The sequence below is a fragment of the Suncus etruscus genome, chromosome 12 (genome assembly GCF_024139225.1).
Source record: "Suncus etruscus isolate mSunEtr1 chromosome 12, mSunEtr1.pri.cur, whole genome shotgun sequence".
Lineage (NCBI taxonomy): Eukaryota > Metazoa > Chordata > Mammalia > Eulipotyphla > Soricidae > Suncus > Suncus etruscus.
Window position 1 is genome coordinate 74823030 of NC_064859.1, and position 144179 is coordinate 74967208.

General features: G+C 44.9%; 2 protein-coding genes and 1 non-coding gene across 3 annotated transcripts; all 3 read left to right on the top strand.

The window, feature by feature from the left end:
- The first annotated feature begins 9930 nt into the window (after positions 1-9930).
- GRHL1 (grainyhead like transcription factor 1) lies at positions 9931-72694 on the top strand. The gene is made up of 16 exons (XM_049784520.1): positions 9931-9999; positions 13272-13458; positions 16170-16240; positions 19988-20378; positions 21491-21567; positions 23512-23668; positions 23857-23968; positions 24875-24969; positions 53725-53883; positions 59374-59425; positions 62004-62143; positions 63620-63663; positions 66341-66432; positions 67051-67136; positions 70965-71029; positions 72451-72694. The coding sequence occupies exons 1-16, from the start codon at positions 9980-9982 to the stop codon at positions 72563-72565; spliced, it is 1863 nt and encodes a 620-aa protein (XP_049640477.1). The 5' UTR covers positions 9931-9979; the 3' UTR covers positions 72566-72694.
- Positions 72695-108696: 36002 nt separating this feature from the next.
- KLF11 (KLF transcription factor 11) lies at positions 108697-119476 on the top strand. The gene is made up of 4 exons (XM_049784524.1): positions 108697-108854; positions 110950-111219; positions 113400-114339; positions 118948-119476. The coding sequence occupies exons 1-4, from the start codon at positions 108813-108815 to the stop codon at positions 119214-119216; spliced, it is 1521 nt and encodes a 506-aa protein (XP_049640481.1). The 5' UTR covers positions 108697-108812; the 3' UTR covers positions 119217-119476.
- Positions 113074-113180, top strand: LOC126025311 (U6 spliceosomal RNA). Its single transcript, XR_007501333.1, has one exon. It is a non-coding gene; the product is annotated as a U6 spliceosomal RNA (small nuclear RNA).
- Positions 119477-144179: the final 24703 nt, after the last annotated feature.

The following is a 144179-nucleotide window of genomic DNA, read 5'->3' on the forward strand; positions in this document are numbered from 1 at the left end:
GAGTTCCTCTGGTGAAATCTGCCTTTGGCATCTTAGGAAGGTAATGCCACTCTGAAGAAGAAAACATTTGCATTTATGATGGGAGTAGATCTTCACTGCCTCCCACCTTCCATCCACCCCCCCCACCCCCAACTCCACCCAAACCTGTTTGTCTTCTCAGTTTCTGGCCTCTCAATTACAGCACCATCCACCTAATGGCCCCAGCCATAAATTGCCAGCCCCTCCCTGCCTGTCACTTAGGCCTGACAGTTCCACACTGGCCTGTCTCCAAAATACTCAGTCAGGCGGCTCAGGCACTCATCTCTCCCTCTTGGGGTTGCAAAACTTTTCTCCTGTCCCGGCACTTGTCGTCCCTCTGCCAGTTATTTTCCAAAAATAGATTCACCAACATTGAAATTCTATATCCTTCCATGGCCCTTTGTTGCCTCCAGTCTGAGACCATAACTCCCACTCTCTGTTTCCTGCTGTGTATCTCTCACTCCTGCCATGTCAGCCTCCTCATGGAACTTCATCATCCACCTGGGGGGTGGGGGGTGGCCCAGATTCCATCACAAATGTCCTCCCTTTTCTCCCTTTCCTTTCTTTTCCCTCGATCCTGCCCACATGCCTCTCCTCTCCCCATGCTGAGGTGTCACGCCCTCAGCATGGAGCACCCACCTCTACAAAGGAATTGAAAGCATTTGTGTTTCTATATGCACTCTCCTGACCAAAGGAATTGAGGGCTAGACATGAATTCAGGTGCCTGTCTGTGCTCCCAAAGGCTTGGTGGGAGATGCTGAGGTTAAGAAACTTGAAACCTGTCTGTGAAAAACAGAGTTCACAAAGAAGAAATAATACAGGCGAGGGGCCAAAAACCACGTACCCTGACATTTTACACATCTAGCTTGCAATGAGATTCGCACAATTAATTTCCACTCACTACTCCAAACTCAAGAGAAACTTGGCAGGGTTCCTCTGTTGACCTGTTTTCAAAGAGATGCCTGTACAGTTGTTTTGCTTTATTGTGGATCATGTTTTCACTGCAAAGTATTTTGGGGTGCTTTGCCTACTCCCCCTAGTATGTGTTAAAAGCTCCCTGAGTTTCTTACCCAGCTTTAGGGTCATACCTGCTGGTCCAAACAATGACTCTGGAGTTGTTCAGTTTCTTTGTTTAGTTTATTTGTTGTTGTTGTTTGGTTTGCTCATTTGTTTTTATTTATTTTGGGGCGATACACTGTGGTGATCAGCACTTACTCCTGGCTCTGCACTCAGAAATCACTACTGATGGGCTTGGGAGACCAAATGGAAGGCCAGGAACCAAACCTTGCACAAGGTAAGCACCCACTGTCCAATTGCTCTGACTCTTGCTCAGAGTTTTATGATGCTCTGAAATCCAAAGGATTGGGAGATCCCTTGAACAGTAATCTAGTCAGAGTCATCCTTGGTATAACTTAAGACCATACCACACCAGTGCCTTTCCTGCATGAGCAGAAACCTCACGACTCCAAGGCTGATTTTTGCTTCTTTTCACTATTGATCCTTCTGTTTCAATTCTCCTAAATTTCCCCCCTCCCTTTTTTGTTTAGTTTTGTTTTGTTTGGGGGCCACACCCAGTAGTGCTCATGGCTTACTCCTGGCTCTGTGCTTAGGGATCACTGCCGGTGTGCTCAGGGGGTCATATGGGGTGCCAGGGATTGAACCCAGACCAATCATATATATAAAAGGCAAGTGTCCCACCTGTTGTGCTAGCATTCCAGCCTTTCTCTTCCTCCTTTTTTTGTTTGAACCTTTAATTTTCCCCTTTTTTTGTTTGTTTGTTTTGTTTTTGGGTCACACCTGGCAGTGCTCAGGGGTTACTCCTGGCTCTACGCTCAGAAATCGCTCCTGGCAGGCTCGGGGGACCACATGGGATGCTGGGATTCAAACCACCATCCTTCTGCATACAAGGCAAATGCCTTACCTCCATGCTCTCTCTCCTCTCCAGCCCCTAATTTTCCCCTTTTTTAAAATTATCAACAGGAGTAACTCAAAATTCCAGATCTTGGAATCTATAGAACTACTGCTTAAAGAAGACACACAAAAGAGAGAGGGAATAAAGTACTCAAATTTCATGTAGAGGAAACTCTGGGGGAAGAATTACTTGAAAAATAGAGTTCATGTCACTTGATCTTTGCAAAAGGCTGAGAAGTGATGGAGTTCATGTTAGCTTTGGTCAAGTAACTTCACCCTGTTTGCTGGGATGAGAGACTACCATTTGAAATGGATATGACTTTTATGAAGAAGCTTCTAACCCACTAGTAAACTTTCCTTCAAAGAATAAAATATACAAATGTCAGTCAGTAAGTCCTGCCTCAGCTTCCCAGCCACACATCTGGGCTGTTTTGTTGCAGTGGCAGTGAGCAAAACGGGGCCGCCCTCGCACTCTTAGTCACAGCCAGAGAGAGAGAGAGGTTGAGGGAAGGTGAAGCCAAGAGCTTCTGGCTGCTCTGTTGCAACTGGTAAGCTTTCATCTGAATGATGGGCTGCAATGAGGCAGGAGGAAAAGAATGCGAGAGAGCTGAGTTCCAGTTGCAGGCCAGAGGGTGACACCCGGCTTGGTGGAGCTGCTTCTGCTGCCTTCCCAAAACAGGGAGCTTCTGGGTGCCATGCCAGACTTCCAGTGAGATTCATTGGACACAGGGAGTCATCCTGGCATGCCAGGGCAGCTCTTCAGGGAAAGGGCACTCTTTCACTAGGACTTCACCTTCACCAAAATGCCACGTAGGACCTCTGAAATGAGAACCTCCAGACATGTGTGATGAGAGTTGAGAGAGCCAGAGCCAGCGCACTCGGTCTGAGTTCAGCTTAGAGAACAATCCCAGGCTGTCCTCTCAGTCAGACACAGTCCCCGATTTCACTGTCCCAACAGACTCTACCTTATGTTCATGTTCAGGCTGACTGTAATAAGGCTTCAAACTAAAACCAGAGTATTAGACAGAAATGCTTCTCAGCGATACCACCACTTGGAGGAGAAATTCTGGGTGGGAGTGAGAGACTACATCCAGAAATGCTCATGGATCATTCCAAGTGGTATCTTAGGGGTCATATTAGTAACAGGAATCAAATCCTGGTCACCTATATGCAAGGCAAGTAGCTTAATCCCTGTACTATGTTTCCAGCCTCTGAATTTTTTTTTTTTTTTTTTTTTTTTTTAGTTTTTGGGTCACACCTGGTAGCATTCAGGGTCTACTCCTAGCTCTGCACTCAGAAATCACCCCTGGAAGGCTCAGGGGACCATATGGGATGCCGGGAATCAAACCACTATCATCTTGGGTTGGCTGCATGCAAGGCAAACACCTTACCGCCATGCTATCGCTCCAGACCAGCTCTTAGATTTTTTTTTAAGCAAGGCATCTGAATTCATATCATGAATGTATTAGCACAGAAACTTCGAACATATTTGAACTTCCCAGATCTCATTTCTTCACCTGTAAACTGGATCTAACACTGCAAATATGGTGGTTGTAAGGATCAAATGACTTCAGGGATAAGCCTGCTTTGAACTCTGGATCATGCTGAGATGTTTATGCCTTGGCCCTCATGAATTAGAACTATTATTCCTTTGTAATATACAGGTCTTGTTCTAGTTGCTGAAGGATCCTGAAATCTGGTTAGAATTATCATTCTTGGAATAGTTTAGAATGGGAAAGGAGGAGAATGAGGAGATGGTACCCTTTCTATTCACCAAGTTCTGTATATGTACCCATTTGAGACATTTGTCATAAAACAAAAAAAAAAATCAATGTACCGCCCCCTTTGTGATAGGTCTTCTTTCCCTACCTTCCCCAGCTGAGGAAACCGAGACTCAGAGCTTCAGTAACTTGTTGACAACACAACCTTGGGAGTTGAGGGTGGAGGCCTCACACTCTCCCCTCCACACCCTGTTTCCCTGGAGTGAGAGACTTTCATCTCATACAAGGCAAGACACAGTAGCCTGTGAACTGGTTGAGAAAGACTTGAATGAAGGGCAGAGGCTCCGCCATCTTGCAACTACTTGAGACGTCCCTTCACCAAGGGTTGTTTCAGGAGGGTGCGGCTCCGGATAGAATGAGTCTCACAGCGGACTGGTCAAGTGATGATTAGGTCACCTGATTATTTAACAATCCCTTGGAGGAAGTAGACAGCATTCTTGCCCCCTGTGAGGTGAAGAAGATGGAGGCCAACTCTCAAAGATTACTGTGCCAGGCATAATATGGAAGGCCCTTACAATATCTGTTCCTATGAATGCTCCAAGACTTGCTATTGTTTTCCCTTATTTGACCCATGAAGAGACTGTGGACTGGCAGCAAAGTAGATGTTTAAAGTAAAAAAATAGGAGCCAGATCTAGGTTTTGAGTCCATGTCTTTTGGCCTCCACATCAACCTTAGAATTATGCATAGGGGCCCTACATGAAAGGCAGCACTGCTGTGAAAAGGGTTTTAGTAAAGGGGTGTGTCAGGGCTGAAGGATTCCTTTCTCTGGGTCAGGAGATGGGCCTCAAAAGAAGATGGAAGGCAGGATGGTGAGGGAGAGAGCCCCCTCACTCTATGCGATCATCATCGGGGACTGGGAACTGTCGGATTCATTCAGGGAAGACCATCACTATGGGGGCTTGGGGCTTCTAACTGGGATCTACTTTTGATAGTGCATGTTGGGGTCTAATAGAGGAAATGCCTCAATGCCAAGCACTTGTAATTCAGTCTATGACCTGTGGGAGCTGAGATCAGAACTTCTCTGGGCAATCATGTTTGGGGACACTGGAGTTTTAAGCCATCAAAGTGACCTATTAGATCGCTGCCTTTTTTTTTTTTTTTTGGTTTTTGGGCCACACCTGACAGTGCTCAGGGGTTCCTCCTGGCTGTCTGCTCAGAAATAGCTCCTGGCAGGCACGGGGGACCATATGGGACACCGGGATTCGAACCAACCACCTTTGGTCCTGGATCGGCTGCTTGCAAGGCAAACACCGCTGTGCTATTTCTCCGGGCCCCAGATGTGCTATTTCTCCGGGCCCCAGATCGCTGCCTTTTGCTGAAGGGAAGGAACTGGACTGAGGTCACCTAGCAGATGAATAGAAGCCTGGGTTCAAACCCAGGTTTTGGGCTCAATCTATGCTCCTGCCTCTTTACTTCTCTGTCTGTTAAAATTGTGCCTTCTCCAATGAAAGAGGGATCCAAAATTCCTTTTTACTCAAAACTGCAGAGTTTTCAAAAATACTTTTTAGTTTGTTTGTTTTGTTTTGTGGCCATACCTCGTGGTGCTCAGGGATTATTCCTGGCTCTCTGCTCAAGAATTACTCCTGGTGGTTCTCAGAGTACCAGATGGGATGCTGGGGATCTAACTCCTGTGCAAGGCAAAAGCCCAACCCTCTGTACTATCACTCCAGCCTTCAAAGATATCTTAAAACAAAAAACCTGGTTGAACCTATTTGAACTTTAAAGTTCAAAAGTTATTGCCAAAAGAAAGGGTGGAGAAATAGTATAGGGGAAGGAAGGGACACATGCCGTGCATGTAGCCTGCTTCAGTTTAATGCCTGGTCCTCCTTGAGCACTGCTGGGTATGGACCTAGGCGGTCCCAGAACTTCTGTCTTGTCCATTCCTGTTCATTCCTGTGAGAATCACTGGGAATATCCAGTTAGCACCTGGGTAATGGCTTGGAAGGTCCTCCAACATAGGTTATTGTCAGAACAAAAAATACCACACATCATTTATAATTATAAAAAATGCAAATCAATACAATGAGTTACTAGTTTTCATTTAGTAGACTAGCAAAAGTTGGTCAGCCCTGTGTGGCTGGAGCAATAGCACAACAAATAGGACATTTGCCTTGCACATAGTCGACCTGGGTTTGATTTCTGGCATCCCATATGGTCCCCTGAACCTGCTAGGAATGATTTCCAAGTGCAGAGCCAGAAGAACCCCTGAGTGTCACTGGATATGGCCCCCAAAACCAAAACAAAACAAAGCAAAAAAAAAAAAATTACCAAGCCTGGATGGAAGAGGTGTGAAACGATCAATAGTCTCAGACCCTGTTGTTAGGAGAGTAAATGAAACAGCTTCCTGGTACACAATCTTTATGCTGATACTTAAGTTGCAACTAAACATATCTTTCAATAGCAAGCCCCATGCTAGCATTGCTACAGTCAAGTATCAAAAGTGTACAGTGAGAAGGATAATTATTGTAGTTTTTTTTTTATTTTTGGGCCACACCCGGTGACACTCAGGGGTTACTCCTGGCTACGCACTCAGAAATCGCTCCTGGCTTGGGGGACCATATGAATCGCCAGGGGATTGAACTATGGTCCGTCCTATGTTAGCGTGCGCAAGGCAAATAAATGCCTTACCACCTGAGCCACTGCTCTGGCCCTGTAGAATTTTTTAACTGTGCTAAATTGGGAGAAATCCCTATTTCCCAAACTGTCCACCATTAGAACATAACTACCATGCACCAAAATAGAATGTAGAAATAAGATGTAACCATTTTTTAATGCAATAGACTTACACACTGTACTACCTCTCCTACCCATGCTTTTCTTTCCTTTTTTCCTTCCTTCCTTTCTTTCCTTCATTCTTTTCTTTCATTTTTTCTTTCTTTCATCCTTTTTATAAAATAAGATATAAGCAGAAATATATTCATAATTTAGAAAATAAATTTTTTGGTGAAGTAAAATAGTTTTTATTGAAAGAAATTTACTTAGATAAGAGTAGGAGGAGAGAAATATGTGTTCAGGGAAGAACTTGAGCTTCTCTAGAGGAAGAAAAGACCCTCGAAGACAAATATTAAAAATAAAGATGTGATCAACAGCTCAGGGATAGAAATTTTGGTTATTTTAGATTTTGATTTATTTTAGAGCGCTTTTAGAGATAAATGAAATAATCTTACATTCAAATATACAAAACAGACCCAATGTTATTTTATGACTCCAACCAACATAGTTAGATCCTTGGATCCTCACTCTTCCTTTTTTCACATTTAGCATTTTATCTTCATTCATTCACCCCAAATCTGGTTTGTGCTCACCATTGTCTCAGGAGCTGAGTCTCAGGCCATTAGTCTTCTGCAGTGGCATTGGAATTCCTCCTGGATATGACGCAGGAGGAAGCTTCTGGGTAGTATGAAGCCTGCAGAAGAGCTCGCCCAGCCATCCCACACCTACTGGACATTCCCTGTGACATTCCCTGAAGGGTGGGGACAATAGGAAAACGACATCATCCCTGCCCTCTCTTAAAAAGTTCACCCAATGGCAGAGAAAGGCATAAAAAGGCAATCACAGGGTCTAGGTAGATTGTATAGATCTAGTGCCAGTGGGATGGGGAAGGGGCACAGACATACTGCAGAGCACACAGGGTGGGAAACTCATCCTATAGGGCAGCCTGGGGAAAGTACCCCTGTGGAACCTTTAAGGTTCAGTGGAATTTGCCAAGGAAGAGGAGTAGGGTGATTGCACAGGTGGAAATCAAGTTTAAGCATCAGGGAAGGAGCAGAAGTTAACAGGACTTGCTAAGAAACAGGGATGCTAGCCTGAAAAAAACAGAACACCCCATCTGACCTGTACTCCATTTAATCTGAGCACTGAAATAGTTACTCTGGCTAAAACTGGAGTCGGAATAGAGGATCCGAAGGGAAAGCATCATTGTTTCTCAGCATGGGTCTCTGCAGCGGCTTGTTCTGGTGATTCGCACTAAATCTAGGGAACCTGGACTATTTTTTACTTGATTTTAAAAACCGCCATAATTTATGTAAACAGGAAGCAAGTGGATATGAAGAAGGGGACCAGACTCTGTATATTAGCATTGTACCTAGCTGATGGCACAGAAACTGAAAGTGGCAGAAAGAGAAGAACAGTGCATATTGGTTAGGTCCCCACAGGCCAGGAAAACAGAGTGTATTTATTGATGAGGGACCAGTGGTGCTGAAAAGGTTCCACTTCAACACCATGTTGCTATCCCCCATCTCGCTGGACCCTCTGATGCCTGAGCTTAGTTCCTTCACTGGACTGCCATGCTTCCTCCTTCCTCTCACCTCCGCAGTCTCTCTGTGAGGGAGGCTCAGGAGTCCAGCACAGGTCCTTGCTGGTCTCTGTTCACAGTGTCAGAGACACATCCCATTCATGGCTCAGCTTATTCAGTGCTAGCCCAGTGCTGCTCATTGCGGTGTCTGTCCATTCAGCCAGAAGTCTCCCCGAAGCTCCAACTTCAGAACCAACCATCTTCAGAATATTTACTTGGTTCTCTAAGAAACTTGGTCCAAAAGGGGATTCCTGAATCAACATCTGGACTCAGGCCTGCCACCTCCCTGTCTCTAGGACAAATCATCCCTTGCAGCTTTCCATGAAAAACCTGGACGATGCCCCTCAAGTTTCTCTCCTCACACCCCATACTCAATTTTCAGGTAACCTTGCTGATTCGGCATTCAAATCCAATAGAAAATCGGATTATTTCTCACCTCTCCTACTCTTAGATCAAGCCTGAATAGTTTTCAAAGCTGATGAGGTGATGGAGTTGGAATAGAGGATCTGGAGGGAATCTCACTCCGGAAACACAAAGTCCCCGCAAAGGCCCGGACCATTGGCTATCTGCCCTTTGGACCTCTCTGTTGGCCTTCTTCAAAATGACTTAGCTCGCTGAGCCATTCGGGAATTCGGACCTTCTGAAAAGCTGCTTCCCCTCCTCTTCCTCACACTTTCAGAAACCCAAGTCCTCCACCTCCTCCTCACCAGCCTGAGCATCTCAACTGTTCTCCCACAGAATGGCGCCACTTTCTTTCACCTAACATGTCATCTACTTCTTTTGTTTGCTTTGCTATTTTCCTCCAATTACGGCCTGAAGGAAGGCCTAGAATTTTGTCTGTCCTGTTCCTTGTGGCCTATATATATAGGAGGTATATAGCATATTGGTATATATATATATGTGTATGTATATGTATATGTATATATGTATATGTACATGTATATGTATATGTATATATATATATATACACACACACACACACACACACACAGGAGTATATAGAATAGGCAGCTCGACCTTGGGCTCAGTGGGCAGAGAAAGGAATGGGCATGAAAGGAAAAGGGCAGCAGAGTTGGTGCTCAAAGAGTCCAAGGGACTAAAGAGCGACTAGATTAGAAGGGGGGAAGACAGGAGCCCCCCAACTCTACCCTGCATTGGTTAATAAGGCCTAGGAGAGAAGCGTGGGGACAGACACTGGGCTCTAAGGAGGGGAGGCGGCCACCAGTGTTCTTGCACATGCCTTCGCAGCCCAACAAGGCAAACAGGAGACCAGGAGCTTGGAGCCATCAGATAATTATAGGAGTTGTCACATATTGGGACAACATGAGATGGATGGTCAAGTGGGCCGGATGCTGCGAATCAGGGAGGAGAACCACTGAGGAGGCCTGTCAGGTAAAAGCCACTCAGGTGAGTGAAAGGATGTGAGGGTGGACCGGGAAGGAAGGACGCCCAGAGCTTGTTCGCCCTGGACTCTGAGACAGCGAGGACCCCAGAGCAGACAAAGGTGGGCGCCCCGGGAGGTGATGATGGCTCTAGATTGCGCGCGCCCTCGGGGGAGCTGAATAAAACACCGCAGTGTCTGAGGGAGCCCCGAGCCGGAAGCGCGCGCGCGCGCGCGCGCGCGAGCGAGCGAGTGCGGCTACGCTGAACATCAGGCCACGCCCACCTCCCTATAGCCCAACAGGCTCCGCCCCCAGTCTCGATCACCAATCAGAAAGCGCCTCCGGGAGGCCACGCCCCTAGCGGGCGAGCCGCCAGCCAATGAGCGTCCGAGTCCGGCCAGGCGCCTGAGTGCGCCGCTGCCCGCCCGCGCCGAGCCGCCTCAGAGCGAGAAAAGCGAACCTAACCCGTCGGGGCCGCTGCTCCGGACCCGCCGCCGCCGCTGCCGTCTCCTCCCCCCCGGATCGGGTGTACTGACTGTCCCAACCCGAAAGTCCAGTTCTGCGGCGAGGGAGCGAGGCAGCGAGCGGCGCGATGACACAGGAGTACGACAAGTGAGTGCGGCGAGGACGGCAGGCAGGCAGGCAGGCGGGCAGGCGGCCGGCGTGCGCTGGCTGGTGCTGTGGCCCGGGCTGGCCTCGCGCCTCGCTCGCTCGCTCGCTCGATCGCTCCCTCAGGTGGCACCGACCCGACCGCCGCGAGGCCCGAGGGGGGCGAGCCCGGGCCGGGGATGCGGGGAGCACGACGTGGAGCCGGAGCGAGCGCCCCACTTGGCACCTTCTCTCCCGCTGAGAATGCATGCACCCCGGTCCTGCCAGGCCTTTGTTCCTCGTGTCCCCCCACTGAGGGGAGCCCCGTCTGAGGGGACCATCTTCTCAGTGGCCCAGGCCGCATGCTCCTGGGTAGGGGTGAGGAGGATGATTGGGGGCGAGCCCGATCCCGGGTCCCCCCCCACCAACTTCAGCCCAGCTCTTGGGATGCCCTTTCACTGGCTCGTGCAAAGTTGCATGCGCTGCATGCAACCCCGAGAAGCAGAGATGCAGGGGGGGATAAGTTGCTGCAAAAGGGGGGGCTCCCCGCAATTTGTGGGGGACGCTTTATTCCCCCCCACCTCTTCTCCTGAGGTTGGCTACATGGGTGAGTGAGGAAAAAAGGCTCTAGGAGTTATTTTGGCCCCTTTCCATCACTGATGGCAATGGCAGATGTCTGTGATTTCAAAAAAAAAAAATAAGATTATTGTTATTATTTTTGGCTGAGAAAGTTCACCAAGAAGTCGAAATTTTGGAAATCGGGGTGTGATCAAAAACAGCACTTGCCGGACCCGAGGATGGCGCCTTTTTTTCATTTTTAATTTTTTTCTTTCTGGAACCTGTGTTGATCTATTAAAGACTTGGTTGCGTGTTTGACAAATGCAAGGTGGTAAGGTAAGGTGGACGGACCGAGGTGATTGAGTTTTGTTGTAATACATCGCTTCTAAGGACAGAATTGTCTCCCAAGAAAATATTTACAATTTTTTTTTAATAATAAGGCTTATCAAAGCAATCTGAGTCTAGAGCAGAGGGGCTCCTTCCAGTTTAATCGTGGCTGATGAAGGAGCATTTTGTGTGGTCTTTGCTGAGATGAGAAGTTGCATCTATGGAATATCTTGGGTGGCTTGATCTTGTCTTGCAGAATGTGCTGCCATGCAGTTATTGCTGGAAGTATATTTCAGAAGTTTTGAGGGATCGTTGATCAGAAAGGGCGTGCGTCCTTGGGGTTCCTAGCAGCGATGATGATGAGCTTTAGGGACTAGCACTGGCCTGTCATGAGGAAGTCGAAGGAGAAGGGCAACTGGTGCTTTATTTCTGGCCTTTTTGGTATAGATAAGGCACATTTCCAAAACGAAGACTTCGACCTCAGGCACACTTAGGAATGTAAGACACCTTCAGGGTGATCCTAGACAAAACCATTTGGAAAACATACATCACACACACACACACACACACACACACACACACACACACACACACACACACACACTTTTATTTTCTGTTGCTTGTACAAATTTGGAATGGGGGCGGGAGAGCGGAAGCTGAAAAACTAGCATTACTGGAATTGAATGAGCCAAGTGTTATCATAATCTTCTGGAAGTAGTTATTACACTATTAATAATAGCTTAGCAGTGCACTATTAAGTCACCCAAAGGTACCACTGGTTTAGTAGCTATTATATTCTAACCCTGATGGTGCCTATGTTGTAATGTATGTAAAGTATGTGTGTGCATACGTGTGCTTTTCTTTTAAATACAATTTTTTTTTGGAATGTGTATAAACAGACTGTTTTTAAAACAAGCTGCTTTGAATGACACATTGAGTTTATTTTGCGTTAAAATAGTCCACCACTTCAAGACTTCTCTTCCTACCTGGTGTAAACTCCTAGGACTTTATGCTTACGAATGAGTACCGGCACTGATTTTGAAATAAAACTTTTTAAGTTTTGTATACCTCACCATCACCAATCCAATCCTCTGTAGAGGATTATCTCCCTTTTTAAAAATCCGTATCTGTTTTTAAAGGGCTTGAGTGATGGCCAAACCCTAACTTGAGCTGATCACTTGAAAAGATAATCAGTCTTTCTGCATTCACTTTTAGAGTACGTAGGTCACCTTTAGGCCACTTACATATTTCATTTGTGTGTTGCAATAAGAACTGATCCTTAAATTAGCTCATTAGAATAGTGTCGAGAATACTGAAAAATGGTTTTTTAATTTTTTTTAAAAACGGCTTTGTTTTGCCTTTTCTCTTTGTTGACTTATTAAATGGCCCCAACAGAATGTGTACATTTCACGTTTTTTGGAATCTAGTGTTTGCTTTAATTCTTCAAATTAAATCTCTTTCAGAAAGATCTTTATTGATTTACTGAATTCCTCCACCACCGCCACCAATCTATAGTCTTCAGACTGAAACTGTTCTTGCCTGCTGTGAAAAACTCTAATAAAAGATACTTTTCAAAGCAGATTTCTCCACCTGTTTTCTTAAAAAAAAAAAAAATCCTTTCTGTTCAACGCCTTCATTTATTATCGGAGATTCTTAAATGTTTATCTCCTTAGATAAACAGTCAACTCCCTTGCCAGAAAATTATGCCTCCTTATTGATTTACAGTCCCCTTTGGCCACATTCCATGCTCAATCTGCTGGTAATCAGTAGAATATTCTGACTTTCTCAGATACCCCCGAGGATTAAACGGAGTATCCCATTTTCTCTCTCTGTCCCCTCCTGCTCTTGCTCTTGTTTGTAGGTAGGACATTTTTTAAGCCATGGCATCAACAGGAGAAAGAGTGAAATAACATGTAGCAGCATGAACATAGATTCTCTTTAAGAGGGAAAGGTATATGTCTGAAGAAAATTAACGTCCTCCTTTTTTCTCTACTTTGTCCTGCGTTCACTATGTAAAGTGTTTGAACTGCCGGAGCAATTTTCCTGGAGCGTATTCTCCCGACCTTTATAAAAGCCTCTTTCCTGTGTTCCATGTGTGAGTTAACTGCAGGCTCCTGGCTGCCTTATTATCTTAGAAGTACATAAGTGTGTCTGTCTTTTAGTGGGTTTCCTCATTAGCCTGCATTGAAGTGGGTTGAATTCTGGTCTTTTCTTAATTTACGAGGGTCTTTGATGAGACAAGGGATTATTTCATGGCAACATCAAGGAACTCTTTATTTAGGTTCTTGAAAAAATAGCTAATGATACCTAGGTGGAACATCGTGAGATAGATTTGTATGTATATAAATATATATATAATATATATAAACACATACATCATATAAATATATCTTTTGTTTTCCCCTCTGAAGCAAACGACCAGTGTTGGTTCTTCAAAATGAAGCTCTCTACCCACAACGGCGCTCCTATACAAGTGAGGATGAAGCCTGGAAGTCTTTCCTGGAAAACCCGCTTACTGCAGCAACCAAAGCGATGATGAGCATCAATGGGGATGAAGACAGCGCAGCTGCGCTGGGCTTACTCTATGACTATTACAAAGTAGGTTTGTCTGCTCTTTAAAAACCCTTTAACAGTCCGAGATGCACTTGATTCAGCACCATATAAAACAATAATTTGCTGGTAGAATGTAATGCAAGTTGCTTCTGGAGTGACTATAAATACTTTAATGAGTACTTTGAATTACTGTGGTTCAAAGCTGAACATCTACAATCACAGAATCAAAGGGTGGCTTTTTAAATGTCTGAAGGAGCCAGCTGTTCCAGGTCTGTCTGAGAGGTGAAGTTGCCAGAAGGAAGCTGGCAGATGTGGCTTACCGAGACTGAGCACTTTACCCAGGCTACTTCTTAGTGCCCTCCAACAGGGACTGTGATTAATTTATCTGTGCCCTAACCTTTATTCCTTTGTAGCCAGGGTGGTTTCCTTTTTCCTAAAGATGTTCCAGAGCCTTTAATTGGATTGTTGAATTTTTTTTTTTTTTAAGACTTTCTAGTTCTAAGAACAGGATATATTTTGTGGTCTGTTTTTAGAGATTTAGATTGATCTTAAATACATTCTCTGATTTAGTTTGTCATGTGCTCATGTCTGGAGATGAGGACCAATGTGTCTTATTCTCATCCTTATCATCAACTTTGTTCTAGTAATAACACCTGTTATTCATTACTCATTTCTTTTTACTTTTTTTTTATTCATTACTCATTTTAGATCTGACATAGTATTAGCTATATGTTATTTCTAATTCCTCCAGAAATTCTGAAAAGTGTATGGCATTATTCCCATCTTTTTCAGGTGAAAATAATTGGGCTCTCAGGTCACAAAACTAATATGCGTCATGCTTAGTACTGCATATGCCAGCTCCTCAGAATGCCAGCTGTAGTCTCTTGGCTACATATTACAGACTGTTGTTGACATCTGCTTATTTTGAAAACCTTTTAAACCTATCCAAAACTTAGATAAAAAATAGTTAATGGCTGATTTAAATTTTGTTTAGACTCACTAGTTGCATGCCTCTTTTACAGTCTAGAATTATTGCCTCTCCTGAATACAAGAAATGCAGAGGGGATAAAAGCAAAGAAGATAGTTTGATTAACAAACTTAGAGTGAGGACCAGTAGAGTGGGTAGGGTGCTTGCCTTTCACACAGTTAACCTGGATTTGATCCCCTGTATCTCTTATGTTCCTTTGAGCCCTGCCAGAAGTGATTTCTGAACACAGAGCCAGCAGTAAACCCTGTGCACCACTGTGTGTGGCCCTCAAACCAAAACAAAACAAAACAATTAGGGTAGCCATGAAAGAATGATTTATTTTCTGTTATGAGGTCCTATGTTGGCCTGTTATGATTGAGGAGTGAGACGACTCTTATTCCTTTGAATAGATTCTTGTGTAGGAGCTAGTGATGCTGGGAAGTGTGGCTGTGAAGGAATCCTTTGAAGTAGAATTTATTGCATACCTGTTCTTATGATTTGTTTTATTGACTTGATCTATATAAAACACATAAGTTCCTAAGTAGTTAGTGTGAAGCTTGAAGTTGCACAGCTTTAATAAAACTTTGGAAAGGGGAAGAAAAAAAGATTTAGTGTGACAAGACCAATAGTCAATACTTATTTCAGTGGTGATGTGTCTTAAATAAGGGAACCTGCAAGTATTTGATCTCTCAGGAAATAAAACTTCACCTCCTTCATTAAAGACAATCTGATTTAGACATTTTTTTTGTCATAATGGGAGAGTAATTTTCTTTTCTAAATGAACATACTGGATTGTTTCCATAGTTTGGTTGTAACCACCAGTCCTTTTTTATTTTTTATTTTTATTTTTTTTTATTTTGACCAAAGTGGATTACAAATCTTTCACAGTAATTTTTTAGGTACATAGTGACATTGAATCAGGGGCATTCCCACCACCAATGTTGTCCTCCCTCTACCCCTGTTCCCAGCATGCATCCCATATCCCCCCTCCTTTACCCCCCCCCCCCCCCGGGTTGCTAGTATAAGTAGTCCCCTCTGTGTCTAGCATGTTATAGATTGGGAGTTGTTGTCATTGGCTTTGGATTTGGTGTTTAAACCACCAGTCCTTTTTACATAATGAAGTTGGTATGTTTTAAAAACACATTGTTAATTTAGCTTATCTTTTTTTTTTTTTGATTCTGCATCTGACCCAAAAGAAAGATGATGGAAGAGGGCAGTGAAAAAGCCAAAAGTGCCCAGTTGCATGTTCAGAAGCCTCCTCTCTAGTCTGATACAGATCACTGGGTCAAACCAGGCCAGTGATATTTCTTTGCATGAAATAAGGAAACCTAAATACAGACTAAACTTGTAATGTCCCGAGTTTGTTTATATGGCAGCTAAATAACAGTGGGATTTTACAGATCTACTCAGTGAGTAGATTGTAATCTCCTTAAGTAGATGCTGTCCCATTCGTCTTGTGTCCCCAGTGCCTGGGGCTTGGTAGACAGTAGGTAGATCAATATGTGGATGGTTTTGAACTTACTGGGAAATGAAAGGCTACATATCTATATTTCACTGAGTCAAAACTAACTTCTTATTTTTGGTTTTTGGGCCACACTCGGTGGTGCTCAGGGGTTACTCCTGGCTGTCTGCTCAGAAATAGCTCCTGGTAGGCATGGGGGACCATATGGGACATCGGGATTCGAACCAACCACCTTAGGTCCTGGATCGGCTGCTTGCAAGGCAAACACCACTGTGCTATCTCTCTGGGCCCAGAACTAACTTCTTGTCATATGTGTCAATATCTAAGGTTCCAAGAGAGAGAAGATCATCAGCAGCGAAGCCGGATATTGAGCATCCAGAGCCAGATCACAGCAAACGGTAATGTTTTTAATAGCCAGCCTCATGTTAGTACACGCTGAAGGTCTGCATGTATTTGAAAATGAGATGAGTCCATTTACATGAATAAGTGTGAATGGAAGAGATCATACTCTTTGTATTGAAATTCAGATTAACCTTCTGGTGGTTAGGATTCTCTTGTCCTGAGAAGTTACCAGTTTCTTAGGCATCATTACCTTTTGTAGAAAACAAAAGTATTAACTTTCTCTTCCTCCACAGGATTGATCTTAGTAATAACATAAAATAACATAAGTGAAGTATTTACTTTTTTTCCTTTTCCTTTTGGTTTTTTGGACTCACACCCAGTAATGCTTATGAACTACTCCGGCTCGGTGCCAGGGGTTTGTTCTGTGTGGTGCCAGGAATCAAAACTGGGCTTTCTGTGTACAAAGTCAGCACTTCAGCCTGTTGAGATATTTCTCAGGATCTTCTTAAATTTTCTTTTTTGAAAATTTTTTTGTTTTTCTTTTGTTTTTGTTTTGGGACCACATTCTGCTGTGTCCAATACTTCTAACTCAGCTCAAGAGACCTTATGTAGTACCAGGGCTCAAACCCAGGTTAGCTGTGTGCAAGGCAAGTACCTAACTTGCTGTACTATCTGTCCTTGTTTTTGAGGTTTTCTGAAGAACGGTAGGCTTAAAGAAATGGTGGGGGGCCATTTTAAAAAAGCTACATGAGTTCCCAAGAGATAAGAAAGGTACATGAATTGTGTGCTGCAATTTCAATTTGATCTCTGGTTCCACATGGTCCCTCAAGTATCACTAGGTATAGTTCTGGGGATCCCCCCACCTGGCACTGTCAGAGTGGCCTGAATAATCCTAGTATTGCTGCAACTAATGCAGAACCCAAGCAGCAGCACCTTCTCAGACCCTCTCCCTGATCACCTCCAGCACCAGAAAAAGTCACATAATCCTTCAGTAATACTTAATAAAATTCATTTACCTCTTGCTGTGATGTAGTTCAGCAGGAGACCAATTACTGTGCATGTGTGAGGCCTGGGATTCAATCCTTAGCACTGCATATTAATACAATAATGAATCTTTCTCTTGTTGCATACTCCTTGAAAGAGTCTAAACTCCACCATTGAGGTTCTTTTCAGAAAACTTAAGTACATGCTTGCCTTTATGGCCATGAAAATGTATGTTCCAATCACTCCAAGTTTTGTTAGTAATAAAGGAACAACACCTTTTAAAAGACTGGCTCATCACCCAGAACCCCATTATTCCAGTAGTTCATTCATTCACCATTCTAGTACATATGCATGTCTTAATGTGGTTGCAGTTCTATTTCTAGGTAGCTTTTGTTTGGATTTGATTTCTATTGGTTACTTAATATGTGTCATATTTGTTTTCCATGTTGCTGTTTTTAATCTTTGTAATAACTCTTTAAATAGGCTTTATGACTTATTTTCACTTTGTATTGTAGACCTTTTTGAACACAGTGATAAAGAAATAGTATAATCCCATATTTATCTTTTCTGGCTCCAACTAGTTTTTGACGTACTTTCTCTCATTGCATCTTCAAAATTTTCTTCCTGGAGATTTTTGTTTGTTTCTGTTCTGATTTGGTGGTGATGTTAGAGTAGAGAAACCTCCCAAGCAGTGCCCAGAGGTTCAGGGCCACTCCTGGTAATAATCACCTCAGCAAGTTCAGTGCTTGGACCTAGCAATGCCTGGTAGTACTCAGGGGACTTACTGCCCCAGGAAAACTTGGGCCTCCATATGCCAGGCATATGCTCCAACACTTTGAGCTGTCTCAGAACCCCCCCCCCCCCCTGGCACCTGGCAGTGCTTATGGGACTATGTGATGCTAGGAATCAAAGTCAGGCTTCCTGCACATAAAACATGTGCCCCTGTCTGTTGGCTCTCTCTGCTTAAGTATTCTGTTTGGTTTTGGTTTTGGTTTTCGGACCACACCTGGAGGTGCTCAGGGCTTACTCCCAGCTCTGCATTCAGGAATTAATCCTGGCAATGCTCCAGGGACCATATGGGCTGCTGTAGATCGAACCCTGGTTGGCCATGCAAGGTAAATGCCCTACCCGCTGTACTATTGCTTCAGACCTAACTGCTAGAGTATTCTAAAGCCAACCCTAGCTGACCCTACAAGTTAGTTAATTTTTTTTACTATTACAAAGTCTTAATGGCCAATTTTTAGTAGACTTCTCCCAATTTTTTTTTTTAAGTGGGGACACACACTATGGAGCTCTGAAATACACTATTGGATTTAATGTTTGGTCCTCAGGCCTGGCATTGCTGCTTAGGCCCAGCAGTGTTGTAGGTGCCAGGCTATGCCTAGTGGTGCTGGAGGTTGGGAGCATCTGGTGTTGAGGATCAAACTAGGGCCTCAAACATACTAAGCATGTGCTCTATCACTTGTGCTAGCTCCCTGCCCCCCCCTTTAGGATAAATAAATGGGAGTCCATTTATAAATCAAGGATTGAAACTTTGAAATGTACAAAATTCCAAATGTTTTTCTTTCATTTGTTTCTCATCATTTGTAAGATGCTTGTCTTGCACATGGCCAGCCTGGGTTCAATCCCCAACACCATAAATGGTTCCCTGAGTTTAGAGCCAGAAGTAAGTCCTGTGCACAACTGGGTGTAGCCAGAAAGATTTCAACCTATATGATGTGAAGGGATTTAAAAAAAATTGATTAGTTTTTACACTAGACTTGAAAATCATCTTTATTGCCTTGGACATTTTGTGAAACCAGAAGTGAGCTTACAAATACTTATTAGCATAGTCTGATCATTGTCTTTTGATAAAAGAAAAAGCCAAATAAGCATAAGTATTAGGAAAAGGGAAAACCAATTAATAACTCATAGTTGGGGGGAGGGCTATACCTGGCACTATCCAGGGGTTGCTGCACAAAGGTCACTCCTAGTGATGCTCAGGGGACCATGTATTGTGCCAAGTATTAAATTGGGGTTGGCCACATTCAAGGCAAATACCTAAACCCCTGTACTGTCTCTCTAGCCCCAGTAGTTTATACTTTATTTGCTTTTTATTTATTTTTAATTACTTTATTTAAGCATGGTTACAAGGTTGTTCATAATACAATTGTTTTCTTTTTCATAGTTACAAAGTAGTTCATGATTGAATTTTACTCATACAATGTATAACACTTCACCAGTGCACATTTCCCATCACCAGTTTCCCTCTCACCCTCCCCTGTAGTTTATACTTATTAAAACCCTTGCATGCCAGGCATTACTGAATTATTATTGCATTTAAGTGTATCCCCTCTTTTCATCCTTCTCATCTTTTCATCCTTCTCAGTCTCCTGACACTCTGCTTCCCATTTTAGAGGTGAGCATGTAGTTACCAAGAGGAGCATATAACTCACTTAAGGTCACAAGGAATTTGAATCTAGACAGTCTGACTCTAGTTGAGTCACCTTTTTGTATGCTTCCACCTGGTTGTAACTTCAGGCTTCTAGTTAAATGCCATTATTTTATTAGGGTTATGGGAAATAAAGCAGAGCAGAACACTCTTTGAGTCCTTGATTTTCAAATAAAGTTGGACTTATTTGGATTTTACTTGACCTGTAATCAGTAATGGGTTGTCATGGCATTTTCTATTTATTTGGAGTCAACCACAGGTATTATTATTTCCGTTGGTGTTGTTATTCCTTTCCCCAACAGCCCAATGTCATTAGGAAAATGCAAATTGTTGAAGAACTATATCAGCCTTGAGTTTGAAAACATAGGTGTCTTTCTTCTTCTTATAGAAACAGCATCCCAAATGTGACTGAGCAGCCCCTAATTTCTGCTGGAGAAAACAGAGTGCAGGTACTGAAAAATGTGCCTTTCAACATCGTCCTCCCACATGGCAACCAGCTGGGCATTGATAAGAGAGGCCACCTAACAGCGCCTGATACGACGGTCACTGTCTCCATAGCCACGATGCCCACCCACTCCATCAAGACGGAAACTGAGCCTCATGGCTTCACTGTGGGGATCCCCCCAGCTGTCTACCACCCGGAGCCCGCTGAGCGTGTGGTGGTCTTTGACCGAAGCCTGAATACTGACCAGTTCAACTCTGCTGCCCAGCCCCCCAATGCTCAGAGGCGTACTCCAGACTCCACCTTCTCAGAGACCTTCAAGGAAGGCGTGCAGGAGGTACAGGAAATGAAAGCATCTTCCTCAGACGGCTGTGTGTTTGTCTAAGTCTTGGGTTCCACCTCTTCCTTGTTATGTAAGCTTGAAACTCGGCCTGCAACGAGTGGATTAGGAACAAAAGATTTTATTTTTTTTTTAAAGAGTAAAGGCCCATGGGTATAATTTGTAAACTAAACCTATAAAACCAGAAATTATTATCAAGGGCACATGGCTAATCTTACCAGCAGCTGAGTTCACAATTATGATTTCAGCCGAGTGCTTTGCTGGAGAAAGAGAGCCCCATACCTAATCTCCAGCCAACAACAGATAGAGCCAAGTTGTCTGTTTTCGGCTTTTGTCCTAGACTAAAAACAAGCGATCTGTAACTGGGCTTACTTGAAACCAATTCATCAGATATGTTCTTGGCGTTTCTTGGTTGGCAGTTTTCTCAAGGAAGGCTGGGAGAGCTTAATGGAGAAATGCATTTTTGTGCTTCGAGGGCTTGATGCAGGGGAAGGGAAAAGGAGTAGGAAATGTTTGAACCAGTGGTGAAAGAACTTCTGCTTCTAGACTTAGCTCGGTGTCCTCACCAGTGCATCTGTCAGAGGTGAACTTGGTATCTTTTCTTTTTTTTGGTTTTTGGGCCACACCCAGTAACGCTCAGGGGTTACTCCTGGCTATGTGCTCAGAAGTTGCTCCTGGCTTGGGGGACCATATGGGACACCGGGGGATCGAACCTCGGTCCGTCCAAGGCTAGCGCAGGCAAGGCAGGCACCTTACCTTTAGCGCCACTGCCCGGCCCCTGAACTTGGTATCTTAATTCACTTACCAAGAGAGGGTATTGAACAGGAACAGAATTGGAGTATTGGGAAAGATAGGACTGAGGAATGCTGGAGTACATCTTTTGAGTCCCTTGATTTGGTTAAGTGGCATTTAAAATGGACTTTTTTTTCTTTCTAGTTTTCTTTTCTTTTTTAAGTTTATAGTAAAAATGTTTTTCTTTTAAAATGACTATTGAAAAAGTGGTGGGGTGCTGCAAGCCATATACTTTCTTTCATGCTATACCAGCCATTGATCTCTCAAGGAGCCTGATGACCCGTTAAATAGTGTGGCTTATCACATTGATATTACAGGTTTTCTTCCCCTCGGATCTCAGCCTGCGGATGCCTGGCATGAATTCAGAGGACTATGTTTTTGACAGTGTTTCTGGGTAATAGTTGTCTTTTCATTTGACTTTTAGCTTTCAGTTATTACATCTTTATATGTTTCTTTTCGTTACTTGATATTATTTTAAAAATCTGAGGTGGTGCAAGCGGGCTTTCACCTATCCTTGTGGTGGTCTCTTACGGTACTTTTGCCAGAGGATATTGGCTTTGGTGTATCTCACTTTGACCTCTGAACTGTTTTATGCTTCCTTGGTTCTTGGTGTTGGTGCTTTTTCTTCCCTTTGGTTCATCATGTGATAATCTTAGAATGGAATCTAAAAAGATGAGATCTGTGAGGTCCCTTCTCTTTTCAGAAGTGCATAATTCTGTGAACATTTTCAGGAGAATGAGACTTTTTAAAAATGAGTCTCACTAGTGATAAACAAAGTTAGCTATTTTTGCTGACCCAGAACCTCTTCTTTTTAAATCTCATAAAATGTATCTTTGTGGGGCAGCAGGAAGAGTTCTTGTATTGCATGTGGCTGACCCAGGTTCAATCCTCAGCATCACGTAAGTTCCCCTGAAAACCATCAGGAGTTATTCTTGAGTAACCCCTTTATGTCCCTCAGGGTGGCCAACACAAAACAAAATATTCATCTTTGTGTTTCTAAAGCAAATAAAATAAAACTTGATTTAGGCATGCAAGTATCTTTTAAGTTAATTATGAATCTATAACTTTAGATTTAGAAAATAATAAACTAAAATTGTATTACATAATTATATATATACATATTTAAATATATGCATTTTGTTTTTTGAGATAGGAAAGGTTCTAGAAGGTCTAGGATTTTGTAGAAATTGAAATTTCCCTTAAATTCCTGCCTCAGGGTACAGTATCCACAAACTCAGGTATCATTTAAGATTTAGGACAGGTATCAGCAACTTTGTGAAGGATCAACTAATAAAATATTTCAGACTTTGTGGGCCATACAACTTACGTTGCAATACTCAGCCTGTACCATAGCAATCAATCAACCTGAGATGATTTGTAAACAGTTTGTGGCTGCATTCTTATGAAACCTTATATATAAAAGTAGCTGCAATTTATTTGATGACTCCTAATGGTTATTTTAGATTATTAAACAGCTTTAGGGGACATATGTATGGCACTGTTAAGTAATAAAAAACTAAAAGGAATTGAGGCCAGAGCCATAGCACAGGAGGTAGGGTGTTTGGCTTCCATGTTGCCAACCTGGTTTGATCCCCAGCATCTCATATGATCCCCCAAGCCTGCCAGGAGTGATTTCTGAGTGCAGAGCCAGGAGTAACTCCCTAGTACCACCAGGTTTGGCCCAAAAACTAAAAAGAAAAAAGAATATATATAAGGAATTGTTGAGGGTCCAGAGAGATAGTACAATAGGTAAGGTGTTACCTTGCATGTATCCAGCCTTGGTTCACAGTCACCAGCACTCCATATGATCCCCAAGCCTTGCCAGGAGTGATCCCTGAGCACAGAGCCAGGAGTGAACCCTGAACACTGCCAGGTGTGTCCCAGAAACAACCAAACAAACAAACAAACAAACAAACAAGCAATTGTTCATTGTCCATCTAACAACACTTAAATTACAAACAAAACTGAAAACTGCTGTGGAAAACTAAATGAATTTAACAAGAACTACCAAATAAATACTTAATTCCAAATTCTTTTATTTATATTTTTAGTATACCTAACTTCCAACTTCTCAGTATTCCTATCATAATGTCATAAAATTTGTATTAGGCATTGTATAATTCACATCTGAGAGACTAGATACTATTTAGGGTTCCTTAAAATCAATCATGCTGACCTTTGAAAAGTGGCAAACTCTATAATCTGATCTAATTAGTTGGATGCTTCCTGGCAGCCTGCTATTTGGCTACACCCACCTTGAAGCCTTTCAGGATTGAGCTCTAGCATCCAGGAAACCCAAGAGGGTGATCGGAGATATGTGACTTTTCTGGTTCTGTAGGAACAACTTCGAATATACCCTGGAAGCTTCGAAATCACTTCGACAGAAGCCAGGGGATAGCACGATGACGTATCTGAACAAAGGCCAGTTTTATCCTGTCACCTTAAAAGAAGTGAGCAGCAGCGAGGGGGTCCATCACCCAGTCAGCAAAGTGCGGGTACGTTCTGCTTTGGTTCTGACATCTGGGATAGGCAGAGCTTCCTCCTTCCAGGTTGAAAGGAGTTGGAAATAAAGACCAAAGATTGCCGTTTGCGGTCTTCACTGTAGAATCTGAAACTTTCTGAAGTTTTCTGAAAGATAATCACCTTTCAGTGCCCTTCTGTTCTAATGGATTCACTTTTGTAGAGTGTGATCATGGTGGTTTTTGCTGAAGACAAGAGCAGAGAAGATCAGTTAAGGCATTGGAAGTACTGGCACTCCCGGCAGCACACAGCTAAACAAAGATGCATTGACATAGGTAAGTAGCTCTGGAGCCCTCTTTTATTCCCAGAGGCGCAAGCATCCAGTTTTCTAAATCCAATTATTTTTGGCAGTGAACAGCTTCCTGCCAAAAGCATTTGCATTTTCATGCCAGCTACTGATCTGTTCCAAACACTGTCCCTGGCCTCCGGGAATCAGTGCTCTGAACATTACTTCCTTCAAAAGGACATAGACCCAATGCAGTGGCTTTCCACAGGCTGTTGAAAGCCAAAGCTCTGTGGCCAGCTCACACAAGTGCCCCACTTTCCAGCCTGCCAAGTTTTTGAGGGTGTCTTCTTTCTGAGGTCCTGCTAATTTAAAGATGGAAATTGGGTGGAGAAATAAAGCATTCTCACCACCTTCCTTTGTACTGAGCTGCACTGCCAGACTTTTCTTAGAGATTCAGCACCTGGGGAATAGCACCAGTCCTGTACAACTTCGTATTGATCGAAATAGCTTCATGAGGATCTCTATTATTGCCAAGAATGTGATTTTATAAAGAAGTACTGCTTCTGTCACTAGCTAACTTGTCCATCCTTTGAACTGTCTAGCCTTCCTTTGACTTTTGTAATGCTCATGTTCTTCTTGTTAAAGTTAAAAGAGCTGAGCCCTAATTATGTTTATCTGCAATAGTTTAGTGACCTGGGAACAATGATTTAAATTTTTAAGACCTAAATTTTTTAATTTTGACATAATGGAATTAAGTATCTAAACTTCCCCCTATACAAAAATTCTCATTTCTTTTTCTTTATTCTTCTGAATATTTTTCATCTCCACATACACACAAAAGTTAAATTATCTAGATACAATAATATAAAAGTAAAATCTTAGTTTGAACTGCTATATTCTTATGCTGGAACCAGAAATAACACGTTTCTTTTTTTTCTTTCCTCATTTCATCTAGCTGACTATAAAGAAAGCTTCAATACGATCAGTAACATTGAGGAGATTGCTTATAATGCCATTTCTTTCACTTGGGACATTAATGATGAAGCAAAGGTAGGTAATAAAACCGAAGACGACAAGTCATAAGATCAGAACCGTCAGCTGAGAAGTGTTGGAAATCAGGACAGGATATTGGAAGAGTTGGCTGATAGCTCATCAGCTTTTTCTTCATATTTGTTAGAGCAACCAGAATTCTTTCCCTTCTCTCTTTTAATAGTGTTTCACATTTTCTGAAGTGAACAATCCCTTCAGGAAAAGGAGGCTTGAAATAGTGCCTCAAAACTGCTGCAGTTTCTTTTCCAAAGGCTATTACCAGCAGCAGCAATGTGGCTGGCTCATGGTCTATAAATACAACTCCTGTTATAATTCTACTATCTTATACTTTTATAAGTATACTTTTATACTTTTATAAATTTGTCCTTCATTTAGAAAGTCACTTAATTGTTTTTAGTACAAAACAATTAGTCTTTAGGGTGTTTTTAGTACATTTTAAGGAAAAGTAATTTTATTTTAAGTGATGTCTGCCCTTTCCACAGTTTTCTTTCCTTTTAGTGTAATTCCTGTTGTCTTAATTATCAGTGTTCTGGTATTTGTCCTTTTTTCTGGATTACTTTTTTGGGGGGTGATGCTGTGCTTACAGCTTAATCCTGGTTCTGTCTGGCTGTGCTTGGGGAACCATATGTGTTGCTGAGGATTGAACTCTGGTCAGCCATGTGAAAGGCATGTGTCTTAGCTATTGTATTATCTCTTCCGCCCCTTTGGATTATTTTTATAAAGTAGGAAATCAAGAGACGATATATATTAATTTTTAATAGGCATTAGATTGTTCTTTTAAGTATTTGTTATAATATTAGTAATTCCTTTCCTTCCAAGGACTAGGTACTCACTTGTCTATCCTTTCAGTCTCACTTTATATGGCCAGGGATGTAGCCCAGTAGTAGAACTGGTTCAATTCCCAGCATCTCAAAACAAACAAACAAAAATTCGTGTAGGATGGATGTTGGCACATTGAAACTCAACTATCAACAACTTTTTAACTCTATATGTCATGGTGATTTAATTCAAAGTAAAACAAAAACAACTCTCATAGGGGCCAGAGCAATAGTACATATAGCAGGTAGGGTGCTTGCCTTACATGCAGCCAATCCGTGTTCAATCCTTGGCGTTCCATATGGTTTCCCAAGTCTACCAGAAGTAATCTCTGAGCTCAGAATCAGGAGTAACGTGAGTACTGACTGCCAGGTGTAGCCCAAAAGACAAACCAAAAAAAATTCTCATTAACCTCTCTTTATAATTTTTTAATTTTATTTTATTGAAACAATTGTGATATATGAAGTCTTTCATAGTTGAATTTTTAGATATACCCTGGGTCATTCCCATCACCAGTGTCAAACTTCCTCCACCAATGTTCCCAGAGTGCATCCTATACCACCACCTTTGTCTCCTGGCCTCCTAGTATAACAGACCCCATTTAAGTTTAGATTGTTAACGTTTAGGTCTCTTGTTTCTATTGTTGACTTTGGCTTGGATATTTATTTCTGTTTTTTGTTTTTTTTTTTATCACCACCAATGCACCTGAGACCACTTGGCCTCTGGCCCCATCCTTTCTTTTTTCTTTCCTTCTTAATTTTATAGAAAAATGCAGAAATATGAAGTTAAGCAAAGTAATCCATGTCCCAGGGTTCTATGAAAAAGGTCAGGATGGGGCCCGGAGAGATAGCACAGCAGCGTTTGCCTTGCAAGCAGCCGATCCAGGACCAAAGGTGGTTGGTTCGAATCCCGGTGTCCCATATGGTCCCCCGTGCCTGCCAGGAGCTATTTCTGAGCAGACAGCCAGGAGTAACCCCTGAGCAACGCCGGGTGTGGCCCAAAAACCAAAAACTAAAAAAAGAAGAAGAAGAAGAAGAAAAAGGTCAGGAGGTAGAGAAAGAAAGGAAGGAAGGAAGGACAAAGAAAAGATAGAAAGAAATAGAGAAAAGAAAAGAGAAAGAAAGAGAGAGAGAGAGAGAGAGAGAGAGAGAGAGAAGAAAAAAGAGAAAGAAAGAGAAGAAAGAAAGAAACAATGAAAGAAAAAGAAGAAAGAAAGAAAGAAAGAAAGAGAAAGAGAAAAAGAAAGAAACAAACAAACAAAGAAAGGAAGAAAGAAAAAGAAAGAAAGATAGAAAGAAGAAGAAAGAAAGAAAAAAGGGGCAGAAAGAAAGGAAAGGAAAAGAAAAGAAAAAGGGGCCAGAGTGATAGCACAGTGGTAGGATATTTGCCTTGTATGCAGCTGACCCAGGATGGATTCGATCTCTGGCATCCCATATCACCCCCAGGAGCGATTTCTAAGCATATAGCGCATGGCCAGGAGTAACCTCTGAGCATCACTGGGTATGGCGAAAAAATAGAAAAGAAAAGAAAAAAGGCAAGAGCTCCTATTTAAAAGATTTAGGGGAAAAAAAGATTGGCCCGGAGAGATAGCACAGCGGCGTTTGCCTTGCAAGCAGCAGATCTAGGACCAAAGGTGGTTGGTTCGAATCCTGGTGTCCCATATGGTCCCCTGTGCCTGCCAGTAGCTATTTCTGAGCAGACAGCCAGGAGTAACCCCTGAGCATCACTGGGTGTGGCCCAAAAACCCAAAAAAAAAAAGATTTAGAAAAAGAAGAAAATGGAGATGACAGATTTTTGCATAGACACAGCAAAAATTGGGGGAAATAGAAAGGAAAAACCTTTGGCCTAAAAACAGGGAGACCTTACCCATGTAGCATTCTGCCATAAGACCAACTACAGGTCCAGGCATACTAAATTGTCTAACCCCAAAATCTTTCTTTATGGTTCCAATAAAAGTTCTCCTTAGTCACGGTTGTCACAGTAGGGTTTCTGTAATTAGTTTGGTTTTTGGTTTTTGCACAGATTCTCTGTTGAAATCTGGGTGCTACAGAGTGTCTTTTGATTTCATCTCACTGTTAGGTGGCAGTGCAGGAAACCTGCCCTGAAAGCAAGTTGTTGCTGTTTCCAACTATTCAGGATGTCATATGAACCCACTTTGGAGCAAGTCAGTGCCAGGGCAACATTAGGGCTTTCCCCAGAAATTCCTGGGGTTGTTACAGAAAACTGTGATGGTTCCAAAGATGAGATAACCTCTCTTTAAATTTTTAACATTTATTCAAGAAGAGTTTATAGAGATAGTGAATTATGTGCAAAGCATAACAGAACTTTTTTTTTTTACTGCCTACAGTTTCTTTTTAAAATCATGATTGGATTCGTGAGTACCTATTAAGTCTGTATTAGAGTTTTTTTTTTTTTAATTATTATTGTGGTTGATCTGCTTAAGGCAAAAATGTGTCATTAAGATTTTAGGATGGGGCCAGAGAGATAGCATGGAGGTAAGGCGTTTGCCTTTCATGCAGGAGTTCAACGGTTCGAATCCCGGCGCCCCATATGGTCCCCTGTGCCTGCCAGGAGCAATTTCTGAGCCTGGAGCCAGAAATAACCCCTGAGCACTGCTGGGTGTGACCCAAAAACACACACACACACCAAAAAAAAAAAAAAAAAAGATTTTAGGATATTGTTAGGTCCAGAGAGATAGTACAGTAAGTAAGGTTGCCTTGCACACATCTGCTTGGGTTCAATCAGTTAGCATTTCATATGGTTTCCTGAGTTTTCCCTAAGTTGATTCCTGAGTACCTGAGTCAGGAGTACCCCTGGCCACCCCCAGATGTGGCTCCAAACCAAAAGTATTTTAAAAAGACCTCAGGATAAGGATAGTGCATCTTGGGTTCACCAATCTATAATGATGCTTAAGTTACTATAATTATATTAGATTTTTCTGCTGATCACTTTAATCCTATACAGATTGTCTATAGGCATTTTGGTACATGATTTAAGGAATTCCAGAGGAAAAGTAAATTTGGTTTTATATAATTGTTGTTATAGTGATTTTTAAATAGCCTAATAATAGGAGTCAGTTTACAGGCTACTAATAGTACAATAAGAGTTGACCCTCCAGTTCCTTCTACTCTTAAATAAAATCAGAAGAAACACTTGCAATTTGGTACTAGGGACTAATTGAGAAATTCTGGAAGTGTGGAGGAAGAATATATAAGTTCTGAGTTCACTTTTCTGACTTACCTGTTACTTTGGATTAGTCCCTTAGTTCTCTTGCTCTTTTTTCCACTCATCATTCATCTTAGGCAGGAGTGTGACCCTTTTTCCTTCCCAGGATCACTTAGATATTTAAGATGTCATTTATGAGCCATTCAATATGGTCACACATGTCTATCCCTTTGTGGGTGACATCAAGGCCACATGATTTCATGGGCCTTCCATGGCCAGAAGACTCTATGTCTCCACCCCTGTTCTGGGGGAGTGAGAAGTCTATAGCAACTGACTCTCTTTGTCATAGTTTTGTCAGGATTAATAAGCACTTGTCAGGGTGTGTGAGACCTTGGCAAAAGAGCCAGCTTATGGGCAGGGTGCTTTTGTTTGTTCGATGTGTCACTCAAGGGTGGGAGCAATGCAAGTCAAGATGACAGGTGGGGATAATGGCTGGTTTTATTCCAAAGGCCTTCTGCATATTTGTACTAAAGAGAAATATTGTTGGAGGTGTTTCTTAAGTAGTCTTAATAAGCATTGTTAATTGATGTACGTAAATTCCACCACAGTTCCCCCTCCAAACCCCCTAGCACTAACTTGCATTTGAAGCCTTTGCTGCTACTGGTGGATCCTTAATGAGGGTGCTGCTCCCTTTTGAAGTTGATATCAGGCATCAACTTGAAGCCAGTTCAGAATTAAGTTATCTCAGTTTGGTGCTTTTCCTGGCCAAGTTGATGTTTTCTGTTTTTACATTTAAAGTAACTGATGCCCCAGGGCAGCTAGAGTGAACAAATACACATGCAGAATTCTGAACATTTTTCTTCTAATTTAGGATACTTACCATTTGTTGACTCTTAGTTCTAGTTCATTCTCCTCCACAAATGTAAGGGTTCATTAGAAATATGTGATATTTGCCCCCAGCCCCAACCTCTGATTTCTTAAAGCCATCTTTCGGTTGTACTGGGACAAGGTAAAGCAGAATTTGGATTCCCTGAAACTTCCCTGTAGTTTGTATTGGAGGTGACTATATTTTGAGGACATGCCATATGTTGACTTATGTTCCAGCTCGACACAAACATCGTCCACAGTAGTCAGTTTAAGCTGTCCCTGCTCACTCTGTTCGTCAATAGAATCAGAGGCCTGCTATATTGCATTGGAAACATGAAACAGTTAAGGAACTTGTGGGGAAAATATTTTAAAAGTGTCGATAGGGAATATCTTAGCAGCATTCTCCCAGGCATCCCCATTATGCAGACCTGTTTTGTTCATTTTTAAGTACTCCATGGAAAATTGGACTTGGGGGAGGGGTTAACAAGACTTTCTTTTTCTTTTCTTTCTTTCTTTCTTTCTTCTTTTTCTTTCTTTCTTTCTTTCTTCTTTTCTTTCTTTTCTTTCTTTTCTTTCTTTCTTTCTTCTTTCTTTCTTTCTTTCTTTCTTTCTTTCTTTCTTTTCTTCTTCTTTCTTCCTTCCTTCCTTCCTTCCTTCCTTCCTTCCTTCCTTCCTTCCTTCCTTCCTCCTTCCTTCCTTCCTTCCTTCCTTCCTTCCTTCCTTCCTTCCTTCCTTCCTTCCTTCCTTCCTTCCTTCCTTCTTTCTTTCTGCCTCCTTCCTTCCTTCCTTCCTTGCTTCCTTCCTTCCTTTCTTTTCTTTCCTGGGGTGGAGGAAGGAGACATTTCCCAAGTGGTGCTCACAAGGTTTGGGGTCCTACCAGTGATTCTTGGACAGCTAGACCATTGATTCAATGCAAAGGCATGAGAATGTGATGTTGCTTGGGACATCTGGGCAACTTTGATAGTGCTCTAGGTTCTCCAGGGCTGCATCATCCTTTTTTTTTTTTTTTTTTTTTTTTTGGTTTTTTGGGTCACACCCGGGAGCGCTCAAGAGTTACTCCTGAGCTCAGAAATTGCTCCTGGCAGTCTTGGGTGACCATATGGGATGCCGAATTTCAAACCACCAATCTTCTGCATGCAAGGCAATGGGGCCGGGCGGTGGCGCTAAAGGTAAGGTGCCTGCCTTGCCTGCGCTAGCCTTGGACGGACCCCGGTTCGATCCCCCGGTGTCCCATATGGTCCCCCAAGCCAGGAGCAACTTCTGAGCACATAGCCAAGAGTAACCCCTGAGCGTTACCGGGTGTGGCCCAAAAATCAAAAAAACAAACAAACAAGCAAGGCAAATGCCTTGCTATCTCTCTGGCCCCTGCTTTTTAATTTTTGAGTTACACCCAGTCACGCTCAGGGGTTACTCCTGGCTATGTGCTCAGAAATCGCTCCTAGCTGGGGGGACCATATGGGATGCTGGGGGATCGACTCATGGTCCATCCTAGGTTAGCTGCATGCAAGGCAAACACTCTACCATTGCACCACCGCTCCGGCCCCAGGGCTGCATCTTTTGATGCTCAGGCGAGACTCATGAGTTACTAGCAGTCAAAGCCAACTTGGCATGTGCCCTACCTGCTGCTCTATCTTCTGGCCTCCATCAGGCATCATTTAAAAAGTCAGACATTTCTGGGAAAGTCAGAGTTCATCAAGAATCCTTATCATGAAAAGCTTGTTAATAGCTTTACCATAGCTATACTGCTCTACCAGCAGCTATGTGAACCTGAAAAGGAAGTATCTCTCTTTGAAAAATTAAGGGATGGGGCTCTGGCGAGCTGCTAAAGTTTAGAATTCCTAAGATAGAGGGTATTTGTCACTTGGGGAAGAGAACCAGCATGTGAATGGAGCATAAGGGATGGTGGGAGGAAAATAAAAGGATAGAAGGAAATTAACCATTGTCAGTTCTGTGCTCGTACACACCCCTCCCCAATTCCCGGGCATCAGAGAATCCAGCCTCATCTGGATGATGCAGTGTCCAAGGTATGTAAGCATAAACACTCGTACTTTGGCTCAGTTGTAGGTGATGAGTCATTAGTGGGATAACCAGAGGTCCTAAATATGATAATATTGTGATATACAAGGGAGCGTGTTTATTCATGTTACATATGAACTTGAAAGTCATACAGTCACAAATACTTAAAATTTGGAAATATTGTCCTGTCCTAGTTTCAGTATTTCTAACAATCAAGTAATTCTGAATCAGCTGAACATGTTAGCCTAAGTTTTAACTTCTTGTATCTGTTATTAATCAGAGTTAATGACATCACTGAGATTTGAATCTAAGGATCTCTCAGAGCCCGAGGTCTAAAATAAATAGAGGGACTGGAGAGAATACAGTGGGTAGGGAACTTGCTCTGCATGTGACCAACCCAGGTGTGATCCCTGGCACCCCATATGGTCCCCCAAGCACCAACAAGGACGATTTGTAGACAAGAGTGACCCTGAGCACTGTTGGGTATGGCCAGAAATAATAAATAAGCAAATAAGGGGCCAGATTAGCGGTGCAGGGCGTAAGGCATCTGCTAGGGAGTGTGCTAAGGTGTTTGAGCTGTGCTAAGGTTCTTGCAGGTCCCAGGCAGTCTAGTCCACAGAAAGCACCTAGTCCTCTGATCAAGGGCATGTTGCTGATCAGTCATAACAGAAATGACACCCTGTAGGAGCCAATACTGAAAAGTGTTGTTGACGATATTCTTTTAAATTATTGGAAATTTCACAAATAGAATGGCATTAGATACACTAATACATTTCTGTAGAAAATGAACATTTTCTACCAGAACAGAATATATGTTGATCATTAGATGAGTGATATTTTATTACAAATGAATAGAAATTAGTTGCCAAAAGACAGAGCCAGAGAGAAAATACGGGGCCAAGGCACTTTCCTTACATGTTGCTGGCCCTAATTTAATCACTGGCACTACATTTGGTCCCTTAACACACCCTGCTATGATCCATCCCTGAGCACAAAGACAGGAGTAAGCTCAGCCGGGTGTGGTCCCAAACCCAAATAAAAAAAATAAATAATAATAAATAATAAATGAAAACAGCTCTATTGGAACCCAGTGAAAACTGAATGAGCTCTAGCCCAGGGGAATACTCTGAAAGAAATAGCTGACATTTCTATGGGGATATATTTGATTATATTTTAATAGACATGTCAGGGCCAAAGTAATGGCACAGCAGTAGGGTGTTTGCCTTGCACGTGGCCAACCAGAGATGGACCCGGGTTCGATTCCCAGCATTCCAAATGGTCTCCTGAGCCTGCCAGGAGAGATTTCTGAGCACAGAGCTAGGAGAAACCCTTGAGCATTACTGGGTGTGGCCCAAAAACCTAAATAAATAAATAAATAAATATTTCAATAGACATGTCAAATAGGAAGAAAAACCAGTTCAAAGCAAAACTTGAGTTCTTTGATTAGCTATAGGGAGCCCTGAACTCTGAATATTAGCACATTTCTTCAAGATGTAATGAACCCCCAGAATAAAAATTACTTAAAACAATCAGGTGTTTTCACCCAAATAGTGACTTTTTTTTTTTTTTGTTGTTGTTGTTTTGTTTTTTGTTTGTTTTTTGGGGGGATCACACCCGGTGACTCTCAGGGGTTACTCCTGGCTATGCGCTCAGAAATCGCTCCTGGCTTGGGGGACCATATCGGACGTTGGAGGATCGAACTGAGGTTCGTCCTGGGTCAGCCGCGTGCAAGGCAAATGTCCTGCCACTGTGCTTATCGTACCAGCCCCATTAGTGACTTTTTTCCCCCTGTACCCCCCACAGCCCAATAGTGACTTCTTAAGTTCCTTACACCAGAAGTAAGATAGGGTGTAACTACCTACCACTCATACATCTAATGATTACAATATTAAGTGCAAAGAACTTTTGCTGTCATGCATGTACCAAGCTCCTGGAGAAGTGAGGTGTGTATTCTTAGCCTATCTAATTATGTTATGTTGCATTCATGGCTTACCACTCTTTGTCATTGTAGATCCTGATTGTGCTCTTGTGTCGCCATCAAACCTTCAGAATGAAACTCTTGGTTTCAGTTTGTGATCAGGTTCCTCAGATGGGCTGGGCTACGTCTTTTTCTTAAATCTCTTTTGTTTTTGTGCCACACCTAGTAGTACTCAGGAATTACACTTGGCTCTAAAACTCAGGGGTCATTCCAAGTAGGATTTATAAGGAGTACCAGGAATTGAACCAGGTCTGCTGCATGCAAGGCAAGTGCCCTTCCTACTGTACTATCCCTCTAGCCCTGTTAGTCATAATCTTGCCTCTGGGGATGACAGCTGATTTTAGTGCACTTTTTGTCTCTGCTTCAATTCGTGTGTGTGTGTGTGTGTGTGTGTGTGTGTGTGTGTGTATGAGAGAGGGAGAGAGAGAGAAATCACTCCTGGCAGAGCAAGGAAACCACGCAAGGCAGGCACTCTGTAATTGTTGGAATGGAATTATATTCCATTTGTATTTGAACAATTGCTCTAACTCCCACTTTTACATTCACATACTCAAGTCAATATGGTGCCAGGACTTATATATAGAGAGAAAATGGCCATCAGAAGGGGGACAGACATAGTATCTTTCTTTCTTTTTTTTTTTTTCCCTTGGTTTTTGGGTCACACCCAGCAGTGCTTACTCCTGGCTCTATGCTCAGAAATCGCTCCTGGCAGGCATGGGGGACCATATGGGACACCGGGATTTGAACCACGGACCTTCTGCATGAAAGGCAAACACCTTACCTCCATGCTCTCTCTCTGGCCCCATATTTTTCTGACCCCTGGAGGAAAAAGCCTCCTTATTGGAGCTCTTGTGTTTTTATTTCTAACTGTAGTCTCTCACCTCTGAGAGACTCTAAGGCACTGAAGGACCGTCCCTCTGAGCCTAATGTTTTGTATGTGCTGTGAAGGCTCAAGTTACAAAAAAAAGAGGATTAAAATAGAATGTGGAGCCCTACTAGAGTCCTGTGAAGCTTTTTCACCAGGGGCCTGTGTTTGCATGGAACGTTGGTGTCTTTCCCTTTTGTCTCCTTGTCTCAGCAAAAATGTATGGAGTTCCTGGTGAGGGATTATGGAGACTTGCAGGGGTTCACTCTATAAGGGGTGTGACCATTCTGGTAACTTGAACTTAAGACTTTTTGTGAGTGCTTGTGGGATGCAGGTTTATGAGTTTAATAACAGTTTGTTGCTTTGTCTAAGCATAATATTTGGAATTCACTGTAAGAGTAATTTTTAATTTGTTTGGAGTGAGCATCTTGCTCGCATTTATAGGGATTCCATTCTAATGAAGCATCAATCAAGCACTCCATTAAAATAAGGTGTTGCCATGTTTGGTTGCATTAAGCAGGGGCAGGTTTGGTTTGTTTCACCACTTTGAATTTCCAGTGTGACTAGGGGGAGGGAGAGAAGTGAATCAAGCATCTTACTAGCTAAATGTAGGCAGGAGATTTAAAACCAAAGTGTATACTCCTTGGCCTACATAGAAAATACCAGGAAACATTGTTAGTTATATTTTTGTTTGCTTGTTTGGAGGCCATGCCTGGTGGTGCTCAGGGCTTACTCCTGGCTCTCTGTTCAGGGATTGTTCCTGGCAGGCTTGGGAACATATGGGGGTGCTGGAGATCAAACTCCTGCTGTATTATTGCTTTCTGGCCCCAAGGAAGCATTGTTACTTTTAAAAGAAAGGATCAGAAAGACTTTGAGACTAGGCAAATCCACTGACTGAATTGAACTGAATCATCCTGAATCCTCACCTTGGGAAACAGAATAGCTTTGTGGAGGCTTTTGAATCAGCATCCCTTAGACTCCAGGGGTACTTGAATATATGTATACCAAAAATACAGTCGTTCTTTCCTGGGGAATGAGGTCTATCAAGTTGAAATTTGATCAGTCTTGGAAATGAGATTTGTTGACTGAAAATGTGTGGAGACTGCTTCTTTAATTAGCTGTTAGACCATAAAGTTCTTGGCAGTTGAAAATTTTGTTTGAAGAAAGTATTACGGGTCTCATTGTAAAGAAGGCTTCTTGAAAACTTCTTTGACTTTTCATTTTAAAAGCCAGGTTTGTTGGGTTTTGGCTGTAAAACATTTCAAGGAGTATAGTCTGAGGTGTCTAAGCAAAAAGCTCTGTCCAGATGTAAAAATCAAATGCGTTGAATGATGGTGGAACTTTAGACTCCACAACTAACAATAGCTTGCATTTATCATAGTTCATGCCTGAGGGTAAGGGCCAAGTGGATGATGTTTTTGATTGGCCAAGAGAGACACTTGGCAGCTGAAGAAAGCTTTAGTTTGCTAGTGAAACTTGTGTCTTGTGAAACGGGTTTGAAGCACCCATGTGTATTTAGCTACCATTTATTCTGTCACTTGAATTCGGAGTTTTTTTCTTTTTTTTTTTATCTCTTCCAGCAAACTTCCCTTTTTCCCCCATCCCACACCTGTCAAGAAACAAAAAGCACCTCTGTAGAACTCTCTCCTTTGACAGTTTGTTACCTTAACCCTCCTTCTGTGGGCCCTTCCTGGAAATTTCATCTAAAGTGCTTTTCTAAATCTGTCATTTCAATCAGTTTTGCTCCTTGTGAGCTAAATACGAGCTTTTTGCCTCTGACCTGACACTTGTAGTGACCTAATTTACCTAGAATTGAGATTTCGGGCTGTATGGGGGCTTTCTGGCTCAGATTTCTTGTATGTGGCAGATCTTCAAGCAAGACTCTGGTCTTTCAGTAAACACACATGTGCAGTTTCTACATGTGTTGCTTATGTGGGGATTCGCTCTTTTGATTTATTTCAAGTGAGATTTGCCTGACTTACAAAATCTGATTGGAAGCCAGCCTGCTAGCCAGGTCTCTCCCTGAACCCCCCTGCTTCCCTGTCCTAGTCTGTCTCTAGAGATACTGGAATGTTCTCTGTGGTTGCCTTGTGTTCACACCTGCATCCAGTCTGCATATTTCAGAACAAACATTCCTCTTATTTGGGACAGCAGGTGCCAAATGGCTCTATCTGCCAAGTGGCCTGAAGTTCTCCAGGTCCGGTATACACAAGATGGCAGAAGGAAAGGAGTGTCTGGGCACCTGAATGTCTTCTCTCCCCACCTCCTTTCCACACAGGAATGTGTGGGCATGTGGTGTGACTGTGTGCATGTCTATGTGTGTGTGTGTGTGTGTGTATGACTTTTTCCCTGGGTCTCTGCAATCTCTGCAGAAACTGAAGCTGAGGTGTGGGCGGTGTGGGAAGGTAGCACTGAGGCAACAGGAAGGGCGATGACTGGATCCCTGTGTTTCTTCAGGGAAACGCCCCGCGTAGCTGTGAGAAGATTTCAAGGTAGTGCTTTGCTCTTCCCACATCCTCTCTGTCCTGCAATTCCTTTTCTTTTCTCTGGGTGGTCACTTGATAGTCTGAGAAGTAATGCCAAGATGTGGGGTGCATTCAGAGGCTTTTCGTTCTTAGCTGGTATCTTTCTGTAGCAGAGATTTCTCATCTCCTCATATCAAAGCTGAGGGAAGTGTGACTTTCCTGGTTCCTGGGTGTAGCCAAAGAATGAGTAATGGACCTAGATTTACTCAGGGCCTTATGGCTCCATCTTCAAAATCTTTCTGAGCTTCTTGAATCAGGCTTGCACACAGTGGCTCCCATCAGTAGGCAATACTAAGAGAAGACTAAAATAATCAAGGCTGTTTCTTTTGGGGTATCATATTTTTGATTGAGAGGCAAGAAATACGGATTAGGATAAAACAGTTTCTGTTTTATGTTCCATAAACAGTCATTCTAATTAGGCATTAGTCAATCATTGGATCTTGATTTCTTAAACTGTTTCTGCCCTGTGGGCTTCAGTCAACACGTATAACTTCTATAAATATTTAGAAAATGATTTAATTCTCTCTAATAGTATTGGGTTTGAGGTGAGACTAAGTTATGGATTTTTTTTTTCATTTGTGGGTTTTTTTTTTCTTTTTGAGGAGGCCAAATCAAGTGGTGCTCCAGTTTTGGGGGGTGGGGCTAAGTAGTACTAAAGAACTACCCCTTACTCTATGCTAAGGGACCACTCCTGGCAGTGCTTAGATGACCATATATATATATGTATATTTTAATTTTGGGGCCACACGTGGTGATGCTCACCGATTATGCATTCAAAAAATCACTCCTTGGCCTGAGAGATAGCACAGCAGTAGGGCATTTGCCTTGCACATAGCCAACTAAGGATTGATGGTGGTTCGAATCCCGGCACCCCATATGTTCCCCCAAGGCAGCCAGGAACGATTTCTGAACTCAGAGCCTGGAGTAACCCCTGAGTGCCCCTTCCAGAAAAAAAAAGAAATAGCTCCTTGCTTGGAGGACCATATAGGACACTGGGGGATTGAACTGTGGTCCGTCTTGGGTCAGCTGCGTGCAAGGCAACTGCCCTATGGCTGCGCAGCCCCATATATGGAATCTGGAATAGAACATGGACTGCTAAAACTTAACCATCTTTCTGTAGCCCTAAATATGTTCTTTTGTTTCATTTTTTAACCTCACTTTGTAATTTTGTGTTAGGTGGTTTCTAACAAGATATTATAAGCAATCCTTTTGAGGGGTCAGGGAGATAGTAGTGAGTAGGGTGTGTGCCTGGCTTGTGGCTGACCCAGGTTTGATCCCTGGCACTCCTAGGTCCTCCAAGCCAACAAGAAGTAATTCCTATGTGCAGGGCTAAGAATAAGTCCTGAGGGGCTGGAGGGATAGCATGGAGGTAAGGTGTTGCCTTGCATGCAGAAGGACTGTAGTTCAAATCCTGGCATCCAATATGGTCCCTCCCATGTCTGCCAGGAGCAATTTCTGAGCAGAGAGCCAGGAGTAACCTGTGAACACTGCCAGGTGTGACCCAAAAAAGTCAAAAAAAGAATAAATCCTGAGCACCATTGGAACTAAGCCCTAAAAACAAAACAGAATTTTTAAAAAGCAGTCTTATTGATTAATATGGAAGACGGTTAAATTAAAATTTGTCTAGGTTCTATTAATTTTCAATTTAGTAAATCAGCTACATTCTAGGAATGGAATTACGGATCTCATACCTATATTTGACTAAATTAAACTTGAGGATGAGGGTACCGGGAATCCAATCCAGGTCTTCACACATGGCTCTGTAAACTCTCAGTGGTTGCTGGGATAGTCCTTGGCGTTGGCAGCATCACCAGCTTGACCAAGGCCTAAGCCTGAATGGTCCAGTGTGAAGCCAGCGGCTCTCACGGTTAGATTTTAGAGATACAGGCCTTACAAGTGAGAAAGTGACAAAATGAAAAGAAAGCAATTTGGGGCTGAAGTGATAACACAACAGTAGAGTGTTTGCCTTGCATGTTGCCGACTGGGACCGACCCAGATTTGATCCCTGGCATCCCATATGGTCCCCGAGCCTGCCAGGAACAATTTCTGAGCTCAGAACCAGGAGTTACCCCTGAGCACTGCTGGGTGTGGCCCAAGAAAAACAAAACAACAATAACAGCATAAAGAAAGCCATTTGGCAGTTACTTTTTCCCTAGTCTACCAATTTTCCACATGTGCCTTTATTTTTTCTTTCTTTTTTTCTTTTTCTTTTTCTTTCCTTTTTTTTTTTTTTTGTTTGTTTTTGGGTCACACCCAGCCGCGCTCAGGATTTATTCCTGGCTCTGCACTCAGAAATTGCTCCTGCAAGCACGGGGGACCATATGGGATGCCGGGATTCGAACCACCATCCGTCCTGGATCAGCTGCATGCAGGGCAAATGCCTTACCACTGTGCTCTCTCTCTGGTCCCTTTTCTAAATCTTTCTATCCGCTGTAGTGGTGCCATTTTAGGAACCCTGAAACTATACATTCTTAAACTTCAACCCTAATTGGGCCCTTTCTCTCAAACTAAAAGGTGCCGAGTAGACAAACTCTTGGATTACCAATTTTTTGAAACATCTTCCATAGTTAAACCAACTCACTTTTTCTATTATTTCTCCCTCTATATAATCTTTCTTTTCTTACATTTTACTTCCAGGCATTTAACACTTACTGAGATATCTGCATCAGAAAAATCACAAATATTGACACAAGTAATCAGGCATGCTCCCAATTCTAAATTCTGATACTTTTCCAAAATTCTGTTCTATATAATCTGGTTTGTTATTGACCATTTTAATTCATTCCTCATATCCTTCCAGGAAATTCTGTGCAAGGTAAATAATCTATCACTGCTAACTGGGAGAACAGGCTTAAGAAGTCACGTTGCAGAGAGTTGACGTCTTAACTATATGTTCATTCATTCAGTAAATTATTTATTGTACTTCTCTGTGCAAGCTCTGTGAAGGAGATAAAATAAAAGGATTTAAGCCTGTCCTCAAGAGATACTATATTCTCTAATGCTCTAAGGCATAAATGAAGTTTTTTTAAAAAAATATTTCCAGGGGCCGGCAAGGTGGTGCTAGAGGTAAGGTGTCTGCCTTGCAAGCGCTAGTGTAGGACAGACTGCAGTTTGATCCCCCGGCGTCCCATATGGTCCCCCCAAGCCAGGGGCGATTTCTGAGCGCATAGCCTGGAGTAACCCCTGAGCGTCAAACGGGTGTGACCCAAAAACCAAAAAAAAAAAAAAAAAATTTCCAGGAGAAAATAGTATTTTTGGTTAAGAAAAACAAAGATAACAGTAACACAGTTCTTCGAACTTTTAGCCTCCAGAGTATTTTTGTAGTTCATTTGATTGGAACTTGTTCCTTTTTCTGTATTATTTTTCCTCCACAGAATCGCTGATATAAATTTAAGTAGAAATCAGTTGGAGCAGTTTAGACAGGTGCCTCTTGCGGCCTAGGCACTAGTATAGGAAGCAGCAGCTGAGATTTGCCATTTGCAGCACTTGAGTCTAAGAAAGTTCTAGTCATGCTCACTCCTGTCAATATAGCATAAAGCTGCAAACAAAGGAGCAGCACGTAGTTAATTAGCAGGTACAAAATTATTAGGTATCTGTAACTTAGATAATGCTCTCTTTTTTATTTTTGTTTTTTGAGCCATAGCTAGTAATGCTCAGGGCTTACTCCTGGCTCTGAACTTAGGGATCACTCCTGGCAGGGCTCAAGGGACCTTATGGGATTGCCAGAAATTGAACCCATGTCAGCAAGGCAAATGCCTTCCCCCTTGTATTATTGCTCTGGCCCCTTAGATAATGTTCTAAGGCATAAAAGTAAATAGATGCAGTAGAAAATCACACCATGACACATCATATTGACTTCTCTCTGTCCTAGAATTTCTTTTACCTGTGTCAGTCTCTCTGTCTCTTTTTAAAATATAAGCCACTCTTGGATTAATAGCACAACGGGTAGGGCATTTGCCTTGCTTACAGCCAATCTGGGTTTGATCCCTAGCATCCCATGTGGTCCCTGAGCCTGACAGGAGTAATTTCTGAGTGTAGAGCCGGAAGTAATCCCTGAGCATGACCAGGTGTGGCCCAAAAACAAAGAAATAAATAAAACATAGGTCAGGGAGCCCAGGGCTATACTGTAGTGGTGTTTAAGGGCCTCTGTTGGTGCCAGGGATCAAACTTAACGCCTTGCACATATTAGGCAAATACTCTGTCACTCATACTTTCTCTCTAACTCCTCTTTATTTTACTCTCTTTATTTTATATATAAAATATATATAGTGACATATGTATAAATATGTTCTTGTGCCTCTAAGTACCATAATATTTTCCAAATTAATAGAGGTTTTATAACCAATTTAATAATTCATTTACCAAAATGTCTATTGATTATTTGGTTTAGAGGCCATACCTGGCAGTGCTCAGGGCTTACTTCTGGCTCTGCACTGAGGAATCGCTCCTGACAGGACTCTGGGTAGCTTCTAGGGTATCAAGGATTGATAGCCACATGCAAGGCAAATGCCCTGCCTGCTGTACAATCACTCTAGCCCCATTCATCAAATATTGACTGTCTACTTTATATTAAAAAAAAATCTTTGCCACTTGGGGCTCTACCAGCATGACCTCCGTATTCATGAGGAAAGATATGAACACAGATAATGTGCAAAACTTGGGCAACAAGTTACCTAACCTCTGAACCTTGGTTTCCTATCTTGAGATAGAGTCAGAACAGTACCCATTTCATAAGTTTTCATTGTTTGGGAAATCAGAGGGCCAGGTACCCTCTTAAAGTGCAATAACTGGAGCTGAGATGCCCTATCAACATTGTTTTTATTTGGCCGGAGCTTAGAATTGGGGTCACTCAATGAGCTTGTACTTCGTATTAACCAGCACTGCAGAAATGCTAAGGGAATGTCAAAGTACCCAGCCTTGACAGCTGACTTCATCCTCCGTGAAGTCGAGGTGAGTGGAGAAGATCCACTTTTGTGAGAAGGAAACATAAGGAGCAGAACTGCTCTCAAGTATGATCAGAGGTTTCCTGGCTAATACTTGAGACAGTCCCAAAGGATAGTTGAGAACTAGCCAACTTTTCCAGGCCAGAGCGAACCTGCAGCCTAGTCACGTGAGAATACGAACACAAAGTGCCAGAGCTCTGCGCCCGAGGCAGCAGCCCTGTGGGCCGTGGGGCCAGAGCCGAGAGACCCAGGTCTGAAGGGCCTTGGGCCCCAGTAAGGAACTTGTTGTGCTTCACCCTCTAAACAAGCTTGGCTATCCTTGGGGTTTGTGGACCGAGTATACATACTGGTGTCGCAATTTCTTTGAGAATCTTTAATGATTGTGTATTCAATCTAGTGATGTAAAATTAAAAAAATAATAAGCACAGTCTCGATGTCTGCCAGATTTCAGTAGTGTTTCTACATAGGTCTTAAGATTGACCTAGAAGTAGAACAGTTAAGTTCTTGGGGTGATGAATGAGCAAATGTTTTTGCAGCCCTTCAGTTAGCCTCCCGTTTCTTAAACTGGGATGAAGACATACACACAAAGAGGACAGCTCTACCGTTCATATAGATTATAACATAAAACGTTGCCATTTATTTGGTTTTAGTGCCAAGTGGACCCAGCGCCTGCTCCCTGTAATCCTCCACTTGACTGTGCAGGCCTGAAGATTTGAAACTCAGACCATTGTTACTAGGGGACTATGCTGTGCTAAAGAAAAAAGCCTTGGGCCCGGAGAGATAGCACAGCGGAGTTTGCCTTGCAAGCAGCCGATCCAGGACCAAAGGTGGTTGGTTCGAATCCCGGTGTCCCATATGGTCCCCCGTGCCTGCCAGGAGCTATTTCTGAGCAGACAGCCAGGAGTCACCCCTAAGCAACGCTGGGTGTGACCCAAAAACCAAAAAAAAAAGAAAAAAGAAAAAGAAAAAAGCCTTTTGTTCACAAAAATATCTAGTGTTTCTCTGCCCTCCTTTCATTGTCGTCTTTGTTCCCATGACCGAGGGTCTCTCACAGCTTCGGCAGTGATGCTGGCTGGTGTTGGCACTCTTTAGCTGCAGTTCTTCCATGAGTGCTTGCCGGGGTTCACACACACTTGCTGTGGTCCTGGAGAACATTCTGGTTGTCGAGCTCATCGGTGGCCACACTCCTGACCATAGTGCTTATGTGTCTCTTGGTTGGGGTGCTCATTGTGAGTCTCACCAATTGTGAGTCTCACTTTTGGCTATGGTGTGGCTGACCAGAAGCCACTGAGCACTGCTTGGGAGGGGGCTCAAATAACAGCACTGCCAGATGGCACTTGACTCATGTGGTGGCACCGAGATCCAGCTCAAGGGCTCGCATGCGTAAAGGCAGGCTCCTTAATTGTTTTTTTGTTTGTTTGTTTGTTTGTTTGTTTGGGCCACACCTGTTTGATGCTCAGAAATTGCCCCTGGTTTGGGGGGACCATATTGGCCAGGGGATCCAACTGCGGTCCTTCCTTGGCTAGCACTTGCAAGACAGACACCTGACCTCTAGCACCACCTGGCCAGCCCCAGGCTCCTTAATTTTGAACTGTCTCCTGCCTCTAAATTTGGGTCACTTTTTAGAGGTTAAGCAACTTTCTTTTTTGTGTATCTGGGAATAGTTGGGGAAAGGCCTCCAATAAGTGCCCAACAAACCCAGGGCCTGCTCCCTGCGATTCTCCCGTTGGCCTGTACAGGCCTGAAAATTTGGAGCTCAGGCCAGTGAGCTCCATTTCACGGGGGTCTATGTTGTGCTAAAGATAAAAGCCTATTCACAAAAATATCTTGATAGTGATGTCCTTAAGTTTCTTCATTTGGCATCTGATTCTTAACGATCTTTGTGACTTTATGGTGAATTACAGGTGCTTAGATTATGCCCTTTCTGTGAACTTAAGTGAATGGGAAATGTTTCTGTATTTTCTCCCCACAAAATAGATTTGCTTGTGAAAGCTCACATTTCTGAACATGCTCTTGAGACTAGACACTGAGGAGTCTTGCCTGAATTGTGATTTTGTTTGGGTAAAAAAAAAATAGGCAAGTTGAGTTAGTACTATTGTTGTCTATAGCTGTTGTTGGTGACACTATTGTTTTCACAATGCCTGCTGGGAAAGGAAGCTCCTGGTGGCCACTAAAGTTTGAAGCACACTGTCTCCTGGAATACACTGTCCTTGAAAAAGTCATAGTGGAAGGCAGCCACTTGCACAGTGCCACATGGCTTCCATGACACTTCCCAGAAATGCCACTATGATTTAGTTCAAGGTTCGATTGCGGCTTGTTTTCTGTGCTTATAAACATTTTGGAATTTTTTTTTTAATACTGCAAGTTAACTCTTTGATACCATAAATCAATTTCCTGCCATTTTTTCCCTTTTCAAACTGTACTTTGAAAAGAAAATGAAATCTTTTGAAAGGTTCTAAGGACATGAATTCTCCACCAAGAATGAGGAACTGCCTTAAAAAAAAAATGGGCTGGATGTTTCAAGTGGAATCTGGCAGAGCACCTTGGACCTGTTGGGCGGTTTGCCTTTTGTGGTTGGGTTTTGTTTTCTTTATTTAAACTCTCCCAGTGAATGTGGGTGGGAACATCAGTTGTTCATCTTTGGAGATTCAGGTTTTTGTGGTTTGAATAAAATCAAACTTTTTCCTCAGTGGCTCTGGCAAGAAAGCCTGGAAACGGGAGGGAAGGGCACGTCTCAGCGATGGGCTCTGCAGGCCGAGGCCAGCATGCCCTGAAGGAGCTGTGCCACCATCAGCTCCTTCATCTAGCTTCTTTATCCACTCTTGCCCACCATCTGTAGCCTCAGGAAACACACCGGGAGTAAAGGCTGGACTTGGTCCTGTCAGCCTGTGTGTCGTCTTCATTTGAGGGGCTCCCCAGGCTGTGAGGAGCACAGCATGGTCCACCTGCTCTGGCTGGACTTACAAGCAAAGTTTGGTGTGCCCCAACGCCTTCCTTCACACCTCCTTCAGAACCTACCTTGCTTCCCTCTCAGTGGGAGGGCTTCTGGATGAGAAGATCGTTTTGTGGGGGCACTGATGCCTGAGCAAGAGGGCTGTCCTCAAGATAGCTTCCCTGGAGATCCCTTCTGTGGAATGCAGAAATACTGACTTATAAAGAAGGAAACAGTTGCTTACCTGCTCGCCACAGTGATGGGGGTAAGAAAAAGGACTGTCGAGGCCAAGGCTCTTGACGTTTTCCCCACTTGCAGCCCCTTTTCACTGGAGATGTTTTCATGTGACCCCAGGTAGATAAAAATAGACATACAATTCAAACATTTGCTGATAATAGTTCATAACTGTTCTGTTTTTTTTTTTGGTTTTTGGTTTTGGGGCCACACCTGGTGGCTCTCAGGGGTTACTCATAGCTCAGCGCTCAGAAATTGATCCTGGCAGGCTTGGGGGACCATATGGGATGCTGAGGATTGAAGCTGGGGCCGTACCTGGTTGGCAATGTGCAAGGCAAATGCCTTACCACTGTGCTATCGCTCTGGTCCCAATGTGTTTTAAACCAGTTTTCACAACCTCCACATACAGTTATGTCACTCTGTATGGTGTTGTGACCTACAGTTTAGAACCTAAGGCCTAAGCAAACTTAGAGAATGACTTCAGGGCAGAGACCAGCCAGCTATTTCTCTCCAATCAGCTGCAGGTTTTTATAAATGAGGCTTTATTGAAATGCCACTCATTTATTCATTTACTGCCTTTGACTGCTTTAGCATTAAATTTAACATTTTCTGGATCTTTGTGTAATTACATGTGGCCACCGTGCCTCTAGTGGGTTTTTTTTTTTTTTGGGTGGGGGGACGACTGTTGGATTATACCTGGTTGTGCGCAGGGATCACTCTTGCCAGGCTCAGGGTTTGCTGGGGACTGAATATGGACCAACTGCATATAATGCAAACCCCACTGTACTAATTCTCCACTCGGCTTAGATAATGCACATGAAACTCTCAGGTGTTCTTCTTAGCTATATTTATATTTATATTCTACTTCCTTTGCATGTTCTTTTATTAAAAATGTATATAAGAGGAACTATAGGGAAGATACAGCAAACAGGGCTCTTACCCTGCATGTAACTGACCTGGGTTTGATCCCAGTACCCCATTAGGTCTCCCAAGCTATACCAGGAGTGATCATTGAATGCAGTCAGGAGTAAGCTCTGAGCACCACTGTTTCTGGCTCAAAAATTAAACAAAACTGAGAAATAGGGGCTTCATCCCTGGTGCTACGAACAGAGCTGATAGGTGGTCCCAGTCTCGGGTTTGTGGCAATGAAGTCGGTTATACACAGATGTCAGAGAGGAGCCTTTAGCTCCTGAGGACCTGAGGAAATTACACATAAGGTGAATGAGTTGAGGCTTTGCAGGATCTGAGTTGCAGGGTTGTCATTCTTTAATCACTGTTTTCCCAAAGAATCAAAGCATATTCTTCTGATTTGATAGGCTGTACCTGTTAAAAAATGGGGCCCAGAGAGATAGCACAGTGGCGTTTGCCTTGCAAGCAGCCGATCCAGGACCAACAGTGGTTGGTTCGAATCCTGGTGTCCCATATGGTCCCCCGTGCCTGCCAGGAGCTATTTCTGAGCAGACAGCCAGGAGTAACCCCTGAGCACCGCTGGGTGTGACCCAAAAACCAAAAAAAAAAAAAAAAGATAAATAAAAATATATATATTGTTTTGTGTCAAGCAAGATTGTTTTTATTGCATGGAACTTATTTATAATGATGTGGGGAGAGGAGAAAGAGGGAATACATATTTAAGAGAGAACATAGGCTTCTTCAGCGTGGAAAAAAAGCAAGCACAGAGAAAAGTTGCAAGATAGGTGTTCAAGGAAAATATCAGGTTTGAAGAACAAGGCAGGGATATTAAAAGCAAACAAGCAAACAAAACAAGTGAGAGCTGCCCTCTAGCCACAGATTGAGGCAGGAGGCTCAGAAGTTTCCCTGTAAGTGATTCTCAGGTTCCGGGAAATACTTGTGTTCCCTCTGCCACACTTGGAAAACCACTACTTTATACAAGATGTCACCTTTACATAGTTACTTAGTTTTGTTTGTTCTTCTTTGTTTGTTTGTTTTTGGGCCACACCCAGTGGCACTCAGGAGTTACTCCTGGCTCTGTGCTCAGCAGTCACTCCTGGCAGGCTCGGGAGACCACATGGGATGCTGGGAACCAAACCCGGTCCATCTCGAGTCAGCCACATGCAAGGCAAATGCCCTACCACTGTTCTATTGCTCCAGCCCATTTGTTCATTTTTTTGAGGGGGCCATCTCCTGTAGTACTCAGGATTTAGTCCTGGCTCTGCGCTCAGGGAACACTTCTGGCAGTACTCTGGGCACCCATATGGGGTGCTGGGGATTGAACCCGGGTTGGCCATGTGCAAAGCAAGTACCCTATGCACTGTAGTCTGGCTCCATCCCCAGCTACTATGGTGACTTTAAATGGCACTCTTATATGCACTCGTAGCATACAGGGTATGGTGAAAGGTGATTGACAACTATGTTACACAAATTTATTTTCATTAGCAGGTTCAGAGTAAGGCTGGTGCTCGTTGGTCTCCATCTTCAGTTGTTGTCTGATTGGAGAACCTAGAGTTAGAAGTGTTCTAGAGAGTTTCTCAGCCTTTCCCATCCATGGGCCCATTTTCTTCCTGTACCTTCCAGTCCTATCAGTTGTTTACCACATGCCCCAGTATATGCAATTTGGTCCTGTGGGCTCTTAGACTATCCTGGGGTCCCACAGGAGTCCCGGTGGCCCCTGATTGAGAAGTGGCTTGTTTAGATGCCATCGAACATCCTCTTGACTGTTGAGCATTCTCTTGACAACATCACTCTTGACACTTGATTACCCAGTGATGGCTGGGACCTAGACGCAGGTGTTGTGCCCATCTTGTTGAGAACCATGTTCTGGCTGGAGCACCATGTCAACTGGCCCTTCCCACTTGCCTGCTGTCAGGTAGGGTGGCTAGTGAGGCTGGTCCTGCTCCTCTGCTGTTTTTCGCTGGGACCTTGCTGTGACTTCATGAATGCATGGGCGCATCCCATCCTCTCATACAGGTGGCCAGCCCACTCTCCTGTCCCTTTTGCAGCCTGTAGCTTGCTTCTACAAAACACACGTGTGTTTTGTCTAGACAAGGTGGTATTTTCTGTGTTTTGTTTTGTTTGGTTTGTTTTTATGGAATGCAAGATGCACTTAGAACATTTCCCAAGTTTGGGGACTAGTGACAGGACTCAAAACACTGTACACATGTTTTGGATGCAGGAAGCCCAGGTTGCACCCCAAATACTGAGGATCCCCAAGCACCAACCCAAGCACATTGTCAAGAGTCACCCCCAGTATCACCCACCACTACCAGGTGTGATTAAAAAATAAATAAATAAAAAACCATAAAAAGGCAAACTTGGGGCTGGAGTGATAGCATAGTGGTAGGGCATTTGCCTTGCACGCTGCCTACCCAGGACAGACCTGGGTTTGATCCTCGGCAACCCATATGGTCTCCCAGCTTGCAAGGAGTGATTTTTGAGCAGAGCTAGGAGTAACTCCTGAGTACCGCTGTGTGTGCCCCTCCCTCCAAAAGACAAACTAAAAACAGTAATTGAAAAGAACAAAATCCAAACTTTGGAAGGAATTGTAAGTAGAGCTTGCAGATCATCTTGAATAATAGTGAGGCTAATGTCTCCCCAAAGGGTCTGTGATTGTGCTGATCCCAGGGTAAGCTCCTGCTCATTTCTGCTCTGAATAGAAATCTGAAACGGGAGGTAAGGAGCAGTGAGGTTTTAGGTTAGATTACCATGAAATCCCTCTTATAAGGGGAAATAACACTTTGGGTCAAAGACTTCCTGGAATTATTGAGGGTAAAGTGTAACTTTCCCAGGCAGCTAGTTATAAATTGAGCTGTTTGTGGCCTAAAATGATAAAAGAAAAGTTTACATTTTTTATTTGGTTGTAAACTGAAAAACAATGGCTTGGTAATTTGTTTTGTTGTAGGTGGTTGTTTTTTGGGGAGGAGACCACACCTGGCAATGCTTAGTGGTTAATACTGGCTCTGTACTCAGTCCTGGTAGAGCACAGAGTCCCTAGGGGATACCAGGGACCAAACCCATGTTGGCCTCATGAAAGCAAAGTGCTCTATCCACTGTACTATCTCTCTGGCCCTGGTAATCACATTGTTAATCAGAATAATGCTCCTAGCAAACATTCTCAGTAGTGAAGATCCAGGTGATGTGTCTAGGTCATTGTGGTTTTCATGTCAATGCCTGTGCCAGTTTGTAGGAATTTCCTGTTGGTCCAAGTAAAGAATTAGTGGGGCCGGAGAGATAGCATGGAGGTAAGGCATTTGCCTTGTATGCAGAAGGACGGTGGTTCGAATCCCAGCATCCCATATGGTCCCCTGAGCCTACCACGAGTGATTTCTGAGCGTAGAGCCAGGAGTAACCCCTGAGCACCGCCAGGTGGGACCCCCCCCCAAAAAATTAAAGACACTTAACTGATGATAGTTATTGTTTCAGACTTTTCTTGTTTTGTTTTTTTACTTTTGGGGTCATACTCTGAGATGCTCAGGGGATACTCCTGACTCTGTGCTCAGGAATTACTCCTAGAGGTACTCTAGAGACCATCTGGGATGCCAGAGATCAAGCCTGGGTTGACCCATGTAAAGCAAATGCCCTCCATACTGAGTTTTTGCTCAGCCCCTCTGAAGGTGATTTTGACTACAGATCCTTGGCTTAGTGCCAAGGTACAGTTATAAAAAATGTTGGAAAATGGGGCCAGAGAGCACAGTGGTGAGATGCTTGCCATGCCTGCAACTAACCTTCACTCTCTGTGCTCCCCTGAGCATTACTAGGAATAAGACCTGAACAGCACCAGATGTAGACTCAAAACAATAACACTCTCCCACAATACAATAAATTAAAATGATGAAAGCTCCTGGTCTGGGATTAATTTAATCCGAGAAGAGAGAACAAGGTATGAAGGAGATGGTCCTGTAGAGGCACCCAGTGCTTGCTGTGCTGTGGGACTTTGGAGACGCTCTGCTCCCCCTGCAGATGCCAGTGCTCTCCCTTGTGGTGCTGACTCAGGAGGTGCTCAGTCAGCAGGGCCACAGAGTCACTGTTTTGGGCTCCAGAATAGAGCACAGAGCTGAACAGGAGCTTTCTGAGCAGGTGGGACTTGAGAGGCAGACAGGAGCTCACAGGTGATCTATCTGGACTTGGAGGCGAGGGAGAGGAGAGAGACAGTGTGATAGGGGCAGAGAAGAGGCAAGAAGAAATATTCAAGGTTAAGTCAAGGACAGGAGCCAGGATGAGAGGCTCTTTAAACTCTGTCCAGGTAGGGGCTGGAGCGATAGAACAGCAGGAACAACATTTACCTTGCATGCTGCTAACCTTGGTTTGAGCTCTAGTACTCCATATGGTTTCACCAGCTGCCAGGAATGACCTGAGTGTAGAGCCAGGAGTAAGCCGTAAACACTGCCTTGTATTCTCCCCCACCAATACGCAAACAAACAAATGAATAAAACTTTGTTCTTTGGCCCAGGACTTGAATTTCTAGGATGTTTTGATAGAAAAATGACAAATTAATTTCAGCATTTTACATCCATTGCAGGGATCCAGTGAAAGGATTCCTTGTCATTATGGTCATGATTGTTTTCTCTCTTTGCCCTTTCTTGCTACTCTCTTCTCTTTGACCTTATATTCTTATATATATTTTCCCCTATTCTGAGACTTGCTCCCATAAGTCTAATGTTTGGTTGATATTGTTGGTTATCATTGGTTTAGCAGGGGTCTCAAACGCGGCCCACGGGCTGTTTGCGGCCCTCCGTACAACATTTTGTGGCCCTGCCCTAGAGGAATCTCTTTTTGTTTTGTTTTAGTTGTTTGGGTCACACCCCCCAATGTTCAAGGCTTACTACTGACTTTGCACTCAAGGATCACCCCAACTTTGCCTCCTGCGGCCCCCAGGTAAATTGAGTTTGAGACCCCTAGCAGTATTATGGGATTTCAGGGGCTTAATGTCACATTTTGGTTGGTCTACAATTCTTATCACTTCCCCACCAGAATTCCAGCATCATCACACCTCCATAAAAGATCCTTCTTTTTTCCTACATCCCAGCTTAAGAATTAGTATAATTGCTTTTAGCCAGTTTATTTATTTCAGTTAGCGTCCACAAAATATTTCGTAGTTGTCTTTTCCTCCCCATTCCCTTTTTAGCAGTCATTTCAGATTCTGTTTTGTCCTGAATGACACTATTTTATCTTTTGTAAAAGTAAGGGGCTGGAGAGATAGCGTGGAGGTAAAGCATTTGCCTTGCATGCAGAAGGACAGTGGTTCGAATCCCAGCATCCTATATGGTCCCCTGAGTGCTGCCGGGTGTGACCCAAAAACGGAAAAAAAAAAAAAAAAAAAAGTAAGGTAGTATTCCATTAAGGACTGCTTACATGTCACTTATCCAAGTTATCTGTTGATGGACATTTAATTTGATCTGTATTTTGGCCACTGTGGGTATGTGGCTGTGAAAAGGGTGCAGGTACCCTTTTTAATTTTTTTTTTTTTTTGGCTTTTTTGGGCCACACCCTGTGATGCTCAGGGGTAACTCCTGGCTATGTGCTCAGATATCACTTCTGGCTCAGGGAACGATATGGAATGCTGGGGGACTGAACCAAGGTCCGTCCTAAATCGGCAGTGTGCAAGGCAAATGCCCTATCACTGTGCTCTCCCTCTGGCCCCTTTAATTCATTCTTTTTAACTTTTTGAATCACACCTGCAATGCTCAGGAGACACTCCTGACTTTGCACTCAGGAACTACAACTGGAGGATCATATAAGATGCTGGAGATAGAACCTGGGATGAGCATGTGCAAAGCAAGCGCCCTACCCATTGTACTATTAGTCCAGCTACCACCTTTTAAATTCTTATGCTGTGTTCTTTGGATTAAAGCCTAGTAATGGTATTGCTGAAATGTGGGGGATTTCCACTCCTATCATTAAGGTACCACCTCCATAGTGGGAAACTTTTGAGCGTGGGTATGGGTGTGTGTTGTAGGTGTGTATTGTGTATGTGTGTGGGGAGGGGAATGTTTTTAAATTTCTGGCCTTGAAACTGTAATTCTAATAACAGCCACTATGTGGTGCTCAAGCATAAAATCCTAAAGCTTAATAGTTGAAAGACTGATCAAAAACAAAAACAAAAACACATTATGTTTAAGTGTGTAGAAATTAAAGTCCAGAATCACAAAAATCAGGATAGGGGAACATGGGCATTTACTGCACAAAGATTCATTTGATTTTCTCTTAATTTATTAGCCTCTAATGGCACTGTAGCAGAGTGACATAAATTCTAGACCATCTGGATATAGAATATTTACAATTGTCCCAAGAAATATAAAATAAGATACCAAAGAGTTTAGATTAAGCTGCTAAACAGTGCATAGAGAAGTTGCACTATTGATAGCATTTAGAATCAAGGAAACAAACAACCTATATAATATTAAAAAATAGGAATGAAGAGGTAGTTCAAAGGACTAGTATACAAACTTCTCATGCAGGAGACCTAGGATTTTTCCCCAGCACTTCACAGACCCTTTAATACTGCTGACTGTAGTTTAAAAGGAAAAAAAAACTAAAAATGATATAAAATAAATATTCTGGGGCCGGAGAGATAGCACAGCAGTAGGGTATTTGTCTTGCATGCAGCCGATTCAGGACGGATGGTGGTTCGAATCCCGGCATTCCATGTGATTCCCCCATGCCTGCCAGGAGCGATTTCTGAGCACAGTGCCAGGAGTAACTCCAGAGCGCTGCCGGGTGTGACCCAAAAACAAAAATAAATAAATAAATCTGAAAGGAAAGATGGATTGGAACTCAAAGCTGCTATATTTTTGCTCTTCTTTTTAATTAAAATTGTACTGAGGACTGAAGAGATAGCATAGGGGTTGAAGCTCTTGCCTTGTATGCAACCAGTCAAGGTTGAATCCCCAACCCTGCATCTGGTACCTTGAGCCCTGCCAGGGTGATCCCTGAGCTTAGAGCCAAGATTAAGTCTTGAGCACTATCAGGTGTAGCCCAAAATGAAAATAGGTGAATATATAGGTAATGCATAAAAATAAAATAAAATTATATTAATTTGTTATTAGTTTCAGGAGTGGAGACTTATACTTTTTCATACAAGTGTAAAAATAAAATGGGTTTGGGGGTTTGTTTTTGTTTGGGGCCATACCCAGCAATACTCAGAGGCTACCCATGGTTCTAAACTCAGGAATCAATCTTGGCAGGCTCAGGGGACCTTATGGAATGCCAGACATCAAATTTGGGTTGGCACATGCAAGACAAGTGCCCTATCTACTGTACAATCGCTTCTGCCCCTGAACAAAATAGTTTTAAAATAAACTGTTTACACTTCCTTTTTAAAACATTTCATTTAAATACAAGGTGAGGCTTTCATTCTAAAACATATTTGAGTCCTTTTAGTCATGTGAGTTATTTACAAAGCTATACTAAGGTTAACTATCAGCACCTTGTGTTTACAGAATCTTTTCTTTCCTTCACAGGTTTTCATCTCTGTGAACTGCTTAAGTACCGATTTCTCTTCTCAGAAAGGTGTGAAGGGATTGCCTCTTAATATACAGATTGACACCTATAGTTACAACAACCGTAGCAACAAGCCTGTGCATCGGGCCTACTGCCAGATAAAAGTCTTCTGTGACAAGGTAAGACTATCAGACTGGGAGGCTGTGTTACTATTGTGAGATACACTCTTCCTTAGCAAAGAAGACCAGAGTCTCTGTGATGCTCACTCAGTTCAGCATGAATGGATGACTGATCATTTGGTGCCATCTTCTGGCGTTAATGCTTGTTGCTTGGCTGTTCAGAGCATGGGTTATGGGAAGAAATGATCTCATTTGGATACCATCCAGATGGGTGGCAGGGCAGAGTCAGCCATTGCTTTTTTTGTGTTCCTTGGATGTAAGATCATAACAGTGATAAAGGAAAATAATTTAAAGCTACAGTTAAAAAACTAAGGATCTGCATGTAGTCATGCTTTGAGTAGCCTACTAGTATATACCCAGTCTTGAATTGAACCCTAAGATTCAATACTCAGGCATTGATATGGTACTGAGGCCATCAGAAGAAATTTAGTGCTGCTCAGGGGTCCACAGGATACCAGGGATCAAATTCTGGTTCCTGCACATGCAAAGCATGTGCCATTGATCACCGAGTTTTCTCTATGGCCCCATTTTAAGCTCTTATAAAATGTTGGAGGAATAGTGTTCCAGTGTACTTAGGGACCTTACAAGGAGGGTTTCTGGGGGTTTGTTTGTCTGTCTGTCTGTTTTTGGGCCATAGACAGCAATGTTCAATTCTTATTCCTGGCTCTGCATTGAAAGATAATTCCTTGGGATGAAAGATAAGTCCTCAGATGCCCAGACTGAACCCTGGCCAATTCAAAGAAAGTGCTTTACCTGCTGTATTATCACTCGATAATCTCAGCACTATGTTATAACTTGATCTAACATTTTCTGTAGAATAAAACAGTGTATAAGCTGTGTATTACTAATTTGCAAGTCCTTGAATCTTTGAGCCACGTGAAACCCCATATGAGCTCACACTCATTCCTGACTTAATTTATCTGATTAGATCTTCCACCATATCTTAGTGTTGTGGCAACTGATTTTGGCACATATGGTGCCCTCTCTCTGTAGAGATATCTCACAGATATCCTCAGTTTCCTTCAAAGGATTTACTCACCTATTAATGGTGCCTGTCAATTCATTTCTTTCTTCTGGCTTGTAAACTCTCATCATTTAGGAATCAGGTCTACATGTGCAGTAAGAAAATAGAGCTGAGGGGCCTGGAGCAATAGCACAGCAGTAGGATGTTTGCTTTGCACACGGCCACTTGGGACGATCCTGGGTTGGATTCCTAGCATCCCATATGGTCCCCCGAGCCTGCCAGGAGTGATTTCTGAATGCAGAGCCAGGAATAACCCCCGAGTGCTGCTGGGTGTGGCCCCCCAAAAAACAAAAATTACATAAGTAAATAAAAAAAATAGAGTCGAAACATCATTGGGATCCTTTTGAGCAATGGTCCTCAAACTACGGCCCTCAGGCCACATATTGTATTTATTCCCATTTTGTTTCTTCACTTCTAAATAAGATATATGCAGTGTGCATAGAAATTTGTTCATAATTTTTGTTTTTACTATAATCTGGCCCTCCAACAGTCTGAAGGACAGTGAACTGGCCCCCTGTTTAAAAAGTTTGAGGACCCCTGCTTTTGAGCTACTGACATTGCTTAGATAGCTTGAGCAATAGCATTGCCTTCTGATTTTTTCTTTCCAGAAGCAGGAGTAGAGCATCAACATTTTAGAGAATGAAACAGGAACAGAATTAGATCTCTAGCCCATGAAAATTGGGTAGCTTCTTTATCTGAGCTTTCATTTGTCTGTAGTCCATCCTAATAGAGAAAAATGTCCCTGCCATGTATTTCTTACAGAGATCTTTCTTTCAGAGTAATTATTGCTTGTTATAACTGAGATGAATTAATTGTTTGTGCTTGACCTAATGCAGTTAGTTACCCAAGATTCCACTTGAGTCATAGTTGCCAAAATTGTTTTTTTTATGTCATAGAATCCTTTACCATTTCTTGGAGTATGTGTCTATATTGCTGACTAATTCTTTCAGCTTCTGTATGTGAAAAGTCTATTTCACCTTCAATCTTGATTATTTTAGTTGGGTATAAAATACTCAAATTCTAGTTTACTTGTTTTGGGGGCAGAGGACCACATCTAATGGTACTCAGGGCTTGCTCCTGGCTCTGGCCCCAGGGATCACTCTTAGCAGGGATTGGGGACCACATAGAGTTGTGTGCAAGGCAGGTTCCTTACCTGCTGTACTATCTCTTCAGTCCTCTTGCCTTTTTTGTTTTGTTTTGTTTGATTTTGGGTCACACCCAGCAGCGCTCAGGGGTTACTCCCGGCTCTACACTCAGAAATCGCTCCTGGCAGGCTCAGGGGACCATGTAGGATGCCGGGATTCGAACCACTGTCCTTCTGCATGCAAGGCAAATGCCCTACCTCCATGCTATCTCTCCAGCCTCTCTTCTTGCCTTTTTTAAACAGCTATTGTAAGGTCCACAGCTGGCAGTGCTTTGGAGGTTGTGGAAGGTAAGAGAGGCATGGGAGCTCTGTTGAGCAGGGACATGGGTATACAATGGCAATCAAACCAGAGCCCAGAGCCTTCCACAGAAACTCATCTGCTCTGCCACTTGACCCATATCCTGATATTTTTCTCCATCAGTTTTTTTTTAATTATGTACTTTGCTATATTATCTTGTTTCTGGTGAGAAATCTATATGCTCATCATTATCATTTTTTTTCTCTATGACTATTGTTTTTTGTTTTGTTTTTGTATCATACCTGGCAGTGCTCAGGACTTACTCCTGGCCCTGCGCTCAGGGATCACCATAAGTGGTGCTAGGAACTGAACTCAGGTCCACTGCATGCTAGGCAAATGCTCTTCATGCTATGCTCCATCATTTTTTCCTTAAAGATATAATAAATACAAGTTAACATTATATTAGTTTTAGGTGTACAATATATTGGTTTTTTTCTTGTGGACTTTTGAAATCTATTCAATAATATCTTTGAATTTATACAATACCTATTTCTAGTCCCCATGCTATATATTATGTCACAGGGCTTGTTTTATAACTAGAAGGTTATTTGCTCTCAAGCTAGTCTCCCATTTTGGGTCCCCAACATAATCCCACATCTCACCAACCCTTTGTTTTTTTTTGTCTGTGAATTTGGTTTTATTTCTTTTATTTTTTAATTTTGTTTTATATGTCTGTGAATTTTGGTTTTATTGTTGTTGTTGTTGTTTTGGGCCACATCTAGCTGTGCTCAGGGCTTACTCCTGGCTCTGTGCTTCTGTGGTAGTTAGGAGAGTATATAGGATGCCTGGGATTGAACCCGGGCCTACCGCAGCCAAGGCAAAGACTTTATTTACCCCTATACTATCTCTCCAGCTCCTCGATTTCATTCTGTGTTATGACTAAAAAAATTCCTTTTTGAGTATATGCAGCAATGTCTCTACCATTCATTCTTCTTAATTGACACAGGTTGTTTCCTTACCTGGCTGTTGTGAATCATGCCATGTTGAACCTGGGGTCAGGTTTCTTCCTCTTTTGTCTACAGATCACATGGTATTTCTTAGCATGTTGGGGATATAGTACTGTTTTCCACTGTGGTTACTATGCTCAATACACACCAGTCCATACTGGGAACTCGATACACAACAGTTCCACCAACAGTACAAAGGGTTCCCTTCTCTCTGCATCCTCTCCAGTGCTTGTTATCTTTTTTTTTCTTCTTCATAATAAGTGTGAGGTGATATCTCATTGTATTTTCAATTAGCATTTCTCTGAAGGTTAGTAATCTTGAATATCTTTCCATGGGCTTTCTGGCTATCTGTATGTCCTTGAAAAATCTGTTTTCATCTTCATTTATTTTTCAGTATTTATTGTACTAAATACAATTCATTTTTATATGTGAAAAAGTTCAGGAGAGATGTGAAGCCTTAAACATGAAGACACACTGTCTTGGGGCGGGGGGTGGAGGGAAGACACACTGTCTACCACTGAGCTACATCCCTGGCCAAACATGTCTGTTTTTAAATGGAATTGTTTGAGTTCTTTGTGTTTTAGATGTTTACCACTTATTAACATGTATATGGTTTGCAAATAGGATTCCTATTCAGATTGGCTTTTCATTTTGGTGATGGTTTTTTATTTTCTTATGGGTGTGACTGTTAAATAAGTAGGGAAGGGCTGGAGCCATAGTACAGTGGATAAAGTGCTTGTCTTTTATGCAACCCGTCTGGGGTCAATCCCCAGCATTCCAAATGGTTCCCCAAGCACCACCAGGAGTTAATTCCTGAGTGCAAAGGCAGGACTAAACCTGAGTATTGCCAGGCATGGCAGGCAGGCAGGCAGGCAGGCAGGGAGGGAGGGAGGGAGGGAGGGAGGGAGGGAGGGAGGGAGGGAGGGAGGGAGGAAGAGATTAAAGAAAGAGAGAATAAAGTACTACTTGGTAAAGTTTCTTTTGGGGAAGTGTGATTTATCATTAGGTGAAGGTATTGCTTGTCATAGAGAAGACTGAGAGGTGCAGATCACTTGCATTCAAGTAAAGAGCAGGATATGAGATTCTCCTGATTTTCTAAAACAGAGATCATGCCGTGTCAATATTACTTAGCAGTTTTATAAGAAGACAATTTACTTATCTGTTAATCTTCTAGAAGAGGCATAAAATAATTTTGATGCTGTTTTTTAAAAGCTATTAGTTTATTGAATAGTAATTCCAAAATCATTGGGATGGTTTCTTTGCTTTGCTTTCAGGAAATTTATATTCAGAAATACTGGCTACCAGTTCATTTGTAACTAGCTAACTTTGCAAGGAAATATGTGATATCCAGAAATAAATGTCAGTGATATGCCAAGCAAAATTATTATTCAGCAGTGTTTTTTATACTTACCTTGCTCAATTTCAGCTCCTATTTAGTATTCGTTCTTTTCTATGATTGTGGGCTCAATTTTCACTCCATTTATAGTTACAGATCCATATTAACATGTATTATGTACTTACAGGATTGGAATCACATTTTCTTTTAAGGAATCATGTAAATTCCAAACCATATTCCTTTATTCCGATCTGAGTGATAGGAGTAATGGTCCTATCTGTCATTTAGTTAGTGCCAAATTCTTAGTCAAAATCCCACATTTCAGGGAACAAAGCGATAGTACAGTGGGTAGGCATGTGCCCAACCTGGGTTTGATCCTTGATAGCCCATATAATATCCCATATCCTGAGCCCTGCCAGGAGTGATTCCTGAGAGCAGAACAAGGAGTACATTTTAGTACCTGTAGGTGGGGACCTCCAAAAAAAACCAAACAAATGAACAAACAACGAAGAAGCTTTTAGTTACCCTTGTAGGAAAGTATACTCTATGTTACGTTAACTTGTATCTTCTTTTATTTCTTGTAATTTCTGACAATAGGAAAATCCCCATGTGTTGGTAGATTTTCTCAGCTTTTCATTTTTCCTAATTAACATCCCTGTGCTCTCACTCCCTTACTCAGTAGAAGCTATTTTAAAGGGATCTGTTTAGCAGAATCATGTCTTGTTTTCTCTTGACCTATAGGGAGCTGAACGGAAAATCAGGGATGAAGAAAGAAAACAGAGCAAAAGAAAAGGCAAGTGTGCTGACCCCAGCTCCCAGTTGAATGGCTGTAAGTAGAAATGTTCCCAACACGTGCTTCAGACCTTTTCTGTTAAGAATGGTGAATTGAGTTTTCAAACAGAAGATTAAAAAGTGGACATGTTTATGGGACTAAAGTGATAGTACATCAGGTAGGGTGAGTGCTTGTATGTGGCCAACAAAGATTTATTCCCTGGCATCCATTTCACACCCCCGAGTCTTTCCGGACCGATCTCTGAGCACAGAGCCTGGAGTAAGCTCTGGAGCAGAGCCAGATGTAGCCCCAAAACATACCCTCCCCAAAGTGGACATTTTGTTTTGTTTTGTTTTGTTTTTGGGCCACACCCAGTGATGCTCAGGGGTTACTCTTGGCTATGCATTCAGAAATTCCTCCTGGCTTGGGAGACTATATCGGATGCTGGGGGATTGAAGTGTGGTCCATCTTAGGTTAGCACCAGCAAGGCAGACGCCCTACCTCTTGCACCACCACTCTGGCCCTTAAAGTGGACATTTATAAACCAGATACAAAAACCTGATCTATGACCAAACTAAATCACTTCTTAGGGAGCTAATGGAAGGATTTTTGAAAGTTTGGCTTGGATGTCAGGCCTTCTGGATATTCTCTTTATTTTATGTTAAGAGAAGAACATGTTCTTCTCTTGAGTAGTGGTTGATAAAATTGGGTCTCATTTCACTTTTTTAAGAAGAGTAACACCATGAGAATGCAGAGTGTGTTCATCCCAAATGAATTTAGTTTTCTCATCAACTTGTGTGGTATTCTGACAGTATTAGTAGAATCTATAGAGATTCTGTTGGAAACTTTCATCAGGAAAAGTCTTTTTACTTTTTCAAAAGGTAACCAGTATTTCTACTCACAAACCCTATTCTCAGTTGGCTTAAAGGCAGGGAAGTACTGCTCCCAGCAGTATGTTCATCTGCAGTTGGGGGCCTTGCTAGCATCTGTCCTGTGTACAGGCCGCCTGGCTCGGCTCGGTCCGGCCCTTTTTCGCTGACATCAATGTGAACCCACCACATCACGTCAGAGAGTAGCTCGCTAACTGGCACAGCTCAACACTCAACAGACCAGAAATGTCTGTGGTTTTAATAAATTTAAAATAGTTATTATTACACTTAACATCCCAATTTGGGGGGGGGTGCCCACATCCATTGATGCTCAGGGGTTACTCCTAACTATGTGCTCAGAAATCACTCCTGGCTTGGGGGAACCATATGGGATGTAGGGGGATCGAACCCAGTCCGTCCTAGGCTAGCGTTTGCAAGGCAGATGCCTTACCTCTAGCGCCACCACTCCGGGCCCCCCAGAAGCTTAGTTCTTTGGTTAAGATGTATGTTCTGAAACTGATGCTAGGATGAGCAGTTTTTTAATTATTTTTTGCTAATTATTGGAACAGTTACGGTCACTCCAGATGGGACTGGAAACTGTATCCTAGGCCTCACACTTGCAAGGCATGTCTTTTTTTTTTCTTTTTCGGTTTTTGGGTCATACCTGGCAATACTCAGGGGTTACTCCTGGCTCTGTACTCAGAAATGACTTCTGGCAGGCATGAGGGAATCATATGGGATGCTGGGAATTGAACCTGTGTTGGCCGCATGCAAGGCAAATGCCCTACTGCTATGCTATCGGCCCAGGATATAAAAAAAATTTTAACGAGGATGGCTAAGGTGAACTGATTGCTAAATTATGTTTGTATAATTAGAAGTTTTAGCTTTTCAGAATAAAAGTGCTTTGTCCCTATTCCAAGTCTTCTGTGTCATGTTTAAAGGTACTGTTTTTCAGGGCTGGAGCAATGATAGTGCAGCAGTAGGGTGTTTGCCTTGCATGTGCCAACCCCAGGTGGACTCTGGTTTGATTCCTGGCATCCCATATGATCCAGGAGCAACTTCTCAGTGCAGAGCTAGGAATAACCCCTGAGACCCACTGGGTATGATCCAAAAACAAAACAAAACAAAACAAAATTTTTTAAATAAATAAAGATACTGTTTTTCTCTCCTGATTTTAATAAGATAATGCAGTTGTTTTAGGTGTCTAAAGAAAAAATCTGTTAAGGGTCTGGAGAGTTAAAACAGTTTTGCCTTGCATATAGCTAATCCAGGTTCAGTCCCCAGCACCAAATATAGTCCTATGAGCCCTACCAGGAGTGATCCCCAAATGCAAAGCCTGGAGTAACCCTTAAGTACTTCCAGGTGTGACCCCAAAAACAAAATAAAATTTCTGTTAAAAAATATTTAAAACACTCCATTCTGGAATCACCTGTAGCCCTACTTTGGGGGGGCTTAATTTCTTTTCTTTCAGGGATTCACTCTCTTTCCCTTCTCTCTCTTTCTCCCCTTCCAAATAAAACTATTTTACTTTAGTAAATGCATATATATGTTTATATGTATATAAATATATATACATATACATGTATAATACACTCATTTTTTTGTTTGGGTTCTTTGCTGGGTCTCTTCCCTTGTGCCACATTGTAAGTTTCTGATCCACATAGGAAATTGCTCTGTGCCCTATTTGCTTATTGCACAAGCCGTTAACCGTAAGCAATTTTCCTCTTTAGTTTCTGACGTGAAAGTGCCACCACTTCTCTCTCACAAGCGAATGGACATCACAGTTTTCAAGCCATTTATTGATCTTGACACTCAACCCGTCCTGTTCATTCCTGACGTGCACTTCGCCAACCTCCAGCGGGGCACTCACGTAGGTAACTGGGATGGTGGGCTGGTTTTGAGGAAGTAGACATGACAAAGTGTGGGTCTTTACTTGGCAGTAAAATTTAAAAAAAAAAAAAAGGTGACATTTAGGGGCTGGAGTTATGGTACCAAAATTTCTTTTCTAATTTGTGATACATCCACACTATCATGTGTTAGAGACAAGCCAAAACACCTGGAATAGGTAGCTTTGAGGCTGTAAAATACAGCAGGAGGCTTTTTTGGTGGTGACCATTGCTGAGTCATCACAGCTGTGTCTTGACAACTATTGTGCAGTTCCCTAAGCACATCCTGCTTTGAGTAAGAGCCTTGCAGATAGGAACTGGAAAGGAGCAGAGCATGCATTTTCTTACTGTGCCTCATAACTGCCAGAAAGATACTTGACTGTGCACTTTGTAGACAGGTTTGTACAGACTAATGGCATTTCAGAGTTCTTGGGGGAACCATGAATTAGGTACTCAGTTTCAAATGAGAACCTTTTGGGTGGCAGACTTAGTCGCTTTTCCACAAAGGGTTAAGTGGTAAGTACTTTGGGCTTTGGGGCCATGTGATCAGCTTTGTGTCTGCTAAACCCTGCTCTTGATGTGCCTGAACAGAGACATAAATAATACACCTGTGACTGACAGGGCAGTGTCAAAAATACTTCATTTCACCTGAGCAAGCAATGAGCAGGTTTGTGCTTGGCTATAGTTTACCAATCTCTGAGTTAAGAGAGTTCAGGAGAGCTTTAAGAATCTTGTTATTTAGGGGCCAGCATGATAGAACACCAGTAGGGTGTTTGCCTTGGGCCCCAGGTTCCATCACTGGCATCTCATATGGTCCCCCGAACTTGACAGAAGCAATTTCTGAGTGCAGAGCCAGGAGTACACCCTGGCTACACCGGGTGTAGCCCAAAAGCAAAAAAAAAAAAATTTAAAAAAATCTGATCATTTAATGGACAGTAGGGATAGATAATACAGTTGTTAGAGTGTTTGCTTGCATGTGGCTGACCCAAATTCAATTCCTTAACACTGCCCTACCACAAGTGTTTTTGAGCACAGAGCCAGGAGTAAGCTCTGAGCACTGCCAGATGTGGCCCAAATACAAATGAAAAAAATTTTTTTTGGGGGGGGAAGGTTTGGGCCACACCTGGTGACGCTCAGGGTTTATGCCTGGCTACGCGCTCAGAAATTGCTCCTGCCTTGGGAGACCATATGGGACACCGGGGGATCCAGCTACAGTCCGTCCTAGGCTAGTGCTTGCAAGGCAGATGCCTTACCTCAAGCGCCACCGCTCTGGCCCCAACAAATGAATTTTTTTAAAAAAGAATCTGGTTATATAAAATTAGGATGAATAGATTTTTTTATTAGATTGGTTATATGTAGAGTAATTTCTATTTTAGGAAATGATTCTTCTATGGTCTGAAATATTTTGAGCACTTGAAAAGCAATATGGTTTTTTTTTTTTTTTTTTTTTTTATCCTTAGGTCCTTCCTTTGGGTCCTGCCTCAGAAGAATTGGAGGGTGAAGGGTAAGATTTTTATTTGAAATACATTCTTTTTTATGTTGAAACAATTTTAAACTTACAGAAGAACTTACAAACATGACACCAACAAAACTTTTTATTTCTAAGTCATTTGAGAGTAATTTGCCAACTCATTTTTATATAGCATTTCTAAGCATTGACTATTTCTTATAGTCAATCATCTTGCATAACTTCAGTCAAGGTCAGAACATTAGCACTGTTTCTCATACCCACTCATTTATCTAATTCCCGTGGTGTCCTTTATGCAAAGAAAAAAGGTTCAGTGCCAACTTACCTGGTCTATTCTGGTCTCTTTAGTCTCCTTCAATTTGGAACAATCTCACTTTGTCCTTATACTTTCCTGATCAAAGACTTTGAAAATATTATAAACCAGTAGTTTTGTGGCTTGTCCTTCAGTTGAGTTTGCACATTGTTTCTGGTGGGTCTCATGGCTTGGCTCAGGGATGTACTGCTGGGTTCCTAGGGTGTCCTGTCCTCAACACCTGACTTCCATTAACCCCTTTCATCAAGGTGTTCCCTCTACCTACCAACATCAGGGAGTCTTCTGGGGTTTTTGCTGAACATGCATGGTTTGGCCTTGTGTAGTTAGGACTTTGAGGGGGCAGGGGACTTTGTATCTTTCTAAATAGCTTATTCCTCATCCAACTCTGAATTTACCTGTTTGGTCTAGACCAACATTCCCAGTTTTACTGTGTTGTGATCATCATTGTCACATGGTCAATGAATTTTTTGTCAGGCCTGTTGGGTCCCTCTCCCAGCCCTTCTACTTTCCTTGAGCACTCCCTTGCCCCAAGCACTGTGCATTTCAGACTCTTCTCTCCAGCTTCTTCTCCAAGAAACCCATTGTCTTTTGGAGGAAGAATGGGTCATAGAATCCCAGCTTCATCACTGCTAACCACCGGCCTTCATATGGTGACTTGCAAGTCATCTGTCCCCTTTGGGGCACAGTAGCTCCCTCTTCCCCACCCATGTTGCCAGCAGGGCCATTGGCCTGCAGGCCATCCTCCATAGGATCTTGCTGGTGTTGTGTTATTGTTTTCAGACATCAGTTTTGCAGCTGCTTTCTCTGGAGACTTGCCTTGTGCTGGAAGCTGGGACAGGTTATTTTAAGACCAAACCATTTCTTTAGGGGGAGGGCACACCTAGTGGTGTGTTAATCCTGGGTTAATCCTGCCTCTGAGCTCTGCAATCATTCCTATAAGGCATGCCATATGCAAGGCAAACACCCTACTCACTGTACTATTACTCTGGCCCCCAAATCACTGTTTTTGAAGTGGTTATTGTGCTCAATAGCAAGCAGTCTTCATATTCAGTTACTTTACTATTTTTGTTACTTATTATTTTCTTTCTGTTTCTTTCTTTCTCCTTCTTCCCCCTTCCTTCCTCCTTCCTCCTTTCTTCCTTCTCTCCCTCCCTCCCTCCCTCCCTCCATCCTTCCCTCCCTCCCTCCCTCCCTTCCCTTTTCTTTTCTTTTTTTCATTTGTGGGCTACACCCAGTGACACTCTGGGGTTCCTCCTGGCTCTGTGCTCAGAAATCACTCCTGACAGGCTTGAGGGACCATATGGTATGCTAGCGATTGAACCCAGGTCAGTCCTGTGTTGGCCATGTACAAGGCAAACGCCCTACCTGCTGTGTTATCACTCTGGCCCCAACTTTACTATTTTCTTGCCCATTTCCAACACTGAACCTCACAAGATTGAATGAACACCCCTTGACTTGTGCCTGTAATAGCTAATAATTACTCTTATCACTTCATGTTTTTCGTGGGTTTTTTTTCTCTTTGTTTGCTTTCATTCTCTCTCTCTCTCTCTATCTCTCTCTCTCTTTATTTTACAAAAAGTGCTTGTTTCCATTTCTCCTTTTATCCCACTGTCATGATGGTATTTCTTCTCATGATTGTCCGAGTCATTGGCCTGTTTTTGTTTTTGTTTTGTTTTGTTTTGTTTTGCTTCTAGCTCTGCAGTCCCCTTAAGGGGGCCCCACTCTAATGATTGCACCCTCATCCGACAAAGCTTCTTAATATTGCCTCGCACCTACACCATACATTTAAAATTCCCAAACACAGATTAAGAAAAGCCTTATGAGAGCCCCATGTTCTCAGCAAGATTTGTCTCTTGTGGTTCTATTCAGCCACCCTACTTGACATTTGCACATATTCTCTCTTTTTCTCATATTATCACTTTTGCAGCTCCCTTTCACTCATCCCAAATTCTAACTCCATAAAACTTCTAAAAGGACTCCCTGTTCCTGAGAGGTAGCCCAAGTCCTCAGGGAGTCATGGAAGCTGGAGCAGGATATAGAGCACATTAAGCCTTAGTTCAGTTATCTTTTCTTTTTTTTTTTTTTTTGTGTGTGTGGTTTTTGGGTCACACCCGGCAGTGCTCAGGGGTTATTCCTGGCTCCGTGCTCAGAAATTGCTCCTGGCAGGCACGGGGGACCATATGGGACGCCGGGATTCGAACCGATGACCTTCTGCATGAAAGGCAAACGCCTTACCTCCATGCTATCTCTCCGGCCCCATAGTTATCTTTTCTTGAACTTAGACTTTCCTCTGTTAGTCAGGAAGCTGGACCAGATGAAGTACAGGGGCCGTTTTGATATAAAATTCAAACCTTCTAGTTTCTGCAAGTAATTGACACTGTGTCTCTGGGTCACCTACAGGTCCAACTTGAAACGGGGCCCTTATGGATCTGAGGATGACTTTGCCCTCCCACCCCCTGCAAAGTTGACCCGGATAGAAGAGCCCAAAAGAGGTATGTTACCTTCCCTTCCTTGGAGGTGGATATGGGAGGGGTTCACAATGAAGCATGTCCTCAGTGGATCTTGACTGTAAGCTGCTCCAACAAGTCTTGTGTAGCCCCAATTCCTAGTGTGTTCTTCACAAGCCTAAAATCCTGACCGGAGTTTGGGTACCTGCTGAAGAGTGGAGGACACTGAAAGCATTCTGAGTTGCTTTCTGGGGGTTCATTTCTGCTGTACAGAATTGGCTTCCTGGGGCTCATCTCTGTTGTCCTGCCTCTCTTTCCTGGGGTTCATCTTCATTGTCGTGAGTCGGTATCCTGTGGTTCATCTCTGCTTTCCTGAGTTGTTTTTGGGGTTCATGTTTGCTGTCTTGAGTCAGTTTCTGGGGGTTCATTTCTTCCATCCTCAGTTGGTTTCCTGGGGTTCATTTTCACTATCCTGAGTCAGTTTCTGGGGTTCATCTCTGCTGTCCTGAGTTGGTTTCCTGGGGGTTCATCATTGTTGTCCTGGGTGTAGCAGTCTTTTTACTTTATCCACTACTCAAGGTCTCTTTCCTCCCTTTGCTCACAAGTAAACTGTGTTGTGTTTTGTTTTTCTTTTTCACCTCCTTGCTCCCATTTGGGGCTCAGTGCTGCTCTATGTTCGGAAGGAGTCAGAAGAAGTCTTTGATGCCCTGATGCTCAAGACTCCATCTTTGAAAGGCCTGATGGAAGCCGTAAGTACTACAAACTTTCTCAACTTTTTCTAAGAGCCAAACACACACATAGAATTCTACTTGGACAATTCTCCCAGACCAGCCAGATTCTGAAATCTCTCTGTATCCCCCTGTGGGGATTTCGTTCCTGCCACATTGGCAAGCACGCTGGGTCAGGTGCTGCTGCCTCTGCAGTGTTGCACTACTGAACTGAGTGAATTTGTGTTGACTTATGAAATAGTTTCATTTTACAGATCTGCTTAAAGATCGTCATTTACCAGCAGTTATTTCTGATCAAAATTTTAGAAAAGACAAAGGTGGGGAAAGAGCTCAAAGGGCTCGAACCCTGGTTCTACATCATTCTTAGCCCCCTGCTGAGAGTGATCTTGAGTACCACCACTGTGTGTGGCCACCACCCAAAAGAAAAGTGTTTTTCAAACATCCTGCATGAAAATGATGGTTTTTTGGAAATTCCTGATCTGGGATCTGACTGGACTTGTATTAAGACATTTCCCAATGCATTTTTGAGAACAGCTGATGGAGCATAAATCCTTCTGTAGGATCTCAGCACAAGGCCCACTGTGCATTGAGCCAGTGTGCCCTGTGAGGAAACAACTTGCACCTGAGTGATGGGAGGAGGAGGCAGCCATACACCCTGTGCTGAGCACCCTCGTACCATCAGATCAGGTGAAATTTAGGGGCTCACCACTGCATCTGGGTCACTGACCTTTACCACCTAGATATGCGGAGCTCTTGAGCTCAAAGCTTGGTCATAAACTGGGCTGCAAATCCTTTTCCCTTCAACTCCCCTAAAGCTGTAGTGTCTTCCTTCATTTAGCAAATACTTCTTTAGCACCTGCTTTTTGAATGGGGTGCTATCGTAGGCACTGGCATAAGAGTTAGTGTGATTGACGTAGTGCCAAACAGAGTGAGGGTTCTAGTTGGGAAGACGGGGACAATAAAATGAGCAAAGAGGGGCTGGAGAGATAGTACAGTGGTAGGATGTTTGCCTTGCATGCAGCCGATCCTGGAGAGATGGTAGTTCAAATCTTGGTTTCCCAGGGCCGGAGAGATAGCATGGAGGTAAGGCATTTGCTTCGCATGCAGAAGGACGGTGGTTCGAATCCCGGCATCCCATATGGTCCCCTGAGCCTGCCAAGAGTGATTTCTGAGCATAGAGCCAGGAGTAACCCCTGAGCTATGCTGGTATGACTCAAAAACAAAACAACAACAACAAAATCTTAGTATCCTGTATGGTCCCCTGTGCTTGCCAGGAGGAACTTCTGAGTGCAGAGCCAGGAGTAACCCCTAAGCTCCGCTGGGTGTGACCCAAATACCAAAAAGAAAAAGCAAAGAAACAAATATGTCATATGAAAATAATTAAAGTAAAAAAATAAGTCAGGGTTTTTATTTTTATTCTTTCTCAAGGAAGAATATACACATTCTCTTGAATGTGTATCTTTTTTCTCTCTCTTTCTCTCCCCTCACATTTCTCTAAGTAAATTTCTTTTGATAAAAACTACTTTATGGGGCCGGCGAGGTGGCGCTAGAGGTAAGGTGTCTGCCTTGCAAGCGCTAGCCAAGGAAGCTACCGCAGTTCAAACCCCCGGTGTCCCATATGGTCCCCCCAAGCCAGGGGGCGATTTCTGAGCGTACTTAGCCATGAGTAAACCCTGAGTGTCAAATGGGTGTCCCCCCCCCAAAAAAAAAAACCTACTTTACTGGGGCCAGAGAGATAGTACAGCAGTAGGGCATTTGCCTTGCACATGGCCAACCCAGATGGACCTGGGTCTATCCCTGGCATCCTTTATAGTTCCCTGAGCCAGCCAGGAGCAATTTCTGAGTGCAGAGCTAGGAGTAACCCCTGAGCACCACCAGGTGTGGCCCAAAAGCCAAACAACAACAAAAACCTACTTTACTGGGGCCAGAGCAATAGCAGGTAACACGCTTGCCTTGCACCCCGCTGACCGGGTTTGACCCCCGGTATCACATATGGTTCCCTGAGCCTGCCAATTGTGATTTCTGAGTGCAGAGGCCGGGAATAATGCCTGTATGCTGTTAGGTGTGGCTAAATAAACAAACAAACAAACCACAAAAACCTTATTTTGCTGCAGGGAGTGGGTACGGAGAGAGATAGCAAAGCAGGTATGTTGCTTGCCTTGCACATGGCCAACCTAGGTTTGATCCTTGGCCTCCCAAATGGTCTGTACCCTGCCAGGAGTGAGTGATTCCTTAGTGCAGAGCCAAGAGCATAATCAGATACGACAAAAACAATAAAACACCTACTTCGTTGGGCTACAGTAAGTAAGGTGCTTGCTTTCCTTGTGACCAACTTGGGTTTTATCCCCGGCATCCCATATGGTCCCAAGTACTGTCAGGCATGACCCCCAAACAAGCAAATAAACAAAAACCTACTCTGCTTCAAAATAATAGAGTGACAGGCAGCACCAGGGGGGACCTGGGGGAGCTGTTGCCTTGGCACTCTGGGTCTTCACTACCTGTTGCTGCCTCGCCACTTCCCACCTGTGCTCACCCCTTCCCTCTCACTTCCCCTCTTGCAGTTTCCCTGAGTGGTTCTTCCTTTCCTGGTCTTCCCAGCCCAAGACTATGGCAGAATCAGCAGGTTCTTTTTGCTTATGGAGCAAAAAGAGAGTGTGAGAAATATCTTGCCAAATGCAACTATTCACAGCTCTTAAGGAATTTAGCCCAGTGTCTTTGCACTCTGGTGTTTTTTTTTTCTAGAGCTTTATTGCTCACCAATACAGAGAAGCACTAGACTGGTTTGTGTCCTGGGATCCTGGATGGAATTGGAATTGCCTTTTTGGGGGTGTGTCAGGTTGAACGTGACTGAAACCCAGTCTTTTATATGCTGCACAGAGCTGCACACTGTACATTGATGCCAGGTGCGGAACCCAGTCTAGGAGTCATCTGGACAGTACTTCCAAATAAAGCGCTTTATCTCAGTGAACTCAGCTGCTTGTCCTCAGAATACTCCACTCCATGTGTTTAACACGCTGTCAATAGCTCTGAAATTCAGGTTAATTAAATGACGAGCCAAGTGTGAGCCACACTAGTGGTTGCTGTGTTAAAGAGACCCTCCCTGGGAAGGCAGATCTCGAGTGTGCAGTACACTTGCTTCACTGCGCTGTACCAGCCACTCACTGAGTAGGAAGCAGGCTTTGGGATATTGAAATATTTTTCCCTCTAATAACTCAGCATCGGAAATCGACCTCTGCACTTTCATCCTCACAACAGCCCTGGCCCACGGTGCTGGTGGGCTGCTGAGGGCAGAAAGGCACCTGTGAGGACTGAAAGCAAATCAGAATTATCTGTCTGTTCTTGCCTATGCTGGGACCAACTCCCTATGGCTCAGGGGATTGAGTCATTATACATCGGGAACACATAGCATGTACAGCTCCTAGAAGGAACCTTAACATCATCCCCCGGGGCTTGAACCTGTGAAACAGAACTGTGTAGTTCATGACCAGGTTCTGGGTGGGGCCTTAGAGAGATCTTTGCATTTGCAGTTTTTTTTTTTTCTTTTTCTTTTTTTTTTTTTTTTTTTTGAGTCACACCCAGCAGCGCTCAGGGGTTACTCCTGGCTCTATGCTCAGAAATCGCTCCTGGCAGGCTTGGGGGACCATGTGGAATGCCGGGATTCGAACCACCAACCTTCTGCATGCAAGGCAAATGCCTTACCTCCATGCTATCTCTCTGGCCCCTGCATTTGCAGTTTTGAAAAAAACAAAAGATTGAATAACTAGCCCCGCAAACACACATACAATACACACACATACTAACTCACAACTGTGAGAAACATCTTGAAATTACTTTTCTTTGCTCTTTCAGATATCGGACAAATATGATGTACCCTATGACAAGATTGGGAAGATATTCAAAAAATGTAAAAAAGGGTGAGTATTGAATGGTATTCCTACTACCTCTAAGTCATATATGACATTTTATTTATATGTATTTGTGCCCATCTACTAGAAACATTAAAGTAAGAATATTTTTCATTTTTTTTACATTTTCCACATTAAAATTAACCCTCCTAAAACATATTTGTAGACATAGTTCCAGTTTTTAAAATAAAATTGTCATGGGTCTAGAAGAGAAAGCTGAAAGGGCTGGAGCATGTGCATTGCGTGTGAAAGCCCGAGGCCCTGTGTGCTGTTCTGGTTATGGCTGGACCAAACCAAGTTAATGTTTTTATTTTTTGTTTGTTTGTTTGTTTGTATTTGGGCCATGCCCAGTGGTGCTCAGGGGCTACTCCTGGCTCTGTGCTCAAAAATTGCCCCTGGCATGCTCGGGGAAATATTTTTTGCTCCTCCCCTGCTTGGCCATGTAAGGTGGCATCACTTCCTGGGCACATTGTAAAGTGTCCTAAAGGATACAATAGTGGGACTGGAGAGGTGGCACAAGCAAAAGGCGTCTGCCTTGCGCACGCTAGCCTAGGACAGACTGCGGTTCAATCCCTGACATCCCATATGGTCCCCCAAGCCAGGAGCAATTTCTGAGCTCATAGCCAGGAGTAACCCCGGAGCATCACCAGGTATGCCCCCCCCCCCAAAAAAAAAAGGATATAGCAGCATTCAGGCATGAGCCCCCACTTAGAGCCAGACTCCCTCTAAGACAAGCTTCACCGTCAGGGCTGCCAGATGAGGTAACTTAAGAGACTGCTCAGTGGAGGGTCAGCCTTCCAGCTCCAGCTCCACTGGGCTTCTCTGCTCACATCTCCCTGCCCTCCTGTTGGGACTCCGTGGTCTGTCCTGACACCATGCCTCTTTGTCAGGAATCAGTGTTATGTCTCATGTTGAAGCTTCTGTGCTGTTTGCCATGGAGATAACATAAGAATTTGGGGGTTTAATTCTAGAACCAAAACCAAGGAGTTAGAATTTTTGTGTCTAGGCTTACTAGAACAGGGTTGGCTATAATAAAAACAAAAATCCGAGGGCAACGTGACAGAGACGGTAGTTTGTTAGGGACACTTGGTTGGGAGCTGTGACTTGAGATCACATAGACACATTTCACTGATCTGCTTTCCAAATAAGCTCATTGTACACTTAGTTGCTGGCATTTTACGGAGTGCTACAGGGCAAATAAGCTAGCATGCCTTGTTTCTGTTTCCTCTCCATACTTGTAAGTGTGGCCCTCTTAAACCCATGCAAGTCTCTTGGGCTCTTCTCTCATCCCATTTCTAGAGGAGCAACCAGAAACTGCTGGTGTAGACAGTTTGCCTCATGTGTCACAGCTAGGAAGTAGCAAGCTGTGAGCTCCAGGTCTGCTTCCCAGTTCCCTAGGAATGAATGGCTCTGCCTGGTCTTTCCCACAGGATTCTGGTGAACATGGATGACAACATCGTGAAGCACTACTCCAACGAGGACACCTTCCAGCTGCAGATCGAAGAGGCGGGGGGCTCCTACAAACTTACCCTCACTGAGATTTGAGGAGGCAGCACCAGTACCTCCCAGAGAGAGAAACGAAGGTGCTCTGTGGCCTCACTGTGGAGCTGCAGGAACACCGGGCAGCCGCCACCGAATGCAATGATGTCTGTGGAAGGGACTCCTTTCGGTTGAAGATGGCACTACATTCACTACATTTGGCTTGGAGATAGCATTGAATATCGCTTTGGCGACTTTCCATGAACAAAGAATCCATCCCACCATTATGTTTGAATTTTTTGCTCTCAGTACCTTAGGATTAAAAGTGAACGCTTGGCTCCTAGATTGACTAGACCTGGACTTTAGAATCTCTGCGACTTTATTTATAACCATCCAAGGATCTCTGCCTTGTCTCCTCCGCGTTAGTGAGCCTGTTCACTTCTCCGTATTGGTGGTGCAGGCATGAGAAAGCCATAGGCTCAGCTTTAAGCACAAATGCCCTTGTCGGATCCCCCTGCACCTGACTGCCTTGGTTGTGTCAGCCGCCGTGGCATCTGAAGAGGCAGGGTAGACCCTGACCTGTCTCCCTTCGCATCTTGTCCCCCGGGATATGTTTACTTAAATAGGGCATGTTACTGGAATCTTCCTTGTAACTTTCTTGATCAACTGCCTTTCTTATGAAGAACTTCAATGGGTTACAGTATGCATCGGTTAAGCTAAAGCTGCATTGTATATACGTGCAATACATTTTGTAATGCTTGTGACTGTAAATGTGTACATACATATCTTATATAATATATATAATATATAAATAACAGTGCCTGTGTACATATGGTGAAGAGATGCAATAAGGTCTACCTTGAAGACTTTCCCTCGACGAAAGGTTAAGTTATTTTTGATAATGTAGAACAAGCAGATCGCATGCTTAGGGGAACCCACTAAAATGCTTTTCTCTACGTTTTTCTAGACATGAAGGTTAATCTGTAGCATAGCAAGACCTTCTCAGGCAACATATTCTGTTGGCTCTGGAGAACGTCGTTGCATGCGTTTCTGCACTGGTCAGCTCATGAAGTAAAGGAGGAACACTGCAGCAGGTGCCTGTTGTGTGTGTGAGTGCTAGTGTCAGTCAGATGTAACAACCAGTAAGGAGAGACACACCTGGATTCTTTGTACCAAGTCATTTAACTCAGAACAGAGTTCTTCTCAATCTTCCTGGTATAAGAAATGATTTATTTGTTTTAGCAGAGGACAGAGCTTCAAAGCTTTGATTGTTTTATATGTTAGGCATTCTAGAAAGCATTCACGAATTTATGAAAATATTACTGTGGCAGGGGAACGTTTTGTACACATGTTTAAATATATTAAAATATGAGAAAGCATAATTTTATAACAAAATCACGGGTATCTTTAGGTTCAGGGAACTAGAATAGGTCATTTGTATTAAATAGGATGAATAGATATGGTCTTTCATTAAAATGTGCTAATGAAGTATGTGAGTTAAATTCTGGTCTTCTATGGTAAGATATCATGGGATACGGGTCATCTAATATTTTCTGTTTTGTTTTATGAAATTGATTTCATCTGTTTTTAATTGTATCTTTGAAGATGTATTTTAAAGCAAAGGGATTAAATTTTATATGTCTATTTCATAATATGTCAGTTTCTGTTATTCAGTTTGACCATGTCCTTCCTTGAGCAAAGTTTGAGGTCTTAAGAAACACTAAAAGGGGGCCGAGGGGCCGGGTAGGTGGCGCTGGAGGTAAGGTGTCTGCCTTGCAAGCGCTAGCCAAGGAAGGACCACGGTTCGATCCCCCGGCGTCCCATATGGTCCCCCCAAGCCAGGGGCGATTTCTGAGCACATAGCCAGGAGTAACCCCTGAGCATCAAACGGGTGTGGCCCAAAAACCAAAAAAAAAAAAAAAAAAAGGGGGGGCCGGGCGGTGGCGCTAAAGGTAAGGTGCCTGCCTTGCCTGCGCTAGCCTTGGACGGACCGCGGTTCGATCCCCCGGTGTCCCATATGGTCCCACAAGCCAGGAGCAACTTCTGAGCACATAGCCAGGAGTAACCCCTGAGCGTTACCGGGTGTGGCCCAAAAACCAAAAAAAAAAAAAAAAAAAAAAAGAAACACTAAAAGATGGGAGCCCAAACAATAGCACAACGGATAGGGCATTTGCCTTGCTCCTGGCCAACCCAGGTTCAATCCCCAGCATCCCATATGGTCCACCTGAACACTGTCAGGAGTAATCTTGAGCGCAAACCCAGGTGTAACCTCTGAGCACCATCTGAGTATGACACAAAAACAAACAAACAAAAAGCACTAAGGATCCCAAGCAATAATAAAATAGGAAGGGTGTTTGCTTTGTACACAACTATCCTGGCTTGCTCAGAGTGATCCCTGAGTGCAGATCCAGGAGTAAGCCCTGAAAACCACCATATATGACCCAAAAACAAACTAAAAGCACTAAGAACCACTGTGGGCTGCTCTCATTTCCCAGCATGTGTACTCTTTTTGTTTTTCCTCATAATTTTCCCAAACAGATGCTAATTAAAGGGATCCCAAATAATTTCTCTACCATCACTGAAGTTTGATTTTTTTTGGCCACACCAGGTGACGCTCAGGGGTTACTCCTGGCTATGTGCTCCTGGTTTGGGGGACCATATGGGTCTCGGGGGATTGAATCAAGGTCTGTCCTCAGCCTTGTACAAGGCAAACGCCCTACCTCTGCGCCATAACTGCGGCCCCTAAAGTTTGATTATTTAAAGAAAAAAGTAATTGTTTTCCAACAAGAAATTTTAGTATTAATTTGTTTTAAGAGTTTTAACAGAAACTCAGGTTCCAATACATTGTGTCACTTCTTTTAATGTGTGCCCTTCCTGAGTGGGGCGCAACACCTTTTAAACTGTGTCAGCTTATAGAAGGTTTTGGAATACAAATGTCAGAAGCTTTTTAAAGTAGTCAAACAGGCTGGAGAGATAACACAGTGGTAGGGTGTTTGCCTGGCAATCAGCCAATCCAGGATGGACAGTGGTTTGATTTCTGAGCAGAGAGCCAGGAGTAACCCCTGAGCACAACTGGGTATGACCCCTCCCCCACAAAAAGTAGTCAAACAGCAAAGAAAGTATCTTTACTAAGTAAGTTATAGGGATGTACAACCTCCTGGGATGTGATGTTACCAGCCACCCAGCATCTTCCTCTGGGCCTTTATCCTAAGTCCTGCTCTCCTATGTGGTCTCAGGATGCTGTCAACATGTCTTATGTGTGTGTGTGTCTTGGCTCTATTCAAAGAGAAAAAAATAGCTTGCACAGAAGTCCCTTAAAGGCCTGGTTCCATAGGACCATTTCTCTGTTTATGTCCACTTCAAGCCCTCACTATGGTTCCAGGAGAAAGCTGCCTCCTCTCGACTTGAGGGTTATTTTGATTGTTTTTATTTGTGTTAGGGCCACATCTGGCAATGCTCAGAAGTTACTCCTGACTCTGTGCTCAGGAATCACTCCTGGAAGACTCGGAAGACCATATGGGATGCCGGAGACTGAACCTGCATCAGCCATGTATAAGGCAAGTGCTTTACCCACTGTGTTCTCCCTTCAACCCCATACACTGAACCAGGAAGCCTTGGGCACCCAAGAAAGACATGGACTAGGACTCTAAGCAGGCAGTGAGCCACTCTGCTCCTATGGGGCCCGAGCACCCACCTGTACTCGGCCCCACCTGAACAGTACCCCTGGACAACCCCATCCTCAGGCAGATTCTGGGTGTGGCCTGTAGGCTCAGAGGTGCTTGATATGGGGAAGAAGAGAGTGTTGCGCCTCACTCAGGAAGGGCACACATTAAAAGTGCTGCACTCCTGAAAAAGAATTATTTGCCAAAAAGGCCCGCTTAGAGCAGTCAAAATCAGTTGACCCTTTGCGTGGATTGTTTGGCCATAATTCTAAAGTGGCTGTAACTATCTCTCTCTTTATTTTTAACCATTACTAAAAATCAGGCCTTAGTAATTCTTTCTAACAAAGAAGGACAGTACAAATCCCGCCAAAAGTCTCCCACTAAAAAGCTCCCTGTGATCTTTGCTACTTTGGCGCCACGATCAGGTTTTTCCAAACACTTAGCTCATGAGTGAAGCAATTTTCAGTTTTCCCCTGCTTACTCAAAACAAAGTAATTTTCAGTTTTTCCCCAAAACTCTAAAACACTCCTCTCTCTTCCCACTTCCCTGAAAATTACCTGTTTCCCCCTGCTTACCCAAAACAAAGCAAACCCATAATAGAAACTGTTTTTTCACCTTCAGTATCGGTTCTTTAATATGCTAATTTTAGCCAGGGTCTTTCATCCTGTTCCCCTGGTCATCTCCCATTTCCTTTGATGTCAAAAATTACACCCTGCATTCCAAACCTCAACCTTAAAAGCTACCCAGCTCAAAAATAAATTTGTCTTCGTCTTTCTAGACGCAAGTCCCCATGCATTCTGTGTGGTCTCATTCATTTCTACAATGTTGTTCCGTCTTTTCGCCATTTCGTGTACCCACTCTCTCCCCGTGAAGGTTTCCTGAACTCCACGAAGAATCTGTTTGCAGGCGCTGGTGTCTGCAACAGAATTGGCCCACAACAAGAGAGGAGTTAGGGTCCTCAGCCCACTGGTCTCCCAGGATCTGGGCCACATGCTGGGCCTCACATTCTGTGTTCCCATCTGCTAGACCCAGGGCAGTGGATCCCCACATCACGCGGCTGCATGAGGCAGGAGGACGCCTGGCTGCAAGCAGATGGCCCCGTTTCCCGGAGCCCGCATGGAGCACTTCATGCTGCATCCAGGGCGAGTGTGGTAAGAGTGAACAAACATCCTGCAGGCTGCTCTGGCCCGAGCTAGGAGTCCAGAGGGCAGAAGTGCTCTAGGGACAAGCCACCCACCCTCCTGCAGGAAGGGACATCGGGAAGGCGGGGCCTGCCTAGTGCACTCCTGATGAGGCTCTGCCTGTCCTACACCAGGGGAGAGAGGATGAAGTTTCCAGGAGTCAGCCAGCTTTATTTCACGGTCCTAAACTAACACATTTCCTCGTATGGCTTCTATGCTAAACCTTTTCCTAGCAGCCACGTCTCTGCTTCTTCTCTGGCTCTCTCTGCCTCTGTCTCCCTTTCAGCTGCTTTTTCCAGGCTTCCTTGCTGACTGACCCCCTTTGCTGATTCTAAATTTCCTTCTTATCCCCTCAGTTCCCCCAGGTAGACTCCTCTACCCACCCATTCCAGATGTGGGTTGTTCTGGTCATATAGGTGGGATAAACAAGAAGTTGTGGGAGGTCATATCAACACTGCCATGCAAGTGTGAGGTTATAAATTCAATCCAGGCTGCTGCCCATATGCACCCAGAGCAGTCTGAGCAGTAGAGCTATCTGGGACCCCCAGTAGCACCCTAGAGTGCCTATGCATGGTCAGGCAGGTGTGAGCACTAAAGTGTATGGCCATAGTCAATAGCAACAGCACCACCATGAGAAGGAACATTCAGATAAAACTAGAAAACACATGGGGCTGGAGTAATAGCACAAAGGTAGGGCCTTTGCCTTGCATGTGGCTGACCCAGGACGGACCTGGGTTTGATCCCTGGCATCCCATATGGTCCCCCGTGTAGTATCAAATAATTCACCACATGTGTGTGGCCTATCTCATAACCTTTCAAGCATTTAGCCATTCTAGGCTAGCCCTGCCTCTTAACCCTTTCAGCCATCTTCCCTTTGGGCTCCATGCTGGTCAAAGACCAGAACACAGAGGCCCAAAAGCCAGAGCGCCCAACAGCGCAGAAAGCGGGCCGAATCCCCTTGGTCCAAGGCTTATCTAACTTTTCCAAGACCCCTCCCAGGAATGGGCCGGGTCTTGCAGGTAAGGTCACACCTAATATCCGGTTCCCAAGACCCCTCCCAGAAATGGGTGGGTCTTAGGTATCTACACCCAAATCTAGGGTCTCAGCTAGGTACACCAACATTTCCCCCTTTTCTTAATATTTTCATGCACCAACGTAATAGAGTGAAAATTAATATACCAGCCCTTTTCAAAAACATAACATTTCTGCAAAATATACTATACACTTGTAACTTAAAATTCTCTTAATGCTTTTTTACCAAGCACTATTTTAAAACTTTCATGTTCCTATACTTTTAAACTATATTGGGGGAACTTCCTGTTCCTATTAACCTTTCCTACACACAAGTACTAAAGCATAAATGCATGGCATACATTTTAAAAACAGGCTAAGTACATTAAAATACACAGTACAACATTTTGCAATTGAAAATATTAACTATGAAAGACAACAAAACACATTTAAATTATAAAGAAAATGATTAAGACAAAGATGCAGGTGGTTAGAAATCAGATGTTTAAATGGGCTAAACTGTATTACTTTCCTTTTATTTTTATTTTTAACCACTAACTAAAACTTATCCCATTACCAACTATGAGTAAAATATAACTACCCACTAATTTCCTACACCTAAAACCATAGTTCAGATGATTAATTTGTTCTACGCTGATCTCACCACGTGGCTTTTTTAAACTTTTTGCAGGCCGGTTCACTTGCGCCATTTTACCTTTGTGATTTGGAGGGTGGATCCCAGTCTTGCCACTTTTTTGGAACAGAGCTGAGCCTAGCCGAGCCGAGCCGAGCCGAGCCAAGCCGAGTTGAGCGGAGCCAAGCCAAGCCAAGCCGCTGCTTCAGGGCTAATTAGAAGCTTTTCGCCGCTTTTCCCCTCCGGGCGGCACTTAGCAAGCAAGTTTTCGGCCACAGCCTCACAGGGCATTTCTGGATGTCCAGAGTTCAAAGTTATTTAAACTAAAAGTCCAGTCCGAAATTTCCAAAGTTGAAATCCAAATTCAAGCCAAAGGTCATTCTCAGAAAATCAGTCCATTTTCAATAGTCTTTTTCTCCTCCGTTTCCAATTTAGACTTTTAATTAGTCTTTGAAGAGGCCAAGGTTTTTGTTTCTTATAACAAAGTCTCAGTTCTGGGCCTGGGCCTGGGCTGGAGATGATGCAAGCTTCCACCTCCCTTGTTTCAATGGCCTTTGAGCCCCCAGATGGGGTTTTGGCCATCTTTGAAAATGGCTTCACGTGGTAGCCCAAGGTTTTGGGCTCACCGCAACTGAAAAAAGCCAAAATGAAACTGAAAAGCAGAAATCTCACCATCATTGCTGTTTTCTTGGGTCCAGGTTTCAGGTCAGAGTTCAGAGCGCCAGTTGTAGTATCAAATAATTAACGGTGCTGGATGGTGAAGGATGGAGGCCTTTGTGCTTAGGCCCCAGCCACGTGGCTTCATCCCCCATCCAGCCGGCGGGTCCCAGGCCCAGGTGATCGGCGTAATCACTCACAAGCAGGCATCAGGAAGCATCAGCTTTATTCATTCCCTATTCACCACATGTGTGTGGCCTATCTCATAACCTTTCAAGCATTTAGCCATTCTAGGCTAGCCCTGCCTCTTAACCCTTTCAGCCATCTTCCCTTTGGGCTCCATGCTGGTCAAAGACCAGAACACAGAGGCCCAAAAGCCAGAGCGCCCAACAGTGCAGAAAGGGGGCCGAATCCCCTTGGTCCAAGGCTTATCTAACTTTTCCAAGACCCCTCCCAGGAATGGGCCGGGTCTTGCAGGTAAGGTCACACCTAATATCCGGTTCCCAAGACCCCTCCCAGAAATGGGTGGGTCTTAGGTATCTACACCCAAATCCAGGGTCTCGGCTAGGTACACCAACACCCCCGAGCCAGGAGGGATTTCTGAACACATAGCCAGGAGAAACCCCTGAGTGTCACTGGGTATGGCCCAAAAACAAAAAACTAGAAAACACAAACTTGGCTGTAGTGACAGAGAGCTCTGTGGCTGCTGGGATGGGGTCAGGGCTGCCCTTTGGAGGGCACTGGAGGCATTTGGTATCTGGATGGTGAGGATGATAAGGAGTGCCATTTTATCCGCATTTTAAATAGGTTCAGTCTCAAATATATGAGACACATCAGTCAAGCTAGATGACCCTGATTTACTGAGGAAGGAGCTCCTACACTCTGAGTTCATCCACTGGACAGACACTGGCCTCCTTTCCCACAGTCCCAAGCCACTTCTTCATTGGACCCAAAGCTCCCTGATGGCTCCCTGGCCGACCCCTTCTCCCCCTTCAGTGCCTTCCAATTGAGTCCCAGCCCAACCAGGCTTCCCAGTAGCCCCCCTACAGTCCCCTAGCCAGACCCAGACCCCAGCATGGCAGGCAACAGCAGGAGCAGAGGTTCTAGAAGTCACAGGGTTGGGCAGTGCTGAGCTGGAATCTGGCTTGTTTTCCTTAAAGCAACCAGCCCATGGAGAGGATGCATGACGAGCAGGTGCCAGAGCCCATTTGTGGGGCTTTGGACATCTTGGCTGGGCCCAAGGACAATAGCAGTTGTCTCTTTTTCCTGCTATGACTACTTCTGGTGCTCTGGCTGCAGCCAGGCCTGTAATAAGTGCCATAGTTGGGCTCTATCCTCTCGGTCCCTGCATCTCCCCTAAGAGCCTTTCCTCTGGTGCACAGAGATGGACAGTGAGCGAGAGTTCCTGTGCATGCTCAAACCCACCACACTTTGATCCTCCAGGTTCTATTGGGGTTCTGCTGCCACTGTGTCCCAAAACGCTGCCCCACGAGGCAGTGAGGCATGGATAGGAGATACAGGCAGGGCCAGAGATTCTGGGGGATCTGCATTGTTACACCCCACTCTGGAAGGGTACACACATCAAAAGTGTTGCACTCCTGAAAAAGAATTATTTGCCAAAAAGGCCCGCTTAGAGCAGTCAAAATCAGTTGACCCTTTGTGGATTGTTTGGCCATAATTCTAAACTTGGCTGTAACTATCTCTCTCTTTATTTTTTGACCATTATTAGAAATCAGGCCTCAATATTTCTTTCTAACAAAGAAGCACAGTACAAATCCCGCCAAAAGTCTCCCACTGACCAGCTCTCTGTGATCTCTGCTACCTTGGCCTTTTTTGGCAAATAATTCTTTTTCAGGAGTGCAACACTTTTGATGTGTGTGCCCTTCCTGAGTGGGGTGTAACACTGCATGCTGGACTCTCCCCAACCCGGCTCTTCTACTCTGGCACCAACTCTAGGCAGGCCCGTGCTCAGCTGCTGCAATCTTCTGGGGTGGCGAACAGCCAGGCAGAGGCCGGCTGTGGGGTGTCTGGCCCAGCTGGACTTCAGCCACTGTTCTCCATGGCATGTGGCCACCACTGACTCGACACAGCGACCTTTCCCCCATTTCCAGTTCTGGGCTCCATAGCACTGGACAGGCGTCTCCTGCCCCTGACCCCAGAACTCCCTCTGGCCACTCCCTGATGCTCTGCACCTCCATGTGAGGCTGAAAGGACTTGAAGAATCATCTCTCTGGGGTCTGGTGCCTGGGGGCTCAGGCAGCTGGGACTCAACGATATGGGGCCCAGTGCCTGTCAAACCCCACCGCCAACCCAACCCTCTTTTTTTTTTCTTCGATTTTTGGACCACACCCGGTGACTCTCAGTGGTTACTCCTGGCTATGTGCTCAGAAATTGCTCCTGGCTTGGAGGACCATATGGGAAGCCAGAGGGATGGAACCGTGGTCTGTCCTAGGCTAGCGTATGCAAGGCAGAAGCCTAATGCCCTGCAACACCTCTCCTCACCCCTCTTTAACCCTGCTCACATTCTGCTGCCTCCCTGGGAAGAGGAAGTGTTGGCTTGGACACCTCAGCTTCAAAGCATGATGTGTCCAAGGGAGCCCTCAGACTTGATCATGTGATCTCTTTCTTAGAGGTGCCCAAGAGGCAGGTGAGGTGCCCCAGGGCACAGGACACAGATGCCACTGGGGCAGAAAGCACTTCCCTGAGGAAGAGGAAAAGCTGCTTCAGAGACTTTGTGGAGGAAGTTCCTTTCAAACTGGGCTTTAGCAGTGAGTTGGGAAGGAAAGAAGACAAAATCTTGTTTTGTTTGCTTTATTTTGGGGCCATACCCAGCAATTCTTGGGAGTTACTTCTCCTGGCTTTGCACTCAGAATTACTCCTTGCATTTTGGGGGGGACTATAAGGGATGGTGGGGATCAGACACGTGCTAGAGACAAGTGTTTTTACCTGCTGTGCTATTGCTCCAGCCCTGTAAAATAAATTCTTTTTTTTTGGGGGGGAGGGCACACCCAGCAGCACTCAGAGGTTACCACTGAATCTGCGCTCAGAAATTATTCTTGGCTCGGGGGATCATATGGGATACCGGGCATTGGACCACATCCGTCCTGGGTCAGCCATGTGCAAGGCAAATACCATACCACTGTGTTACCACTCCAGCCCTAAAGATAAATTCTTTTTTTTTTTTTTTTTGGTTTTTGGGTCACACCCGGCGGTGCTCAGGGGTTACTCCTGGCTGTCTGCTCAGAAATAGCTCCTGGCAGGCACAGGGGACCATATGGGACACTGGGATTCAAACCAACCACCTTAGGTTCTGGATCGACTGCTTGCAAGGCAAGCACCACTGTGCTATCTCTCCGGGCCCGAAGATAAATTCTTAAGTCACCCATGAGCCCATCTGTAATCCAGTGACTTTCTTCTCTTCTAAGTTCTTTCATTCTTCCTTCTTCCTGAAAGCCACTCAAAAACTTGTTCCTCCCTTCTGTCTTGCATTTTCTTTCTGATTATTGTCCTTTAAAAGAGTGTTTTCTGAAGTCTTTGAAATTTACATCAGAAAGGCTAGGAAATCCTTCGTTAGTTGTCCAGGACTTGCTACAATGAACCAGTCAATGAATAAGTCAATAAACCAGATCTCTGCTGTAAAATGTCAAGGTTGTTTCCAAGTTCTCATCAGTGCAGCATGATATTTTATTCTGGCTGGAGAGATAGCATGGAGGTAGCGCATTTGCCTTGCATGCAGAAGGATGGTGGTTCGAATCCCGGCATCCCATATGGTGCCCCACGCCTGCCAGGAGCGATTTGAGCGTAGAGCCAGGAGTAACCCCTGAGCACTTCCGGGTGTGACCCAAAAAAGAAAAAAATTTCTGGGGCGGGGCCGGAGAGACAGCACAGTGGTAGGGCATTTGCCTTGAATGCAGCCAACCCGGGAGGGACATGGTTTGATTCCCAGCATCTCATATGGTCCCCCAACTTGCCAGGGGCAATTTCTGTGCACAAAACCAGGAGTAACCCCTGAGCACTTCTGGTGTGGCTCAAAAAAACAATAAATAAATAAAGTTTAAAAAATAAAAATTTATGGGGCTGGAGCAATAGCATAACGGTAAGGTGTTTGCCTTGCACACGGCCAACACAAGACTGACCCTGGTTCAATTCCCAGCATCCCATTTAGTCCCCTGAGCCTGCTAGGAGCGACTTCTGAGCACAGAGCCAGGAATAACTCCTGAGTGCTACCAGGTGTGACCCAAAAACAAACAAAAAAAAGAAAAAAGAAAAATTCCTGATCCCTATTTCCAAATGACTTTTCTAGAAAGTTGCACAAATATATGCTCCCCATACACTTAGCCTCTCCCAAAATCATGTCTACCTTGCTGTCACCAAGGCCCTCCCTTGACACTCTTTACATTATTATGACCATACTTCTACAAAGGAAGATCTTCCGGAATCAGGAGAAAAGACCTTGGAAAAGCTCCGGGAACCAGAGCTGGACTCAGAAGATGAATCATGTACTACTGGACCACAGGGGTACTCAGAGAACTGTAAGCACGTACAGTTCCATGGGCCAGTGGCTCTCAAGAAAATGTCCATTGGCACAGCCTTGATGGTGCCAGGCACAGCTAGGAGACACCCAACTTAGTTTTCTCCCGGACCTACCCGGACAGGAACTCAACCTCTGTCAAAGTCCCTGGGCCTCTTCCTCTCACCCCACTCCATCTGCCAGACTGTGGTTTCCAGTAGATGCTGACAAGAGTGAGAGGTCACTGTCTTCTTGCAAGCTCTGAACAGGAAGGGATTGGGGCAAGGGAGTAAGACCAGCAGGACAGCATTTTCCCACCTTCTCTTCTGTTAAGGTTCCCTTATGATCATCCAGGGAAGGTCCACAGTCACCCCGTGTCCCTGTGACATTTCCAGTAATCATGAGATGAACAAAATTTGGAGAATGCCTTCTACCCAACCCCACATATTCTCAATGACTGAACAGGCCTGTGGTAAAAACTGTCCAGAAGGAAAACAGGCACGTGGGTGAGAGAGAAAAGCCAGAGTGAGACTGTCAGGGTCACCTCTGCCAATACCAATAGAGGGAAAAAGTACCGCCTCAGTCCACAGAACAGAAACTGTAGATCTGTCCCAAAGAGCCATTAAACAGGAGGACTTGGGACTCAGCAATAGACATCCCTGCCTCCCACCCTAGGTTTTTTCACTGGTAAATGTGGAATGAACAACTGGCCACTGAGGCTCTGATCTTGGCAGTTGCTGATTTCCCAGGTGTAAACATTCCCTTCCTGCAAGATTTCAAGCTACCAGCCCACCCTTACTGGAGAAGGGAGCAAAAGGAAGGCAGAGGATAACAGCTAGATCCATCTGGGGCAGGTTACAACCTAGATCCTAGAGGTCAATATCACAATAAGAAAGAGTGCAGGCACATGGCCAGCAGTGGTTAAGGAACTGGCTTTGCACTGGGCCCAAAAGTGCCACGAGTGCCCAAGCACAGAGCCAGGAGTAGCCTGAGTACCCTTGGGTGTGACCCCAACCCTCCCTAAAATAAATTCAATACTAACACTGAGAGCCACATGATAGGACACGGACAAGGAAAGACTTGCCAGTGGTGAGGCAAAAGAAGTCATTTCTGTGCCCGAACACTTAGAAGCTTGGACTATGTCCCTGCTATCAGGCCTTGGGTCTGTGTGGCTCCAGGAACTCAACTTCATTCAGCAGGGAGACATTGTCACGGCTCTTTTTGTGTCCTGCACCAAAATGAAACAGAGGTAGAGTCAGCCTCTTGATTCTCCTAGATCCATCCCACATACATGGTCGAAAAGATTGGAGTACATACATGCATCTAGTGTACATACCAGCATGACAACAAGGCCACCTCCCCCTTGTGGGAACAGACTTTAGGAGACTGTTTGAGAAGTACTTGTTTTCTTTTAAAAATGCATTCCCCTTTCTCTCCCTTCTCACTTTTTTTTTTTTTTTTTTTGGTTTTTCGGGCCACACCTGTTTGATGCTCAGGGGTTACTCCTGGCTAAGCACTCAGAAATTGCCCCTGGCTTGGGGGGACCATATGGGATGCTGGGGATTGAACCCAAGTCCATTCCTTGGCTAGCGCTTGCAAGACAGACACCTTACCTCTAGCCCCCTTCTCACTTTTCTAAGTAAGTTTATTTGAATAAAACTGTTTTACTTCACTACTTTTTGTTGTTATTTTGGGGGCCATACCATGCTATGCTCAAGGTTTCCTGATTCTCTGTCTCTGAAATCACCCCTTGACATACTCAAAGTGGATCAAACATGGGTTGGAACCAGGCAAGAAAAACACCTAATGGACTATCTCACCAACCCATACTTCACTATTTCTTCTCCTCTTGAAATTTTTTGCTGCTAGGGAAGGTGACTTTCCTGGATCACTGGTGTTGAGCTGAGATTAACTTTTTTCTGCAAAGAGCAATTCCTCACTCTAGCCTGAGTCCAGAGCTCCTGGAGAACTTGGGTGTTGAAGATCAGCTCCTATGCTGTCAGAGCAAGTGGATTTCAGGCACAGCTTGTTGTGGTTGGTGGGATGTGACCAACCATGCCATGCAGGAAGCTGCTACTGCAGTAGGCAGAATTCTGATATGGCCCCAATCACTTCCCATCCGATGTTCCGTTCCTCCACGTGGATGTAGTAGAACATGTGACATGCTCCCAGCCAATGGGAGTTGCTGAAGGTGATGTCACATAGGTGCTTTGTGCTGTCATATAAGGCTCAGTCTTAGCTGGTTAAAACAGCTCCCCTGTTGGCTTGGTGAACATGGGCTACCAACAGTGCTCTCTGTGGCAGGGAACCTATGATAGTTCTACCGACGATGGCTAACCAGAAGCCCCAGCCACTGGGAAAGGAATTTTGTCAACAACCTGAGGAAGCTTGAAAGAGATTTCTTCCCCACTCAGGCCTCCAGATGAGAGCACTATTCACTGATAAGTTTGTTATGCCCAACTCTTTTTTATTTGTTTTTTGGGTTTTTGGTTTTTGGGTTACACCTGGCAGCGCTCAGGGATTACTCCTGGTTCTATGCTCAGAAATTGCTCCTGGCAGTCTTGGAGGACGATATAAGATGCCGGGAATCAAAACTGGGATCTGTCTTGTGTTGGCTGCGTGCAAGGCAAACACCCTACCGCTGTGCTGTCACTTTGGCCCGTTTCCAACTCTTTATCTTGCTGTTTGAATGTTTGAAGCCTCTGGGTTTGCTGAAATTGGTCCCGGGGCTTAGAAAATTATCCCACCCCTACATTTTCTGGGCAGCATAAAGTTACTGCAGTGGCCTGCAAGCTTTTCTCCAGCTCTGGTCATCAATCACTGGTACTTCTCCCCACACCCTTCCCTGCTCTGTAGTATGGGGACATGGGAATGGTCAGCAACAGTGTCTGCTGAGAAAAGCTCAGGAATTCCCTTCCTACAAGTAGGTTCCTGAATGGGGACATCTCAAGAAACAACGCACCCCCCCCAACATATTTGCCTTTTTTTTTTTTGAACAGATATGGACTGTCACTGGTGGGAATCCTGAATACTGGCTGACATTCAGCTGTTTTCTCTATTCTCTCTCTGCCTCTGCTAAGCATTATGAGCATGCTAGCAAACTCCTCTCACACTCTACAGGGAAAACTGAGACAGGGCAGTGGGAAGTCTGCCTGTCCTTGGCCACCATCCTCCCTCCCTGATGACTGCCGCCTCTCATCACCTGGCTATGCTCCCTGTAGAAGCCAGGCTCACCCCCAGGCTGGGAGGGATATTCCTAGGGTGGGAACTTCCTGTCTCCCCTGGGAACCAGACAAAGCTTTCAGTGGCCCCTGCAGGACAGGAGTTGCCCAAGCCCCTTTCCTACCCAGAGGAAAGCATTGGACCTGCTCCCCACCCTTCCTCCCCAGCCCAGAGCTTATAAAGGGGAGTCAGGAAGTGGGGTGTGGATGTTGGAGCTGAAATTGGTTCCTGTCCTGAGAGCTGAGTGTGAGGATTTGGTGGGGTGAGGGGAACACTTGTCCCAAGAGCACCCTGGGCCTGCTAGTTGAGTGCAAGCTCAGGGTGTCATGTCTCCTGTACCAAATGGAACTCTAGTCCTTGTTCCTTCTGGGGCTTCTAGATGAAGTCCATTAGTGTGAGATTCTTACCATTCCTTTTTCCTGGCAAGAAGGAGAAAGGTGTGGCTGGAGCAATAGCATAGTAGGTAGGACATTTGCCTTACACACAGCCAGTCTAGATTCAATCCCTGGCATCCCATATGGTCCCTTGAGCCTGCCAGGAGTGATTTCTGAGCACAGAGCCAGAAATCTGAGCATTTCTGGTTGTGGCTCTCACCAACAAAAGAGAGAGATAGAAGAAAGAACAAATGAATGAAAGAAAAAAGAAGGAAAGAGAGAAAGAAGAAAGAGATAATGAAAGAAAAAAGAGGAAAAGAGAAAGAAAAACGAAAAAGAGAAGGAAGAAGAAAAAAGAAAAAGAGAAAGAAAAGAGAAAAAGAGAGAGAGAAAGACCAGAGCGATAGCATGGAGATAAGACATTTGCCTTGCATGCAGAAGGTCGGTGGTTCAAATCCAGAAATCCCATATGGTCCCCCAAGCCTGCCAGGAGCAATTTCTGAGCATAGAGCCAGGAGTAACCACTGAGCAATGCCGTGTGTGACCCAAAAACCAAAAAAAAAAAGAAAAGAAAAGAAAGGAAGGAAGGAAGGAAGGAAGGAAGGAAGGAAGGAAGGAAGGAAGGGAAAGGAAGGAAAGGAAGGGAAAGGAAGGGAAAGGAAGGGAAAGGAAGGGAAAGGGAAGGGAAAGGGAAGGGAAGGGGGAAGGGGGAAGGGAGAAGGGAGAAGGGAGAAGGGAGAAGGGAGAAGGAAGAAGGAAGAAGGAAGAAGGAAGAAGGAGGAAGGAAGGAAGGAAGGAAAGGGGGGAAAGGGGGAAAGGGGGGAAAGGGTGGAAGGGTGGAAGGGGGGAAGGGGAGAAGGGGGAAAGGGGAGAAGGGGGGGGGAAGGGGAAGGAAGGGAAGGGGAAGGAAAGGGGGGAAGGAAGGGGAAGGGAAAGGGGAAGGGGAAGGAAGGGAAGGGAAAGGGGAAGGGGAAGGAAGGGAAAGGGAAAGGGGAAGGGGAAGGAAAGGAAGGGGAAGGGGAAGGAAGGAAGGGGAAGGGGAAGGAAAGGAAGGGGAAGGGGAAGGAAAGGAAGGGGAAGGGGAAGGAAAGGAAGGGGAAGGGGAAGGAAAGGAAGGGGAAGGGAAGGAAGGGGAAGGGGAAGGGAAGGAAGGGGAAGGGGAAGGAAAGGAAGGGGAAGGGGAAGGAAAGGAAGGGGAAGGGGAAGGAAAGGAAGGGGAAGGGGAAGGAAAGGAAGGGGAAGGGGAAGGAAAGGAAGGGGAAGGAGAAGGAAAGGAAGGGGAAGGAGAAGGAAAGGACGGGGGAAGGAAAGGAAGGGGGAAGGAAAGGAAGGGAAGGAAAGGAAGGGAGGAAAGGAAGGAAGGAAAGGAAGGAAGGAAAGGAAGGAAGAAAGAAAGAAAGAAAGAAGAAAGAAAGAAAGAAAAGAAAGAAAGAAGAAAGAAAGAAAAGAAAAGAAAAGAAAGAAAGGGGCCGGGCGGTGGCGCTGGAGGTAAGGTGCCTGCCTTGCCTGCGCTAGCCTAGGACGGACCGCGGTTCGATCCCCCGGCGTCCCATATGGTCTCCCAAGAAGCCAGGAGCAACTTCTGAGCGCATAGCCAGGAGTAACCCCTGGAGCGTCACAGGGTGTGGCCCAAAAAACCAAAAAAAAAAAAAAAAAAAAAAAAAAAAAAAAAAAAAAAAAAGAAAAGAAAGAAAGAAGAAAGAAAGAAAGAAAGAAAAGAAAGGAAAGAAAGACTTGTGTAGGTCTGAGAGGCCTGTTGGGAAGAAGAGAAATAACCCTGCACATGTCCCACATGCCTGAGCCAGATCCCAGTGACTCTGCTGCTTGTGCCATGGGCAGAGGCACCTTCACCATACCTGCACTCAACCATGCAGGGCCTGACTGTGCGGCTGAGGACCAGGGCTTCTGGCTGGTTGACACTTAGAGACCAGCTCTAGAGGACCAGGTCTGGTGAAAGGACTAATGTGGTGAGCACAACTGTAAACAAATGCACATAGAAATAGCAGCAACACAGAGCTGAGCAGAAAGGGTTCTTGCCTTGCATGTGGCCAATTTCATCCCTGTCACCATGTATGGTCCCCATATCCCACCCCCGCCTTCGTCCTGCCAGAAGTGATCCCTGAGTGCAGAGCCATGAGTAAGCCTTGAGAACTGCCCTTTGATCATAGATCTGCTCTTATGTTTCATTCATCTTTTTTCTGGTGCCAGGGGATGATTCCAGGGCCTCCCACTGACAAGGCAGGCACTCAGTCACTGAGCCTCCTCTCTGCCCTTGTCTTGTGCTTTAATGAGTCACTGGCTATGTTCTGAGAGTGAGTACCAGTCTCTGTTCCCCAAGTGTCCAGTTACACAGATGGGGTGATGGGAGCTTTGGTGCTCTATTCACCTAGGCTGCCAACATCTTCATCAGTACCTGCACCCAAGCCTTAGGGCCAGCACTTGCAGAAAGAGACAGTCATAGTCTTGATTCAGGTGTGGGAGTCAGATATATTGGCTGCCATCCACTCTCACAAAGGACAACATACAGGCGTCACCATCTGGATTCGGGTTATCCAGCTCCACCACCATGGTGTGGGAGGTAAATGGCAGCCCCAATACTTGCTTGGCACTGAGACTCAGTCACACATTTCATTAGTAAAGCGACTTTGTCACCCAGCAGTCATGTGGCTCTTTCTGAATCCAAGCACAGTGACCTCCTGGGCTGTGCCTTGGAAACTGGGTAAGACAACTAGAGACCCATGTGCTGCAGGCAAACAGGAAGAGGTCGTGAGGCCCTGAGCTGGTGGGGTGCTTCCTGCTGAGGCCTTGCTTCCCCCAGAGAAAGCAGTTTCCCAGTTCTCTGATGAATAGGCAAGAAGTTGCAATGGCATTATGTCTTTACTTAAGAGGAACTTGGAGGCTCCCTCCCTGGTCCCCTGGTCAACCTTTGGTCTGCCATCCTGCCAGGCCATACATTTGGGGACATTACTTTTTTATTGTTTTTGTTTTGGGGCCACACCCAGCAGTGCTCAGGGTTTACTCCTGGCTCTTCACTCAGAAGTTATTCCTGGGGCCGGGCGGTGGCGCTAGAGGTAAGGTGCCTGCCTTACCTGCGCTAGCCTTGGACGGACCGCGGTTCGATCCCCCGACATCCCATATGGTCCCCCAAGCCAGGAGCGACTTCTGAGCTCATAGCCAGGAGTAACCCCTGAGCTTCACCCGGTGTGGCCCAAAAACCAAAAAAAAAAAAAAAAAAAGAAGTTATTCCTGAGGGGCCGGAAAGATGGCATAACAGTAGGGCATTTGTTGCATGTAGCCGACCCAGGATAAACAGTGGTTCCAATCCGGGCATCCTATATGGTCCCCCGAGCCTGCCAGGAGCGATTTCTGAGCGCAGAACCAAGAGTAACTCCTGAGCGCTGCTGAGTGTGACCCAAACTCCCCCCAAAAAACAACCAAAAACAAACAAAAAAGTTACTTCTGGCAGGCTCTGGGGACCACATGGGATGTCAGGGACCAAACCCAGGTCAGTCACATGCAAGGCAAACACCTTACCCACTGTTCTATCACTTGGGCCCCAGGACATTACTTTAAAATGATTTTGTAGCAGCCCCCCTGCTTATTGGTTTAGGCACATGGCATTACTCATTTTATTTGTTTTGAGGTTTTTTTTGAGAGCCACAGCCAGTGGTACTTAGCACTTATGCCTGGTTCTATGAGCAGGGACCACTCCTGTTAGTGCTCAAGGGATCCTATGAGGTACCAGAGATAAGCCTGGGTCAGCTGTATGCAATAAAAGGTCCTTTGCCACTGCACTGTCTTTCCAGTCCCATTCCTCGTCTTATGTACTGCACTTCTCAGATACTATGGCTAGTTGTTCTTCTTACAAAGTGAAGGTTCACAGCAGACATGCTGGATGCTAGAACAAGTTTGTCAGTACCGTTTTTTGCAACAGCATCTGCTCACTAACTCACTATCTGTCTCTCTGTGCCATTTAATTAAGGGTGGACATAGTTTTGAGTGGCATAACGCAATCACACACTATCACACCATTTCTATGGAAAACCTTTATATGTTCCCACATTTCATATAAAAGAGCCAACTATCCATGTAACTTGCTGTTCGCTTTATTTCAGTGGTCTGAACTGAACCCACAACATCTCTGAGGTGTGTGGGTTATATGGTGGAATGTCAGGCCTGGTGAGTATCTGATTGGAGCAGAGAGCATGGGCTGCTCAGGTGGGAGGGACAGAGGAACTTTTCAGCATAGGGACTGAGAAGAAGTATAGTACTTCGCACACTAGTGGCACCATGACACCTCTCCTGCCAAGAACCCCCCAAGCTCTGAAGGAAGCTCCAAGGCCCCACCCAGAAACTCAACAACTCCTGCAATCAGCTCATCTGAGACAGGAATCTTTTCCCACACACCCTGTTATTCCTCAAATGTCTTCCTGGGTCAAAAGCTCTGAGCTCAAGGCAGACAAGTGATTTTGTTCACTGTGGAGAGGAAGGAGAAAGAAGGCCTGTGGGGGTAGAGGCAGCGGCAGACACTCTTCTTGAAGAGACCAGTGCAGGGCCCTAGCAGTGGACGAAGTCCCCAGACTTGGCCACTGTGGGGTTGAAGTGAGACACTAGCTGAGACTGGGGGCAGCATTTCTGGGGAACAATTTCCCAAAGGACAGAGCCTGTGGTTTGTGAACACAAAGTGATGCTCTGTCTCTGTGTCATTGGGACTGTGCCCCCAACTAGGTAGGGCCTCAATCAAGGGACCCACACGAGGCTGAGAAGGTGGGTGAGCCCCAATGCTTGCAAGCTGTGAAGCTCTCCTTGGCCTATTTCTATCCCTCTGACTTATTTCACTCAGTATAATAGATTTCATGTACATCTGCATATAGGGAAATTTTATGACTTTATCTCTCCTGATGGTTGCATAATTCCATAGTGTATATGTACCACAGTTTCTTTAGCCATTCGTCTGTTTAAGGCCATCTTGGTTGTTTTCAGAGTCTGGCTATTATAAATAGTGCTGCAATGAATATAGGTGCTAGGGAGGGATTTTTTGTTGTTTTTGTTTATTTTTGGGTCACACCCAGCAGCACTCTGGGATTACTCCTGGCTCTATGCTCAGAAATCACTCCTGGCAGGCTCAGGGGACCATATGGAACGCCAGGATTCGAACAACCGTCCTTCTGCATGCAAGGCAAATGCCTTACCTCCATACTATCTCTCTGGATCCTGAGGAAGGGATTTTTGTATTTCATTTTTGTGTTCCTAGGGTATATCCTAGGGTATAGCTGGCTCATAACATATATGGAAGCTTAATTTTCAGTTTTTGAGGAATCTCCATATTTTTTATAAGGGCTGGACTAGACAACATTTCCACCAGCAGTGAATGAGAGTTTCTTTCTCCCACATCCCTGTCAGCACTGATTGTTCTTGTTCTTTGTGATATGTGCCAGTCTCTGTGGCATGAAATGGTACCTCGTTGTTGTTTTGATTTGTATCTCCCTGATAATTAGTGATGTGAAAGTTTTTTTTTTTCATGTGCCTTTTGGCCATTTTATTTCTTCTTTGAGGAATTGTTCATGTCTTCTCCCCACTTTTGATGGGGTTAAATGATTATTCTTGTTAAATTCTGTCAGTAACTTGTATATCTTAGATATTAGCCCCTAGTCTGAGGGATATTGGGTGAATCTCTCCTTGGGCTGTTGGTTTTCTCTGCACAGATGGTTGTGGAAGCCAATTGCAAGGATGTCACTATGGGGATGAAGCCACAGTGCTATCTCATGAGCGGAGATCACCCACCCATTCACACTCATTGGCAGACTATTTTGGTTAATCATCACTTCTTTAATTTTGTATTCTTTACTTTTAAATTTGGGGGTCACACCTGAAAATTTTCAAGGGAACTGAAGGGAGGTTAGCTGCGTGCAAGGCAAGCACCTCCCTCTCTCCACCACACCCCTCTAACCTATCATTCCTTCCCTATTTATTGCCTCTTTATATTTTATTTTGGTTTGGGGGTCATACTCACTGTGCTCAGGATTTAACTCCTAGCTCTATGCTTGGGAAATCTCTCTTGGTGGTGTTCAGGGACTAACTACAGTGTTGGGGACTGAACCCAGGAAAGTTGCATGCAAGTAAGTGCCCTACTCTTTGGCCTCCTTATCTCCTCTTTACACCCTCAATGTTTCTCCTCTTTTTGGCCTCATCAAGTGGCTAAGAGCATCTTTAGTACTTCCATAGACCTCGTGCTTCCTTCTATCCTTGCATTTCCCGTGACACATCATCTTTACTGCTAAAGCAAACAAGAGGCCCCCACTGTCTGCACATTCTGAGCTGGGTGGGAAATAGATGTGAGACCCTGGGTTCCCGTCCCAACACCTCATAAAAAAAATAAACATGTACAACACCAGGTATTAGAATGGTTTCCCGGGGCCCGGAGAGATAGCACAGCGGCATTTGCCTTGTAAGCAGCCGATCCAGGACCAAAGGTGGTTGGTTCGAATCCTAGTGTCCCATATGGTCCCCTGTGCCTGCCAGGAGCTATTTCTGAGCAGACAGCCAGGAGTAACCCCTGAGCAGTGCCAGGTGTGGCCCAAAAACAAAACAAAACAAAAAAAAAAGAAGAATGGTTTCCCGTGTACCTCTCTTGAGCTGGTTTTGGTGGTGATTTATGGAGTAGCTGTTACGAAGACAGTTCTGTCAATATTTCCATCTCCCTGAATGCCCAGAACTTGCCTCTGAGGATTTCTACCTACCATCTCTATGTTACAGGACACTGAGCCCCAGAAAGGTTAAGCTGCCTGTCCAAGGTCACACAGGAAGCAGCAAAATGCTGGAAGTGGGTCACACCCATTGCCCCCCTGACTATCGGGTTTCATCTGAACCAGTGAGCTTTGTGGCTGGAAAAGCTGAGACCAGGCAACCACTGTCAGAGCCTGTTGTGGGTACTGAGCAGATACAGGCAGTGAAATCGGTCAGTTTCTCTATCATCCAGCTTCAGACCTCCTCAGAAGTTCCATATGAGCCAGCAGCAACCCTACAGGAGGGTCTGTGTATGTGAGTGTCTGTGAATGTGAGTGTGAGGTGGGGGTGTCCTACTCTGGCTGAGTCCCCAGGGGAAGAAGAAAAGACAGAGAGAAACTACTTCTAAATCTTGAGCTCACCGGACCAGAGTGACCAGGAAACCCAGTACCATTCCATGAAGGATATGGAAAGAGGAAGCCCTGGGTAGAGGCTCCAAGCTGACCTGTCCTCAAGCAATCCCCCAGCTTTCCCTGGCTTGTCCCTTTCTAGGTGGTGGAGGAGAATTCCCAGCTGGGGGCTCTGTAGTTGGTGCACCCAGGCCAAAAGACTCGCGGGAACAGGACCAAAGGGAGGCCAGTTGGGGACCTCTTGAAGAAACCTGACTGCCACTTGGTTAAGTGCTTCACTGGCAGGGGGCAGCCATAGTCCTGAAGTTCCTCCAGGTGTTGGGAGCTCTGTTGGGACTGGCCTGTAGGTCTGGGGTGCCTCTGTACTCAGAGCAGAGGGTGGTGGTATCCATGCACTCTCCCGCCAGCAGAAGTGTGTGTCACAATGCCCTACTCAGAAGCATGCCAGTCTCTCACCATGTGGTACTTCTCCACTGGCCATTCTGCCAAGGCTTGGAGCTACCTCCAGACTTGCTCCGGCTACCCGTCTGGCTGTGCCAGCTCTGCAGTGGGTCACTGGGGAACCCAGTTACAGGCAGCCAGCCAAGGAAACAGGCAGGAGGCCACGGGGCAGCAGGAAACAGCCTGCCCAGACCACAGCCTCGTCTGGTTTCTGGAGGATTCTTCTAGGGATGGTTTCCCAACAACAGCTGTGCCTGGAATTTTAGGGTGGCACTAATGGGAAACAAGGAAAGGGACTAATTCTTGGTGCACAGTCAGAGTGAGCAGGACAAGAGCTTGCTTCTCTGTGTTCCTGTCTCACCTCCCACAATAAGGAGCTGGATGAGGTCAGTGGCTGTAGTAGAGGGTCCCCTGGAGCCTTCCTGAACAGTATTTTCCCATCAGCACCAAGGCTTGGGGGCCTGGTTCTAGCCTCTCTCTGGATGTCATGATGTCATCAGGCCATTCGGAGCAGAGCTGACTCGATATTCCCCTGAGTCTCTTTGGAAGCAGCTCAACTTCCCTTTTCTGTGCCAAGGTGAAGACAGTGCAGTGTCACCCCATTCCCGATCCAGCTTCTCTGGGAAGTATCCCCAACTTCCCAATTGGTGCCTTGTTCTCCCTGGCTGCATGCATCTGGGCTCCCATGCTGCCCCTCAGCAGCATTCCACTATTGGGGTGCTTTTCTCCTCCAAATGGTGAAGATGGTGGTCTTACTGCTCTTCTGTCCTCAGCACTTCACCGTTAAGGTTGAAAGCTGTGCCACCTTGCACAACAGAATGTCCTTCCTCTCTCCTGCCTGGGCTCACAAGTCCCATCAGAGAAGCCTCTCAAAGGCCCCTGTGTCCAAGGTCCCATTCAAGGCCTTTCCTTTGAGCACCTAGTTCTCCCTCCTGGAAGGATTGAAGTGGATATCCCAGAAGGATATGGACCAGCCTGGGGTCCCAAAGAATAGCAGAGTCCCAGAGCCTGGACGCTGCCTGATGATAGCTGTCAGATCAGGGGACAGCAGAGTCAGGACCAAGAGTTTTTTGGGACCAGTCCTCTGCTGGGCTTTGAAGTTCTTCCAAGTTCATTGCGTGGAAATGTGGTTTCCAGAGTTAGTGGCAGCCTCTGAAAACAGTCCAGCAATTCTCAAATTGGGGGGAATCTCACTAGCAGAAACACTTACATTTTTTTTTATTAATTTTATCTTATTTTAGGCACTGTGATTCACAAAACTGTTAAAGGTAGGATTGCCTGCACAAAACACTCCACCAGAGTGTCTGCTTCCCTCCACTGTTATTCCTTGTCCTCCCATGTACCCCCATGCTCCCCCAGCCCTGCCATGGTAAGTTTCTGGTTCTGATTCTGGTTTTGTTTTATTTGTTTGTTTTTTGTTGTTTTTTTTTTTTGTTTGTTTTTTTTTTGTTTGTTTTTTTGGGTCACACCTGGCAGCACTCAGAGGTTACTCCTGGTTCTATGCCCAGAAATAGCTCCTGGCAGGCTCGGAGGACCACCATCCTTCTGCATGCAAGGCAAATGCCTTACCTCCATGCTATCTCTCCGGCCCTGGTTCTGATTCTGTAACTACAACAACTTTGAATAAATTGGAAGGGACTACCATGGAGCTGGGACATTTTGGTTTTAGTTGGGTCATTTTGGACCATATGCTATCACTATCTCTAACAACAGGACAGTCTAACAAAGAATAGGAAGATATAATTTCTGAATAAATGATACTCCCTAAACCATGCTTAATTACATAAAGCAATGCAATACTATTAATACACTTTTTGATCTGGGTGTTGATGACCCAAACATTTGCTTGGTGAAAATCCTCCCACTTGGACATACTGCCTTTTGCACTGTCCTGCTCTACTTCAAAAGAAGGATAAACCCAACTAGCTCAGTCATTCCTATTCTAGAAAACAACCCTGTCATTTTCCTGGCATGTGGGGAAGTGATGCACAGACACACAGTGCTGGCCAACAGGCAACCACCAAACATCCCTGGTGATTAAAATGGGGCAATTACAGAAATGACTGTCACAGCATTAACATAATAGGAATCTTAATATTTCTAGAGGAAGTCCGTCAGAAGACCCGCTAGGAGGTTCATACCCTTAGCGTAGTAGCTGATCAAAAATTCCTGAGCAACTATTATCAGCAGGCCCACTGAGAAGTCTTTTCCCTCAAGTGTGGATGGCTGAAAGATTCCTGAGAGATCTCTCACTAATAAATCCACTGAGTCTTCTCTCTCAGTGTGGATAATTGAATGAGATGTTCTGTTAATGCAACTGACATTTTGCTTCCTTTACTACAAACATTTAATTGATAGATATAGATATATATTGATATATATGCTCTCTTCTGCTGTATGTATAGTAAAACCTTTCTCACCTAGCATAAGGATTTTTACAGGCAATATAGCCTTGATTAAATTTATTTATTTACTTATTTTTGTTTTTTGGGCCACACCCAGTAATGTTTAGGGGTTACTCTGAGGCTATGCACTCAGAAGTCACTCCTGGCTTGGGAGAGACCATATGGGACACCGGGGATCAAACCATGGTACATCTAAAAACAAACAAACAAACAAAAAAAACCATGGTACATCTTAGGCTAACACCGGCAAGGCAGATAGATGCCTTACCACTCCACGACACCACTCCAGCCTCTTATTAAATTTATTTTTACCCAGAATACTCAGCATCAAAAAAAAACAAAAACAAAAACAAAAAACAAAAATAAAACTATTTCTTCTCTCCTTGTCTTTGAACACCATAGCAGGATTGTTTTGCTTCAGGGAATTCTCCTAGTCATTTTGAATACCTGATAATTAATCTACACTCCAAAAAGGTTTGGCCAGGATAGCACTGGGATATTGAATTTACTAGGTATAATTCTGTACCTCTTTCATATAAATGTTATCTCTTTCAAAACCAGATTTTAAGAAGTTGGTTTTAGCCCCTAAGCTAGAAACCTGTTCCTTAAGTAAAGCAAATTTGTTATAGGAAACCAGGCTTCTTGCTAATCTCTTAATTTACATCAGTATGACACCTAGGGCTAGGCCAGAGAAGAACTACACTGAAATGTAAAAGTTTGGGCAGACATTTTGGGGCTTCCCCGGGCTTGCTTCAACCTGGGAACTTTGATCTTCTCTGGCATTCATCCCCTGACAGCTTGCCTTGGCTGAGGTGAGTCTTTCTGGGCTGGAATTGCAGATAAAGCTGACTCTGCTGGCCCACTTAAGCCCACCTATAAGGGGTTGAAGCAGAGGAGGCTCTGCTTCGCTTCCTGGCCACACACTCCACCTAGCCAATGAATACCACCACAACACGTAGAAAAACCCACAGCATAAGCATGACAATGGGGAAACTACGCAGACCAACATCAGCCATAGAGAATGAAGATAGAAACTCTGATGACCCAACAATGGCCAACCACCTAAGCAGTCTTTCAGAAATGGAGTTTAGAGAAGAAATATGGAGGATGCTCACAGAACTCAAAGACAGTATAGATCAGAACACTAATAAAAATCAAGAGAATATGAAGATAGAAATCAGAAGATAGAAATCCAAACTGAAATATCAGGTCAAATAACAGGTCAGAAAAACTCAGTAGACGAATTGAAGAACATAATGAATGAGCTTTCCAACAGGTTAAAAGCAGCTGAGGATAGAATTAGTGCGCTGGAAGATGCGATGCATAACAACTTTACACAGCAGAAGAGATTGGAAAAAAGCCTTAAATCAAATGATCAGACAATGGAAAAATTACTCAAAGAGTATGAGCAGATGAAAATAGAAGTCTTGGGGCCGGGCGGTGGCGCTGGAGGTAAGGTGCCTGCCTTACCTGCGCTAGCCTAGGACGGACCGCGGTTCGATCCCCCGGCGTCCCATATGGTCCCCCAAGCCAGGAGCAACTTCTGAGCGCATAGCCAGGAGTAACCCCTGAGCGTTACCGGGTGTGGCCCAAAAACCAAAAAAAAAAAAAAAAAAAAAAAAAAAAAAAAAAAAAAGAAAATAGAAGTCTTTAATAAGCTCAACAGAAACAACTTTAGAATCATTGGAGTCCCAGAGACCCAAGAAGAAAATCTCCAGGAAGAATCAACAGGCAAGAACATCATCACAGAGAAACTACCAGAGCTAAAGAAAACATGTGACCAAATCCTGCATGTCCGAAGAGTACCAGCTAAAAAAGACCCCAGGAGAAACACCCCAAGACACATCCTAGTCACAATGATGAATCCCACAGATAGAGATAGAATACTGCAAGCAGCAAGATCAAAAAGGGAAATTACATTCCAGGAAGCATCCTTGAAATTTACAGCAGATCTGTCACCAGAAACACTCAAGGCCAGAAGGCAGTGGTGGGATATAGTGACAAAACTCAATTAAATAAATGCTTTGCCAAGAATACTGCACCCAGCAAAACTCACAGGTTTGAAGAAAGTATACATGGCTTCACAGAGAAACAACAGCTCAAAAACATTACAGACTCAAAACCAGCCTTAAAAGAAAAACTGAGGGGCCGGGCAGTGGCGCTAGAGGTAAGGTGCTTGCCTTGCCTGTGCTAGCCTAGGACGGACCGCGGTTCAATCCCCTGGCATCCCATATGGTCCCCCAAGCCAGGAGCGACTTCTGAGCACATAGCCAGGAGTAACCCCTGAGTGTCACCAGGTGTGGCCCAAAAACTAAAAAAAAAAAAAGAAAAACTGATAGAACTATTCTAAAGACAAGACAGAACAAAAAACAAACCAAACTTCTACACAAAGATGGCAATAAATCCCATGACAATTATTTCTCTCAAAGTCAATGGACTAAATGCACCCGTTAAGAGGCACAGAGTGACGAAATGGATCAAAAAACTGAAGCCAACCTTCTGCTGCCTACAAGAAACACACCTGAATAGTCAGAATAAACATAGACTCAAAATCAAAGGCTGGAGGACAATCATTCAAGCAAACAACACCCTTAAAAAAGCGGGGGTGGCCATACTAATATAAGATGACACAAACTTTATACTCAGAAAAGTTGTAAGGGACAAAGATGGATATTATGTACTAATCAAGGGATATGTACAGCAGGAAGAAATCACTCTCCTAAACATATACGCACCCAATGAGGGACCAGCAAAGTATTTAATACAATTGTTGACAAATCTGAAAAAGGATATCAATAATAATACAATAATTGTGGGAGACCTCAACACAGGCTTGTCAACACTTGATAGGTCAACCAAATTGAAACCCAACAAAGATATACTAGACCTGAAAAGAGAAATAGAAGAAAGAGGCCTAGTAGATATATATAGGACACTCCATCCTCAGAAACCTGGATACACATTCTTTTCCAACGTACATGGGTCATTCTCCAGAATAGACCACATGCTGGCACATAAAACATACATCCATAAAATCAAGAAGATAGAAATTTTGCAGGCTACCTTTGCTGACCACAAGGCTCTGAAGTTAGATGTGAACTACAAAGGGACACAGAAGAAAAAAATTAACACCTGGAAATTAAACAGTCTACTACTGAACAACCAGTGGGTCTGAGATGAAATCAAAGAGGAAATCAAAAATTTCCTGGAAACAAACGACAAGGAAAACACAAACTATCAGAACCTATGGGATACAGCAAAAGCAGTACTGAAAGGAAAATTTATAGCTTTGCAAACACACATCAGGAAGGAAGAAGGAGCATACATGAATAGCTTAATGATGCAGCTTATAGTATTAAAAAAGGATTAACAAAAGAAACTAAAAATAGGGAGACAGAAGGAAATAACAAAGCTGAGAGCAGAAATCAATGAAATGGAAACCCAAAAAATCCAAAAGATCAACGAAAGCAGAAGTTGGTTCTTTGAAAAATAAACAAGATTGATAGACCATTGGCAAAACTCACAAAGCAAAAGAGAGACTTGATAATGCATATTAGAAATGAAAAGGGGGAGATCACTACAGATACTGCAGAGATTCCAAGGGTATTCAGAGAATACTTTGAGAAACTCTATGCCACTAAATATGAGAACCTGAATGAAATGGATAAATTTCTGAACTCATATAACCTTCCACGGTTGAATAAAGAAGATGTAGCATATCTAAACACCCCCATCACTATTGAGGAAATTAAAATCGTAATAAAAAATTTGCCCAAAACCAAAATCCCAGGCCCTGATGGATTCATGAATGAATTCTTTCAAACCTTTCAAGAGGAACTACTACCAATACTGGCCAGGCTCTTTTATGAAATCGAAAAAATAGGAACACATCCAAATAGCTTTTATGAAGCCAACATCACCTTAATACCAAAATCAGATAGAGATGCTGCCCCCCCCCAAAAAAAAATTACAGACCAATATCCCTGATGAACACAGATGCAAAGATCCTCAACAAAATCCTGACAAACGGGATCCAGTGCCTCATCAAGAAGATCATTAACTTTGATCAAGTAGGTTTCATCCAGGAATGCAAGGATGGTTTAACATCTATAAATCTATCAACATAATACACAACATAAACAACAAGAAAAATAAAAATCACATGGTCATATCAATAGATGCAGAAAAAGCATTTGATAAGATTCAACACCATTCTTGATGAAAACTCTCAGCAAGATAGGAATAAAAGGAACCTTTCTCAATATAGTTAAGGCCATCTATCACAAACCAATGGCAAATATTATCCTCAATGGAGAAAAACTAAAAGCCTTCCCTCTAAATTCTGGTATAAGACTAGGCTGTCCTCTCTCACCACTCCTATTCAACATTGTACTGGAAGTACTTGCTAGAGCGATTAGGCAAGAAAAAGATATCAAAGGAATCCAGATAGGAAAGGAAGAAGTCAAGCTCTCACTGTTTGCAGATGACATGATACTCTACTTAGAAAACCCTAAAGACTCTACCAAAAAGCATCTAGAAATAATAGATTCATATAGCAAAATGGCAGGCTACAAAATTAATACACAAAAATCAATGGCCTTTTTATAACACTAATAATGATAGGGAAGAAATGGACATTAAGAGAACAATCCCATTCACATTAGTGCCACACAAACTCAAATATCTTGGAGTCAACCTGACTAAAGATGTGAAGGATCTATACAAAGAAAACTATAAAACACTGCTCCAAGAAATAAGAGAGGACATGCGGGAATGGAAACACATACCCTGCTCATGGATTGGCAGGATCAACATCATTAAAATGGCAATACTTCCAAAAGCATTGTACAGATTTAACGCAATTCCTCTAAAGATACCCATGACATTCTTCAAAGAAGTGGATCAAACACTTCTGAAATTCATTTGGAACAATAAACAACCTAGAATAGCTAAAGCACTCCTTGGGAAAAGAAATATGGGAGGCATTACTTTCCCCAATTTTAAGCTGTATTACAAAGCAATAGTTATCAAAACAGCATGGTATTGGAATAAAGACAGACCCTCGGGCCCAGAGAGATAACACAGCAGCGATTGCCTTGCAAGCAGCTGATCCAGGACCAAAGGTGGTTGGTTCGAATCCCGGTGTCCCATATGGTCCCCCGTGCCTGCCAGGAGCTATTTCTGAGCAGACAGCCAGGAGTAACCCCTGAGCAATGTTGGTTTCCCCCCCCCCCCAAAAAAAAGACAGACCCTCAGATCAGTTGAATAGGCTTCAGTACTCAGAGAATGTTTCTCAGACATATAACCATCTAGTTTTTGATAAAGGAGCAAGAAATCCTAAATGGAGCAAGGAAAGCCTATTCAACAAGTGGTGTTGGCACAACTGGATAGTTGCAAAAAAAGCGAACTCAGACCCCCAGCTAACATCATGTACAAAGGTAAAATCCAAATGGATTAAAGACCTTGATATCAGATCTGAAACTATAAGGTATATAGAACAACATGTAGGTGAAACACTCCAGGACATTGAGACTAAAGGCATCTTTAAGGAGGAGACAGCACTCTCCAAACAAGTGGAAGCAGAGATAAACAGATGGGACTATATTAAGCTGAGAAGCTTCTGCATCTCTAAGGAGATAGTGCCCAGAATACAAAGGCCACCTACTGAGTGGGAGAAATTATTCACCCAATACTCATCAGATAAAGGACTGATATCCAAAATTTAAAAGGTACTGACAGAACTATACAAGAAAAAAAAATCTAACCCCATCAAAATATGGGGAGAAGAAATGAACAGACACTTCGAAAAAGAAGAAAGGCAAATGGCCAAAAGGCACATGAAAAGATGCTCAACATCACTAATCATCAGGGAGATGTAAATCAAAACTACTATGAGGTACCACCTCAGGCCACTGAGATTGGCACACATCACAAAAAAGGAAAACAAACAGTGCTGGCGGGGATGTGGAAAGGAACCCTTTTTCACTGCTGGTTGGAATGCCGTCTAGTACAACCTTTATGGAAAGCGATATGGAGATTCCTTCACAAACAGGAAATTGAGCTTCCATATGATCCAGCTATACCACTCCTAGGAATATACCCGAGGAACACAAAAATACAATACAAAAATCCCTTCCTTACACCTATATTCATTGCAGCGCTATTTACAATAGCCAGACTCTGGAAACAACCAAGATGCCCTTCAACAGATGAGTGGCTAAAGAAACTGTGGTACATATACACAATGGAATACTATGCAGCCGTCAAGAGAGATGAAGTCATGAAATTTTCCTATACATGGATGTACATGGAATCTATTATGCTGAGTGAAGTAAGTCAGGGGGAGAGAGAAAGATGCAGAATGGTTTCACTCATCTATGGGTTTTAAGAAAAATGAAAGACATTTTTAACAGTATCTCAGACACAAAAGAGATGAGGGCTGGTAGGTGCAGCTCATGACATGAAGCTCATCACATACAGTGATGAATGCAGTTAGAGAGATGACTACACTGAACACTATCATAACAATGTGAATGAATGAGGGAAGTAGAAAGCCTGTCTCGAGTAGAGGTGTGGAGGGATGGGGAGGAGGGAGATCTGGGAAATTGGTGGTGGGAATGTTGCACTGGTTAAGGGGGGGTGTTATTTACATGACTGTAATCATACAACTATAATCCTATTTGTAATCATGGTGTTTAAATAAAGATAATTATTAAAGAAAAGAAATGTAAAAGTTTGCGTTCCTTTTATCCTCTGGGCTCCTAACTGAACTATATTCTATTTTAAGGTTACAAACCACCTAGAACCATGTGTATTGTTTTAAAGATCAAACAATGACCACAATAAGTTTCTGTACTTTGCAAAGAAACACAATGTGAACATTCTTCTCTCTCTCTCTCTCTCTTCTTTTTTTTTTTTTTTTTTTTTTTTTGGTTTTTGGGTCACACATGAGCATTCTTCTCATAGGTATAACTGTCCCTTTACCCCTTATAAAAACCCCTAGTTTGGATATTAAACTCAGAACACTGTTCTCCATATGGGCATCCTGTGTGCTCTCATCATTTCTTCATATTCCGCCATCCATGTATCCACTCTCCTCAAAGAGGATTCAAAAGAAACCCTCTTAATGCATCCGGACCCCAAGAGCCAGTCCACGAGATCTGGAGGACCAAAGCTAGCCTGTAACAAATGACAATGTGTAAAGACGGCCTGATACTACTGAACCACGACAAAGATAAGACTGCAGTGTGCCGCCAGCAGGTAGGAAACCGTAGCCAGAAATCAAGGGAAGATAAGAAGCTGGGTTCAGGAGGTGCCAAGAAATAGTTCTTGTGTCAGAGTACTTGTGGTCCAACAGAAAGTGCTGCTGGTCTGGCTAAAGTCATCCTGACCAATTTGCAGAGGAATCATCTGCTGCATCCATGTCTAGATGACCTCAGGTCATGTTCTGATCAAGGGTTGGTGGGATCCACTCAGGGATTTAGGAGTGTCTGTGAGTGATGACTAGAGGTCTGTAACTAGTTTTATGTCACAAACACAACTCAATCTGTCTGCCTTCAGGCAAGACCAGTAATGGGGGGTTGTATTGTTGGGAACTGAATTCTGAACAAGGAGGGACACCATTTTGTAAAGGCCACATGGCTGACTTATTCTCAGGTTCTGAGCAGGGAGAAATGCCATTTTGTAAGGACCACATGGTATAAGCCACATGTTAGGTCTTTACATGCCTATTTCCATAGACCCCGCCTCAAGCTACCTGGCCATATCAGGTTGCCTATCAGGGAAGGACAAGAGAGCAGTAGGTAGGCACCACTAGACAAGAGCCAATCATTTTAAGGATCACCAGAAAGCTGGAACCTCCCTATATCCCTTCCCTATATAATCTTCATCATGACCTTGCTCAGGGCTCATCTCCTTCGGGGAAGGTCCCTGGCTGGCCAGGCTGAGGGTCTTGTTGGCAGATGGATTAAAGTATTAAACTTTATTCCAGTTGTGTAGCCTTGTCCTTCTTTTCTGGAACCCTACAGTATCAACCACATACAGTTGTCCATGGGGTGTGTGTGTATAGGAATGCATTCATTCAGAATGAATGAAGCCTGTCTGTCTGTCAGGAACATGACTAGAGAAGAACCCTGAGCCAGTCTGCTAACCAGGGAGCAGAAATAGCCTGAGGTGACCATGGCATTCTGCCATTGTCCCACTGTTTGTGGACAGCAGGGATTTCCCTCCTGGGATTACATTCAGGCTCAAGAAAGCAAAAGTGGACATGGGTGGGGTATTTCCTGCAAAAGGAAGACACTATATGCAAAGCAACTGAGGGATCTGACAAGACATGAGGGCAGGACATAAGTCCAGTATGGGGGAACAGGGGAACAGGAAGGCAAGAGAGAAAGGGGAAAGTAGGAAGTACTAGCTGGGCCCTGGATCAGCAACATGTCAAATTCTTCCTACCTATGGAGTCAGGCCTATCCCTCAGATAATTGGATTCCAACTGAGGATTTGACTATGGGACCATTTCAACTTTCATGAGGTATAGGGTACAGATTATAAACAGTGAGGATGGAAGTGGAGAGACCCACTGGAAGAAAGAGGCAACACATCAAATGGGAGAAGATGGCAGCCTGCACCATAGCAGAAGAGAGTGACAAAGAGAACTCAGTAGTCTGAAAGGTATTTAGGAAGAAAAAGGCCATAAAGTAATAGAAGGAAGCAAACACAGGACAGGGAAGGATCAAAGGTGCTACTGAGATTTCTGGGTAAAGGAAAAGGGCATCTGGTAGAACGTTTCCAGGGACCAGAAACCCAGATGAACAGAGCACGACTGCAGTTATAAGAACACTGAATTAGAGGTGTATGAGGCCATGCTGACCTTCATTCACTCATGTACCCAATGTTGCAGCGGTTTACAGTGAGCCCAGTGCTGTGTGTGAGTTAGACACACCCCTAAACCTGGGCTGGTTCCTCCTGGAGAAGAGACAACTCACAAATAGAGACAGGGAAAAGGCAGTCAGGAAAGGTGCTTTGAAGGCTGCAAGGAAGAAGGGAAGGAGGGTAATCTATAGAGATCCTACTTCCATATCTTGGCCAATCAGATGGAAACACAGTACAAGCCCATCTCCTCGACCTCATTTGTATGCAGGACAGCATCCTCTCCTGATCACTTCTGTAGGGGCAGGGCTTTCTGGCTCAAGCATAACCTCCATGGTGTCCTTATCACCTGCACTGCTTGGGTTTTCACATGAGGACTCCTCGATTCCTCTCAGCAACTTTTGCGCATTGTACTGCACCAACCCGTCCCCAAACTCAGCAAAACTAGGATGGGTGAGGATGAAGTGGTGCCTGGATGAATGGAAGATTGTCCCAAGAGTGGCTAAATAAGCCTGTTGCTGCTCTCCAAGAACCTAGCACTATGTAATGGACAAACCACACCCAGAGAAGCTAGCAGTCCAGGGAGAGAGGGAAAGGAAGTGTGTGTTTGGATGGCTGTTGAAAGCATCTCCTGTCAGCCTGAGGGCCTCCCAGAAGGGATGGTTCTCCTTCAGAAGAGGGGAAAGAATCACCACCAGGCAATATTTGGAGACCTTGTCTCCCCTTAGAAGTACCCTGGGGGTGGGGGGACGGAGAGATAGCACAGCGGCATTTGCCTTGCAAGCAGCCGACCCAGGACCAAAGGTGGTTGGTTCAAATCCCGGCGTCCCTTATGGTCCCCCGTGCCTACCAGGAGCTATTCCTGAGCAGATAGCCAGGAGTAACCCCTGAGCACCGCAGGGTGTGGCCCCAAAACAAAAATAAACAAAAAAACAAACAAACAAACAAAAAAAGTACCCTGGGAAGAAACAGGTGGCAAAATCAAAATAGAGCTAAGAAGCTTGCCCTGTAGTAGTAAGCAGTAGATGTAGAAATGTAATCTAGAGCAATCCAGTATGCCACTCTTTCTGGTTAACAGAATCGATACCCAACCTACAACAAGCTGTAAAGTGGGGACCAGTTACACTAATATTCTGAGGGGTAAAGGAGGGAGGTGTGGGATGCATGCTGGGAACAGGGGTGGAGGGAGGCCAACACTGGTGGTGGGAATGCCCCTGATTCATTGTCACTATGTACCTTGAATATTACTGTGAAAGGGGCCAGAGAGATAGCATGGAGGTAAAGCGTTTGCCTTTCATGCAGAAGATGGTTCGAATCCCGACATCCCAGGAGCAATTTCTGAGCATAGAGCCAGGAGTAACCCCTGAGCGCTGCCGGGTGTGACCCAAAAACAAACAAACAAAAATTACTGGGAAAGATTTGTAATTCACTTTGATCATAATAAAAACAAAAAACTCCCAATAAGAAGTTATTAATTATTATATTATGAAAATCAACGATAAATACCATAAAATCAATCATAAAAATAATTATAAGATAATATCATTAATAAGTTATTAATAAGGGCATATTAATAAAAATCGAAAATAAGCAAAATGCGATGCTGTTCTCCAGAAATTCCCTCCCCTGCATGGACTCTTCTTCTGGACTGGGTTGGGGGAACTGCGCTCCGGCATGGCAGACTGCAGGCGTCACCTTTAAGCGCGGTTCTCTAAGCTCCGCTCCCGGGACTTCCCCAGCGGCCGACGCCTCGCCCCTTCCGCGCCGCCGCGCTCCCGCCGCCGACTGCCGCCGAGACCTTTCCCCTACTTTCCAGCCCCCTCCCCTCCGGGCCCCGCCCCTTACCCGGACCAAAACACGTGCCGCCTCCCACCCGGGACTGATCACGCCGCGGCCAGGCTCCGATCACGCGGCCCCCCGTGGCGCCTATTGGCCAGCCGCGCGCAATCCGTGCGCGGATTGGCCAATGAGCATCCGGACACGCCCACGAGGGGGCGTGGCGTGTTTTGGTTTGCCCGCGCGCTCCGCCCCGAGGCCACGCCCACCGCCGCCCCGCCCCTCCCGGAGGCGCCGCGCGAGGGCCGCACCGGGGCACAGCAGCAGGCGCGCGGGCGGCCACTGCGGAGCTCAGGGTCGCCGCCGCCCGCCGCGCATCGGCCTCCTCCAGTCCCGTGGGGCCCGCTTTGTGGACCCCCGCCAGGCCGTCGGCACCATGCACACGCCGGGTTCTGCGGGCCCGGGCGACGCGCGCGCGGTGAGTAGCCGGCTAGCAGCCCGTCTAAGCGAGGGGCGAGGCCGGGGCGCGGAGAAGCAGAGCGTGTCGGGGGCGCTGCGCGGCTGTCCTGGCAGGGAGGACCCGGGCCGCCAGCCTCGAGAGCTACGTGCAGCTTTGTCTCGCGCTCCCGCCGCACCCTCCCCGCCGGCCCCGGCGCGGCGCTCTGTGCAGCCATGACGTCACCGGGGCCTGGGAGCGGGCCTTGGGGCGGGATCTCGGCGCGGAGGGAGCGCCCCGTGAGCGAGCGAGGGCTCAGGAGATGTGGAATGCCCCCGGGGCCGTGCTGGCGGCCGCGATGGTTGTAAGAACACTGGAGCCGCCGGGAAGCCGCACCCAGGCTCGAGTCGCCGGGGGGCGTGGCCGTGGAGGGGGCGTGGCCAGGGCTGGCGGGAAGGCCGGCGCGCGTCCAATCAGGCGGAAGCTTCAGGGGGCGTGGCCATGACGGGGCCGGGGCGGGGCTAAAGCTGGTGGACTGGCCTCACTCGCGGAACTAGGTCCTAGCTGTAGGGGGCGGGGCTAACGCTGTCGGGAAGGTCTCCCTTGTGGAACTAGGCAGAGCTGCAGGGGGCGTGGCCATAGCGGGCGTGGGCGGAGCTAAAGCTGGCGAGGAAGGCCCCACTCGTGGAGCTAGGCAGAAGCTGCAGGGGGCGAGGCAGAGGCTGTCGGGGAGGCTGCACCGGCCATATTCTGGGGACGGGGCCAAAGCTGGCACGTGGAGGGGGCAATGTCGGCTGCTCTGGGTCTGGGTCTCCAGTGCTTGAGGCCTGCAGGATTGCGCAGAGAGGAAAATCCCTCCCCTTTGTTGATGTTGAAGCATTGTAGTCGGGGTTCCTATCTCATCTGATTCTGTGGAGCAGCCAGCCTTCTGTGACTTCACAGTTCACAGTTCTTGTGCCTAAAGCTTCCAGATCTTTGAAGGCAGCTTTGTTAACCTGTGTGCCGGGGACCCAGGCAGGACAGGGTTCCCCCGTGCTAATGCAAGCAGTATAGAAGTCTGGTTTTCTAGTGCTCTAAAGCTATCTTTGGGGGGGCCCATAATACAGCGGTAGTGCCTTTGCCTTGCATGTGTCTGATTTGGATTTAATACCTGGCATGCCATCTGGTCCCCTGAACCCCTCCAGGAATAGTCCTGGAACACAGAGCCTGGAGTAAGGCCAGAGCACTGCCGAATGTAGCCCAAAAGACAAAAACTAAACATAAAGCTATGTTTAAGGAGAGATAGTTCATTCTAGCTGCTTATTACCCCCACTGCCTTGAGGGTTTATGGAGCAGAAAGAAGACATCCGTGTTCTGGGGCAGGAGAGAATCCGCACAGGGGTTAAACACTGGCTTTGCACGTGGCCTTAAACTCTGGTACCACGTAATGATCCCCAAGTGCCCCCTGAGCACTGTCAGGTATGACTTAAAACCAAATTCTTCACAATCCTCCCACCCAGCTCCTGGTGGCATGAATAAGGGCTTTCTTTGTGTTTGAGTCATGGGGCAGGCTCAGATCAGCAAGGTGTTACTTTGAGGGGGGCAATCAGACAGGATAGGGGTTGTAATCTTCAGTAACAGTCTTGAGAGGCCTCGCTGGGTTGCTGCTGTTTGGCATTCTTGTGGGGATACTGCTCTGATTTGTCCAACCACCCAGACAGTTAAGAGCTGATGTCCTCAGGGAGAGGGGCCACTAGCACCTCTTCCCTCTACCTCTAAAATCAAAGTTTTGGGAATTACTGCAGAAAGCATGAATTTCATAATCTTACTAATCAGCTTCCGCCTGAAAGTACTATTATAGGTAGTCTACCAAGGTTTGATCTCCAGTACCCCATATAATCCTCCAGGCCTCACCAAGAGTAAGCCCTGATCATAGCCAGATGTGATCTAAAAGAAATGAGGCTTTCTGTGCAAACTGCAGCCTTCCTCCCTCTCTTTTCACGATGTCCTAGAAGCAAGAGTTGTGTCCTGCAGAGTGTCGTATGTGTGTCTGGGGTTTCCTGCAGGTCCCGGAAATGCATGCCCACAGACACAGGGACCTGGCTGGGTCATGTTCTATGTTGGTCTGGACTGAGAGGCCCTGTTATGTTGGCTCTAGGTGGAGATCATGGACATATGCGAGTCCATCCTGGAGAGGAAGCGACATGACAGCGAAAGATCTACCTGCAGCATCTTGGAGCACACCGATATCGAGGCTGTTGAGGCCCTTGTTTGCATGAGCTCCTGGGGTCAAAGAGCCCAAAAAAGTGACCTCTTAAAGATACGACCCCTTACTCCTGTCTCTGACTCTGGAGATGTCTCCACCAGTGTGCACATGGATGCAGCAGGAGCTGAGCTACCAAAGGACTTTCATTCTCTATCGACTCTGGTAAGTGTGCCAGAGAGCACAACAGGTCAAATACTTGGCTTACATGTAGCCAACCAGGGATGATCACTGAATACTCTTATATAGCCCATCCACCCACCCCCAAATAACTGTTTTGAACTCGTGGGTAGATTCATTGGAATACTGGAAACTCATTCACTATCTCTCCTTGCCTGGGTCCTAGAGATGAATACATTTTTTGGCTCTTAAAAAATTGGCATTGCGGGGCAGGCGAGGTGGCACTAGAGGTAAGGTGTCTGCCTTGCAAGCACTAGCCAAGGAAGGACCGCGGTTCGATCCCCCGGCGTCCCAAATGGTCCCCCAAGCCAGGGGCAATTTCTGAGCGCTTCGATCCCCCAGCGTCTCATACGGTCCCCCAAGCCAGGGGCATTTAGCCAGGAGTAACCCCTGAGCATCAAACTGTGTGGCCCAAAAAACAAACAAACAAAAAAATTGGCATTGCTTGGGGCCAGAGGGCTAGTACATGGTCCTTACCTTGCACATGGCTGACCCAGATTTGATCCTTGGCATCCCACTTGGCTCCCTGAGCCTTCCCAGAGTGGTCCCTGAGAATGGCTGAGTGAGGTCCCAGAAAAAAATGAAATTAGCACTTCAAAAATGAAGGTTAGAAGAATGAAAGCTACAGACTTTATAGATGAATAGACTTATGGAATGGAGGAGTGGAGGTCTTATTCCTCAGATGATCTAGTACAGGAACTGGGTATGTGAAGAAAGTCTGCTTTGGCACCAGCCTTGGCTGGCTGAGTTGAAATACTGGCCTCTTTCTCCCTTTAGCATCTAACTTATTTGTGAGTTGGAAGCAAACATTTTTTTTATTTTGTTAACAACTATAAAACTGCTGAGGGAAATTCTCAGTTGGAAAAATTAAATAGTTTTCATTTGCTGACCAAATAACAATTAGTCTGAACTAGAAGCAGAATATGGTAAACGAACTTGGAGAGGGATAAGAAGAGACTTGAGGGTGTGGAGAAAGTCATAGAAGTAGTGGGCCTGGCTGCCAGCTGCATTTCCCAGGATTGTTGTGCACTGGACTTGCTTACCAGAAAGTTAGAAATAAATGGAAAATAATGAGCAGTACAAAGAGAGGTTTCCTTCAGCCAGAAACACTGATCATTTTGCCCTTTCAGAGATGGTTCTCTCAAATTCTAACTTGAATTTGCATATTATTTTTATTTTAATCATTGGAGAATCTAAAATTCTTGTCAACTCTCATTTTCAACATAAACCTTTCCTTTTCCTTTAGAATTCTCATAGTAAGATGGCTCATTTCAGTAGTTTTTCTTATGTGTGTCTAGAATAGTACTACTGTTTTTATATTTCACTAATGGGTCTGGAAGCAGGAAGAAGTCTGGGGAATAAAAAGTTTTCTATACCCTTGAAATCCACGGGTACTCCTAGGAGCAGGCTTAGAGGAGTATTATCTAGATAATTCTATTTTTTCAAGGGTAGATTGGGGCCATTCTCCTTTGATGCTCAGGGGGTCACTCTTTGCTCTGAACTCAGGAATCATACCTAACAGTGTTTGGGGCACTATATGGGATGCTGGGGATGGAACCCAGGTAAGCCATGTGCAAGGCAAGAACCCTACCCACTGTACTATTGCTCTAGCCCCCTAGATAATTCTTTTTAAAGGTAGTGAAGCAACAGATCAAAATAAATCATCCCTTTTAAAATTGTATACAGCACAAGAGAGAGTAAGGGAGCTTCTCTCATACCCAGCTAATACCTGTTCAATTTCTGGCTCCTTATGGTCTCTTGAGCATTATTACCAGGGTTGATCTTTGAGTACCACTAGGTGTGTCCTAAACACTCTCCCAAGCACAAAAAATTACCTTTCTGCTCACTTCAGCATCACATATATTAAAATTGGAACAATACAGAGAGGATTGGCATAGTCCCTATGCAAAAATGACACGAAAATTCATGACATGTGCCATATAAAAAAATTGACCTTTGAAGCTAGAGAGAGAGAGTACAGGAGGTAAGGTGCTTGCATTGTACATGGCCAGCCTTGATTTGGTCCCTGGCACTGTACAAGTTCCTCCCAGCTCAACCAGGAGTGAGCCTTGCATACCTTCCCTATAGCATAAACCCTCCTCCCTAGAAAAGGAGAAAAAATAAACCAATGCAACCTTTTCACATGGTACTTACCTTTTTTTTAGTGCATGACGCCTCCTCAGAGCCCTGACCTCATGGATCCATCGATGGGGACACTTGTAACTTCCCAGATAACTGATTCCAAAGCACACTTGGTCGGAGCCATGCCTGCAGCCCCCACTGGGCCATCTAAAGTGCTGAGTGAGAGGGCAGAGAAAGACCTACCTGGTATGAAGCCAGAGCCAGCGCTGGACCCCGCCTACAGGGCCATGATGACAAGTGTCATCTGCCACACTGGGGGTAGTCCTACTCCTGCCCAGGCTCAAGAACATGGACTGTCAGACAATGGAGAAGGGAAAGCACAGTTTCTGGGACCTATGGGCGCTCATCAGGACACACGCCTCATGGACAGTGCACTCACTGCTAACTTGGTGACCTGTCAGCCTTGTTTGCACAAGTCTGGTGGCCTGGTCCCTGCTGATAAAGGCCACCAAGCAGGGTGGCCTCTTTCAGTAAAAATCTGTTCACCAAAGAATTATGAAAGTGACTTGCCCAAGAAGGCCACTCCTCTGATACCTGCCCCTGTTCCAAATCCTCCTGTCCTTTGCCAAATGATCCCTGTGACTGGACAAAATGGCATGTTATCAGCTGTTTTGAAGGCTCCCTCCCAAGTGTCTGCAGGGACTGTCAAACCTATCCTGCCCCAGGCTGCTCCGGCACCCCAGCCTGTGTTCGTGGGCCCCTCTGTGCCTCAGGGAACAGTGATGCTTGTTCTGTCCCAGGGAGCCCTCCCCCAGCCTGCCACCTGCCCGTCTACTGTAATGGCCGTTGGTAACACCAAGTTTTTACCCCTTGCCCCTGCGCCAGTGTTGATTGCCTCCAGTCAAAACTGTGCCCCTCAAGTAGACTTTTCCAGAAGAAGGAATTATGTTTGCAACTTCCCAGGCTGTCGGAAAACATACTTCAAAAGTTCTCACCTCAAGGCTCATCTTCGAACTCACACAGGTGAGTGGTAAGCAGGTATGACTTGTGGAATGTTCAAAACGAGCTGCCTTTTGACTTGAAGGAAGGATGAGAACACGAAAAGTACATATATGGTCATTTTTCTTTGGTTCCTAAATGCCATCTTAATCATGTAGGAATTGGGGTCAACAGTACAGCCATCCATGGTTTTTCTGGAATTTTCCATGTGCTTACCCCAGGAGATAAAATGCAGTATGGTATTTATGACTGATCCTTGTAAGGTGAACCCCCTCACATCTTATTCTTTACATTTTTAGAAAATATGCTTCCATTTGGTCAGTATCCTATTGTACTATTGTACAACTTAGGTTTATTATAGGCAAAGGTCTCCAAACTATGGAATATGTCAAATTTAAAGGATTAATTTTTTTTTTTGTTTTTGTTTTTTGGGTCACACCTGGCAGAGCTCAGGGGTGACTCCTGGTTCTACACTCAGAAATCACCCCCAGCAGGCTTGGGGGACCATATGGGATGCTGGGATTTGAACCACTGTCCTGCATGCAAGGCAAATGTCTTACCACTGTGCTATCTCTCTGGCCCCAGATTTAAAGGATCATCTTATTTTGTGAAATACAGAGTTTCATAAGAATTATAACAATTTGGGGGCCGGAGAGATAGCACAGTGGTAGGGTGTTTGCCTTGCAAGCAGTTGACCCAGGACCAACGTTGGTTCGAATCCTGGCATCTCATATGGTCCCCGTGCCTGCCAGGAGCAATTTCTGAGCACAGAGCCAGGAATAACCCCTGAGCACTGTTGGGTGTGACCCCCCAAAAAAAACAAAAAAAAATTTCACCTTTCAGAATTTCATGCAAATGTGGATATAAACACAGGTCACTTGCATAATGAAGCAATTTAGGTAAAAGGAATCGTATTCTCCATATAGTGGAGTTGCTGTTTACTTCGGGGATAAGGCCCCATACCTGCCTATGAACTGCTTGTCTTTATATCTTTCACCTTCTCTCCACTTTTCTGAACTCCCTGATGGAGCCTTTCCTGGAGTGAGTGAGCTCTTAGTGTTTCCTAATCTTTTCCTTCTTTGACCCTAATGGCTTATTGTGTTTCTCACCATATTTTCCTTTGGTTTTAGTATCTTAGATATTTGTCTACTCTCACTCTTTGGTGGGAAGGGGGCACATGTGGCACTCAGGTGTTACTCCTGGTAGGCTCTCGGGACCATATGAGATGCCAGGGATTAAATTCTGGTTGGTATGTGCAATGCAAACACCTTACCTGTTGTGCTAACGCTCCAGCCTAAAGCTCTCACTCTTACTGGCTATTTTGTCCAGGTGTCTGGTACTAGTAGATGATGGTTGTAGGTGTGCTGGGTGGTTATCCCAGTGTGATGGCTCATTGACCTGGAAAGTCTAATTGTCCCTGAGCTATTGTAGGACAATTATCCGACAGCTTGACAGGTTGTGCATGGGAAGGCAGGAGTTGGATGTGGGCTGTTCTATCATTTTATTTCTCAGCAAACGAACCTACAGCAAGGTAGAGTAAGGTGCTTTAACAAGCATCTTCTAGGTTTCTCAGTACTTTAATCCAACAATTAAGGTTCCAAAGAATCAATTTCATTTTTTTTTTTTTTTTTGTTTGGTGCTCAAGGGTTACTCCTGGCTCTATGTTCAGAAATCGCTCCTGGCAGGCTCAGGGGACCATATGGAATGCCGGGATTTGAATCATCATCCTTCTGCATCTAAGGCAAATGCCTTACCGCTGTGCTATCTCTCCAGCCCCAAGAATCAATTTCTTTTTTTTTTTTTTTTGGTTTTTGGGCCACACCCATTGACGCTCAGGGGTTACTCCTGGCTATGCGCTCAGAAGTTGCTCCTGGCTTGGGGGACCATATGGGACACCGGGGGATCGAACCGCGGTCCGTCCAAGGCTAGCGCAGGCAAGGCAGGCACCTTACCTCTTGCGCCACCGCCCGGCCCCCAAGAATCAATTTCTTAAGCCATTTATAAACACTAGGATTTTTCATAAAACCTATATAGAAGTTCTTGAGTGTTTACCTTTAGTGAATTTTTTTTTCTTGAGCTGGAGGGATAGCACAGTGGTAGGGCGTTTGCCTTGCAAGCAGCTTATCTAGGATGGATGGTGGTTAGAATCCTGCCATCCCATATGGTCCCCTGTGCCTGCCAGGAGAAATTTCTGAGTTCAGAGCCAGGAGTAACTCCTGAGTGCTGCCGGGTATGACCCCAAAACCAAAACTAAACAAAACTTTTTCTTAGGGACTGGAGCAATATCACAGCAGTAGGGTGTTTGCCTTGCATGCAGCTGACCCAGGATGAATATAGATTTGATCCCTGGTGTTCCATATGGTCCCCTGAGCCAGGAGCAATTTCTGAGCGCATAGCCAGGAATGTCACCAGGTGTGGCCAAAAAAAAAAATTTTTTTTTTTCTTAGAATAATAGGAAAGGCGTCCAAGAGCTATAGCACAGCAGTAGGGCCGTTTGCTTTGCTCGCAGCCAAACCTGGATTGACCTCGGTTCGATTCCCAGCATCCCATATGGTCCCCTCCCTGCCCCCCCCCCCCAGCTTGCCAGGAGCTATTTCTGAGCACAGAGCCAAGAATAGCCCCTGAGCACTGCTGGGTATGACCCAAACACCAAAAATAATAATAGGGAGTAAGTAGAAGCTATGTTTTTGACATGTTGAAAAATACAACACTATAAATCCATACAAAGAAAAGAATTTTCATCTTTACCCAGCACTTCCCATCCTGGTGCACTGCCCACAATGGACCAAACCTTGTGAAAAAAGGTAGTATAATCTCTGACATTCCACCTTGGGGTCTCTTAAAATTCATGAAGTTCAGGATCCTTTTTTAGATGATTTCATAAGGCCATTGTGATCCAAAGCTTTCCTATTATTTTTGGTTTGGAAAACCATATATTTAGTTTGTGTCCTCATAATACTCATTCACAGTCGCTAATTTGCCATATCTCAAATGAATTACTTAGTTGTCACTTGAGTGGCTCAAAGATGAAACTAGTCATAAACCCTTCACGAGGTGATTGTAACAGTTCTTAACACTGTCACCTAAGCCTAAGAAGTATGTGAGGATAGCCACCTGCTCAAGACTAGGGAGCTACAGTACAGCATTCTCCTTGCATGTGCCTGACCCAGGTTTAATCTCTAGCCTCCCATATGATTCCCCAAGCTCCAAGGAGTGATCTCTGAGCTCAGAGCCAGAAGTGAGGCCTGAACCACAGCCTGGTATAGGACCCCCACCACCACCAAAAAAAATTATGGCCTTAGGATATGGAAAAGGGAACATCACAACCTCCTATCTTTGCCTCCTAATCCAGGAAAGGCCTGAGGGCTATTTTGCTCTCTGTAGGAAAGGCTCCGCTCCAGGGCTCACAACAGCTCTGAGAGATCAGGGTGCTGAGCCCCTTGACCTAGAAGGATCCTCATAGAATTCTAACCCATTTTGTCAGTGTTATGCCAAAATGTTAAGGTGGAATTAATGATTTTGAGAAGTCTTAAGGATATTCCCCCTTCCCAAAGGAATAGTAATAGGATTGTTTTTATTATTATTATTATAATTAGTTTTGTTTTTTGTTTTGTTTTGTTTGTTTGTTTTTTTGTTTTTGTTTTTGTTTTTTTGTTGTTTTGTTGTTTTTTTTTTTTTTGTGGTTTTTGGGTCACTCCCGGCAGTGCTCAGGGGTTACTCCTGGCTCCATGCTCAGAAATTGCTCCTGGCAGGCACGGGGGACCATATGGGACGCTGGGATTCGAACCGATGAACTCTTGCATGAAAGGCAAACACCTTACCTCCATGCTATCTCTCCAGCCCCATGGTTTTGTTTTTTTAATCACACCCGGCAGCGCTCAGGGGTTACTCCTGGCTCTATGCTCTGAAATCGCTCCTGGCAGGCTCGAGGGACCATATGGGATGTCATGATTCGAACCAGCGTCCTTCTGCATGAAAGGCAAACGTCTTACCTCCATGCTATCCCTCAGGCCCCTGGATTGTTTTTATTTTAAAATAACTTTGAGGGTCGGAGCGTTAGTATAGTGAGGAAGGTGTATTTGCCTTGCACACAACCTGTCTGGGTTCGATTCCCGTCATCTCATATGGTCCCCTGAGCCTGCAAGGAGTGATTTCTGAGTGCAGAGCCAGGAGGGCCCGAAAACCAAAAATAAGGAAACAAATAAAATACCTTTTACGTTATTTTATTTATTGGGGCTGGAGGAGATCTGGATGAACTGAACACATGCTTTGAAAGCCGGAGGCCTAGTTTCCATTGCTGACACTGTGGAACACGCCCCAAGGAGATGGCTCAGAGAGCGAAAGTGCAGGTCTGAACACCAGCCCCAGTGGTTTCCTGAGTGCCACCACCAGGTGTGGTTAAAATATTTTCAGAAAAAATTTCAAAATATTTTCAGAAAAATTCCCATTCGTGGGTCGACATACCGCTTCTCAGGAAAGGCAGGAAGAAATTTCTCAGCTTTCAAATAGCCCGAAAGAAGAATAACATAGCTTTTCATTGACTTTCATGAGTAAAATCTTAAAATATGCCATGGTTACTGTCCATTAAGATGCCCAGTGTTTTCTTTGACATGTGGTCTTCTCTGTTCTTAGGAGAGAAGCCTTTTAGCTGCAGCTGGGATGGCTGTGATAAAAAATTTGCGCGCTCAGATGAGCTGTCTCGCCACCGGCGCACTCACACAGGAGAGAAGAAGTTCGTATGCCCCGTGTGTGGCCGGCGTTTCATGCGCAGCGACCACCTTACAAAGCATGCCCGGCGTCACATGACTGCCAAGAAGATCCCTGGATGGCAGGCAGAGGTTGGCAAGCTGAACAGAATTGCCTCAGCGGAGAAGCCGGGCAGCCCGGCAGCCTCTTCCTGAAAGGTGGGCCAGGTAGCTTTAAGCTGCTTGGTTTGGAAACAGACTGATGTTCTTCCCAAAAAAGTTCTTGGAGGCTAAGGGAAAGAGGGGAGCTGGTTCTGATAAAAGGATGCTAACTCTTTCTTTTTGGTTGGGACCCTGTTCAATAATTTTTATTGTTTAAGAAGTTATGTTGGGTTTTGTGTTTTTCAGGTTTGTTTCTTTTTTTTTAAGAAAGTGGGGGGAAATTGATCATCTAAATCACCAGCATTCAAATAACCATTTTGGCAATAAAGTTTACAAAATCTGGATTTTTACAATGTTTCTATTCATGTTTTATAGAAATGAAACAGGGTACTGATTTTTATACTGTTTTTTATAACAAAAATATTTATATTGCTGGTGCTCGGATCACCAATTTCTAGGTAGATAATTTTAAAGTCTTTCTTTTAATGTTAACATTTTTATAACCTTTTTGTAACTTGGCATATTATTAAACTAAAAAGGTAAAAAAAAAACCACAAGGTTGTAATTAGGCCTTTCTCGAGCTCAGAATTTTCTAGAATCAGAACTGGTTGAATAAGGGCCTCTAGAAGTAAGTGGAGTAGGGGGGAACTTTGTAGTCAACTTTTTCATAACATTTTTCCAAGACAATTCCAGACAACCATTCATTCAAGGCTATAACCCAAGGAATTCTAGTGAAGTAGAACCCGTCACCTGTGCCTGTGGTGTAACTTGTGAAGAAGGGTGTACCCCAAAATATGTACTAGATGTCCAGTAATCAGAGAGCCTGTTGTAGGATGGAATTGTGTTTTGTCAAGGGGGGAGGTAGCATTTCGTTTCGAGGAGCAAACCGTTCAGTTTCGTATTTGTACTTGAGGCACCAGAAAAGACAATGTACGTGCTCAGACCTGATTGCTTTGCCAGTTGATTTCTTTTGCTATGGCCTTATCCATAAAATGCTGTGGGTAGAGTAACCTTAGAGAAAAATATGTCCTCGTGAGAAAACTTCCCTCCAATATTCAGCTTACCAGCGGTGACATATACATATAGACAATCCCGCTCCAGTGTTCTGATGGCTCTGTTTGGCTTTACATGGAAAGGACCAATGAGGCCAGTTAGCAGTGATACTGCCCAGCTGCCCTGGCAGTCATTTTATGCGAAGCAATAGTTTAGACCAGTAGAAGCAACTTAGAATGGGGTATTTTGTGATCTTCCTAGAGAATAGACAGTGAGCACCACCTAGATGCTCTGTTAGCACAAAGGTGTAGCCTACCAGAATGCCACCCAGTCATGGGAACCTGTGAGATGGGTAAGGTGGCAGCAGGCAGGAGTGAGCACTGCTCTGGGAGTCAGACATGGTCTTGACCATTGTATTTGGGTTTGGCTTTGCCTTTAGTTACTGGCATCTACTTTATTAGAATAACAAGTGGGATAGTAAATAAATTGGATTTGCAGCTGGGGAGGGCACTTGTCTTGCGCACATCTGGCTCGGTTAAATCCCCACCACCACGTAGCGTCCCTAAGCACCCCCAGAAGTGATCTCTGAACACAGAGCCAGAATAAGCCCTGAGCACCAATCTGTGTGGCTCAAAAACCAAATAATAAAATAAAAGAAACGGGATTTGTGTTCAGGTCTTTGTAGTATGATACAAATCTCACCTGCACGTTACTTCATACCTGTTAAGTTGCTCTTTAGTGTCAACTAATTGGCATCCATGTCTATAGTTTAGAAGGTTTTCATACTTTCTAACATAATACTGTTGCAAGAGAAGCATAATTAAATGTATATAGTTTGTTTCCCCAAAACCCAATCTTTTTTTTTTTTTGGTTTTGGGGTCACACCCAGCAGGTGTGTCACACTCCTGGCTCTGGCTCTGCGCTCAGAAATCGCTCCTGGCAGAGCTAGATTCGAACCGGAGCCTCTCCTGTGTTGGCCACGTGAAGGCAAATGCCTTCCTACCGTGCTATCGCTCCAGCCCCAACACCCAATCTTTCTCTCACATTTATATCTTGTTAAATTTGCATAAAATTTGATTATGTTTGTTATTAAAATGATATGTAATTATGATATTTAATTATGCAAACATGGAGCTGTGTTGCATGCAGCCAACACAGGAGGGACCCTGGTTCGAATCCCAGCATCCCATATGGTCTCTTGAGTCTGCCAAGAGTAACCTCTGAGTGTTGCCAGGTGTTACCCAAAAGCCAAAAAAAAAAGATTATGCAAACATAATGCTAGTCCTACTGATGTTCTGATGGATAATACAGAGCTTTGACTATTTGGTTGCTGGTTACATTGAACTTCGTTTTCTTGAGCCAGTGTTTCTGAAGACTCGATATGTTAAAGTTGTTCTGAGTTAAACTTCCATTTCCTGATTAGATTATTTAGAAATGTCATCTGTAAATTGAAAACTCCGAGGTTGGGAACATTTTTCATCTGAAAAATAAGTCTCCTGAGAACTAGAATCCTTTGTGTCTTATCGTTTCAGTGTGGGGTCCCTCTGCTGGCTGCTGTGCAGAGCCTTGGCAGGCCCCCTCCCCAGTGCACTTTATTGCCAGAGCATTTTTGCTTGATCTTTTTTGACTTTGAGCCTTTAAAGTAATTTTAATAATAAAATTTGAAATGTTTCAGAATTATGTTTTATGTAACAGACTTAGACTCCTTATTTAAATGAGTATGTGTGTTGTAACTTTTTTGTTAAATCATAAAACTGTTTTGATTTGCAAACTGGACCGTGTCCTTCGTCATTTAATTGCCTCAGTGATGTGGGGGAAGAATCTGCAAACTGCATTGTCTATCAGCCAACGCAACTGTGTTTTCTTCTCCTGTTCTTCAGAGGACTCTTGCAGAAGGGAGTGGTCACATTGACGGACACTGAGGCAGGTGTTGCCAGGGTTGGTGTCTGGATGCTGCCGAGCTGGGGGTCTCTCATCCTTGTGCTCTACCTTTGCCAGGCGTTGGAACTGGAACTGGGAGAAGCCTCTGTGTCCCTCCCTCTGCTTCCAGTCCAGGCTCAATAAGTATGTCACGGAGCCAGTTCCTATTAGGGTTATTTTCTCTCCCTGAATTCACTCCAGCCAGGACTTTGCTCTGTTCACCAAAGAAGCTGCTGTGGAAGATGCCAGAGATGTGTGGGTTTAGTTCTCATTGATCATATTTGACAACAGCTTTAGTTTGGTTTGGTAGTATCAGCAATTGAATCCAGGACTTATCCCTGAGCCTCATTGCCAGGCTCAACTCTCAGCTGCATTGGATAAAGTAGATCATTCTCCCAAAGCTGTCCTCTTCTGCTAGACCATGTGCTTCTCTACTGGTCCCCAGGCTCCCTGACCCCTTGGGCTGGTGGCCCTGAGTGGTTTCATACTTTCCACTTTCTTTAGCTCCCTTCTAGACTCGTTTAGTTAAAATTTGTACCACAGGTGCAGGAGAGAAAGTACGGCAGATAGTGCTTTTGCCTTGCATATGGCCAACATGTTTGATCCCTGGCATCCCATATGGTTCCTCAAGCATTGCCAGGAGTGATTCCCATGTAGTTAGGAAGTAACCCCTGAACACTGCCAGGTGGGTAAAAAATAAAATTATCACAAAGGACCCCAAACCTCTTTGCACTTGCACTTGTGGACTCAGATTTCTGTGTGCTTGTGCTTCAACATCTCGGATTTAACACACCCGATTTCATCTCAGACTTACTCTTCTCACAGCTGCTCCCCTGATTTTAATCAAGAACAAGTCCAGCCTCCTAAGTCCTGGAATGCAAAACCATGGGTCACCCTGGCTGCCTTTCTCCCCCCGTATCCAGTGTGTCTCGCTCCTATTGGCTTACTGCCTACCAGCGCTGCCCCTCCTGGGACATGATGCTGACAAAGACATGGACAGGTTACTAGCACGTTGCTGAGAAAGGCACTCGGCCTTTCTAAGCTTTCTTTTCTTTTCTTTCCTTTTTTTTTTTTGTTTTTTGTTTTTGGGTCACACCTGGCAGCGCTCAGGGGTTATTCCTGGCTCTACACTTAGAAATCACTCCTGGCAGGCTCAGAGGAAGATACGGGATGCCTGGTTTAGAGCCGCCATCCTGCATGCAAGGCAAATGCCTTACCTCCATGCTATCTCTCCGGCCCCAAGCTTTAATTTATAAATTCACAAAATGACGCCTGTGACACCAAGGAATGTGCACCTGCCAACATCATCCATGGAGTGTCCCCTTTCCTGAGCCCCATGACTCCTGGTAAGACTGCAGTGGGGTGTCTGGCTGCACTTTGATAATGTCCATTGCATGTCTCCAGAGGTGTGCCTGCTGACTGTTGCCAGAGGAGAACTGCCTAGCTAGGTCCCTGAAGAGAAACTCAGGCACCCATCACAGTCAAGATGGCTGCCCACCAGAAACAGACTCAGATTTGAGCACCTCAAAGGAGCTTAGAAAAACCCATGGTGTGCCAGTGTTTTTCGCAGCCATAGGGCATTTGCCTTGCACGCAGCTGATCCAGGACAGACAGATTTGATCCCCAGGTGTCCCATATGGTCCCCCAAGCCAGGAGCGATTTCTGAGTGCATAGCCAGGAGTAACCCCTGAGCATCACTGGGTGTGGCCAAAAAGAAAAAAAAGAAAAAAACCATGGTGGGGATCGGAGCCAGAAGTCAGATGGGTGGACTCAATGGTCAAGAAAGGGAAGAATGGGGCCGGGCAGTGGCGCTAAAGGTAAGGTGCCTGCCTTGCCTGCGCTAGCCTTGGACGGACCGCGGTTCGATCCCCCGGTGTCCCATATTGTCCCCCAAGCCAGGAGCAACTTCTGAGCACATAGCCAGGAGTAACCCCTGAGCGTTACCGGGTGTGGCCCAAAAACCAAAAAAAAAAAAAAGAAAATAAAATAAAAAAAAAAAAAAAAGAAAGGGAAGAATACAGCAGGCAGGGCAATTACCTTGCCTGGAGCTGATTAGTTTCTGTCCCTGGCAACCTATGTGATCCCCTGTCCCCCTCCATACCCCCCCCCCAGGAATAGTTACAGAGGCGGAGCTGATTAGTTTCTGTCCCTGGCAACCTATGTGATCCCCTGTCCCCCTCCATACCACCCCAGGAATAGTTACAGAGGCAGAAGTAAGCCTTGCGTATCATGAGCATCACCAGGTGTGGCAAGAAATAAAACAGTAGGGGGCTGGAGAGATAGCATGGAGGAAGGGTGTTTGCTTTGCATGTAGAAGAACGTTGTTTTGAATCCCAGCATCCCATATGGTCCCCCGAGCCTGCTAGGAGCGATTTCTGATCATAGGGCCCAGAGTAACCCCTGAGCGCAGCTGGGTGTGACCCAAAAACCAAAAAATAAAACAATAAAAGGAGGCTTGGCTCATGTACAGGAAAGCAGTGCCTGGTACTGCTTGCCAAGAGATCTCACTTTGTGAGAGCAGGGAGGGAGCGTGTTTTCTGACTTGGTGCTTTAGCCCCATGCTCATACCCAAGAGACAAGCACTAGGAGAGACACATGCTAGGAGAGATGCTAGGAGAAATATTTTTGTAGGACCCAAGACATTTCCAAACACTGAGCCATGGCATCATTATTTCCCCCTTTGAGATATTCTTCCCGCTTCTTCCTCAGCCACCTTCCTCCCTGACAGAGCAGATTCTAAAAGCTCCAGGGGCCGGAGAGATAGCACAGCGGTAGGGCCTTTTCCTTGAATGCTGCCGATCTAGGACAGACGATGGTTCAGATCCAGGCATCCCATATGGTCCCCTGAGCCTGCCAGGAGTGATTTCTGAGTGCAGAGCAAAGAGTAACTCCTGAGCACTGCTGGATGTGGCCCTCAAACCAGAAAAATAAACTCAGCTCCAGAGCAGAAGCATCACAGCTAGCACTGCTGCCTTACGTCTTGAATCAGGAAGATGAGGGGAAAGGGGCAGAGGAATAAGACCTGAGACCATGGCTAGGACATCTTCGCTTTGAGGTCTGACTTCACCTGGATTTGACTTGGGCCCTGCCTACCTGGGATTATCTTAACACTTGATCTTGGTAAGGGTTTTGTAATGAGGTTTCCATTGGAAATGTGAAGGGACCTTTCTCTTGGATGTCTGCTAAATGTGGTCCATTTTAATAAAAGGATGTAAAATTCTAAACGTTTTATATCATTAACTTGAAGTCCCGACTCATCTGGTAGTAAGATATAAAATTTTATTTTAAAAAATGATGTGGCTGGGGCCAGAGAGATAGCATAGTGGCGTTTGCCTTGCAAGCAGCCTATCAGGGCCTAAGGTGGTTGGTTCAAATCCCGGCGTCCCATCTGGTCCCCCATGCCTGCCAGGAGCTATTTCTGATATTTCAGATAGCCAGGAGTAACCCCTGAGCACTGCCGGTTGTGGCCCCAAAACCAAAAAAGAAAAAGAAAAAGATGTGGCTTTGCTCTCCCAGACCATATGGGGCACTTGCCTTGCATGCAGCTAACTTGGGTATCATCCCAGCATTCCATATGTTCCTCTACGCCTTCCTTTCTTTTTTTTTTCTTTCTTTTTTTTTTTTTTTTTTGGTTTTTCGGCCACACCCGTTTGATGCTCGGGTTACTCCTGGCTAAGCGCTCAGAAAATTGCCCCTGGCTTGGGGGGACCATATGGGACTCCGGGGGATCGAATCGCCATCCTTCCGTGGCTAGCGCTTGCAAGGCAGATACCTTACCTCTAGCGCCACCTCACCAGCCCCTCCTCTATGCCTTCCAGGAGTAATCCATGAGCTCAGAGCCAGGAATCATTCTTAGCACTGTTGGAAGTAGCTCAAAACCCCCACTCCCCAATAAAAGAAGTAACTTCTATGAAAATAGTAAAATGCTTTCATCTTTCTGTTGCCAGAAATGTTCCGAGCTTAAGTTAAAAACAGCGCCAATCTAGAGGTAAGGTGTTTGCCTTGCAAGCGCTTGCCAAGGAAGGACGGTTCGATCCCCCGGCGTCCCATATGGTCTCCCCAAGGCAGGGGAATTTCTGAGCACTTAGCCAGGAGTAACCCCTGAGCATCAAATGGGTGTGGCCCCAAAAAACAAAAAAAAAAAAGAAAAGAAAAAGAAAGAAAGAAAGAAAGAAAGAGAGAGAGAGAAAGAGAGAAAGAAGGAAGGAAGGAAGGAAGGAAGGAAGGAAGGAAGGAAGGAAGGAAGGAAGGAAGGAAGGAAGGAAGGAAGGAAGGAAGAAGAAATAGCGCCAAGCTATTGGCAGGTCTGAGTCAGGTCTTCAGGGACTCTGTTGTAAGGCTCTGATGCAGTAAAAAGCAAAAGCCAGGCTAGGGAGATACCTTAAGGAACCCTTAAAGAACCCAAAAACCAAAAAACCAAAACAAAACCCTTAAAGAGGCCAGGGTTTGGGGCCGGAGTGATAGCACAGCAGTAGGGCATTTGCCTTGCATGTTGCTGATCTAGGACAGACCTGAGTTTGATCTCTGGCATCCCCATATGGTCCCCCAAGCCTGCCAAGAGTGAGTTTCTGAGAGTTAGAAGTAACCCCTGAGCTCTGTCTGGTGTGGCCCAAAAACCAAAAAAAAAAGGGGGGGGCAGGGTTTTGTTCACTGGTCCCTAAATACCACTAGGAGCAACCCCCAAGCACAGAGCCAGGAGTAGTCACTGAGCACTGCCCGGTATGTCCACAAATAAAAACAATCTGCAGCATTTGCTCAGAGCTACTCAGTGGCCAATTAGGTTCAAAGAAATGCCCACTTGCTCATGATGACAGATGGCAGCAGGCCCGAGGTCTGGGTGCAGAGTCACACAGCCACGATCGTGTTCTGAAATCTCTCACTGCAGGACAAGGGCTGGCAGCTCCTGAAAGGGAGGTGGCTATAGTGATGGATGGTCAGACAAGCAGCAGCCACCTCCACATTCTCCTCTGTCTGGCCCCCTCCCTGGGAACTAGACTGGCCTCAGACACTTCAGCACATGCCACTCTGAGCTTCCCAAGTCACCTGAGGGGCCATGGTGGAAAGGAGCATCGTTAAGGAGGGATCCCCTCTCACTCCTCTCAACTCTTCTGCCCATGGACACCCCACCATGCTGACACAAAGCTGTCAAAGTCAAAGCACAGAGGCCTGGGGGACATCTCAGGCTCCAGCCAGAGTGAGGGGAGCCTTTTCCAGGTGAGGTCCAGTCTCCCCTCACCCCCAAACAGGTGGTAGTTCTGGTTAGGAGCCGGGGTTACAGAAGAGGGCTGTGGGGAATGGGAAGATAAGCTGAAACTGTCATCCCAGATTGTCACCTCATAGAACCGTCCTTTCCAGAGGGGTAGACAGGAGCAGAGAGGGCGAGGGACTCTTGTGCTGCCAGCAGCCTGTGCAGGGACCAGGCCTCAGGGCCTCCAGCAGGAGGAAAGTAATCAGAACCAACCTTTGCCTTTCAGTGTTGCCACCAGCAATCCTGTGGATGCCCAGCGAACATTCTGGAACCCACCTTAGGCCTACGGTCCCAGCATCCAGTCTTTCTACAGCAGCCCCAGGCAGGGGATTTGTAGAGCTGAGGGTTACTACACCCAGCGCTGAGTAACCCCTCCAAGCTGGAACCTTCCAGAAACACTTAGGAAGCAAGTCAGGCCACATTCCTGCAGACAGACCTTCAGCTAGGCAGGATCCTTTGCAGGCTCCAGGAATACCCTGCAGACAGGCCTTTCTCGGAAAGTGAGTGAGCTGGCCACACTGTACCCTCCTGCTTGGTTCTGCATGGCTGGCTGGTGCCCCAGCTGTAGCCAGCCCAAAGGAAAAGTCCGGATTTGAGGGCAGTAACTACTGGCTGCAGGCTACTCATATCAAGTGCCATCCCAGGAGCAGGGAACCCCAGCCTGGTGAGTGGACACACAGCTTTAGCTGCAATACTCCTGCTCAATGCTCGCCATCAGCTCCTCTTCCATGAAGTCGTACGAGATGGTCAGTTGCCTCTCGGGATCATCAGGACTGCCGCCTGGGTTTCTGTGGGTGGAGATGACAGGGGCATCAGGATGCAAGATTTCTCCACCAAACCTGCTGTGCGACCATGGTGGCAGCGCTACAGAATTTTGACCATCTTTGTCCTAAACCCAGAGGCGTTCAGACCTCTGCTTAGGACACTTCTCCATATCCTCTTCCCCAGGGAGACTTCTTCATTCCCTCTGACTTTTCCCCCATTAGTCATCAAACCATAGCCTGCAGGAAACTGGCACCTGCAGCGACAAAGGGCAGGGTCCTAGGTGCTCAAACACCCAGTTCAAAGCCCAGTTTGAGTCCCTTGGGCAAAGGGTTGGCATCTCTGCTTCCAGTTTTCTTTTTAGAATGAGGTTGTCCAGAAACAAAGATGAGGGCCAAGTGGACTGATCCATGGTAGGAAGCTTGGCACAAATAGTGGGGGACGGAGAGATAGATAGGAGGCAAGGCATTTGCCTTTCATGCAGAAGAACGGTTGTTCGAATCCCGGCATCCCATATGGTCCCCCGAGCCTGCCAGAAGCGATTTCTGAGTGTAGAGCCAGGAGTAACACCTGAGTGCCACCTGGTGTGACCCAAAACCCGCCCAAGAAAAGATAAAAAAAAAATAGTGGGGGAATGTTAAGGCAGAGAAGGGACCCTATGACAATGATAGTTGGAAATAATCACTGTAGACAAGAACTGAGGGCTGAAGTAAAGTGATACGCATGATACCTTTTCAATAACAATAATGTAAATCACAGTGTCTAAAAGGGAAAAAAGGAAGAGTAAGAAAAGAGAAAAGGGGGAAGAAGAAAAATGTCTGCCATAAAGGAAAGCAGTGAGAGAGATCAAGAGTAAGGGCAGGAAGCAAACTGGGGTCATTGGTAGCAGGAAATGTGCACTGGGGAAGGGATGAGTGTTGAACATTCTAGAACTCAACATTACTAAAATGTTGTCTTAATATAAATAAAATAGTCCTATTGTTGGTATGGGGAGATGGTGAGGCCTTTCTGGGCTCCATCCAGCTCCCTCAGCCCCTATGATCTGATAGGTCTGAAGGTTGCAGGGTGAGGGCAGAGAGATTCACAAAGCTGTCAGATGAAGTTTCAGGAGTCAGCCAGCTTTATTTCACAGTTCTATTGCCATGTACAACTCCTCTCATGGCCTCTTATACTAAGCCTTTTCCTAGCAGCTACTTCTCTACTCCTTCTGGCTCCCTCAGCCTCTGTCTCCCTTTCAGGCTTCCTAACTGGCTTCCAGGCTGACTAACTCCCTTTGGTGATGCCACTGCTGCTGCTGCTTTGATGATGCTCAATTACTAATGCTGAATCTGATGCTGAATCTCTGATGATGATACCTATCCTACACTTCTCTTTCTAACTCTCCTTCTTATCCCCTCTCTCTCTTTCCCATGCAGACTCCTCTACCCGCCCATTCCAGGTGTGGGCAGTTCTGATCATTATGGTGGGATAAATAAGAAGTTGGGGGAGGGGATACCCACACTGGAACTCAATTATGAATAACTCTATAATTGTATGTCATGGTTATTCAATTACAATTTTTATTTAAGGGGGCTGGAGAGATAGCAAGGAGGTAAGGCATTTGCCTTGCATGCAGAAGGACAGTGATTCGATTCCCAGCATCCCATATGGTCTCCCGAGCCTGCCAGGAGTGATTTCTGAGCATAGAGCCAGGAGTAACCCCTGAGCGCTGCTGGATGTGACCCCAAAATTTTGTTTTATTTAAGGAGGCTGGAGTAGTGATGCAAGTGGTAGGGCGTTTGCCTTGAACACGCTAACCTAGGATGGACCGCACAGTTTGATCCCCTTGGTCCCCCAAACCAGGAGCAATTTCTGAGTGCATAGCCAGGCGTAGCCCCTGAGCATCATCAGGTGTGGCCCAAAAAGCAAAAAAAAAAAAAAAAAAAAAAAAAAAAAAGAAAGAAAAAGAAAGAAAAAAAGAAATTATTTAAGGACCTGGAATGGGTGGGGCATTTGCCTTGCATGCACCAGACCTGGGAAAACCCCCAGCATCTCATCTGATCCCCAAGCCTTCCAGGAATGATCTCTGAGTGCAGAGCCAGGAGTAACCCCTGAGCACGGCTGGGTGTTGCCCCAAAACAAACAACAAACAAACAAAAAAGTAAGAAAAAATAGAATGGAATTGTCTTCCTACTTTCCCCTATGGCCTAAAGAAGTAAAAGCACAGCCTGGAGTGGCTGAAGGATCCGCCCAGCTCAGCCCTCAGCAGCTGTAAATGGGCACACACTGTCCAGTGGCCGGACTCAATCTAGGATACAGGTAACTGCAGCAACTGTCCCTGACGCAAGCCACAGAAGGGACTGAGTAACCAGAGCCAGCCCCCATTTTTGGCTGCCCAATCCTCCCTGTCCTCCTGGGCTTACTCGTGGCTCTCAACCATGGGACTTCCCAATCATCATCAGCCTATACCAGTCCTGCTGTCTACATCACACCCCTGACCCCTGGGAGCCATGAAGTCTCTTCCTCCCAACTGACTCTGCCAATTGTAAGGACTAAGTCCATGTGATTTGGCAACTCAAAGTGGGACAGATCGGACAGAAGTCAGACAACTCAGGCTGGGCTTCTCCCTGTGCTAGAGACTTCACAGACCAGAGAACCTTCTTTGTGACCTCATAGCCCACGGTGTGGTCACAAAGGTCTGGGTTCTGGGCCTAGAGACACTGAGCTGGCAGTTTGGGAAGGGGGCAAACATGTTTTCCTGTTCCACTCCTAGACTCTAAACTCACAGACAATGCCACTGGTGTTTCTGAGTGATGGAGAGCAAGAGCAGGGACCTTGAGGGTCAGAGATGTGCCCTGGACGGGGGCCACTGTCTTTCAGGTGGAAGGTCAATGCATCTGCTGGGAGATGTGAAGACAACTTTCCCACAGCTGGGATCCTGCCCAGAGGGACTCATTTGAGATGAGAAGAGAGCTGGATGCTGGAAAGCCTGGAAGAAAGCGGCCTGGGGGGCAGGGGCTGCTGAAGCCAAGCTGGCTGAGCTGCAGTACTTACTGGCACACACTGCTACTCCTCGGGGGGCCTGCAGGGGTGCTGTGCTCTGGAGACACCTGGAGAACGACACAAGAGGCATCAAAAGGCTGCCCACAGTGGCTTGCCTGGCACCCAGCATCCCTGGGCATCTGGGGCTAAAACAAAGGAAGCAGGAACAAAGTCTTCGTGAAAAGAGGAAGCAGCCGGCTGAGGTTCAGAGGGAGATGATTCATGCATGATGTAGAGAGGTCAAGAATTGGCCTTCTGGGCCTGGAGAGATAGCACAGCGGTGTTTGTTTTGCAAGCAGTCGATCCAGGACCTAAGGTGGTTGGTTCGAATCCCGGTGTCCCATATGGTCCCCGTTGCCTGTCAGGAGTTATTTCTGAGCAAATAGCCAGGAGTAACCCCTGAGCACTGCCAGGTGTGGCCAAAAAAAAAAAAAAAAAGAATTGGTCTTCTGCCATGTCTACACAAGCGGCCAATGCCATCAACACATAATTCTCAAAAGAGAGGCCAGAGAGATAGCACAGTGGGTAAGACTTTTGCAGCCGACTCAGGTTTGATCCTCGGCATCCCATAAGATTCCCCAGTCTGCCAGGAGTGATTTCTGAGCAAAAAGCCAGGACTAATCCCTGAGTGCTGTCCAGTGTGGCCCCACAAAAAACAGAACAGCAACAACAAAATGAAAGAGACACAAGTAGCAGTAAAAATTCATAGACATACTGGCCTCACACTGATTATGGCCCTTCAGAAGAGAGCGGGCAAGTCCTGGAGGCTGCAAACACAGATCTGCCTTACAACTGCCATTATTACGCCAGTGGTTCAACATCACTGCTTCTCCATTCATCTTTGCAGACTCCTAACAGCTAAAAAGTCCAGGCCTGTCTGTTTAGTTTGTGGCTGACATCTTCAGGGACTATTTGGAGCCAGGCCAAGGTGCCTCCTCCCCATCCCCCCAACTCCACTTCCGAGAGCCTCTGAATTTCCAGAAGTCCTAGCAGCCATGCCCACAAACCAACACTGTCACTGTATGAGCTCATCAGCCCAGCTCAAATCCTCAAAGTAATGGACAGTGACACCCCCATTTTTTTAATTTTTATTTTATCTTGTCTTAGGGGGCCACACCAGACAGTGCTCAGGGGATACTTCTGCCTTTACCCTCAGAAATCACTCCTGGAGGGGAGGACATGAGAGGCCATATCGGGATGCCAAAGATCAAACCTTGGTTTGCTGCATGCAAGACAAATGTCCTATCCGCTGTACTATCATTGCTCTGGCCCATTCCCATTCTTTTAATACTGACTTCCCAGTAGACATACACCACATCAGATGTGAAATTATCATGGAACCACATTAGCTCAACAAACAAAAACCCACCAACAAAACCCCACTAGCAACACACAGCTTAGTAGACTTTCAGACAATGACATATTGACCCCATTGTGAGATATGACAATTTTCACACATTTTGTTTTGTTTTAGTTTTTGGGTCACACCCCACAGTGCTTAGGGTTACTCCTGGCTCTATGCTCAGAAATTGCTCCTCTCAGGCTTGGAGGACCATATGGAATGCCGGGATTCGAACCACTGTCCTTCTGCATGCAAGTCAAATGCCTTACCTCCATGCTATCTCTCTATCCTACACATTTTCTTTTAATGAAGCTTCCTTTTGATAATTTCACTACCATTTAATTGTACCAAGCGATATTAAGTAAATTATTCCTACCTGCCAACAGACAGGCTTTGGGGAGATTTGGAACCTACTGAAAAGGGTGGAAGCAATGTTACACTAATGGTGGGATTGGTATTGTGTTATTGAGTGCCAGAAATAACATGATGAGCATAGACCACATAGACCACGGTGTCTACAATAAAGAAATTTAATTAAAAAAAATTGGGCTGGACTGGAGAGATAGCATGGAGGTAAGGCACTTGCCTTGCATGCAGAAGGATGGTGGTTCGAATCCCGGCATCCCATATGGTCCCCTGAGCCTGCCAGGAGCGATTTCTGAGCGTAGAGCCAGGAGTAACCCCTGAGTGCTGCTGGGTGTGACCAAAAAAGAAAAATTGGGCTGGAGCAATAGCACAGAGATAGAGCATTTGCTTTGCACGCGGCTGAACTACAACAGATCTAGGAAAGACCCGGGCTCAATTCCCGGCATCCTGTATGGTCCACCTCGTCTGCCAGGAGTACTCCTGAGTGCGACTGAGTCAGAAGTTTTCCAGTCAAAAACCGGGAAAAAAAATTAACTGCTCCAGGGCCTGGATGTGTAAAATCTGCCTTTCAAGTGAGAGGGCCTGAGTTTGAACACCAGCACTGGAGATAAAGTGAAATCTCAAAAGATGAGATTATAGTTCTCTCCCCTCTCTCCTTTGCTCTTTGAGAAAAGATGAAATTTATTGACAGCACATTCACTAGAAAACTGAATGGCTCCTTACCTCAAAGATTAAAGATCAGGGGCCAGAGAGATAGCACAGCAGTAGGACATTTGCCTTGCAAGCAGCTGATCCAGGACAGACAGTGGTTTAAATCCCGGCATTCCATATGGTCCCCTATACCTGCAGGGAGCGTTTCTGAGCACAGAGCCAGTAGTAACCCCTGAGTGCTGTTGGATGTGAACTCCCCCCAAAAAAGAGTGAAGACCAACTGAGATTATAATCATTTTATGTGTAAACAGACACCATTAAAGAGAGAATTCTTTCCCTAGAAGATCAATTTGGGGAATTACCTCTGAAAACAATACAAAAGGACACAGATGCAAGAGAGAATATGAATTCTAAGTAAACTATTAAAATATATGAGATTAGAGAGCTAGTACGGGGTGTTAACCCTGAAATGCAACCAACCCTGTCTGATTCCCAGAATCACAGGGGTCACTCCTAGTTTGGTGCTTAGGGATCATTCCTGCAGGCTCAGAGGACCATATATGATGCTGGGGATTGACTCCAAGTCAGCCACATGTAAGCCACACATCTGCTGTACTACCATTCTGGTTGAACATGCATTCTGAAAGAAGCTGACTTGGGCTGAAGCAATAGAGCAACAGAGAATAGGGCATTTGCTTTGCAAGCAGCTGACCTGGGTTTGATCCCCAGCATCTCATATGGTCCTCTGAGTCTTCTAGGAGCGATTTATTAGCACAGAACCATGAATAACCCCTGAATACTACCAGGTGTGACCCAAAAATCAGAAAAAAGAGGTTGACTCAACTCTCCTGAGCTGAGTGATTTGGTACAAGTTTAAGCTCTCAATCAGTGCTTTCTCATCTGCAATAAAAGGTTACTGTAAGATAGTTTAAAGTGATTACCACAGCAGCTTGGCACTTGGTATGTACTGAATAAATATTAGCTATTAACATTTCTCATCATCAGCCTGATTCTGTTCCCTAATGATTAACCTGTTCACCTGAGTTCATCCTCCCTACCTTTTTCCATGTTCAGAGATCTCCAAGCAGGGCAAACAATCAGGGCTAATTATTTCCTGAACCGAGCTCCATGTCAAGTTGCTGAGTAGCAACCGTCTTGGCTTTAACAACTGAACTGCAGCTTGTAGCTAGGGTTGGAACATTGCCATGACTGGCATATGTGAGTCCTATGAGTTGGATCCCAGGAAATAAAAAGCAAACAAAACTATATTGCATTGCACAGGGAAGAGAAAAAATAGCATAGGAAAGGAAATTTCTGTTTCTCATTAACAGTACTATGCATTGGGGGTGAACCAAAAGCCTTTCCAAACCTCTGTTTATTCATCAGCTTAATGGGGGCCTCTATTATCTATCAGCTACCTTGCCCTTAAGATAGTGCCTGTCCTATGACCCATGAGCACTGAGGTGAAGATCTGAACCAAGTTCTAGCTGTCTCAGCCCCGTTAGAAGCTCCTTACACTGTGGGTCCCAGCCTCACATGGGGACATATAACTGTATACAGGGGTCATGAAATATTTGGTTCAGAGTTGGAGAAACAGTACAAAGGTTTAAGCACTTGTCTTCGTATAAAACAACCGCCATGACACTAGTTTGAATCCCAGGGCCACATATGGACCCTGAGCATTGCTGGGTGTGGCCAAAAATCTTGATTTGGGTTTCAGGGGCCAAAGATTCTACAGAGGTGTGGCTGAGTCAGGTGTGATTGAGTCTGGGCTGACACCTCTGAGGCCTTCTTAGAGTTGGTGGGGGCAGATTCCCTTTTCTGCCTGAAGCTACAGTAGCCACTGCCACACCCAACACTCTCTGACAGAAATGGCCCAGCTTCACAACTGAACCTTATCAAATGGCCGAGCTACCAAGTTGTTCCAGACCAGTAGATCCTGAAGAGTCTATAAACAACTCAAAATTTCACAGTCAGCCCAGTAGTACCAAAGGAAATCTGATGGGGAAGTTGCTAGAAAGTGGGCTTAGTATGTCTAAGTAGTAGCACAGAAGGCTCAGCTAGCACCAACCATAGCCCAGTAATACTTAGACACTGAACTTTAGTAACACTATGGAAAAATTCAACAATCATTTCACATTGACACATTTAACTTTGCATGCAGCCGACCTAGGACAGATGCAGGTTCAATTCCCAGCAGCCTGGTGTGCCCCAAAACCAAAACCAACCAACCAAACAAAATTCAAAAACCAAAATCCATTTGACTTTGTGGTTTGTTTGGTTTTTTTTTGGGGGGGGGGGGCACAGTTGGCACACTCAGGGGTTACTTCTGGCTCTTTGCTCAGAAATCACTCCTAGTAGGCTCGGAGGACCATATGGGATGCCGGTAATTGAACCCTGGTCTGTCCAGGGTTAGCTGCATGCACAGTAACCCTGCTGCTGTGCTATCGCTCTAGCCCCCTTGACTTTATGTTGTAACAAACAATATGAAGTAACTTTCTTTGTGCCTGTAGCAGGCAAACTATGGTGGTGGGTGGGAGATTGGGGACACTGGTGAAGGAAAGGTCACACTGGTAGTGGGACTGGTGTTTGAGCATTTAATGCCTAAAACATATTATTATATAAATATATGTATATATTATATAATATATATTGTATATAAACTATATTATTAGCAACTTGGTAAATCAAAGTGCTATAATAAAAAAAAATTGGGGGGGGGGTCACACCCAGCAGCGCTCAGGCATTACTCCTGGCTCTACACTCAGAAATCACTCCTGGCAGGTTCGGGGGACCATATGGGATGCCAGGATTCGAATCACCGTCCTTCTGTATGCTAGGCAAACGTCTTACCTTCATGCTATCTCTCTGCCCCCCCCCCATTTTTGTTAAGGTGTGGTGGATCCCAGTACTATCCTTGATTATCATCAGTGCAGCCCTGGAGTAGCCCAGGAAATCCCCATCACTCAGGGCTCCTGCAGTGCCATCCGAGAGTCCTTGCATTGAACCGCCAGCCCGTTGACTGAGAATCACAAGGAGAGTCTGGGGGTGGGGAGTGTCTTTAGCCTGGAGCTGCCCCTGAATGTGGCTACATATTAGCAAAATAAAAATGTGTAAGAATATATGCCTGGTGGAGCAGGAAAGATAACACAGCAAATAGGGCGTTTGCCTTGCATATGATTGATCCAGGTTCCATCCCTGGAACCCCATATGGTTCCCCTACCCCAGAGCCTACAAGGAGTGAATCCTGAGTGCAAAGCCAGGAGTGTTCCTTGAGCATCTCTGGGTGTCTGAATGGTCTCTCCTCCACTCACAGCTCAGTACTAAGGACTCTCACTGTGGCAAAGCTAGATTCAGCTGACCATTATATCACACCCCTGTGACACTTGCTTCCCCACACCCAGCCCTAGCAAACACATGACACCTTTTGGCCTCTGAGCTACCTCATTTCAGTGACATGGGACACACTTGTTCTTCTGTGACTGACCATGATGCCCCCGGGGCTCCTATTTCTTTCCTTGCTAAGGCTAACTAATGTTGCATGCACACCCTCTGAGACACTAGCGTCTGCAGGGACCCACTTCTGCACTTAGCAGCTTTGGGACCAACCAGTATAGAAGTGGGTTGGTGTGACTCTATTCCTTCCATCAGAGAGCAAAAAGGTGTGAGGTTGGAGCCAGACCTGAGCACTGCAGCTTGTCCCTACTTGTCTGAGTTCTGGCCCCTCAGGGGGCACCTACAGGCCTCAGACTTGCCCTGCACAAGGTCCCAAAGAATATTCGTACTCATTCTTTTGCAGTTTCCTTTTTTTGTTTGCTTTGTTTTTGGACCACACCCGGTGATGTTCAGGGGTTACTCCTGGCAGGCTCGGGGGACCATAAGGATGGTGAGGATCGAACCCAGAATCCTCCTGGGTCAGCTGCGTTTGCAAGGCAAACGTCCTACCGTTTCGCTATCGCTCTAGCCCCATCTTGTGCAGTTTCTTGAAAGCAGCCTTGTCTACAACTGTTCACACCAACACTGGAGGAGGATCTTGACTTACTCAAAAGGGAGGCTATATCTCACCAAGAAGCAGGCAGGCTAGAGAAAAGGTAGAACCACAGCACCCTCTGGTGGATATTCTGAGTATAGCATTCGCCACTTTGTTGACTCTGACGTTCTGGGCTGGGCCATAGGAGATGCGGTCTGAGTTCAGGGCCTGTGTGTGAGCTCAGATGAGCCGGTCAGGAATATGGTGTCATATGAGGTTCCAGGAAGATTAAAAAAACCACATAACAGTGGACCAGAAAACATGAGGAGGAGGAGGAGGAGGAGGTAAAGACTCATCAATTTTTTCCTGATTTACAAGAGTGTTTAGTTTGTGAAAAAGACTTAGATTGAACATTTAGAACATTCCAGAAATATTTTATTTACGAAAGATACTACAAGATGCTTCTCCTATTTAGAGTTCACCAGTCAGGTGTTCTTTTTTTTTTTTTTTTTTTTTAATTTTTTGGTCACACCGGCAGCACTCAGGGGTTACTCCTGGCTCCATGCTCAGAAATCGCTCCTGGCAAGCTTGGAGGATCCATATGGGATGCCGGGATTTGAACCAATGACCTTCTGCAAAAGCCTTATCTCCATGCTATCTCTCCGGCCCCAAGGTGTTCTTTCTTAACTGATTTACATGTACTTATACTTGCATATCGGTGATTTGGTAACAGGGAACAAGCCACAGATTTTTGGGGGTTTTTTTTTTTTTTTTTTGGGTCGGCGACTCTCAGGGGTTACTCCTGGCAGGCTCAGGGTACAATTTCGGATGCCAGGAATAGAACCCAGATTCGTTCTGGGTTGGCAACATGCAAAGCAAGCACCTTATCACTGTGCTCTTTTCAGCCCCAGCCACAGATGTTTAAAGAGCATCTAGGGGACTGGAGAGATAACACAGCAGGTAGGGTGCTTGCCTAACATGTACCTCATATAGTCTCCTGAGCACAGAGTCAGGAGTAAGTCTTGAGCAGTCAGGTGTGTCCCCCCAAATAAGTTAAAAATATATGAACTTCAATAGGTTTGTGTTAAACCATTTGTTGAACCTTTCATCTTTCACCACGATCAAGACATTTTACATGAATTACATGTCCCCAGCTCGCTCTCTGATGACTGTCCACATGCAAACAATTATGTTTTTTGCACAACAGAACATGAGGTAAATTTCCAAGGCAAGAAACAAGGATTCACTCTCCTTTCTCTCTGGATTATTTTTTTTTGTTTTGTTTTGTTTAGTTTTGGGGTCACACCCAGCTCAGAGATTACTCCTGGCTCTGCGCTCAGAAATTGCTCCTGGCAGGCTCGGTGGGGGACCATATCGGATGCCGGGATTTGAACTACTATCCAAAGGCATTCAAGGCATTTAGGCAAATGCCATTTGTGCTATCTCGCCGGCCCCTCTCTGATTCTTTTTTTTTTTTTTTTTTTTTTGGTTTTTGGGTCACACCTGGCAGTGCTCAGGGTTTATTCCTGGCTCCAGGCTCAGAAATTGCTCCTGGCAGGCACAGGGGACCATATGGGGTGCCGGGATTCGAACCGATGACCTCCTGCATGAAAGGCAAACGCCTTACCTCCATGCTATCTCTCCGGCCCCCCCCTCTCTGATTCTTATAGTCAGTTGAACAACTTTGAGGCCCAGTCACTCTGCTTTATGTACCAACTGTTCCCCTTTAGTCCCTTTATAAACAGTCCCCTTTTCTTTAAAATTATTTTTCTCATACCTGAGCATAACACCCTAGAGCAGGGGTCTTCAAACTACGGCCCGCGAGCCACATATTGTATTTATTCTCATTTTGTTTCTTCACTTCTAAATAAGATATATACAGTGTGCATAGAAATGTGTTCATAATTTTTGTTTTTACTATAATCTGGTCCTCCAACAGTCTGAAGGACAGTGAACTGGCCCCCTGTTTAAAAAGTTTGAGGACCCCTGCACTAGAGATAGGGGCCAAGATACTTGCCCACAGAGCCAACATGGTTTTATCCCTGACATTACATATAATACTGAGCATGACCAGGAATGATCCTGAGTGTGGAAGCAGGCACAAGCCTAAAGATAGCAGGATATGCCTTAAAAGTCAAAATAAAAAATAGAGCTGGAGCAATAGCACAGCCAAGTAGGGCATTTGCCTTGCATGCAGCCAACCTGAGTTTGATCCCGGGCATCCCATATGGTGTCCCCTGAGTCTGCCAGGAGTCATTCCTGAGCACAAAGCCAGAGTAACTCCTGAGCACTGCCAGATGTGGCCCAAAAATCCACAGTAAATAAATAAATAAATAAAGTAAAATAAAACAAAAATAATCACTTTCTTTAATACCCATGTTTGTTTTATTTATGTTGATTTACAACTTATAACTTGGTTTCCCTGAAAACAAAGATCATCCCTGGTTTCTTTGTATCTGTTTGTTTACAACTTAGCTTTTCTCAAAACAGAGATTTTTCTACTTATCATATTTTACATGTCTCAAGCAAACCTGGGAGTGATTGGCTCAGGATAGATAGGCCTTCTGTTCTTACTTCCCTACCTGTGAATTTTCTCTGTACTAAATAAAAACTGTAGTTCTGGCAGGCAGCTCTCTTTCTCTCTCAGCTTGACAGGACAGATTGTTACTTGACCACATGTATTTCACTCTCAGCTTTGTTTGGATTATTTCCAGTGGAGACCCTTGCTCCAAACCCACCTTCCCTTGGTGGTAATACAACAATCTGGGGCCATTACATCTGGAACCCGAACAGGGACCTCAAAAGACCCCCAACAATAGGGCTGATGCGATAGCACAGCGGTAAGTCATTTGCCTTGCATATAGCCAACACAGGACAAACCCCAGTTCAAATTCCCGGCATCCACATGGTCTCCCGAGCCTGTCAGGAGCGACTTCTGAGCACAGAGAAGGAGTAACTCTTGAGCACTGCTGGGTGTGACCCCCCAAAAAACAAAACAAAACAAAAGACCCCAACAATAGTGAGTGAAATGATCCTCTTATGGGTCAGGGCCAGAATTCCCTGCCTGCTCAAATTGCTACTGTTAGGCGGGAGCAGTAGGAGAGAAAAGCAGCAAAAGACAACAGGAGCTGGGAGTCTGGCAAACAGTTTCTCCAGCAATCAGACAGTGACCATCCAGCAGGAGCAGCAGTCTCCTAGCCCCCCAGCACTTCGCTCGAGGCTTTTTATACTCAAATGGCAGTAACAAAGGGTGGGTCTCACTCAATTGACAGCTTGACCTTTAAAGGGACAGTACCTGCTTAGGGCTGACCAGAGATCGCAAGTGTCTCTTTCCTTGTAAAAGCTATGCTAATTTTTTAGTTTGTTTTTTTGTTTGTTTTTAGGTCACAATGGGTTACTCCGGGCTCTGTGCTCAGAAATAGCTCCTGGCAGGCTTGGGGGGTCATATGGGATGCTGGCAATCAAACCAGGGTCCATCCTGTGTTGGCTATGTACAAGGCAAACTCCCTACTGCTGTGCTATTGCTCTGGCCCCAATTTCTCAGTTTTTGACTTATGTTGTTTCTACACCTTTTGGTATATATCATTGGGGTGGTGATATGCATGCTGGGCAGCTTGATGTTACTTTTTTTTGTTTGTTTTTGGGCCACACCTGGCGGTGCTCAGGGGTTACTCCTGGCTGTCTGCTCAGAAATAGCTCCTGGCAGGCACGGGGGACCATATGGGACACTGGGATTCGAACCAACCACCTTTGGTCCTGGATCGGCTGCTTGCAAGGCAAACGCTGCTGTGCTATCTCTTTGGACCCATTGATGTTACTTTTGATGTTATCTTGGTGCACCTACATGATCTCTTGAAAGACGTGAAAAACATATTTTCCCCTAAGGTTGTTCCTTTTTCCCCCTTTACACATTCCTGATGGGAGTTGTCTATCTCTTTCTCATGCAATGCAATGTTCCCCCTTACTCTCCCCTCAATGTATCCTAACAGGCCATGAGTCACCCATGAGTTATGTTAACTACCTGCTTGTCTCATATCTACTGAGCTACAGGCGATGATGTATCCATTTGCTGGCTCCCCATGGTTTTACAGACCCCGCATAAATCGTCCTGAAGACATCTTGGAGACTTGAAGTCTGGGTCCCTGCTCACACCTACCCTAAAAATCTTGAGGATCATCCTTATCTCCGGATTCTCCTACATCAAAGCTCATTCCTGTTTCTGCTGTAAAAATAACACAGCCCACCTGAAAAAAAACCACCTGATTTCAGACCTCGGGGTTTGCAACCTCTGCTCTGCTCTGAGCACGTTTCGAACCTCTGACCGGCTGGAATAAAATGGAACTTGCTTGCAATTGCTGAGCACGTGCCTTTTTCACTATTCTGTGCTGGGCAATTGGGGGAACAGGTCATCCGGACTTTTCATTTTTGGCGAGCCAGCCAGGAGGCCCTTACACACTTTGCCCGAGCCAGACGAGTGAACAAGGTCTGCTTGGTAAGTTCCCTGGGATCCTTTCTTCCTCCTCCTCCCCTTAGCTCACTCTCTAGCTCCCCTCGTGCTTTGCTCTGGGTTTATCTGTGGGAAGCGTGGTTTTGCATTACTATTGTTAAACAGACCTGGTAATTCGACTAGGAGGCTTAGTCGTGAAAGCGTGGCTTTGGAATCCCATTTGATGCGTATTCCAAATTGAGGTTCCCACTTGACGCGTATACCGAGTGGCAAGAGAGTCGACGAACTCCAATACTGCAAAGTCACGGCCCTGGACGTGCGCACCAGGGGGCCTAAGAGGCGATTTAAAGCAACAGGGAGACGTTCCCTGGTTGCAGGAGGAGGTCTGTCTATGTAAGGCATGCTGCGTTGTAGGTTCACTTTCCGCCGCTATTATTGAATTTGAATCTGTTGTTGGAATATTGGCTTGCAATTTGGGTTGAATATTTGGTAATTGCTGATATTGTCATTGTGTTTCTCTATTGTGAGTCCCTTGGAGGCTCGTCCATTGATTGTTACGCCGAAAAACTTTCTGTTTGAAATCTCTCTTTAACTATATCTAAACTAACATTACTGAGTCCGACCACAAAAGTCCCCCGGAACCAGATACTCCGTCTTCTCCATAAAAGACATGGTCTGGTAAATAAACCCTGATGAAGCATAAGGAGGTCTCAGACAAATCTCCCCAGACAGATTTGTCCTCCAGCAAGACACAACTGAGCACCGGTTAGGAACACATTGGTCTAAGCAATACACTACTCCCTCTAGTGGTCGGACATTCTTTTTCTATGTCTTCCCCGACTGTCTCTTACTGCCCCCCCCCACCCCCACTTGCAACTGGGCTGATCCAGCCGCGTATTCGGGCACTCTCATCCCAGTGTGTTGTTTTCTCTACGGAACACCCTACCCTTGTTCTTGTGTTTCAAATCGGACTCTGTATTGTGTTCTTATTGTTCCTTGTTGGTTGTTATACTGTTCGGGGTGGAAAAAGGGCTTGATACATCGCTGTTTGTACAGAGGCTGTTAAGTATTCGGTGTGAAAGAGAGGCTTGGTAATAGCTGTTTGTGCATAAGGCTGAAAAGAAAGCTAGATCAGGCAACAATGGGACAAGTACAATCCACGCCACTAACTCTTACACTAGAGCATTGGAAAGAAGTTAACAAAAGGGCAAAGAAACAGTCTTGGGTTATAAAGAAGAGAAAATGGCAGGCATTTTGCTCTTCCAAGTGGCCCTCCTTTGACATAGGGTGGCCTCAGGGAGGCTCTTTTCATTTGCCATTGGTACGGAAAGTAAAAAGCGTTATCTACCACGCCAAACCCGAGGGGCACCCAGATCAGGAGCCCTATATTCTTGTTTGGGAAGATTTGTGTGAAAACCCCCCGGAATGGATGCGCCCCTTTCTGTTTCCAACAGCTCCCGACAGCCTGGTCACCTTGCCACCTGACCCCAAGCGTTCTTCCTTACCCCCACCTATTAACCCTAGCATTCTTCATGTAAGAATCTAAGAAGGAGCCAACCTGAAGGAAATAATGAAGCCAGCCCTTCCCGGCTCACCTCTACGCCCTCCACGTTTCCCCAACATTTATCCAGATACCACTGATCTCCTTCTTTTAGAGCCCCCTCTCTACAGGCCCACAGAACGGAGATCTGTTCCATCAATGCCTGCCCCACCAGCATCTGCAGAACGGGAAGCATCTGCCCCCCTTGCACCTCCCCCAGCCTGCGAGGGCGTGGAGGAGAGAGCAGGCCAGGCTGCGTGGCTGCTCGCCACAGTGCTTGCAGGGCGGAAGCCAACCACCCCCCTGCATCTTCCTCAACTTGCGAGAGCGCGGAGAAGGGAAGTGCAGACCAGGGGTCATGGCGGCTCACCCCAGCTCCTGCCCCGACCCTCGGGAATGCAAAGAGTGTGGACCAGGGGGCGTGGCTGCTCACCCCAGCGCCTGCACTGGGGAGAGGGGAACCGTCCACACTGCCAGCTCCCACTGCCCCTCCCCAGCCACCACCACCACTATTAATCAAGGGGCATGACCAGGCCCCTTGCCTACCTTCTGTTTTAACAACAGACGGACAGGAATCATACTATCCACCCTCCCCCCTGACTCAGAGGGAGGGGATGCACGCACAGAACCAGCTGCAGGGACCCGGAGCCAGCTAAGAGGACAAAGCTCCACCCTTCATGCAGCATCTATCATGCCACTAAGACCAGTGGTCCCCAATGTTCCTTTGCCCAATGGGCATGGCGGAAATATGCCTACC

Excerpts from the sequence above, each read along its gene's own strand:
- GRHL1 (XM_049784520.1), top strand. The coding sequence starts at position 9,980 with ATGACACAGGAGTACGACAA. Across the intron at positions 23,969-24,874 it reads ACAAAGATGCATTGACATAG|CTGACTATAAAGAAAGCTTC; the intron begins GTAAGTAGCTCT and ends CATTTCATCTAG. Across the intron at positions 59,426-62,003 it reads AAAACAGAGCAAAAGAAAAG|TTTCTGACGTGAAAGTGCCA; the intron begins GCAAGTGTGCTG and ends TTTCCTCTTTAG.
- KLF11 (XM_049784524.1), top strand. The coding sequence starts at position 108,813 with ATGCACACGCCGGGTTCTGCGGGCCCGGGCGACGCGCGCGCG. Across the intron at positions 108,855-110,949 it reads GCCCGGGCGACGCGCGCGCG|GTGGAGATCATGGACATATG; the intron begins GTGAGTAGCCGG and ends TGTTGGCTCTAG. Across the intron at positions 114,340-118,947 it reads TCATCTTCGAACTCACACAG|GAGAGAAGCCTTTTAGCTGC; the intron begins GTGAGTGGTAAG and ends CTCTGTTCTTAG.